The sequence below is a fragment of the Leucopleurus acutus genome (genome assembly GCF_964270905.1).
Source record: "Leucopleurus acutus genome assembly, chromosome: 6".
Taxonomy (NCBI): domain Eukaryota; kingdom Metazoa; phylum Chordata; class Mammalia; order Artiodactyla; family Delphinidae; genus Leucopleurus; species Leucopleurus acutus.
The window spans coordinates 66617567-66761745 of NC_139149.1; the positions used below are offsets into that span (position 1 = coordinate 66617567).

Below are 144179 nucleotides of genomic sequence, written 5' to 3' on the forward strand. Positions count from 1 at the left end.
TAATATCCCCATTTTAAAATATATTGTTTTACTTCTTTGATATAAAGACATTTAAGTAAAATGGAAACTTGTTTATCATTGCAAATTAAACTACTTTCTTTGCAGCCCCAAATTAAAACATATTGTTTCTTATTGAATCTCTTCCAATTAGATAACCACTTGTGCAATATGGAAAAGATGGCCAGAATCACAAATAAACTGGCCCTTAACCCAAAATGATTGTTTGCATATTTCTTCAAAATCTCTTGTATACATTTTCCAGGCAATCATATTGTGCATACAAGTTTGTTTTCTGAAGCAGAAAGTATACACTTAACCTGATTTTACACATGACATACTGTAAAGCATCTTGGAAAACTTTAAGTGACATAACGTTAAGTAAAAACAACAGTTAAAAAGATGATGCATGACATCTTTGTTAGTTTTATTAAGTAAGTAGGACATGAGCTCATCTCACAGAAAAGGATTTACCATGAGAAGTACAAATGATAGTTATAATACTCACTATTTTTTATTCACGTACAGTCCATTGAGTGAATGGACCATAATTTACTAAAGCATAGCCTTTATGTGGGACAGTTTGAGTGGTTTCCATTTTTATATAGTATAAATTACACTGGGGTAAACATTGTCAAGCATATGACATTTTTTAATATTTTGGATTATTTCCTTAGGATAGATTCCCAGAAGTAGAATTACTAGGTTAAAGGGTATGAACATTTTTATGACTCCCGAAACACATTGCCAAATTGCTTTCCAAAAAAAGGTTATATCAATTTACAATGCCACCAGCAATACAGGAAAGTGCCCTTCTCATAATATTCTCACAAGTATTTGGCATCATACAGCTTTTAGATTTGTAAATTTTGTGGAATATATATATATATATATATCTCTCTTAGATTTTTAAGACAACATGTAGTTCAATAACCTCCAATTTCTAATCTGTCCTTTAACTGTCTATGATGATTTGATATTTTTATAAGTCTATTTAGAATTATATGTGATGTATATTAATCTTTTTTCATAGTACAAACTGCTCTATTTTGATGTTTCAGCTTGGTGACTGCATGTATATGTGCGTCAGGAAGCATACTGAGGGTTCAATTTTTGTACCTGGTCAAATACATATTTTCTTCTGTGATTTTTCTTTTTCTGTTGGTTTTTAGCATAGCTTATCATAACTCATCTCTATCTATAATAAGTAATCAAATTATTCTAACTTTCCCAAGGAGCGATTTTTAAAAAACTTAACTCTTGAATTCATCTGTAATTTATGTTGATGTATAAGGTATGGTTCTAAGTTATGTTTTCCATATTGGGAACTAGTTACCTCAATATCATTAATTGAATAATCCTTCATTTTTCTATGTTTTAGATGAAGTCTCATTTGTTATATATTAAATCACCTAATTCTTATTTACTTCTTCTGTTTCAGTGATCTATCTGTCCTTGAGCCAGAGCTTACTGTTTTATTTAATGAAGAGCCCCTTCACACAGCTTTTTATGGATTTTAAAAATGTTCTTTATTTTTTCTTATATCAACCTTAAAACTTTGACAAATTCTGAAAGTCTACTTGTATTTACATTTCTTTTAATTTATAAAAATAATAATTTAAAAAAGTTAAAACAGTATTTATTTTCACCAAATGTACACCTCTGTATTTATTCACACCATTTTTTCCTCATTATAATAGTAGTAGCCAGCTCATTAAAAAAAAAATTGCTGAATATAGAAAGAATTAAAAAGGTTATTCATAGTTGCTCTAAAGTATAGCATAGTTAACCTTTTATTTTATTTTATTATTTTTCTTTAAAGTTTTTTTTGATGTGGACCATTTTTACAGTCTTTATTGAATTTGTTACATAATTGCTTCTGTTTTACGTTTTTGGTTTCTTAGCCTCGAGGCATGTGGGATCCTAGCTCCCTGACCAGGGATCTAACCCGCAGCCCCTGCATTGGAAGGTGAAGTCCCAACCACTGGACCGCCAGGGAAGTCCCTAGTTAACCTTTTAGAGTATATTCCTTTCAGATATTTTTGTCTTGCTAGCTGTACAGATATAGTACATATTCATTTGACAGATATTTATTGAGCACTTACTTTGTGCCAGATACCTTCCTAGGCATTGAGTCAAGCTCTGGTTTCACAAAATGGACAAATCCTGCCCTCATTAACATTTTATCATAATCCAATTTTGTATTTTTGCATATTCCTCATATGTATTACTTTAATAACTGCAAATTTTATTGTGTGGGTGAATCAGTTTGTGTAATCATTTTCCTATAGTTGGACACTTCCAATTTTTCAATGCTATTTTTTCCACATTTAGAATACTTTCTTAAGATACATTTCTTGAAATGGAGAAATTTGGTTAAAGGCTATGAACACATTGAAGATTCCTGACACAGACTTACAAACTGCTTTTCAAACAGCTAGTACCAGCTTTCATTGCCACTGGAAATGGACAAAGGGAAATGTTTTTACTAATTTGTCAGCAATGATTATAATCACTAAAAATTGTTTTTGTTATTTTGATATGCATCTCATTTTAATTTTCCTTTTTTTGATACCTAGCAAAGTTGAGGGTTTTGTTTTGTTTTGTTAAAATAAGTTTAAATAAATGTATTTCTTTTAAAATGTATCTATTCAGGGAATTCCTTGGCAGTCCAGTGGTTAGGACTCTCCACTTACACTGCAGGGGGCCCAGGTTCCATCCCTGGTCAGGGAACTAGGATTCTGAAAGCTGCACGGTGTGGCCAAAAAAAAATGTATCTGTTCATGACTTTCGTCTTATTAAGGTGCTTATGTTTTCATTTCATGTGTACAAGCTCTTTATGGAATAAAGACACAAGCCCTTTTTGGTATATACTCTCCCTCAGAGTTATCTCAAAGGAGAAAAGCGGGAAATGATCACTGAGTTTTGTGCCTTCAAGTCCCTGAAGTCAAACAGAGGCTTAATGCACCTTTCCATTTCCACGCCCCAGCCCAGGGTCTGGCACACAGAAGGTTTTGTACACATGACACAATGGAGGAACACTAGATGTCAATCAGTACATTGGACTCTGGAGGTCCAGAGACACTGAGACTAACAATGGCAATCATGGCTTCTTAAACTAAGCCTGGGCCAGGAAATGACTTCCTAATAAACCAAACTCTTTTTTTTTTTTTTGAATGGATAGAAAGAGAGTTTTATAGCCAGATAACAAAAGGATACAAGTAACTGGATAGCATCTGAAACAGCCTGAAAAAAAGAAGGGTAAAAGGAAGGGATGTTGAGAAAGGTTATTGTGTGGAAGGAAACAAACAAAAGCACTCTGAAATCAACAAAACAAATTAATAAGTATTCTATATCCATTATGTGTAAGGTATGTTGTTGGCCATGGTGGGTGATTTTAAAAGATTTGTGGCCCTACTGTAGCTTATATAATCACTCAATTCAGAAACTTATTAAGCAAATCAGACGTATATTCCTGTAGAATTCTTGGTTACACACACACAAACTCATGTACCTATATAACATTGAGACCCATTGAAAGGCATGGGAGAAAGCAACTGCCAAACCAGGTAAGTCTAAAGGATTCTGGGTCCTGCCTTGTCTGCCCTTGTAATGACCAGTTCCTTTTGGTCACAGCATTTGTGGGGGGAAAGAGAGAAGAGGTCTTTGTGGCAATATCTGCTGCAATTGAATTTTTTATCTTTCCTCTTACTTCTGCCTTTTTCAGAGTTGTGAGTGAGAAGCTGGAAGGACCCCATACCAAGAAGAGAAAAAGAGGAAACCAAGAGGGAACAATCTTCTTGTGGTAGCTGATGTCTACTTTGTGGTACTATTTTGAGGGGTCATATGGGAAAAAATTTTTATTACATACTTTATAGAATAATTTGCACTAGATGAAATATGTATGTGCTCAGGAATGCCTATAAGACATGATCCCTGTTTCCAAGGGTAGACACGGCAAAAAAAAAAAAGAGAAAGATAAAACAATTACAAACAGGTGTCCTGTGAAGAAGAACTTCAAGTTAGATAACAATTCATAACTTACAAGTTGCTTCTGGTCAGGATAGTGATGTCAGATGACCTTGGAGGAGAGCTGTGAGCTGGAAAGAATTTCTTGAACAAACCCCTTTAGTCAAGTGAATAATGGTAGCTGGGTACCTAATACTGTGAGGGCAGGCCACTAATGTCCCTCACCTTATGGAGCCATTCATTTTTTTATGGTGACTTTAACTTTAACAATTTGGTAAGTACTATTTATTGAACACCTATTATATCCCAGGTACTTTGCCCAGAGCATTATCTATATTATCACTTATTGATCCCTCCAGGCCCAGTTCATTGCAACTTCTTTTGACCCACACCCCATGGTGCATAACTCCAAGCTGAATTAATAATTCCACTGCTAATTTTTAATTCATAATTAATAACACTCCACTCATTCTGTCCACTCCTTGAATGCAGCACTTCTCATCCTGCAGTCTACATGTCTGGTTGTTCCACTACCCACTGAGCTCAATAAGAGCAGCACCCATATTTCACTCCAATTTCTTAGCATTTGGTAGTTCCTAAGTAATCTGTTGCGTGAATATTGAGTGGAACTCCATGACTTCAAACTCATTGAAGAATCATGAAATTTTTGAGCAAGGATTTACACTTCTGCTACATACAAGAAAGATTTAACTGGAAAGAGTAACTTGCCTGGGCTTCCCTGATGGCGCAGTGGTTAAGAATCCGCCTGCCAATGCAGGAGACACGGGTTCGAGCCCTGGTCTGGGAAGATCCCACATGCCGCGGAGCAACGAAGCCCGTGTGCCACAACTACTGAGCCTGTGCTTTAGAGCCCATGAGCCACAACTACTGAGCCCACACGCCACAACTACTGAAGCCTGCGCACCTAGAGCGCGTGCTCCACAACAAAAGAAGCCACTGCAATGAGAAGCCTGCACACCACAATGAAGAGTAGCCCCAGTAGCCCCTGCTCGCTGCAACTAGAGAAAGCCAGCGCGCAGCAAGGAAGACCCGAAGCAGCCAATACATACATATGTACATAAATAAATACAATTTATTTTTATTTTTAATACAATTTATTTTTTTTAAAAAAAGTAACTTGCCTGAGGTCACATGAATTTGATAGAATAAGATTTGAATCCAGTTCCCTTGCTTTTCAGTCCACTGTTGTTTCTTTTTTCATGGAAAATGCTACCAAACACAACTAAATATCTTTATCTACCAATCTCCTAGCCCCACCCTAATCCTATCAGCAAATTGCCATTGGGCCTTCAGTCTACTTATGTAATATTAAATTTCCTAAAATATCCCACTTTTTTATATATAGCTTTCCTTTCACAACTTCCCATTCCAAATAGAGCAAAATCCAAACTCCAAATTGGTTGGCTTTTGCTGTAGCAGCACAGTGTAAAAGTTGGGGGAAACTTCTGCCTGTATTTTCACTAACAAGCTCTTTCCACAGGTACACTTCGATCCAGCCCAGTGAAACTTCTTGTCAACACACACACCATGCTCTGAGACTTCCTATTCCTTCTGACTAGAGTGTCCTTCCTCCTAATCGACCTGGTACACTTTAATGACCTGTTCCCCTTCTGGACTGGTTGCTTCTAGCACAGAGTAGAGACCTGGCTTGAGTCACACAGTAATTGAATGAGTGAATTTTGTGTGTCCAGCACCTAGGGCATAGCCCTCTGAAAGGTTCGCTGAATGACTGTTGTCTTTGGAAAATCACAGAAATGTAACTTACTCGTCAGAACTGTAAGCAACAATTTACCAAAACTTTTCTATTTGGAGGAAAAATAAGTAAATATATTGGCTCATTCAGCCTTTTTTTCTCCTTTTTTCTTTCATTCTAGTTCAGATGTTATGACTCTGCTATTGTCACTCCCTCTGTGAACTCCACATTCTCCCAGCACCCCTGCCCCTGACACTTGTGGGAGAGGAATCCCCAAATTCCTTAGGGGCTCCATCACTGGAGCAAGTTCTCAGTAGCAGAAGAAGGTCTGGGCTGCAAACAGGAAGTTTTTGTACTTCTGGCCACTTTGTGCCTGGGGCAAAAACTGCAGAGTCCACCTGGAGATTGCAAGAGAGAATGACAGAACAAAACTAACCTTCCCTTAACCCCATCTGAAGCTTTTCTGTGTAGACATTCTGACCCAGTATCACTTAGGGCTTCTCTTTCCAGAACTGGCGTCTAGCAGGCACATCAGAAGGGCATCCAGCAAAGCATCAGGTATGAACCCTCCTTACAAGGTCCCTCTTCACTTAAAAAAATCTTGAGTGGGACATCTCAATAATTGTTCTGAATTTTTAAGTTTTCAAAGCATCCGAAGGACCTTCCTCTTTGGAAGGCTGAGGGCCAAGGAGAAGCAGAGGCTAGTCACCTAGTCTCGAAATCCTTTTTTCCTCCTTCAATGCCCAAGACCCCATCTTGCCCCTTTAGCTCACACGGGGGGCAAGAGGCAGCTTTCCTCCGCCTGCGTGCCTGGCTTCGTCAACGACACCCATTAGTCTCCAGTCTTCCAGGGCAGCGGGGGACTCCCGTCCACGCGACCCGGGCCCTTGCCCAGGCGTGGGGGCCCCGTGGACCACGCTGGCCCGTGTGTAGGGAGAGGAGATGCGGCCAGCCCCGGGGATGACCCTGGCCCCAGCCTGCGGGGGCGGGTAGTCCAATGGGCAGCCTCGCTCCGGAGGCGGGCTCAGGCCGGAAGCCACCCCGCGGCACAGCGGCCCCGCGAGACGGCGCCCGCGCCCCTGCCTTCTCCGGTACCGGCTCCGCGGCCAAGGGCGTCAGGGGCCAGCCCGCCGGGTCCCCGCCGCGCTCTTTGTCCTGGCCGCGCGCGGGCGGACGCGTGCGCCCCCCGGGTGAAGGGAGGCGCGGAGAGAGCGCGCGGGAGCGCGCGGGAACAGCTCGCGCCCGCCGGGCGCCGGCGGCGCGCGCCCCTCCGCCAGGCAAGCAGCGAGCGAGCACGCGCGCCGCCGCCGCGCCCTCCCCTCCCCCCGCGCTCGCCTCGGAACTTGCTGACTGCGCGGCCGGGAGGAGCCGAGCCGGGCGGCGGCAGCGGGAGGCCACAGTGCGCGGGGGTCTCCCGCGTCCCCTACGCCTCGCCGGGAGCTCGCGCCCTCGCCCAGCCGAGCTCCCACCCCCCCCCCCTTTTTTCCGAAGGCGCTGGGCGGCGCCACCCTCCGGCCGGAGCCCGGCACTGCACAACCCCCTCCGACTTTCAATGTTCCACACTCCCCGGCCAGAGCCTCCTCGGCTTCTTTTTTTCCCTCCCCCCCCTTTCCCCCCCCCAGCTGCCTCCATTTCCTTAAGGAAGGGTTTTTTTCTCTCTCCCTCCCCCACATCGTAGCGGCGCGCGAGCGGGCCGGGCGGGCGGCCGAGGTAAGGCGGCGGGGCCGGGGGGCCGCGTGGGGGGCGGCCGGGGCGGCGGCGGCGGTGGGGGAGGGGGCGGGGGCGGGCAGCTTTGTTCGCGCCGGGAGCCCGCGCCGCCGGTGTCCGCGAGCCGCGGCGGGGCCGGCCGGGCTGCTCGCATCACTTGGCGCCCGGCGCGGTGAGCGCTGCCCGCGGCCCCCGCGCGGCCCTCCCCACAAAGGGCCGCGGAGCTGCGTGGCCGCCGTCGCCGGCCGCGGCTCGCCTCGGCGGGCGCGGAAATTTGTTGCACTTCTTGGGGCTTTGTTTGTTTGTTTGTTTTCCCTCTGAAATTTTTTTTTTCGTTATTTTGGACAAAATGTCGGTCCGTGATGTAAAAATTGAGCGAGGAACCTTGATGGCACGGGGAGCTTTGCAGAAGGTGCAGTTTGAATTCTGCTTTTCCCAGGGTGGCAGCTCGGTCTTGGCCGGATGAATCTTCTCTGCTGGCCGTGAAAACGGCCAGAGCAGCTTGTTAGTTGATTTTTTAAAATTCGTTAAGTGTTGTATTTAAAGGCTTACGGGCTCAGAGGAGGAATCGCCACCTTAAATAAGCATATGGGCTATTAATAGGGTATGTTTTCCTCTCGGAAAGGGAATTTGGTAGCTTTGACCAATGTCAGTGTGTAAATATTTAGACGTTATTAGTGACTTTTAAACATTTTTCAGCGAGATCTGTTATTTACAGTGTGTCATATGTTATTAATGCTCGTTGCCTAAGTTCCCTGGCAAATCTGTTTCTTGCCTTCTGAGAAAGTAGACAATTGATAGATTGTCCAAGGGATGGAAAAAAATGTGAGTGGGTTTTCTAACTTGAGTTCGGTAAAGCCCTGAACGCTGCCGTTGTGAGACACATCACCTCCCCTGTAACCTTCCTGTACGATGAGATGTGTGAACACTTTTGAAGCGTTTTCATTAAAAAATGATTTTAGGTGAAGATTAAGAGAAGAAAATGCTGTTGGCTTATTTCTTAGACTTACATTTCCTTTCTTTCCCCCTTTTCTCTTTAAAAGTTTTCCAAGAAATAACTTCACCAAGATGTCCAGTGATCGGCAAAGGTCCGATGATGAGAGCCCCAGCACCAGCAGTGGTAGTTCAGATGCGGACCAGCGAGACCCAGCCGCTCCAGAGCCTGAAGAACAAGAAGAAAGAAAACCTTCTGCCACCCAGCAGAAGAAAAACACCAAACTCTCTAGCAAAACCACTGCTAAGTTATCCACTAGTGCTAAAAGGTAATGTGTAAAAAAAGGATTAAGCACGTTGTCAGGTTGTCTTCCAAATGGCCGGACGCTTTTGTTGGTTTTATATCAGCAATAGTTCGAAAACATTTCCTTTGCGCTCAGTTTTATTTGGACTTGAATGAGTTGTCATTCTTTAGGTGGCATATAATCCACCTCCCTAGAATTAGACTTTTAAGCAAACTCGTTCTGTACTTTGGTGACTTCAGTGAGAGTGTCCTTGAGCAGAGATTGGACTAACATCTGACAGATTGTTTAAGGAGTTGGCAAGGAAAATTTGGTGAACCCAAATTAGCTGGTACATTGAGGATGTTTCCTTTTTATGAGTCATATTCGGCTTCCTTGAAATTGACACTTAGATCAGCAGTGTCTCTTCATGAAGCTTAATGATCAGAAATGGTCATGTTTGCTAGAAAATTTGTAAATTCAAGGCCTTGGCTATATTTGAAAGCAGATTTTAAAATTGTGCTCCAAATCTCCTTTCAGTTTTACAAACATTACTTTAAGTCATGCATCCCAGGTATTACTTTTTGTAATTAAGCTATGGTTATATAGCTCTGTGTCCTTGTGAGGGCAAATAAAACTGAAAAGTAGCCATTTACGTTTTAGGTGGCACTTGGTGAGTGACAACTTTGTCATTTTTCCTCTTCACTCTAAAACTTGTGGATATGCTTGTCACGTTAATACTCAACAGCAGGAGAAACATATTTTGTTGGATATAAGTGAAAGATCATTTGTTTCTTGTTGATTTATGTTATCTGTAATGGTGAAAAAAAGACTGTCAATGGGACTCCATCAGTGGTAGTAGTAGTGGAATACCCATGATTTCTAGTAATTATACATCAAATGCTTCTATTGCATTAACCAATATCGACATTTTATTGATTTTTGTTGATCACAACCCAAAGAAAAATAATACAAAAGCTGATAAAATGTTGGCATTCTGTAGTGATATTCTGTGGATTTTCGCCTCTATTACATCAAAGTATTAATAGCGAGAATATTTATGAAATAACAGCAGTCTTTGAGATAATTTAAAATTCTCAATTTGTTGTAATCTTGTTGATGAACATATTAGACACATCTTAAGTTTTGAAAGCATTTTAAATTTGAATAAAATAAGGACTGCGTTTTTTCCTCTTACCTCAGGGATGTCATTATCTCTTCTCCCAAATTTATTTAATTTAAGTGCTGTACTTAAGGTCAAGGAAAACAGATTCAGTTAAATAAGATTGCCAGAATCCTTTGGAAGTTTTTCACTGGTAAAAATATTTGTAAATTTCAAAGATTTTTTTTTTTAACAGATAAAATATTGTCAAAATTATTAATGTGCACTTGCAGTAGCTTGTTAACTCTTACCTTGGTAAAAGTGACTTGAAGTCATTGTCAAATATTCTAGTGCTTTCCCTCCTCCCTTCTTGTCTCATTTGCATATAAGCTTGAAAAGAGAATTTCTTTGGTAAAAAGTGTTTTAAAATACATTTTATATCCTTTACTGAGTACTAGTGGAGGGCTAGTTCTCAAATCAGGTGTAAATGTCTTACTTATTTATAGTAGCAAGTGAGAAAAAAAGCTGCAAAGTTTCTGTTAAGGGATTTGGGTTATGCCTCTGAGAACAAAGAGGAAGCAGCCATGTTAGCATTACTGAAGGCGAAGCCAGCCTTGCATTTAACTGCATGGTGGTAGAGGGCAGTGTAATTCCCCGGTTATTCTGTAGACTCTCTCAAATCCTTTTTGTCTGTTCTCATTTCACTAACAGAATTCAGAAGGAGCTAGCTGAAATAACCCTTGATCCTCCTCCTAACTGCAGGTAAGAAACAAATTTTGTTTTAATTTCAAATTGTGGAAAAATATCAAGAGATTCATGTATTGTCCTTGAATATGTGTGCTGCAGAAGAGGCTACATTTGTTTCTTTTCAGCTTTGCAAGTGGATTAAACAAAAATTGTCTTGGGTGAATTAAATTTGGGTGGAAAAAAACCTTTTTAGCGTGTATCATACAATTTGGACTTAAGAATATGATTTTGTGCTTCTTGCTGGGATTAGTATGAGTAGTGCTGATTTTTGTTCTGCTGTAATAGTTCTATACTGTGTTTATTCAGAAGTATATTGCAGAAACTTCTAAAATTTTGCTAAGCTTTAAAGTTACTGCTTGTGTGCAATCTGAACTGACCTTCCAAATTTAGAAATTGCTGAATGTGGTGTTACAAAATGTAAATGCAGTAAACAGGAGTATAGTTGTTTCTGTTTGATTTATTCAGTAATTTGCCTTAAGGACAAATTTTTTACGTGCTAAGCTAATGGTTTTAGTTGCTGTTTTCTAGAGAATGCATTGCTGGAATTATTTACATTTTAATTAAATGGCCTAATTACTTGGGAAAATTCTTAGTAATTTTAGTACTTGAAATTCGTGTATAAAAAGCAGTGAATGAGTTGGAATTTGTGGGAAGAAGTCATTTCAGTGAAACTCATGTAGAATAATTTAAGATTGTTGGTTGGTATAGGTGTATTAATAGTAACTGGTTGGTAATTTTTTTCCTGAAAATTTTTTTAAAATTCCTCTTACTTAGTGCTCAGTTTTTCAACAGTGACTTTATGGCTTCCAAAATTCATCAAACTTAGAAAACCAGTCTTTAGATGATTTGCATGGAGATACCTACTCAAGAACAAGAGTGGCTGCTAGAAATAAGGAAGTGTTGTGGTTTGATATGAAAATGTTTTCTTGTTTTACCTACATTTTTGCTACAAGTTGTGTTCACTTGTGATGATCAGACCTATTTCTGAAGTCTACTTGAGATATAATAGGATATAATCCAACTGCTTCTTATCATGTGTGTTAAGTGGGTCCTCCAATAAGGTGATCTGATCTTTCTTTGCTCATACTTGTAATCAGACATTTCAGTTCAAAAAGGAAACATGAACGTAGACTAATTTTAAACATAGTGGTATGTCAGATCTCAAAGTAGCGCTTACGAGCTGCACTGTCCAGTAATGTAGCCACTAACCACTTGTGGTTATTGACCATTTCAGTTGTAGTCCAAAAATGAGATGTTCTGTAAGTGTAGAATACACATCAGATTTTGAAAACTTAGTATGAAGAAAAGAACTTTTGTAAAATATCTTACTGATTTTCTGAAAAATATTTATTGCGTGTTGAAATATTAATATTTTTGATATGTTGGGTTACATAAAATGTTTTAAAATTAATTTCTTTATTTGCCATTTTAATACAGTTAGACAATTACATTTTAATTACATTAAAATTACATTTGTGGCTCGCATTATATTTCTGTTGAACAGCACTGCTTTAGAGAAGAAATAAATCAAAGTATTTCCTTTCAGGCTTCTAAATGGTGTGTCAAATCTGTAGCCATTTAGGGAGGTCAAGTTAAATTTGCTCTCTGGAAGAATCACTTAACTTGGCAGAGTGTATTCTGGTATTTCTCATTGTAAAAGACGTAAAGATCTATCAGTTCAAAGGTCTTAAATGTTTTAAAATTGCATGTAAGGTCAAACATTTTTTAAAGGTTTTTGTTGATTTTCTGCAAATGGCACAAACTAGCGTTCTTGTGTAAATCTAGCGAACCCAGTAGAGATGTGTGAGATGCCCTCAGAGGAGTAGCTTAGTGTTGCAGTTGCTGAAGAAATGTGCTCTACATGTTTAGCCCAGGAACGTTTCCACAAGGTCACTGACGATTATTTTAGAGGAAGTAGAGTCTTTCTTGGAGATAGAAAGTTTACCTTGTTATTATTTTTCTCTTTATCTACCGGATTTCCTTTCAGTCCATGAAATAATGCTTTACATTTAGTGATTAGGCTAGTGAAATAGTGAACCTTTGGGCTTGCCCGTGTGCAGTAACTTGGAAACAGCATCTGTGCTTTCCCTTGTCACAACTTGTGATCACTGTCAACTATTGCAAATGACATCTTTCAGTTCTCTGCTTCTTGTTATGTATGAGTTTCTTTGAGACTGTGTGAGTGATTAAAGAAAAAAAACAGAAAATATGAGTCTTAGTAGGAGACTGGAAAAGTTTTTTTTATTAGTTTGGGGACAGCCTTCCTTCATATGCTGGACAAGTAAAATACCCACATAGTTTCGTGTGTTTTTCTATAAGTCGTCAGATTCTTTTGGGTGGAAGAACATCTAGTCCTTGTTCTTGAGCAGGAATTTGGAATAGTGAGTGTTTAGTGGAGGCATTTTAGGAATTTGACAGCTAATTTAAAATTTGTATTTTTACCTTGTGTCATACTTGTCGTGTTCTTGTAATTCACAGGTGCATTGGTGAGAATTTTAGCTTTATGATGATCGTACAGTTTAAATTTGTTAATTTTTGTCTTAATTAAAAATGGGACTCTATATTAATAAATTCTAGAGTATGTGAATTAATATTGCCTGAAATCTATGAAACCTAATTCTTTTGACTTTAATGTGTAGTTAATCAGAATTCCATTATGGTTTTGAATATGATTTTTATAAGCTTATCAAAGTACCTGACACATTTAATTCTTCCTCAGGGAAGAAATGTAAAGTATGTCTGTGTACATTCAGGAAAAAGTAGAATGGAATACAAGAAAACTCAACAAAAGCAAACTTACTCAGACTTGATTAAGATTTTTCTTAAATTCCTTCCTATGTTTAATTAATAAAATATTCTTTAGTTATTATATAGCTGTGTCAAATATGTATACACCCAGGGTGATCATAGGATAGACTTAATTACTGAATTAAGTGTGTGGCTTTAAACATGTTTGAATACATTTTGATAGTATTGATATTTCTTCTCCCAATAGTATAAACGTTTGATAAAATGTTATTTCCAATGATTTGGTGGCATTTCAATTTTTAGGTATTGGAGTGCTTTAGGCCAAAGCACTCTAAACATAGGGATATGACATTTAGTGCCTTCAATCCATACTCTTTACTGTATTCCAGATTAGAGTATATAAACAGCTGATAACACCAGTGAGAATGAAGGGAAATTGTATGTGCTATTAAGACATTTATGTTCCATCCAAAGAGTGTCCTTGTCCTCTCAGGACTTGACAGGTGGCGGAAGTTTAGAAAGGTGCTGGATTTTGAACTTAGCCTCTAATTCTTTCTGTATCTGAGAAAGTAGAAAAATACTCTCCAAAAATATTCTTTAATATGTTCAGATTGAATCTGTGTTAAAGTAGGTATTCAGGGACATTTGTAAATAGTTTTTGAATGTGGGAAAGACCTTATTGGGAGGGAGGTGTGACGGTATCAAGTTATAGTATTAATATGCGAAACCTGAAAGTAGGTACTAATGCTTGCAAGTTTTGCTCATTTCCTTCTTTCTAAAAAAAAAAAATTAAGAGAAGCAGTTAAGTTCTAAACCAGAAGTTGGCAAGCCCTGATGTATTTGTAAGCCTAATTGTCTAACTGGATGAGCTCCATCTCCCTTTGAGGATTACCACCACTTTGCACCATTTCTAGGGAAGATAGAACTTCACTGGACTGGACTGTCTGAGTTCAGATCCCTGCTCTGGCACTTAATAGCTATGTTAACTTAGACAAGGTATGGAATATTTCTGTCTTTCAGTCTCTTATCTGTATAATGAAGATTAAAATGATATCCCTCTTTATAAGTTTGTTGTGAGGATTAGATGAATTAATATGTTTAAAATTTTTTTAACAATGTAAACTTGGTCAATAAAACGGCCGTAGCATGGTTAAAGAGCTAGTTGATAGCAGTATGCCTTCACTCTTGCTGGCGTTTTCTCCAGTGCATCAGCATCCGACTGTAGGAATAATTTCATCTTAATCAGCTCCGCACCTATTTATTGAGACTATGTCAGGCAGCTGTTTTTTTGATGTTAGTAAAAGCAGTTCCTTGGAACTTGAGTAAAAAAGAAAATAAACCTAAGAACATTGGGTAAAGCTGAACAAATAGTATATCCTCTTTAAAGGAATATGCATAAGGTTAATGATACTTAATTCAGTAGAGAATGCTCTGACTGTCCAATAAATTATAATAAAAAATTTTTAAATAATGGTGATAGGTATGTTTTCCCTTTTAAATGTTCCATTGTAGGAATTTGTAGTTTTACTGTATTGAGAATGAGATTATATCAATGTTTTTGTAAAATTTAGATTCTGAATTGATACAGTTTACTCGTTACCTAAACATAGCATTCTTTCCTTCTCTCTCATCTAGGGAGAGATTTTGGAAGCTTTCTCTAATTGGTGTGTGAAGGCAGGTCATGATCAAAATAATGTGATATCTACATAGCTTTGTTGGTTGCTTATACAATACTTGGTTTTAAACCCTCCCACACATATGGATAGATTGCTTTTTCTTTTTTACTTATACATTTGATTGTTATTAGCCAACAATATTAGCCAGTTTATATTAGCCAGTGTGTGCTATGTGAAGGTACCCTATTTTATAAAACAAAATTGTGCCATTAATCATCTAGTCCTTTTGTTTTCAACTCTTGAAAAAAAATCCTGCAATTGCCTTTTTATAAAAATTAAATCTCAGTTGGACGCTCAATTTGTGAAACAGATAAGTATAGAACTACTCTGACTGAAGGTGTTTTCCATCTCACTCTACTGTGGTCATCTACCAAGGGTAGTTCTTATTTTATTATTAATTAATTACATTTTGGCATCAGCATAGACCTCAAAAATCATGAGGATTTTTCTTGGTACTTGGACATTCCTGATAATTTTAAATGTTTTATTTTTCAATAAGCTAATAGTTGGTTCAGCACAGCTGTAATATCGATACATGAATCCAGTATGTTAATACTATATACTATAATTATTTACTTGTTTGTCTACCTTCTGCAAGAGTTAGTGGTCCTTTGAAAGGAGGATTGTCTTGAACATTTTTCTGTCTTCACACAGTGCTTTTCATGTGAAGATTTATTAAGTTAATAAATAAGTTGAAGTCTGTCAGATTGACAGGAATAGAAATTCCAGGCAAAACAATGAGTTTGGATTGGAGAAAATCTATTATATATCCCATATATTCTTTACTTTTTCATAATTGTAATTTTTAATATGATTATTCAGAGGTATTTTGTTACCATTTTTATTATAAAAGGAAATTGATTCACAGTAAAGCTAATTATTTCCCTCATATATGCCAGTGTAGCAGAAGGACTCAGTTCTGTTGTGACTAAAAATTTTTTCCAAAAGAATGATGTGATTGAAAATAATATTCTTCCCCATCTAAAGGTCACATTTTTATTAGGGATCTGTTAATTTCAGTGCAGATAATGTAATTAGAAAGTGTGTGAAAACTGTGCATTTAAAAAGTTGCATGGTTACTTTGCTGCTGCATGCAAGACTCAAATTGTTTTGTTCCTTTCTATACATAACCAACTGGTACCTTATTCTTCTCTCCTTGAATAAGTTGCTGTAACAGCAGATGGATACGTTTAGTTATAAGAAAGTCAACAAGTCATTGTTCCTTAGAGTGCCGGGCGCTCCAATTGATAACAGAGAACTTGATCTGCCATTCTGGTCTTTCCTACAAAATTAAGATTAAAAACAGAATAAAACCACTGTAGATCTAGAGAAATAGAAAATGTTTTTTTCCCCTTCCCATACTGCTTTTAACAGGAAGTATATTTGGCATTTTAGAATCTAGAAGAATAAACATCTTTAAACTTTTAATATTTCTCTTGCCTCAGTTCTCAACTGGGGGCAGTTTTTGCCTTCTTATTCCCTCACCCCACCCTGGCCTAGGGGGCAATTGGCAATGCCTAGAGACTTTTCACAACTGGGGGAAGAGGGGCTGCTACTGATAATTTAGCGAGTAGAGGTTAGGGATGCTGCTAAATACCTTGTAATGCCTAGGTCAGCTCCCTCCAACAAAGATTTATCTGGGCTATAAAATGTCAGTAGTGCTGAGGTTGAGAAATCCTGCTGTAGATGTTTATTCCAGTGCCTTGCCTCTTTAATTTTTACATAGTTTTTTTTTTTTTTTTACTGTTTTCCTATCTTACTAGTGATGCCTACTGAATACATTCTCCTGTACCTTCCTCAGAGTTGGTGTCCCCATCTCCCACTACTCTTGTGCTGTAGTTTATCTTATGTTATCTGATACATGTCTGTTTTTTTTATGTGAACCTACAGGAATGGCTACCTTGAGTACCTGCTAAATTATGGTCTATTGAGGCCAGAAATGCTTACAGCAGTATTTTTAATTAACTAGTCTCCTTCTAGTTAATTACACCCTCTCATGATTTAGCTTTAGGCTGGTTGTATCTGTGTGCTACTGGGAATATTGAAGTATCGTCAAGTAGAAATACCATTGGAAAGTCATCAAAATTCAATTGGATTCAGTACGTTGATTGAACTACAAACAGGTTAGAAAGCCATGCTCTTCATTTGAATTCGATTTTTATCATTAAGACAATACAGAGATTATTTACTTCTATTATTGTTACAAGTCCACAGTCCTTTATTTCAAACTCTTGAGGCCAGTAATGTTTGAGAATTTGGAAATTTTAAGATTGTAGAAAGGGAATGTGATACGTTTGTTGTGTTTTATGTAACACCGCCAGTGGGATCTGGAGAAGCACTCCATAATCAAACACATTCATATTTCTACAGTCAAATTGTATGAATGTTCGTATTAAGGGGATAAATAGACACTACAGATAGTTTTTGGTTAGTTCATGTTTGGTGTTGCTGCCAAATTATTTTTCTCCAAACTTACTTTTTTTTAATCTTTGATTTTTAGAGCTTTTGGGATATTCCAGAATTGCGGGTAAGCAATTGTGGCTCTATAATACTTCTGTTACAATCACAAGTGACTTCAGCTATTTTACTCATGGTGAAAGGACGTTTAAAGTCTTGTTCAGCTTTTCTTTCTTTTACCTGTTTCCTGATAGCTGTTTTTAGTTTCTCAGTTGTTATTTTTGTACTGTTGCTTTTTTCTTTGTATAACTTGTGTGCTTAACTAGAAAAAAGTTTAGACTCTTGATTTTAGAATTTTTTCTCCTTAAGATGAAACTATAAGTACCAGTTTCTTTCTAAGTTATTCTGTGTACATTGGATTACTTTTCTACTTTGCTATCAGAATTCTCTTTTAACCATTCTGTTCATTCTGGATATACAAAATTACACAGAAAGGAAGATATCCTTTAATACCTAAGCTCAGGACTTGCCATTTTTATGTATGCATTTTGTCTAGCATTTGAGTGCAGTTAGGCTGTAAAAGGAGATGTTGAATTTTGCTAAGCTGTGTTGTGTTAACAAACAAACCTAGAAAGCTTATAACGTGAACATTTAAACGTTTGTCTCACTTATATGAAGTCCTCTTCGGGTCCAGGAACTCTCCTGGTTAGCTCTTCCACGTGTTGGCTCAGATCTGTGCAGCTTACATCTTGTAGCCCTGCCATTTGGAACATGTGTCCAGGCAAGATAGCTAGAGGGTCATGTGCTGGCTAACTGTTAAGTGCTTTGATCTGGAAGTAAGGCATGAATTAATCACATGGCCTCGACCAACTGCAAGGTGGCTGGAAAATGTCAGGGAGCATATGGATATTCAGTGAGAAATCGATTTCTCTCCCTATATACAAAGGATATATACTTCATGAATAAGTGAGCACCCAGCCTGACACTACTGAATTCCATAGTATAGTGCCTATTAATATGCTATTTTATTTAATTCCCAAAACAATCCTTTGAAGTATCATTCTTGTTAAGATTTCAAAAGCTAATCTGAGAGTTGTCACACATGTAGTGCATATACATAACAGCTCCAGGGCAAAAATTTAGGCTTACTTTTTTTTTTTTAAAATACATTTATTTATTTATTATTTTTGGCTGTGTTGGGTCTTCATTGCTACTCGCAGTTGAGGGGAGCAGGGGCTGCTCTTCGTTGCGGTGCGCGGGCTTCTCATTGCGGCGGCTTCTCTTGTTGCAGAACACGGGTGTGCAGGCTTCAGTAGATGCAGCACATGGGCTCAGTAGTTGTGGCTCATGGGCTCTAGAGCGCAGGCTCTATAGTTCTGGCGCACGGGTTTAGTTGCTCCGCAACAAGTGGGATGTGGGATCCACAGCATGTGGGATCTTCCCGGACCAGGGCTTGAACCCGTGTCCCCTGCATTGGCAGGCAGATTCTTAACCACTGCGCCACCAGGGAAGCCCTTTAGGCTTACTTTTTATGTGAAGGTAAACACTTTTGCTTTTGTACACTGCTGCTTGAGAAATTGGGTAAAAGCATTCAGAGTTGTTTAAGGGTTTGTAGGTGCATGTTTAGTATAAGTACATCCCATTTGTTTGCTTATAGTCTCTTGAAGGATCCAAAATACTGTATGGTTTTAGAACCTGGCAAGTGAGGTCCAGATGGTGAGTTGGAGAAAGAAGAGTTGCCTTCTTTGGCTTGAGGGTGCTAGGCTCACCTTGAGTTTTTTTTTTTCTTCTTCTTCTTTTTAAATCATTCAGAAGCATTTTCTTTTCAAGGAGCATTCCCCAAGTTGCCAGCTTTCTTGGTTATTCTCTTGCCTTGTAAGGAAGAAGGTCAGGGATTGAATACGATCGTAATGGAAAAGGCAAATCTTTGTTCTCTGGCTTGTAGTTCCTTGTGTAAGGCTTTTCTTTGGGCAAAGCAATGAGACTTTAAATCTGCCTCTACTTTTTTGTCTGGGGTATTGTGAAGCGGTCTATGTTTATGAATTGCTTTGAAGTTGGAAAAAATATCTATGGATAAGAATTTCTAGCTTTATGGAGAAAAGTCCTAATCACATAGCATTTTAGGAGTATTTTAATGATGATTTCTCAGCAACATGTGCACTTGTTATTTTTTAATACTGGTACTAGATCTGACTTTTTATAGAAATTTGGCTTTATATTAGATCCCTCTTAATTTTGTCTTGTTTTATATCGTTTCATAGTTTATTTAAACACTATTTTTCCTAAACTTGTGAATTTATACAAAAATATTTCCAGATAATAGTATGGAGATTTGCTTTTTTCCTAGGAGTCTCTCTGGAAGAGGAACTGTTCCACTTAGCAAAACAGACCTAATGTTTTCAGTGTGACCTTCTAGGTTGATATAGTTCATTTTAGATTGATAAAACTAAATGAATTTTATAAATCAAATCTGTGTCTTGCATCTTGTCTAAATGCTGTATTAAAATTAAAATTTAAAGCTTTCAGGTTTTTCTTTCTGTTGACATTTCATCAGTTTTATAAGGGTATAAAAGGAAATTGTGTAAGCTTGTTTTTAGCACCTGTTTTCGATGTGATGGTCAGTAAGATGTGATTAACCTTAAGTAATAGCAGGAGGGTCAAATTTCTAGAGTTATTAAATTTTTAAAATCCCAGCCTCCTGTTTGGTCCTTGTTGTAAATAATAATTGTTTTAATTTTATGGTTATTTGCAACAGATGAAACTTTGAAAGGAGTTGCAGTATTGCCTTGTTCATTCATTGTCCAAGATGTAGTCTGTCTGTTTTGGAGGGATTTGGACCAGTTTTGCCATTCTGAAGTTTCTTTGCCGCTTCACTGTCCCAGAGTAAATATACTTTGTCATTCTGTTTAACTTCTAGCTTGTCTGGGGAAAAATAAAGACATCTCTAGTCTGAAATTGCTTTTGGGAGTATAGCTCCACATGTTTTGGTCTGAGTGAAAGGCCTAGGGAAACATGAATTTTGTTACCTTTTTATTTTATTTTCCTTTACTTATAAATCATCATGATGATTCTCCCTTTATATCCATGGGACTCGCTTTTTATAAACACCATTCGTTCCCTTTCTGAGGGTGGTTATTTGTAGTTTGTTTTGCCATTTACCATCTTATAGGTCCTTTACAAATGGATCATTTTTTTACATTAAATTTTAGTAAGTCAAGAATCCATTTATTTAGGGTCCCCAAGAGAATCAATCTCAGAAGATTGTGGCTACACATTTTTTATGGCTTCCTATTGCTTTCTGTAGTCTTCTCAATTTAAACAGTAGCAACAACAAAATATAGAGGGCATCATAAAGCCTTGGCTTTATGGTTTTATTTTTGTTTCACACTTGTTTCTAAGGGTATTGGTAATATTTGTTGGATTTGTAAATACTTGTAGTAAATTTACCTGCTATCACAAAGAGGGGAAATCTGGCATTTGAAGGGTTTCAACACAAACTTAAATGCATGTGACCCGTGTGGAATTCAGTGATGGTTTTAACTAGTGCACCTTTAGATTTTCTTTATTTTATTTACATCTGTGTGTGTTTAAAATTTTTAAAGACATTTCTGTTACATCCTCCCAGATGCTTAATATCCCCATATCCATTAGAGGACTATGCCAAGTATTCATTTTGTTCTTTTATAAGCCCGAAAATAAACATGTTGCAAATGATCGCTTTTCCCTCCTGCTGAGGTTTCTTAATTTTTTAAAATTAACTTATTATGGAGAACTTGAAACATATACAGAAGTAAACAGACTAGTGTGATAAATACCCTTGTAGCCTTCACCCAGTTTCAATAGTTACCAACCTTTGACCAATTTTGTTTCATTTATAACACCAAACCATTTCACCCTCCCATATTACATTGAAGCAAATCTCAGACATCATTTCATCTGCATTTTTAAAGAACAGCTATTTCAGTGTGCATTTTCAAAAGGTAAGGACTTCTTTTAATTTAACCACAATGTCATTAACACATCTAAAAATATCAAAATTCTTGAATCAGTCATTGTTCAAATTTACAAATGTCTCAGGGATGTCTGCCTTCCTTCTTCGCAACTAATTTGAATCAGTATCCAAATAAAGTAGAGACACTGTGATTGGTCGATGTTTTTTATGTATCTTCCAATCTGTAAGTTCTCTCTTTTTTTGTTTTTGTCTTTCTCTTTTTCGTTTTTGCAATTTATTTAATGAAATAGGGCTGAGTTTCTAAGTCTGTATTTGCTTATTGCCTTCTTAGTCATAGTATAATATCTTTCTTTGTGTTCAGTGTTTCCTGTAAATTTGGGAGTTAGGTCAAGAGGCTTGTTCATATTCAGGATTGATAGCCCCCCTCCTTTTTTTCTTTTGACAAAACTGCTTTATAGGTTGTAGTGAGCTTTTCTATCAGGAAACACTTAAGATCTGATTGTCTTTTTGTGATGCTGGTAGCCATTGGAATACATCTCTTAAGAGAAATTTACCCACATCTTCCATTTGGTTACCAATCCGGTGAGTTACATTGTGAAGGCAGAATAAGTGGTTAATTCTTCCCCTTGTTTATCAGATTTATTTTTTTCTTCCTTTTCAGAATAATGAGTTGGTTTCCTATTATCCTTTTCAGACTCATTGTGAACTTGTATTTGTTGTGTTTCATTCCATTGCAGTACTTCAGTATATTGCTGCTGTAGTCCTTACAGACCTTCTTAATTTTAAATAAACTTCAACTTAAATTGCTTTGCCTTAGGAAACTTTGGATGTGTAAAAGTTGCATGGACATATTTGGTGGTAAAAAAAATGCAAATGCATGTTATTCAACTTAACCAATGCCCTGGGTGTTATTTTTAAAACTGAATACTTGCTGAAACTATTGCTTTAAACATAACATATTTTCCTGGCCACGTCTTCATTTGTCAAGGGATAATCAATGTCTTAGCATTAGAATAACCGAAATTCCTTTATTAGAACTCTATGTCTGTTCTTAAGTTCTGAATTAAAATTGATTAAGGTGGAATGCAAAGACCTTTATCAGAATCAAATTATCACAAGAATTAAAGTTAAAAATGAACTTTGTTGTTCATTTTTATCTAAATATACAAGAAGAATACACAAGAAAAGCAACCTTCTTTGTCTGTTTACAGTGTTTCTTATTGGTGTCCACTTTGGCATTTTGGACTGGGTTTTGCTTTGCCTTAGAAGTCACTGAGCATCCTTGGACTTCGCTGACATAGTGCTAGAATGGCCTCTCCCAGTATTGTGGCCACCAGAAACCAACTCCTCCTCCCATTTCCAAATGTCTAGGGGGGAAGAAGGGTTATCATTTCCAGTTGCAAATTACTGGTCTAGATTCCACATTATAATGATAGCAAATCATAATGCTGTAATAAAAATATTTTTGTATAGCATTGCTTTAAGTAATGTATAATTTGTAATAGACTTCTTATGTAAAATCTATCATGACCAAGTGTGTATGATTTTACTGCATATGAAATTGTCTTCTATGCAAAAAATATTTTCTTCCTCTAGCATTTTACTTTTTTTACACCTCCCCCAAACTCTGAAATCTTTCATTAAATTTAAGCTTTTTGTATGACCTTAACGTGTACATATACACACTCTCTGGCAAATATGTATCTTTGTATATTCCTTTGATCTTTTTATTGTGAGTGAATTTGATTTTATTTACAGGAAAATCTTTGCTCTTAACAGGATTTTTCTGCTAGCCCATTGCCTGAAACTGAACCTTTCCTTTTCATTTATCTCCAGTCTCTTTCCAATTATTAACCTTATCCTGTTTCTGAGAGTTTTTTTTTTAAGCCCATTTAATTGTCATCTTTTCTCTTCTTATCCACTATCTGGCTGCCCATTTATCTTTTAGTTTACTGAGCCATATATGTAGCCACATCTCCACTTTTCTGTCTTGTATTTCTTTCATCTTTTTGTAATCTGGCTTTTCCTCTTCTGTTTTATTTGAAAAAGCTATTTGGTAATCTAGCTGTCAGTGTTTTCTTCATATGACTTATTTTTAATTTCTTTTTTGTTTTAACTGCCTGCCTTCTTATATGTTTTTACTTTCAACTTCTTTTTGATGTCACTGAAATGTCTCTTCTTTCTCCTAATTACTCTTCTTTAAGTATTTAGTATTTCCTCTTATGTGGGGTATTATTCTTTTTTTTCACTCTTGTATCTTTTATCCCTTCTCATTTCCCCTGGGTACTCATGCCACATTGTGTCACAGCTGCTTTTTGATTATGGAATTCCCTCAGGAATTTTAGTGGGTGTCCGTCAAAATGTTCTGCATTTGGTTCTTAACTTATCTTTATTTTTAATTCCTGTTATGTATAAAAGGTATGCTGTGGCAAAAGTGGTCTGTTTCCCACCCCCTGGGCATAACATGGGTTTCTAGGTTCTGCATCTCTGTTTACCTTCTCTCACTGCATAGAATGGCTTTCATCCACCAAACAGTAGTGCTCCTTTAAGGCCCATTTCAAATCCTACATCTTGTGAAGCCTTTCCTGCATATCTCTCTTTTGAGAGACTTACATATTTATTCTCTGCTACTTATTGCCTCTTGTCACATGCCCTTTCTTTCTAACTGAACTGGGCACCAGAACTGGGTGTGGATCTTATGTTTCTTTATATTTTCACCTCTTAGTATAATACTCTTGCACTACATTTTAGGATAATGTTAATGAACTCCTAAGTTGAAAGTAGTTCTGAAACTAGCCAAATTCTCAAAGGTGCGGCATACCACAGGAACCCTACTTTGACCATACATCCTGGTTTATATCTTTTGTCTTGGTGTAATTGTTAATAGCATTTCCTTTCACTTTCAGAAATATCCCAGTTAGTATGATAAGTTGTAGGGTTACCTTACCCTAATGCTATATGTGGGCAGTGTTCTGGTTAGGCTTGGTGAAGCAAAACATTCTTGTAATCAAGCATTGTCCAAAGCAGAGATTCTAATTTCATAGTCCAAGGGTGGCCTGAGAATGTGCATTTTGAGAAGCATGTCCTAGGATTCACGTACTAGCTACACTGTAATCAGTTTTTTGAGAAATAGTGCTCTGAGGTTTAGGGTCATTGTTGGGATGAGGAGAGTTGGGAAGGGACAGGGGAGATAATGAAAGACCATTTATTCTCTATGAAGCTAGAGAACAGTTAAGGTTGTGTTTCTTACTTGGTTTTTAATGGCTAGCTGTTTCTTAACGTAAGCACTCTCTATACTTTGATTGCCTGTGTCATAATGCAAAAGATTGGTAAAAGTGGGAGGAGTGTGAGAAACATTAGCGCCATGTGTATATGTATATGTATATGTATGTGTGTGTAGCTAATGACTTAATGAGGGCATGAAATTTTAGTGCGAACAGCTGAAAAAAGTAAATCAGAACTTAATAAGGTGCAACTTTGGAGGAAGATGGCATTAGCTAAAAGCACCAGAGACATCCCTAAATCTTACTAGATGTTTTTATTTAAAAAAAAAAGAAAATTTAAAACAAACAAACTTCAACAGCAGTCTCTTAATGATAATCGACAGAGGATGATTCATTTGAAAACATGGATTAGATCATTTGTAAAATAACTTTTAAAAATTTATGCTTAATACTTTTATTAAATACTTTTCTTTATAGATTTACAATTAAGATGTTTTAAACTTCCAAGCGGTAGCTCTTTCCCATGTTATCTTTTATTCTAGACCATAGGAAAAGATAACAAACTACCTTAAACATGTTTTGAGGCAAATATGACCTAAGTCCCCAAGCATGATACTAGTACTGCCAAAATGACAATGGTCTAATTTCATTGATGAACAAAGAGCATTAAAATTGTAAAAACAGGGGCTTCCCTGCATTAAAATTGTAAAAACAGGGGCTTTCCTGGTGGCGCAGTGGTTGAGAATCTGCCTGCCAATGCAGGGGACACGGGTTCGAGCCCTGGTCTGGGAGGATCCCACATGCCGCGGAGCAACTGGGCCCGTGAGCCACAACTACTGAGCCTGCGCGTCTGGAGCCTGTGCTCCACAACAAGAGAGGCCGCGACAGTGAGAGGCCCATGCATCGCGATGAAGAGTGGCCCCCGCTTGCCAAAACTAGAGAAAGCCCTCGCACAGAAACGAAGACCCAACACAGCAAAAATAAATTAATTAATAAACTCCTACCCCCAACATCTTCTTTAAAAAAAAAAATTGTAAAAATAGAATACTCTTCAAACAAAGGGAGTTTGTTGCAAGACTGAAGAATGGCAGTTCCCAGTCCTCTGATATATCACAACAGTAGGCTAAAGAAGAAAAGTTATTGAGCGTTTCAAGAAATACATAATATGATATAACTAAAAAAAAGAAAAGAAACAGACTTACAGATACAGAGAACAAATTAATGGTTATTGGGGGGAGGGGCAGCATAGGGGTAAGGGATTAAGAGGTACAAACTATTATGTATAAAATAAGCTACAAGGATATATTGTGCAACACAGGGAATATAGCCAATATTTTATAATAACTATATATGGAGTATAACCTTTAAAAATTACCAGTCACTATATTGTACACCTGTAATTTATATAATATTGTATATCAACTGTACTTCAATTTTTTTTTTTAAAAAAGAAACACAATATGAAATAAAAGCATTTGGTACATTTTATCCACTCATAAGTTATGGACATTTTGATTGTTTCCACCTTTGGGCTGTTGTGAATAGTGCTGCTGTGAACTTGTGTGTACAGGCATTTGTTTTGAGTTCTTTAGGGTACATTCCTAGGAGTGGAATTGTGGTCATATACTTGCCAAACTGTTTTTCACAAAGTCTGTGCTACTTTACTGTCTCACCAATAATGTATGAGGGTTTGAATTTCTCCACGTGCTTGCCATACTTATTTTCTGTTGTTTATTTGTTTGTTTGTTCATTATAGCCATTCTGGTGGGTGTGAAGTGGCATCTCATTGTGGTTTGGATTTGCATTTTCCTAAACGCTCCTGATGTTGAGCACCATTTGGTATATTTTAACTGACTCTCAAATCTTAAACAGTGAAGTAGAAGAGAATTTTTCCTTAAAATAATAAAATATGCTTCTCTTTAACAAAAAGCCAATATTCTATTTGTTGAAAATACTTGCGAACAGTTCTTTTAAATTTAGGGGTGGGGGGAAACCAAAGGTGCCACCATTATAGTTAGGTAATAACTGTGACTATAAAATTCCCAACTATTGGGAAAGCAGAGACAAGATTTCCACCACCCCCCCACCGCCCCGCCCCACCTGCAAAACAAACAGACGAGCAAAAACTGTCCTTTTGTACATCCAGGAAGTCCAGCTGACCCAGATAAAGGGCTCTGGAGTTAGACAAATACAAGTTCAAGTCCCAGCTCCAACAAATTAACTGTGAGCTTTTGAGCAAGTTATTTAACTCTTCTCTCAGAAATGCAGATAATAATCCTGTTTCATCTGTTTTTTTTAGTGAGTTAGATATTACATACCTTGTATATGTTACATGTAATGATAAATAGCAGTTATATGGAAAAATAAACAGGCATGTTTATGGAAGAACATTTTGAAAAAATGAGGTATTAGAACCAATAATTGTACAAGAAAATAATTCTAGTCCACAAATAGCAGTGATGAGTGGGACAGAATAAGAAAATATTATACAGCATGGTAATTGATTTATTTCTCTGGTAAGAGTTAAATTTTTGTGTTCAGCAGCCATCTTTTGCATTTTTCATTATCAGCATTTAGCCCAGTTTCTAGCACGTGGAAGATACATATGTATTTTTTTAAGTTTTGTTGAATACAGGTTCAGATTGACAGAGAGTATATTAAACAAACACCTTAAAAAAATCTGTTAAAGTAACTTTCCAAAACATGGAATTAAGAGTACTTATTAAATCAAGTTGAGGTAAATGAATAGTGATTTTAAAAATTGTTAATCGGCCTTCCCTGGTCGTGCAGAGGTTAAGAATCCACCTGCCAGTGCAGGGGACATGGGTTCGAGCCCTGGTCTGGGAAGATCCCACATGCCACAGGGCAACTAAGCCCGTGCACCACAACTACTGAGCCTGTGCTCTAGAGCCCACGTGCCACAACTGCTGAGCCTGCATGCTGCAACTGCTGAAGCCTGCGCGCCTAGAGCCCGTGCTCCGCAACAAGAGAAGCCATCACAATGAGAAGCCCGTGCACTACAACAAAGAGTAGCTCCCGCTCACCGCAACTAGAGAAAGCCCGTGCGTAGCAACAAAGACCCAATACAGCCAAAAATAAATAAATAAATAAATTAAAAATAAATAAATAAAAATGGTTAATCACAACTTTTACAATATAATCTCCATATGGATGAAAATCTTAAATATACTGTAAAAAGTCAGATACTTATGTGTAACATTTCAGGAGGTTTGGGGACCACAAATTTTCTTCCAAGCTCTAGTTTTATAAATGGATTATTACATTTACTGTAAATTAGTATGAAGAAACAAATTAAAATTTGTCACTTATTCAGGAAAGATACTTGGGAGAGAAATAACTTTATACCCTTTAGAAAGTTGAGAGCTTGCATGTTGAAAGTAGAATTAAAAGAGCTTCTTAAATAGCTGGTGAAAAGAAAAATAAAATTATGTTTTGCCTTGACTTTCCCCCTTACGAATGTGTGGGGGAACAAGAAGTGGAAATATAACAAAAGAGAAGATTTGGAGAAGGGGTGGGTTAATGGAGCACCAGATCAGTAGGTTTGTTCAAGCACAATGGAAAGAATAGGCGGAAAAGTAGAGAAAAAATAGAGATTAGCCTAATGAAACTCAAAATTGAAGATAAGGATCCTGACATGGAAGGGCAATAGGAAATCTCTGCAGAGTATTGAAAAGAGGAGTTGGGATTTAGAGGTGTAACAGATGAGCCTGTAAAGTGAGTTGTAGTGGTTAGAGACTTAGGTAACTAATTGACACATGGATGCTCCTAGGGGGAAATGGATCTGGATGCAGTTCATTGTTCAAATCAATTAATATATTATTTTCAAATAAGAATGAGGAAATTTTATAATTTTACCTTTTTAAACCTCTTATAAGACAGTGCTATTCTCACTTTTAAATACTCGGTGACTAAAAAAAGTGACGTTTATATATGTCTTTGTGTTTTAATAATGGAAGTTTACAAGGAAGTTGTACTTTTCTAGCTGTTACACATTGGGGATTCAAGGACTTGAGTATCACAAGCAACAGGCATTAATTACATTATCACAGAAGCCCAGTTGTCATTAGTAGGAACTACATGTGGCCTTCCATGCCTAGCTGGCAAATAAAATTCTGGGAATTAGGTTGACTTTATGATTGGCCTACTAACCACCTCTTGAAATGGATTTGTTTTAATGGATTTCTGTTTTGATGAAAATGTGTATCAGTTGTTGGCTGCATGACAAAAGCACTAGTACATTAGTAACAGCATAATGTTCAAGTATATAATCTATATTATATATTACATTTATTCTGTATTTGTAGTGTTCACTGGTGTTAACAAGTCCTAAGAGGTTGTATGAAAAGTGCGGAGGTGGGACAGGAAATGTAGATTGTGTAAATTGACAGATGCTTATCTCTTTTTTGTTGTTAAAGACAAACTTAGGAATGATTACAAATGAAGAAAGTCCTCTAAACTAATAGATTTAGACGCTATGACTTAGAACAGTGCTGTCCAATAAAAATATAATGCAAGTCACATACGTAATTTTCAGTTTTCTAGTAACATTAAAAATATTAAAAAATGTGAAATTAATTTTAAAGTTTTTATTAATGCAGATATCCAAAATTATTATTTCGACATGTAAACAATATATACAGAATCTTTGAAATTTGGTCTGTATTTTACGCTTACAACATATTTCATTTCAGACTAGTCACTTTGTAAGTGCTTAATAGCCATAGGTAGCTAGTGGCTACTGTATTGGACAGCATGGATTTGGAATGTTTGCCGTGTCTTTCTATCGGTCATGGGTTAACTTGTCTTTTACTCTCTCTTACCACTTTTTATTGTGCATAGATTTTAAGAACTGGGGCACACCCCAGTTTGTAAAAGTAAGATTAATAACCCTTCATGGCTGGAGGTAATTAGATGTGAAAGGTCTAAAAGAAAGCTCAGCACCCAGTGTAGAAATGCAAGCTGTTTTCCAAGGGATTCTGTTTTGAAATATATTTCTCTGCCCATGATTCTTCATTATTGCTGTCTTAGGGTAGTATGTGCATCCTTTTTACTTGAGAAAGAATCTTTCCTTTTTGTGAATGGAGAGTATGTCTTGAACATCACTTTTGTGACAGGAAGTATATTTGGCTTAATTAGGATTCCTAGATGGAGGAGTTTATTTAGTAAGGAGGTTACATTGGACTTAAATGTATTATTATTGGTTTTCTAAGCTGAAATGTCATTTGTTGTGAGTTTAATTTTTTATATTAACACCTTTTAAGCAAATGTAAGCTTATGTATTTGTAACTCTTTTACCTTGTTACGGATAATCTTGCCATTAGCACTCATGTTTTAGACAGTCTCTAATGAGCAAATATGGTGTTCTCACTTTGGGCATTTTTAGAAGTACTACCTTAATTCAAATTATTTGTGTCTTATTTTCTAAGAACTTAATTCCTGGAGGGATAATATTATCTCAAGATGTAAAGTTGACTTAATCTAATTACAGTTGGACCTTATTTGATGTAAACTTTAAATAAGATAGTTAGTTCTCTGTTTTTCTGGATTGTGATTTTTATTTACTACCCTAATGCCATAGTCATTTTGCTGTTTTTGAACAGTTAATTTGAATATTAAAAACTTCATGAAACAAAATTTGCTTATAGTACACGGTAGAACCAGACTATGTTTTCCAAGGCTTCTAATCTTTTATATTTTTATACCATTTTTTCTTATGTGTTGAATTATGACAAGTGTCACTTAATTGCAGGTATGCATGCCCATTTGATGCAATAGCTATTACTTATTGACTGTGCTAGGTACTTTGCTAGGTAATGTACATGTATTTATCTTTTTTCTCAGTTCTCTCAGGGAGATATTATAATCATCTTTTTAAAAGTGAGAAGAGTAAATAAATCTTTGAGAGATTATGTAACTAGCCTGAAAACATGCTAATTAATTGTGGAAGCAAGCTTCAAGCTCAAGTCTGTCTGATCCCAAAAGCCATGCTGTTCATCACAATGCCTTAGATATTCTGACGGCATCAGGTGTGAGTGTGTGTGTGTGTGTGGGCACGTGCCTTAGTGCACGGCTGTGTGTATTTGTGTGTGTGAGAATGTGTATGTGGAGTGGCCGTGAAGAGATGATCATAATCATTTTAGCACAGTACTCCGTGAATACTTGTCAGTTTATGCTTGTGTTGTGTGCACATGCTTAGGGCTTGTTTCTTTTTAAAGAGACCTAGGCATTATAGTCTACTATACTTGTAAGAAAGTAATATATATTATGTAGTGACGATCAAGGCTGCTGTTGCTTCTTGGCCTTTTGCCAGATGTAGTTTTGAAGGCTAGTACTGGTATATTAAATCTTAAGGTATACTATATCTTACAAAGAAAATATTTTGAAAAAAATTTAAATAAAACCCAAGAGTTTATATTTGCATATACTTGCGTACCAGCAGCCTGTAAGCGAAACGTAGCATTGTGTGTTTGTGTGAACTGTTTTAAAAAACTGATTTTGAATGCCTGTATCGAGAGTCACTTGGTTGCAGTAGTAGAAAATTCAAACCAAACTGGTTTGAGAAAAGCATTAATTTGTTGGCATTAACTGAATAATGGCACAACTGAATAAGTTGTCTCACGTAACTGGAAAGTTCAGGGTAGAGTTGGCCTTAGGCATGTCCTCAATGTCTTGACTTACCTCTCCATTTGCCAGGTCTGTTTCCTTTTAGTTGACTCCAATATTGTACAGGCTTTGTCGTTGTGGTTATAGAATAACTGCTAGTACCTCCCAGTTACATCCTTTAGGTTCAGTTGCAGTATGAAATAGTGTGAGATTACTTGCCCCAGTATTTCTGTCAGAAGTCCAGTTGCATCTCCATAACTCTAATTGGGTTCATCATTGAATCAATCACAATGGGATGAGTGGAGTAAGGGTGAAATGTTATGCACTTATGGTTCATGCCTATCCCTGATATTGGGGTAGGCGTATAGGTTATGAGAAGGGCTGCAACTGTGAAGTGGCAAGTCAGGTGAGTGGGGCAGAGTAGCAAATCCAATGTGCATTTCTTTTGGGGTGGCAGGTATTCTTTATTTCACCATAGTCCTCACTCTTTCAAGCGTGCTGGCTTATTTAAGTAATTTACATTACCAGCTTGGTACTTTAGAGTACTTGTTTTCTTCGGTACACGGGCCTCTCACTGTTGTGGCCTCTCCCGTTGCGGAGCACAGGCTCCGGACGCGCAGGCTCAGCGGCCATGGCTCACGGGCCCAGCCGCTCCGCGGCATGTGGGATCTTCCCAGACCAGGGCACGAACCTGTGTCCCCTGCATCGGCAGGCGGACTCTCAACCACTGCACCACCAGGGAAGCCTGGGTTGGGTTATTTTTTAAATGACTTTACCAAAACAAGTTTATTTCTTGGTTAAACCTCAGCCAGATGTCTTGAACTGCATCTGGCAGTTTTTTAGAAGACCCTGTAGCCAAGGTTTCGGCATGTATGTATAGTTACAACTAGACCAGGAGCTACTCATCTAAACACCAGTGGATGGGCTGCTGTAGTTGGAAGGAAGAGGTTCCAAGCCTAGCCCTTCTGTAGGAACAGAATCAGAGGCATTTCTAGAGTCCCTGACTCAGAGCAAGCCAGAACTGGATGGGGTAGAGAGGCACAAGTCTGTGGCACTATTTGGGATTTGTGTCAACAGGTTAAAATTGAGTGGGATCTAGAATTGAGAACAACTAATGTAGAAAAAAACCTCTTCCGACAGGATTCTCTTGCACTGGCATTAGATTCAGAGCCTTAGGGTTTGCTCTCAGGCATGTCTTTGCATGTTTTAAAGACACACCTCTCCACCCATTGTCTATATTTACTCTCTATATTGATGGTGATTTCCGATTTTGTCGACTTCCACTCTTTGCCTTTAATCCTTTTGAGTCTAGGGTGGCGGGATAAAATACAGAACACCTAATTAAATCTGAATTTCAGTTACACAACAAATAACTTGTTAGTATAAGTATGTCCCAAATACACATGGGATATGCTTATACAATATTTCTTGTTCATATGAAATTCAGTTTTAACTGGGTGTCCTGGGTTTTCTTCAAATAAACTTATTTTGAGATAATTGTAGATTCATACACAGTTGTGAAAAATGATTCTGAGAGACCACCCTGTATTTTTATTTGCTAAATTTGGCAACGCTCTCTGGGTCTTTTCATCATAAGGCAACCCAACCTCAAAGCAGTTGTGTTTTGCCAATAATAAATATTAGTTGGAAACCTTTTGGAGACCCTCTAATACTTCAGAGAAGACTGATTTTTGAAAGAGTAATATTTGAGGTAAGATACTACTAAAAGTACTTCAACATTTTCAAAATTGCAGAATAAAATTACTTGAAAAGCTGTGCAGGATACTGTGCAGGATACTGCATTGGAAATGTTAGGAAACAATGAACTAATTTAGCTTGAGACATCTCTGAACAGGTAATATTTTGAGGCAGGTAGTCTCAGGTCTCTTTCATCGCCCAGTCCTTTAAAGTTGTTACAACTCCTTTGACCCAGATTTGGCAAGAGGGTTTATAGTTCTGTCTTTTCTAGCAGTTTGTGGTGATTTCAGAACTGTGGAATTATAATTTGCCTACCACACCTTTGAATAAGATGGGAAACAGAAAAGACCGGATGCTTCCAGTTTTCAGAGTTCTTGCGTCAAATTGAATCAGCTAGCTTGTTTCAATTTGTCTTTTTTCCTCATCTTGACAGGATAGCATGGGGAGAAACATGACCAGCTTGTTTCCCACACAGCTACTTAGTCAATCCCAGCTGTTACTCTTCATTGGTAAACAAACCTCATTAGTACTTTTATTTTAGAATAGACTGAACTGGGGGAAAGGAGAGGAAGTAGAACTGTGAAGTAAAACTGTGTACTAAGTAAAACAGTAAAAATTGATCATCTCTCTTTTTCCTTTATGCTTGGAAATAGTTGGGTAAATAGCTCTAGAACATTGTTCTCTAATGAGGAGATGAAAATTGGAGCTGGAATTAGTTAGTCCACTGGACCTTCCCTTGGGTCAGCTCTGGTCTCCAGCTTTACCTCCTCTGGAGGGGCAGTGCCTCGATATGCTCTTCGTGTCACCACTCCCTGGGAGGGAAGACAGTGCATGGAGGCCTTTTCAGCAGTGGTGCTGCTGCAGGGCTCCGATTATAACAGCCTTGTCCAAAGAACTTTCTGCAGCGGTTATAATGTTTGATCTGCCACATGTGGGAACTGAGCACTTAAAAGGTGCAAATGAGGAACTGAATTTGTAATTTAATCTTATTTTATTTTTTATTGAAGTATAGTTGATTTACAGTGTTTCAGGTGTACAGCAAAGTGATTCAGTTATTATACCCATTTTTTTTCAGATTCTTTTCCATTATAGGTTATTACAAGATATTGAATATAGTTCCCTGTGCTATACAGTAGGGCCTTGTTTATCTTTTTTTTATATAAGGTAGTGTGTATCTGTTAAACCCAGATTCCCAATTTGTCCCTCCCTAATTTTACTTATTTTAAATTTTAATAACCATATGTGGCTAGTGGCTACCATAGTGAATGGAGTCTTAAATCTTTATCCAAGCTTCTTCAGGAATAGACAGGTCAATTTGTGTTTGTTCCCCAAGCATACACTGAAAATAAAACCAAACAAATATAGTATTTTGAATAGTCTATAGCCTGGCTTTTTAAAGTAGGGCTTGACAGGTGTCAAGATCTAATCATTTAAGCTTTGGCCTTAATGATAAAATCACCAGTTGTGACACCATGAGTCTCTACAGTATAGACAAATAAGATTGCTGTACCAGTCAGGCAGTTATTTTGTATGAGGGTTTTGTTTTTCTACATGAGGCTTGGCTGAATGCTTTGCAAGTAAATAATTCTGATATTTCTTGAACAATCACTATTGCCGGGCATTATTCCAAGTCTCACAGCAGCTTTATGGATGTTATTCTCACTTAAGAAGAGAAAACTGAGGCACAGAGACAGAAAATAATTGCCTAGGATCACACAGTTCGTAAAAGGTGGAACCAAGATTTGAACTCAGGCATACTGGCTCCAGAGTTCATGCTCTTAACTTCTGTACTGCACTGATCTTGTTAAGTTGTTGTTAAAGTGGCCATAGACATTTTGTTTGTATGCCTACAAGCTGAGTACTGGTGGAAAATGTGTTCTTAGTTCCAGTTGAGGTCCAGGGATGTATACTGCAGCCCTGATTGTATAAGGAAAAGTATCCCAGTTCTAAGCCATTAAGGGGAGTGGTGGGGTCAGCTCTGGGTTCTAGCTGAGCGATAGCTTGGGCCTGGCTCATGTGCTGAGGCTAGTGGAGTGGGAAGGGAAATCCTCAGTGGCTTTGGGTTGGGAAAAGGGCATACTTAAAGCAGATCAAGAGCACTGGGCATGGCTAAGGCAGGTCAGCTTCTTACAAGCAAACATTAAACAGTTACTGAGAGGTGATAGATTAATCTCTTGAAAGCTAAATTCGAAATAATAATTTGATACATTATGACCATATACTTTGACAGAGTCATTCAGCCTAACAATACTTGTTCCTCATCAGACCAGGCTATAATTTGTTTCATTTTCCAATGGAAATATAAAATTAGTTGAATAGAATAACACTGGGTCTTGATGCATTAAATACTATGGCAATGCTAAAAATACTATGGCAGTGCTAAAGACAGTTGTTCTAGAACAGCGTATTTTATACTGTTTGTATAAGGTGAAGGAAGTAGTTACTTCTTTTAGCCAACTCTTTTTTTTTTTTTTTTTGCCGCACCACGTGGCTTCCAAGTGCCTTGTGGGATCTTAGTTCCCCGACCAGGGATTGAACCCGCACCATCAACAATGAAAGCGCAGAGTCCTAAGCACTGGACCACCAGGGAATTCCCTTTTAGCCAACTCTTGACATTTTGTCACCTGCCTGCTCCTTTTGAAAGAATGTCCTATCTAATCCTGATTTTCCTCAGTAATTAATGCTAATGTGTTATTTTTCCTAAGCATGTACTATTTTTAATGTTGACAGATTGGGCACATTACAAAATAAGTGACTAAAAAATAAATTATCAGGCTTCCCTGGTGGCGCAGTGGTTGAGAGTCCACCTGCTCATGCAGGGCACATGGGTTCGTGCCCCGATCCGGGAGGATCCCGCATGCCACGGAGCGGCTGGGCCCGTGAGCCATGGCCACTGAGCCTGTGCGTCTGGAGCCTATGCTCCGCAGCGGGAGAGGCCACAACACTGAGAGGACCGCGTACCGCAAAAAAAAAAGAAATAATAAAAATAAATTATCTTTTCTACCATTTATCTTCAGAGATACTATGAGTTATTAAGTTATCATATGGCTTTAGTCTGTTGTAGTATATACACCTGCCTGAAGTCATGAACAAATATAAATTTCTTCCTTTCAGTATTTCTGTTCTACTGAAGTGTTGATTGTGAACATGTCTTTGGATTCCTGTACTCTAAAGTATGTGCTAGCCCTCATTTATTTCGGAAATGTAAGAAACACTGTTTTAAGGATATGTTGATATCTAGATTTGCAGGGTGGTATTAATAAGGACATTGGCACTTAGCTACTTTATAAATGCTTTTTTATCATAAAATTACAATTTATGATTTTTTAATAAACTAACTTTTCCAGTTTCTTTAATACATTTTTTATTCTTCATCAGTTGTCCTCTTAATGTATTTGTATTTTGATATCGTAAATACTATTTCTCTTCTGTCCTAATCTAGCCAGATATGTGGTGGTAATGGGATTCTAGTTACATCCATTTTTTTACCCTTTCTGGATCATGGTAATGTTTTACCAACTAGAAACAGAGTAAGATGAAAGTCTACTGAAGTATTACTTCTGGTATGGTACTGGTACAACAATTAGAGGATATGTATTTGTGGTAGACTGTATTCTTTTGTATTATTGTGTTTCTCTATGTAGTTCTTCTTTCCTTTTTTTAAATAAATTTATTTGTTTATTTAGTTTTGGCTGCATTGGGTCTTTGTTGCTGCATGTGGGCTTTCTCTAGTTGTGGTGAGCAGGGGGCTACTCTTCATTGTGGTGTGCAGGCTTCTCATTGCGGTGGCTTCTCTTGTTGCAGAGCTCGGGCTCTAGGTGCGCAGGCTTCAGTAGTTGTGGCATGTGGGCTCAGTAGTTGTGGCTTGCGGGCTCTAGAGCACAGGCTCAGTAGTTGTGGTGCATGGGCTTAGTTGCTCCACGGCATGTGGGATCTTCCCGGACCAGGGATCGAACCCGTGTCCCCTGCATTGGCAGGCAGATTCTTAACCAATGCGCCACCAGGGAAGTCCTATGTAGTTCTTATTTTCAAAGAAATCAGTAGTAGGGTCAATTTCCGGTGTCTTAGAGCTGATTACTAACGTGTTATTGTACTGTTTCTTGTTTGTCCTATCCTTTATAACATTGAAGGGTTAGTTTTTGAGGTGGTTGCTTTTAGCTGATTTCTTTTTAAAATAAGAGTAGTGGTTGATATTATTGGTTGTAGAAGAAGTCAAAGGGATGTTCATGTATTTCCAGGTGTGCCTGCCTGCCCTAAATCTTTTTGTGTGCTCCTCAGTTATAGTTGGTTCCTGCTATTACTACTAAAAGGGAGATCATGTGCAGGAACTATGCAGGTTTTTACTATTCCTGTCAGATTGAAAATTTTCCTCACTATGGTGTAAAAATTCTGTTAGGATTGGTGTTTAGTTAGATTTTGATAATTGTTTCCTGGTTCCCAAGAATGGATTCAGAAGTTACATGTGAACTTGATTTTCACAGTTAGATATAAAAGGAAAACAGTAGCTAGTAGAATTTTTCTCAATATCATGTTATACTTTTCCTTTTTCTCCGTTTGGATAAATAGTGTTTTCTAGTGGGAGTTAAGAATAGCTGAAACAGCCTGTGACTCTTAAAACCTGTTTAGGGGAAAAGAAACTCTTTCTGATAAAAAGAAGTACGATGTTAGAGAGTATTGAATATATGTACCTCCTGCTTGTAGTTTTTGTTATATTCTCTTATTTTTGCATTTTACTCTTACATGGATGTGCTTATTGGCAATATTCAAATCTGTCTCAGACTTTTATGCGTGCCTTGGGTGCCTCTGCAAAAATGAACCTGCTGATTTCTTTGTTAGTGAGTGCCCTGTGTTAAAACTTACTACTGAAGACTTATTGCTTCAACTGCACATCATAAAACACAGGGCCTTTGTGGACTTATTTACTGTTAGGCCCTAATGTTGTTAGTAAAATCAAAGAGTGATTTGGTGACTTGGCCATGAGGTATTGACTCATTTTTGATCAGAGCCAGAACAGAAGTCCAGATTGCCAGGCTCCAGTCCATTGTTCTTTCTAGTGCTCCTCAAGCAAAATTTTCTTTTAGAAAGATAACCCAGTAGCTGCAAAGGAACCATGATATAGAATCATCATTTCTAATTATATTAGTTGCCAGGTAATGTTCTTCCATTCTTCAGCTTTCATCTTAATGCCAGCTTTGTGTGATCTGTAACAGTTTAATCACTGAGATCCTCTGGCAAGTAGTGTTATAAAAATTGGATCATAACATTATTTATTGTTTTATTTTAGCTTTTGAAGCGATTGAGCCATGTATCTTCCTTTTAGCTGCTTTTAGGAAGAACAAATGGTAAAGATTGACTGTAACATTTTTTCCAATTATTTAATTGCACATTATGAACAATGGTTTGTATTTATTTGTTCTTAAATTCCCTGAGTGAGGCTTATTAGGCAAAGTGGACTCCATAGAATACATCATGTTTTCCTGTCACTTTAGTGTTTTCAGAATTAAACTTTCATTTTATGTGTAAGGGCAGATCTGTTTTGTTCCACTGTGAGGTAGCGGACTCAGTTATTAGGTGGGAGGGGGAAAATTAATTATTGTCTTCTTTTGAGAGAAAGCAGTGTGATTGGTCACTAGCTACAGATTTGTTTTGTCCCTTGCCAAGAATGATAATTTTTAATAGTATGTGTATTCCTTTGTTGTGTGGCAATCCTGATTAGATTAACAACACCAATTAGATTGGTTTTTAACAAATCTATTACATATATAGGGTATGCTAGGAATTTTCAAACATGCCAGGCAAATATTTTATTTTGTCTTATTGAGTTGATAGAGAGCCAAGATGTTTGTCAGTTATAGTTATCATTTGAATCAGTGTTCTCTGATGATTAACATTATTTCCTAGGTAGTTTGCTGTATAATTAGGTACTTTACTAGCTTTTTAAAAACAAACAAACATGGTTGGGGTGGAGGGAGGTGTGTGTGTCTGTATACATACACACGCACAAGTGCGTGCACTCTGATGGATTCATGTTTATGTGTGTGTAACTGATTTTAAGTCGTTTATCTACACAACTGCACATCGTCAGGTAAGCGCACAGAGGTTTAACATTTAACAACGAAGTACTCTCTTTGTTATGCCTGAAGCCAGTTTGGAAGATCTGATTAGTAAAAAAATGCAGTATATTCCATGAACACTAACAATTTGTTGAACCTATATCTGTCTATATCTGTTATTTTATATACATATATATGTAATTAACATCTATGTTTTGAATTAAGGTGTTAAGCCATTTGATGATGTCATACTTTAGACTAAAGTTTTATTATTATCTAATAACACATTTGTAGTCATGAATTTAGAGATATTGATAAACATTGACATTTCTCACATTGAATGTTTCTGGCGTCCCTACTATGTATCAGACATTACTTGGTGTTGAGAATATAATAGTGAACAAGTCAGCCTTTGTCCATATGCTTCTTCCTTTTTTAGTCAGGAAGACATATATATTAATTTTTTTAATTGCAAATATATTAAGTGCAACAAAGGAAAAATACTAACTGTTATGATAGATGCCATAGGGGTTTTGTTAGCTATCTATTGTTGCTTAATAAATTACCCCACAACTCAGTGGTTAAAATAGCAAACATTATTATACTTTCTGTGAGTCAGGAATTTGGAGAGGATTAGCTGAGTGATTCTGGTTAAAGATCTTCCATGAAGTTGCAGTCAGGGTATCAGCAGGCTGAAGTTATCTGCAGGCTTGATTAGATTGGAGGATCCATTTTCAAGATGGCTCACTCATATAGCTGTTGGCAGGAGGCCTTAGTTCTTCACCACATAGGCCTCTCCATAGGCTGCTTAAATTTCCGTATAACGTAGCAGCTAACTGCCTGCAGAGTAAGCGATGGGCAGAGGGTGTTGGAGTGTGGCTTCTCCATGTGGCCTGGGTTTCCTTAAAACATAATGGCTGAGTTTCAAGGGCAAGCATTCTCAGAGAGAGAAAGACAGAGAGAGAACTAGATGGAAGCTACATTGCCTTTTCTGACCTAGTCTTGGAAGTCATACAGCATTACTTCTGCTGCATTCTGCTCATCAAGGTGGTCTCAAAATCCCACCCAAATTCAAGAAAAGAGGAAGAAACCATACCTCTTAATGGGGAATGGCAAGGTTCTGGAAAAAGCATTTGGACCACAGAATTGATGTGGTCATTTTTGGAAAATACAGTCTGTTGCAGAAGGGAGAGGAAGAGAGGACGCTGAGAGATCAGTTAACTTCCCGTAGTCCAGGAGGGAGATGATGGTGGTGGTAGTGGGAGTGGAAAGAAGAGGATACATGTAAGAGATAGGCCAGAAGGATGGACAGAATCTAGTGATTGAAAAGATGTGGATGGTAAAGAAGATGGGATGTTAGAGAAGACTCCCATCTTCCAGACATAAGCAGTCAAGTGGATGTGGTGTCATATCCTGGGATGGGAAATTTTGTATAAAGACCAAAGTGGGGAAGGAGATTTTGTTTTTGTTTTCAATGGTTTTTGTTTTCAGTGGCTATGGTGGGCTGAGTTGGGAATATTCTAAGTTTATTTCTGAACATACTGAGTTTGAGTTATATGAGGGACATTCAACGGGAATGGAATGCTGCTAGTCTAGTTCAGAGAAGCAGTCTGGGCTGGAAATAATTATTTGAGAATTTTAGGTATATAGATTGCAATTGGTATGGGTAGGTTCACTTAGGTGAATGTAAACTGAGAAGATTAAAAAGGGGGGAAAGGTTCTGAGGAATGTCATCTTTAAATGATTGATTAGAGGAGACTACATTAGCACATAAGACTGAAAAGGACTGGCCTGAGAGGTAGGAAGAAAACAAGAAGAATATAAGTATGTCAGGGGAACCTAAGGAAGATAGTATTTCAAGAGTGCATAAAAGTCAAGAAAGTTGAAGGTTTAATAATATTTTGTGGATTTGGCCTCTTGGAGGTGACGTTAACAACCTCCAAGATTAGATTAGTGGAAGTGAAGACAAATTGGAGTGGTGTGAAAAGTGACTGGGAAGGGAGGAATGGCGATGCCTGATGAGTCAACTCTTTTAAGAAGTGTGGTTAAGGAGGAGAGGAGGGGGACTGAGGCCAGTAGCTGCAGAGGAAAATGAAGTAAAGAGATTTTTTAAAAATTGTTTTCTTTTTTAAATGGAAAGGGCTTGACACTTGAAATGTTTATTTAATAATTTAGAGAGATTTATAAAAGGTTGGAAGAATCAGGGACCCAGAGAGAAAGAATTTTCTTTGTGTTAGAGGCCTGGAAATGCCAGAACAGTTGAGAGAATAGGTGTGTTTGGGACTAGCAGTTTGGATCCCATCTGAGGACTGTATCACCCTAGTTAACAAGAAGATGAGGGGAGAGGGTAAGCAGCACCTGGGTCTGATTTAAAAGAGAGCTCAAGGTTAGAGGACAGAATTGGACCAGAGATGGAACCTGGATTATAGGAAAGCCTGGAGCTGAGGATGGGACAGGGAAAAAGAGTGTAAAGCCTGAAGGAGGGCCAAAGGGTTTGGGAAATCTGGACGAAGCATAGGACTGGGAGCCCAGATTAAAGCAGGACAGTGGCCAGGACTCTCCAGAGATTACAAAAGTGTGCAGGTAAAGTCTGAGGCCTAAGAGGGGCCACTAGGACAAGGGCAGGGCCAGTGAGGCGAGCTCAGAAATGAAAGTTTAGATTTGGGTACATCTGAGGTTGGGACCCTGGAGGATGAGTTGGGGGCATAGGGTTGGGGACCAAGTATGAGTCTCTCTTGTACTAAGACAACAGTTTTTCTTCTAAGACGAGACCATAAATTCTGCAGCTTGGGCAGTTTTCTCCAAGGGGAGATAGTTTGTATGTATACTACCATTTTGGTAAATGTGACTGATTCTAAATTTGATTAATCTGTCATAGTTCTGGGTTCTTCCTTGATCTAATTTGTGTAGAAGTACTCCTTTCATATGTTGCTTATTTGAAAAGTGGTAAATAAAAGGTTTTAAAAAAATCTCTTGTTTAAATAATACTTAGATCCAGAATGCTCCTCCAGCCTGCCTTATCTTTCAACTCCCAACTAAAAAGAGGGCTTTGATAGCCAGAGAATAGGGGATTTAGGCTGCCTTTCTAAAGAGAGCTATTGACCTGAGGGACTGAGTCCTACTGACGGCAGATTTTCTTGGTTACAGAAATCCCATCCCTCGTGTTGTCAGTCATCATCTTCCAGCTTGCGAGCTTGGTTTACTTTTTTTCTCCATTTCCTTTCAACAGTATCTTTACTTTCTGTTTTCTCTTTCTACCTCAAAGATCACCCTAGTTAATTTTGTTTATAATGAGACTGCCAAAGTGGCTTTGCTTTGGTTTCATTCATGCCTGTTGGATTTTCATTTGCTTTGCTTTTGGTACTTGGTTGGCTATCTCTTCTAAAATGAATATTCTTAAATAACTAATAAAAAAGGTTATATTACAGTAGTACTTTATGCCAGTAAAACCTAAAGAACAGTGTTTATATTTAAAGATTCTGTCCCTCCTGGAGGACTATATACTGGTAATGTACATGCATACATAAACACACAAGCACCCATGTTTACACATGTGGTTAATATTTTTACGTATACATATATATGTTTGACCTATAGGAAGACACAGTTTTTGTACTATATATCTATTGGGGTGGTGTGTGTGTGTATGCATGTGTGTATACCTATATACACATATACATATTTCAGTGTAGATGATCTATTCATTATTAGCTTTTGTGCTGGAGGACCCAGGGGAGTGTAGGTAGTTAAAAACTGTGTGCCCTTCTTACTTGCTGACAGCTTTGTATTTTGTTTCAATTTCTTATGTTTGTTCTTTTATTAGACCTTTTAATAAGCAGGTTCTGAAGAGCTTGAAGAAGGAAATGATTTTAATTGCAGGAGTTAGGGCTTTTTCATTCTGGTTTTCCCTTCTGCTAGGATTCTTCATCTTTGATTTGATACAATAGTAATATCAATAAATGGACGTAGGGTAGTAGTATAACATATATAATTTTTTTTCCCCCAGTATCTGGAGGATCTAGAAAAGCTGATGCTTTTTGTGTAGGGGAGAATCATTTTCCTGATAAATGATTATCTGGGCTAAGAGCAGGAGAGATCTACGTTCTCAGGACTCAGATTTTTCATTGTAAAATGAGGAAGTTGAAAATACTAAACCTCTGAAGTTTCTTTCCAGCTCTAAAATTTATGAGAATGTAGGTTCGTGAAATTCTTAGTTGACAGACATTAAATCATTGGAGCATGTTCAGATAGTGCTCAAAATTTGCTGCCCATAAATGTCACTCAGAAACATATTAACTTTGCATTAATCTCTTTTTCCTCCCTACAGTATATACTTTCAAACTTCACGGTGCAGTGGCCTTTTTATTTTGTTTTTTATTTTTTTAAAGGTTTAATTTTATTTAATTTTGGCTGTGTTGGGTCTTCGTTGCTGCATGCAGGCTTTCTCTAGTTGTGGCGAGCGGGGGCTACTTTTCGTTGAGGTGTGTGGGCTTCTCATTTTGGTGGCCTCTCTTGTTGCAGAGCACGAGCTCTAGGCACTCGGGCTTCAGTAGTTGTGGCACATGGGCTTAGTTGCTCCGCAGCATGTGGGATCTTTCCAGACCAGGGATTGAACCCGTGTCCCCTGCATTGGCAGGCAGATTCTTATCTACTGTGCCACCAGGGAAGTCCCACAGTGGCCTTTTTAGCTTCTTGTTTCAGTTTGTTACTTTGGAAAGCACAACATGGATTTTATTTTCATTTCACATTTTGAAGGAATAATAGTAACTACAGAACTTTCAGGAGTGGGGGGCTTCATTTGTAATTATATCAAAATTTATTTTCATTGGAGGGCACAATGTACAGTGACTTTTTTTTTAAGTCTATTTACTGTTAGTTTTTTTCAAAAGGTTGATATATTGGTTTCTTTGGGCTGCTGTAACAAAGTACCACAAACTGTGGGTGGCTTTAAACACAAATTTATTATCTAACTGTTGTGGAGACTAGAAATTCTTGAAACAAGATGTAGGCAGGACCATGGTCCCCTCTGAAACCTGTAGGAGAGACTCTTTCCTTGTTTCATCTAGTCTCTCGTGTTTTCAGGCAGTCCTTGGCATTCCTTGGCTTTGTAGATGCATCATTCCAGTTTCTGCTTCCACTATCACATGGCCAGCTTCTCCTTGAGTGTCTCTGTATCTCTTTTCTTAAAATGATAGAAGCCATTTGGATTAAGGGTCCACCTTTCTCCAGTATGACTTCATCTTAACTAATTACTTCTGCAATGACTCTGTTTCTAAATATGGTCACATTTTGAAGTACTGTAGGTTAGGACTTCAACATATCTTTTGCCAGGGGTTGGGGGGAAGCACAGTTCAACCCTTAATTGTTGATAAGATTATGATCGTAAGTCCTCATGTACTAAAACCAGATTATTGTCCTCTTACTCCTTATTTCATAAATCTTTCAACACTGCCACTACCACCTTTCCATCTGCTGAGCAAACGTTACTGAATTCTGTTTGTTTCTGTTATCTAAGATCAAATAAAAGCCTTACAGTAGATTCAGAGAAATGTTGAAACCGGTTTTCATATAAAGCTAAGAGAAAGAAGGTGAACAGTTAGAAGTAGGTTACATATGTAATGCACAAGAAAAAAATATTAGGTAGTCATAGGAAGTAGAAAACTTTAAATTCACCTTAACTTATCCAGGAACTCCTTGATGTGAGTATAAAATCCAATGATGTGGTTGTAGCTGACTGGGTAGATTACAATTCTAATTAAATTTTTAGATTCAGAGATTGATAAAAGATGGAAAAGAAAGGGGGAATTTTATCCTTCCTGTTTCATAATGTTTTATTTGGAAATGTCTCAGTATTTTAATGTATAAGCATATACATTGAAACTAATAAAAGGGTTATTGTATACTTTGTCAATAATTTTATAGACTACTGTGCATAAAAAGCAGTAATTATTTCAGGAAAGATGGTTTAACAGGTACAAAAATAATGGAGTAGATCATTGCTACAGCAATATAACACTGTGGACTTGCATATATAATAATATAGTTGGAATTAAAAAACATGAGATTAGTTGAGATTGTGGTATTTACTGGCAAACAAAATATTAATCCCAGTGGAGTATTGTTCTCCCTCTTGAAATTATGTATTCATTTAAATTATATTTTTCTGTCCTTATTCAGGTTTTAAAAATTAATTATTCACATAATTGCAAACCCCTACCACCCCCTAGTTAACAGTTTTTCTTTTTAGATGTGCTATATCCATTAACAGCTGTGGTCATGGAACCAAGTAAAGTAATTTAGTAGTGGTTTTTTGTTTGTTTTGTTTTAAATTTAGGAGTGTTTTGAAGCGATGGGTTTCTTAATATTCTTGTAGACTCTCTGTTTCTGTTAGTTTGTACTTCATCTTTTTCAAGGATCATATGTAGGTTGGAAAATGTTTTTGGATTTTATTTTTTTAACTTAAATGATTTCTAAGTATACCTGCAGGTTCAGAGTAACGGTCCTGAGAATCCATGACCTAGGTCTTCCTTGTAAATGAAACCACTAGTTTTTCTCTTTTGATCAGTTGTTTTGTTAAGGGAAAAAGCTGCCCTGTCTCACTCACAACTTCTGTAAAAATAAAATAATGTGTGTATCATTTTGGAAATTGTACAACATGTACAGTTGTAAAACACAGTAAGATGTCATTAATAATATTAGAACTTAAGTGGGAATGTGTGATATCCTCTGATTAATGTTTGTTATGGTAAATATACTATAAATCTAGGAATTATGGAGTACTTTTTAAATGAATATTTAATAGTTATCTGATGGTTATGAAATTTAACCTTTTCATTAAGATTGTCTTGAAAATAAGATTAATTTTGCTAGCTCGATCCATTTCAAGAAGACTTATCAGGTGGTAGGAAAAAAATTCAGTCAGTTCTCATTATTTGCAGTGGTTATGTTCTTTAGTGTTACCACAAAGACTGAATTAGTGAATATTGGACCATTGTCTCTAAAGGAAATACAGGATTAGTTGCCTGCGAGCCTCTGGTTACCTTTTCGTCAACAGATGAAGGCATAACTTTATGTTTTTGTTTAAAGATACCTTATCTAATATATACTGTTAATTTATTAACATTGAACCGGTGGCCAACAGCACTATAACTCAGGCCTGGAGAGAGCTTATGTAACACATATGTTTTCTTAGGGCATATCAGAGCCTTCTTGCATTTTGGGACAGACACTAGACAGCACTTCAGCACTATGCTTCGGGGGCCATTCCAAACAGCAAGTCACCCACAAAAAGCACAAAAAATGGGAAAAACGTGGTACTAAATAGACCACGAAAAGAGGACTTGTTTATAGTATGAGAGCTGAAACAAGAAGGCAGAGTTTTTATTATTTATTTATTTACGGCTTGTGTTGGGTCTTCGTTGCTGCGCACGGGGTTTCTCTAGTTGAGGCGAGCGGGGGCTACTGTTTGTCACGATGCGCATGTTTCTCTTTGTGGTGGCTTCTCTTGTTGCAGAGCACGGGCTCTAGGCCTGCGGGCTTCAGTAGTTGTGGCGCACAAGCTTACTTGCTCCACAGCGCGTCGGATCTTCCCGGACTAGGGTTTGCATTGGCATGGCGGATTCTTAACCACTGCGCCACCAGGGAAGTCCTGAAGCAAGTTTTGTCTTGTTCTACCTTAGCTGAAACTAAAATTTTTTGCCACTGTACACATGCCTCGTATGACTGCAGAAGCACTGCTAGTATTGATTTGGGGTTTATAAATGTATTTTGAGGAGTAGGTGAATTCAAATATAAAATCCATGAATAAATGAGGATCAACTGCCTACTGAACAGTGAAAGAATGAGTTGGGTTGTTATTAAATTGCTAAAGTTGGATTCAGAGACTTTTCATCTTAATTTCTTAAATTTATGTTTACAGTAAATAAACTCTATCTTTATCTTTTGATTTATCAAACAATATAACCACAAAAATCTCCATTATCCATGATATTTGTAACAAATAAGTAAATATAATGTAATGCCTTGCCCTTTCATTTGATGGTAAGAAATCTGCTATTCAAGGAATCACGAAATGCTGTGTGGCATCAGAAAGATGACAGAGGACTTTGGCCAGTGTGGCCAATGTGTGGCATCCCTTATACTACCTGACTCAGCAGTAGCTAAGCAACTGCACTCTGACAACCTCTGGGTAATTCTGGGTGTAAATCAGGGGCATCCAGTATAGCAAAGGGGTTAAGAGTATGGACTCTTGTCTGTCTTGGTAAGATCAGTTACTAGATGTGTGACTTTAGTTCTGTTAAGTTTTTTGTGCCTCAGTTTCTTTTTTACAATGAGGAAAATAATAATACAATCATGATTTTGGTGAGAGAATTAAATTAACTAATACATATAACATACATAAAATAGTGCCCACCACTTAACTTACTGCTCAGAAAATGTTAGCTGTCATCATTATTACTATTGTTACCATCCTTAGTTTAAGCAGACCCATTTTATTCCTCCCTGCCCCTTACTGTCATGAGTGATAGAGCAATTGAAAACCCCGTGCTTTATAGTTTTCATGTTTGTAACGTCTCCCAGCATTCCTGTTTATCATCGATGTAATTAGTCACTCCCCACCCTTTTACTATCGTTGTAAGAAGTCAGGAAGGGGAAGAGAGAAACATGTACGTTCATTCCTCCATTATGAGCCAAAAGTTGATATGGGGACTTGAGCAGTGAGTCACCAAAGGATTATTTTTTTTTAATATTTATTAATATCTTCATCTTTCTTCCCCCAAGAATAGTCTTTTGACTGACTTTTTCTTAGAAAATGGTTGACAGTGTATATAAGATTGGCTCTTAAAAGTGCATTATGGATTATGTTAAGACTTGATCAGGGAAAAGTGAGACTCCATCCTACTATCCTACCATCTTGCAGTCATTGAGCACGAATGACTGCATGAAAAATAATCCAGAAAAGTTTTCAAAAAGGAGGGAACATTTAATGAAGTATTTGGGGAACTGAGTTTCAGTCATCATGAAATGAACAAGCAATAACAAGATTAGGTAAAGCTCCAATAAAATAGAATTGTGGAACTATAAATTATACTTTAATACTTTTCCTCAATTTATTTTCAAACTTCACATTATACCTATATATATGCACACACATGTACGCACACAATATCCTTGTATATAAAATATAGTAAAGATGTAATTGTGATGTGCTGCTGTGTAGATATGAGTCAGTGTTTTTTCCAATTTTTTTCTCAACATTTTGTTAATGAAAATGTTTAAACATGCAGCAAAGCTAAAAAGAATTTTTTAAAACATCTTTATTGGAGTATAATTGCTTTACAATGGTGTGTTAGTTTCTGCTTTAAAACAAAGTGAATCAGCTATATGTATACATATATCCCCATATCCCCTTCTTCTTGGGTCTCCCTCCCACCCGCCCTATCCCACCCCTCTAGGTGGTCACAAAGCATCAAGCTGATCTCCCTGTGCTATGTGGCTGCTTCCTACTGGCTATCCATTTTACATTTGGTAGTGTATATATGTCCATGCCACTCTCTCACTTCCTCCCAGTTTACCCTTCCCCCGCCCCGTGTCCTCAAGTCCATTCTCTACATCTGCATCTTTATTCCTGTCCTGCCCCTAGGTTTTTCAGAACCTTTTTGTGTGTGTTTTTAGATTCCATATATATATATGTTAGCATACAGTATTTGTTTTTCTCTTTCTGACTAACTTCATTCTCTATGACAGACTCTAGGTCCATCCACCTCACTACAAATAACTCAATTTCATTTCTTTTTATGGCTAATATTCCATTGTATATATGTACCACATCTTTATCCATTCACCTGTCGATGGACACTTAGGTTACTTCCATGTTCTAGCTATTTTAAATAGAGCTGCAGTGAACATTGTGGTCGATGACTCTTTCTGAATTATGGTTTTCTCAGGGTACATACCCAGTGGTGGGATTGCTGGGTCATATGGTAGTTCTATTTTTAGTTTTTTAAGGAACCTCCATACTGTTCTCCATAGTGGCTGTATCAATCGACATTCCCACCAACAGTGCAACAGGGTTCCTTTTTCACCACAGCTTCTCCAGCATTTATTGTTTGTAGATTTTTTGATGATGGCCATTCTGACAGGTGTGAGGTGATACCTCATTGTAGTTTTGATTTGCATTTCTCTAATGATTAGTGATGTTGAGCATCCTTTCATGTGTTTGTTGGCCATCTGTATATCTTCTTTGGAGAAATGTCTGTTTAGGTCTTCTGCCCATTTTTGGATTGGGTTGTTTGTTTTTTTGATACTGAGCTGCATGAGCTGCTTGTATATTTTGGAGATTAATCCCTTGTCCATTGCTTCGTTTGCAAATATTTTCTTCCATTCTGAGGGTTGTCTTTTCATCTTGTTTATAGTTTCCTTTGCTGTGCAAAAGCTTTTAAGTTTCATTAGGTCCCATTTGTTTATTTTTGTTTTGATTTCCATTTCTCTAGGAGGTGTGTCAGAAAGAATCTTGCTGTGATTTATGTCATGGAGTGTTCTGCCTGTGTTTTTCTCTAAGAGTTTTATAGTGTCTGCCTTACATTTAGATCTTTAGTCCATTTTGAGTTAGTTTTTGTGTGTGGTGTTAGGAAGTGTTCTAATTTCATTCTTTTACATGTAGCTGTCCAGTTTTCCCAGCACCCCTTATTGAAGAGGCTGTCTTTTCTCCATTGTATATTCTTGCCTCCTGTATCAAAAATAAGGTGACCATATGTGAGTGGGTTTTCTCTGGGCTTTCTACCGTGTTCCATTGATCTATATTTCTGTTTTTGTGCCAGTACCATACTGTCTTGATTACTGTAGCTCTGTAGTATAGTCTGAAGTCAGGGAGTCTGATTCCTCCAGCCCCATTTTTTTCCCTCAAGACTGCTTTGGCTATTCTGGGTCTGTTGTGTCTCTATACTAATTGTGAAATTTTTTGTTCTAGTTCTGTGAAAAATGCCGTTGATAGTTTGATAAGGATTGCATTGAATCTGTAGATTGCTTTGGGTAGTAGAGTCATTTTCACAATGTTGATTTGTCCTATCCAAGAACATGGTATATCTCTCCATCTGTTTGTGTCATCTTTAATTTCTTTCACCAGCGTCTTATAGTTTTCTGCATACAGGTCTTTTGTCTCCTTAGTTAGGTTTATTCCTAGGTATTTTATTCTTTTTGTTGCAGTGGTAAATGGGAGTGTTTTCTTAATTTCACTTTCAGATTATTCATTATTAATGTATAGGAATGCAAGAGATTTCTGTGCATTAATTTTGTATCCTGCTACTTTACCAAATTCATTGATTAGCTCTAGTAGTTTTCTGGTAGCGTCTTTAGGATTCTCTATGTATAGTATCATGTCATCTGCAAACAGTGACAGCTTTACTTCTTTTCCAGTTTGGATTCCTTTTATTTCTTTTTCTTCTCTGATTGCTGTGGCTAAAACTTCCAAAACTATGTTGAATAATAGTGGTGACAGTGGGCAACCTTGTCTTGTTCCTGATCTTAGTGGAAATAAATGGTTTCAGTTTTTCCCCATTGAGAATGATGTTGGCTGTGGGTTTGTCATATATGGCCTTTATTATGTTCAGGTAAGTTCCTTCTATGCCTACTTTCTGGAGGGTTTTTATCATAAATGGGTGCTGAATTTTGTCAAAAGCTTTTTCTGCATCTATTGGAATCATATGGTTTTTCTCCTTCAATTTGCTAATATGGTGTATCACATTGATTGATTTGCGTATATTGAAGAATCCTTGCATTCCTTGGATGAACCCCACTTGATCATGGTGTATGATCCTTTTAATGTGCTGTTAGATTCTGTTTGCTAGTACTTTGTTGAGGATGTTTACATCTATGTTCATCAGCGATATTGGCCTGTAGTTTTCTTTCTTTGTGACATTGTTGTCTGGTTTTGGTATCAGGGTGATGGTGGCCTCCAGCATGAGTTTGGGAGTGTTCCTCCCTCTGCTTTAATTTGGAAGAGTTTGAGAAGGATAGGTGTTACCCCTTCTCTAAATGTTCGATAGAATTCACCTGTGAAGCCATCTGGTCCTGGGCTTTTGTTTGTTGGAAGATTTTTAATCACAGTCTCAATTTCAGTGCTTGTGATTGGCTGTTTATATTTTCTGTTTCTTCCTGGTTCAGTCTCAGAAGGTTGTGCTTTTCTAAGAATTTGTCCATGTCTTCCAGGTTGTCCATTTTAAGGCATATAGTTGCTTGTAGTAGTCTCTTAAGATGCTTTGTATGTTTGCAGTGTCAGTTGTTACTTCTTTTTTATTTCTAATTCTATTGATTTGAGTCTTCTCCCCTTTTTTCTTGATGAGTCTGGCTAATGGTTTATCAATTTTGTTTATCTTCTCAAAGAACCAGCTTTTAGTTTTATTGATGTTTGCTATTGTTTTCTTTGTTTCTATTTCATTTATTTCTGCTCTGATCTTTATGATTTCTTGCCTTCTGCTAACTTAGGGGGTTTTTTGTTCTACTTTCTCTAATTGCTTTAAGTATAAGGTTAGGTTGTTTGTTTGAGATGTTTCTTGTTTCTTGAGGTAGGATTGTATGACTATAAAGTTCCCTCTTAGAACTGCTGCTTTTGCTGCGTCCCATAGGTTTTGGGTCATCGTCTTTTCATTGTCATTTGTTTCTAGGTATTTTCTGATTTCCTGTTTGATTTCTTTAGTGATCTCTTGGTTATTAAGTAGTGTATTGTTTAGCCTCTATGTGTTTGTATTATTTACACATCCTTTCCTGTCATTTGTATCTAGTCTCATAGCGTTGTGGTCGGAAAAGATACTTGATAACGATTTCAATTTTCTTAAATTTACCAAGGCTTGATTTGTGACCCGAGATATGATCTATCCTGGAGAATGTTCCATGAGCGCTTGAGAAGAAAGTGTATTCTGTTGTTTGTGGATGGAATGTCCTATAAATATCAATCAAGTACCTCTTGTTTAATGTATCATTTAAAGCTTGTGTTTCCTTATGTATTTCCTTTTGGATGATCTGTCCATTGGTGAAAGTGGGGTGTTAAAGTCCCCTACTATGAATGTGTTACTGTTGATTTCCCCTTTTATGGCTGTTAGCATTTGCCTCATGTATTGAGATGCTCCTATGTTGGGTGCATAAATATTTACAGTTGTTATATCTTCTTCTTGGATTGATCCCTTGATCATTATGTAGTGTCCTTCTTTGTCTCTTGTAATAGTCTTTATTTTAAAGTCTGTTTGTTCTGATATGAGAATTGCTACTCCAGCTTTCTCTTGATTTCCATTTACATGGAATATCTTTTTCCATCCCCTCACTTTCAGTCTGTTTGTGTCCCTAGGTCTGAAGTGGGTCTCTAGTAGACAGCATATATATGGGTTTTGTTTTTAATATCTATTTAGCCAGTCTCTGTCTTTTGGTGGCAGCATTTATCCACTTACTATTAAGGTAATTATCGATATGTATGTTCCTATTACCATTTTCTTAATTGTTTTGGGTTTGTTATTATAGGTCTTTCCCTTCTGTTGTGTTTCCTGCCTAGAGAAGTTCCTTTAGCATTTGTTGTAAAGCTGGTTTGGTGGTGCTGAATTCTCTTAGCTTTTGCTTGTTTGTAAAGGTTTTGATTTCTCCATCAAATCTGAATGAGATCCTTGCTGGGTGGAGTAATCTTGGTTGCAGGTTTTTCCCTTTCATCACTTTAAATATGTCCTGCCACTCCTTTCTGGCTTGCAGAGTTTCTGCTGAAAGATCAGCTTTTAACCTTATGGGGATTTCCTTGTATGTTATTTATTGCTCTTCCCTTGCTGCTTTTAATATTTTTTCTTTGTACTTAATTTTTGATAGTTTGATTAATATGTGTCTTGGTGTGTTTCTCCTTGGATTTTTCCTGTATGGGACTCTGTACTTCCTGGACTTTATTAACTATTTCCTTTTCCATATTAGGGATGTTTTCAACTATAATTTTCTCAGTCCCTTTCTTTTTCTCTTCTTGTTCTGCGACCCCTTTATTTCGAATGTTGGTGCGTTTACTGTTGTCCCAGAGGTCTCTAAGACTCTCCTCAATTCTTTTCATTCTTTTTTCTTTATTCTGCTCTGTGGTAGTTATTTCCACTATTTTATCTTCCAGGTCACTTACCCTTTCTTTTGCCTCAGTTAATCTGCTATTGATTCCTTCTAGAGAATTTTTAATTTCATTTACTGTGTTGTTCATCATTGTTTGTTTGCTCTTTAGTTCTTCTAGGTCCTTGTGAAACAATTCTTATATTTTCTCCATTCTCTTTCCAAGAGTTTGGATCATATTTACTGTCATTACTCTGAATTCTTTTTCAGGTAGACTGCCTATTTCCTCATTTGTTTGGTCTGGTGGGTTTTTACCTTGCTCCTTCATGTGCAGTGTGTTTGTCTGCCTTCTCATTTTTCTTAACTTACTGTGTTTGGGGTCTCCTTTTTGCAGGCTGCAGGTTCGTAGTTCCTGTTGTTTTTGGTGTCTGCCCCCAGTGAGTAAAGTTGGTTCAGTGGATTGTGTAGGCTTCCTGGTGGAGGAGTCTAGTGCCTGTGTTCTGGTGGATGAGGCTGGATCTTGTCTGTCTGGTTGGGTTTGGGGTGTCTGTGACCTTATTATGATTTTAGGCAGCCTGTCTGCTAATGGGTTGGGTTATGTTCCTGTCTTGCTAGTTGTTTGGCATAGAGTGTCCAGCACTGTGGCTTGCTGGTCATTGAGTGGAGCTGGGTCTTAGTGTTGAGATGGAGATCTTTGGGAGAGCTTTTGCCGTTTGATATTTCATGGAGCCGGGAGGTCTCTGGTGGACCAGTGTCCTAAACTTGGGTCTCCCACCTCAGAGGCACAGGCTTGACACCCAGCCGGAGCACCAAGAGCCTTTCAGCCACACAGCTCAGGGGAAAAGCTAGAAAAAAGGGAGGGAGGGGTAAAATAAAATAAAATAAAGTTATTAAAATAAAAAATAATTATTAAGAGGTAAAAAATTAGAAAGAAGAAAGAACAGAGCAACCAAACCAAAAAACAAATCCACCAATGATAACAAGTGCTAAAGACTATACTAAAAAAAAAGAAAAAACAATAAAACAGACAGACAGAACCCTAAGATAAATAGTAAAAGCAAAGCTATACAGACAATATCACACAAAGAAGCATACACATACACACTCACAGAAAGAGAAAAAGGAAAAAATATGTATCTATATATTAAAAAAAAGGAAGAGAGCAACCAAATCAGTAAACACATCTACCATTGATAATAAACTCTAAATACTAAACTAAGATAAACATAAAACCAGAAACAAATTAGATGCAGAAAGCAAACCCCAAGTCTACAGTTGCTCCCGAAGTCCACCGCCTCAATTTTGGGATGATTCTTTGTCTATTCAGGTATTCCACAGATGCAGGATACGTGAAGTTGATTGTGGAGATTTAATCTGCTGCTCCTGAGGCTGCTGGGAGAAATTTCCCTTTCTCTTCTTTGTGTGCACAGCTCCTGGGGTTCAGCTTTGGATTTGGCCCCACATCTGCATGTAGGTTGCCTGAGGGCTTCTGTTCTTTGCCCAGACAGGACAGGGTTAAAGCAGCAGCTCATTAGGGGGCTCTGGCTCACTTGGGCAGGGTATGGAATGCGGGGCGAGCCTGCAGAGGCAGAGGCCAGAGTGAAGTTGCAACAGCCTGAGGCACACTGTGTGTTCTCCCAGCGAAGTTGTCCCTGGGTCACGGGATGCTGGCAGTGGCTGGCTGCACAGGCTTCCGGGAGGGGAGGTGTGGATAGTGACCTGTGCTTGTACACAGGCTTTTTGGTGGCTGCAGCAGCAGCCTTAGCATTTCATGCCCATCTCTGGTGTCCTAGCTTATAGCCGCGGCTCATGCCCTTGTCTGGAGCTCATTTAGGCGGTGCTCTGAATCCCCTCTCCTTGCGTACCCCAAACGATGGTCTCTTGCCTCTTAGGCAGTTTTAGAGTTTTTCCCAGACTCCTTCCCGACTAGCTGTGGCACACTAGCCCCCTTCAGGCTGTGTTCCTGCAGCCAACCCTGGTCCTCTCCCTGGGATCTGACCTCTGAAGCCCGAGCCTCAGCTCTCAGCCCCCGCCTGCCCTGGCGGGTGAGCAGACAAGCCCCTCAGGCTGCTGAGTGCTGGTCAGCACCGATCCTCTGTGCGGGAATCTCTCTGCTTTGCCCTCCGCACCACTGTTGCTGCGCTCTCCTCGGTGGCTCTGAAGCTTCCCCCCTCCGCCACCCACAGTCTCCGCCCCGCAAAGGGGCTTCTAGTGTGTGGAAACCTTTCCTCCTACACAGCTCCCTCCCACTGGTGCAGGTCCCGTCCCTATTCTTTTGTCTCTGTTTTTTCTTTTTTTCTTTTGGCCTACCCAGGTACATGGGGAGTTTCTTGCCTTTTGGGAGGTTGGAGGTCTTCTACCAGCCTTCAGTAGGTGTTCTATAGGAGCTGTTCTACATGTAGATATATTTCTGATGTATTTTGGGGGAGGAAGGGTCTCCCCTATTACTCAAAGCTAAAAATTTTAGTGACTACTTGTGTGCCCACCACCTGGCATCTGTCACTGAGCAATTTATTTCTATAAAGGTAATTTTATGTCACAGTTTCATAAACAAAGCTGTACACTTTAAGAAACAAATATGTCTTTCCCCCGAAGTCTTTAATAGAAATTAAATAAAGGTGTTTTTTGTTTTTTACTTGGAGTAATTTGCTTAAATTGTAGTAATTCAGATGGAGTAACTTCTAAAGTAGGTCTTTCTGATGTGTGTTATTATACTGTTTCATATCAGCTCCACTAATAAAAGTAGAAAAATAGCAAAATAATTCTCATGATTCCATTGACAGTACAGCCAATTGTAAAACACTGTTAATAATATCAAGTAATTTTTAGGGTCAGCAGTGTTTTGAGGTACAGTTTCGGATTTAGCATGGGTCTACGCATTTGTCCAGAGATCAGACCGCTTTGCTCAATATGCTTGAATTACTAAATGTATTCACTAGCCTAAACACTCTCCTACATAAATCAGAAACCCTGCTCTTAATAGCATATAAGATAGTGCAGTAAGTTTACTTTTTGAAAATGTTTTCATTTTTATTAGCAGTATTTTATTTACAAATAAATATAATTTGCACAGGGTCAATTGTGTTGATTTTTGTCACTGAGGATGTTACCTATTTTTTCCTGGTAGTTAATGTTAAAATGTGAATAGCATTGTTGGCCAAGATAACTTCAGTAGTTTCCTTCAGTATTTATTGTGAAAACAGGTATAATTGCCTATAATATATGCATTTAAAGATATTCTTTTAGAACAGTTATCTAAGAGGTACCTTTAATCATAGTTGTTAAATACCACTTGTCACTTTTTTTTGGGTTTTAAGTGGCTGTGTTATTGAACTTGTCTCAGAAATGATAGAAATACTGGGTCATTAAATTAATTCTGGATTTGGATCATATTATTGGCTATTAATGATCTTCCAGAGTCACATCTACATCTACATATGTTAGCGGTAAAGACTTATTAAAGAGAAAAAAAAAGAAAAAGTGTTAAGTTCACATTTTGTCTTCTATAAGAATAATTCTAACGTAAGTGTACAGTCCTTTTTTATTTTTAAAACTCTCTAAGATAATTAAACTTTATATGAAAACAGTTTTCAAGAGAGCAGGAAATGGACTTAAGGAAAGTTGTGCAGTAAACTTGTAGTCACATTTTATCTAAAATGTATAAAAATTATTTTTAATGTTCAATAATGTTAACATTTGAATAATACCAGGAAGCAATTTTACTTCATTTAGAGGGTCAACAGAGTAGTTAATAAAGTGATGATAGAACTGAAGAGACTTTTGCTCTAGGATCAAATGTGTTGGGATAATGAATAAATAGTTTGAATTAAAACAGCAGAAAAAACTGAAACACCAAACTCAAATCCTTTGGGAGATTTAGTCATAAATTTTGAAAGTAATGATTTGAGCCTAATACTTTAGACGTTTTCATAGAAACAGAAAAACAGGTAAATGTATCAGTAGCTTACATATTCTATAGATTGTTTTGGCATTTTCTTGTAATCTGATTTTTTTAATTTAAGAAGACATTGAATAAACCTAGGTAACTCCCTCAGTTAAATTCCCTGAAAAGACACCTGTGGGCTCATAGAGAATTTTTATTTCTCGTGCCTTCTATGTCTTGTTTGTCTGCAGGTAAGAAAGAGGCCTCTCTTTGTGGGTATATTTTCTGTCAGGGAGTTATTAGATCTTTAAACCATTTTTTGATAATCCTGGAAAAATGCCCTCCAGAGGCTGAGAAAAAGAGAAAGAGATGGGGGGAAAGCTGCGTTTCAAAGGAATTAAGCAGGATAAATTAGTGTTCTTCAAGTTGCAGCAATGCCATTAATTTTAATTTGGGGTATGAGATTTGTTCGACCATCACTTCAAGTAGATTACATTTCCTTGACTGGGCTGCCTATACTTCTGTTGTGTCAGTCAATATGGTTATGTTTAATTAAATCTGTGGCAGTGCCAGTATTGGATCCGTTATACATAAATTGTCAGTAATCTTGTATTTATTTGATATTGATTGAAATTCATGTCCAGTTTGAGTCTGTTGACCATGTGACATTTTGTATAATTTCTGTGGTTATTGGAAACATAAAACTGATAACCAGTTACCTAGGGAATTGTATTTTAGATGTTTTGATTTGGATTTATCTAATCAGTCAGAAATATCTCTCTATGAAGCTAATTATTTGTTAGTAAAAAGATTTGTGAACCAGCATTGTGCAGCATATCCAAACTTAATTTTATCTATTCTTTCCTAATTTAAACTACATTTATGAATGTTATCAGCATGTTTAGTGAAACTTTATTCAAAATTTATTAGGTAATCTGTACTCCTTTAAAATGTTACCTGCAACTTTTAAAATTAAAGGTCATATATTTTATAACTCATGTTAATTTCAAATTTATAACAAATATACGTGTATGTATATGTATGTGCATGCGTGTACAAATTAAATCTTAGAATATAAGATGGACTGTAACAAAAAGTGTAGGCAAGTTTTATAGTAACAGTATCCTGCTTTTTGCTTTTCTGGCTAAGAAGTTAGTAACTGCATCATGGCCAGCCAAACCTCTTGTTTGAAATGATAGGCGTGGTTAACCATGATTTAAAATACCCAATAAATTTGAAAGTAGAACTATTTGACCCATTAAATGAAAAAATCTTAGCAGGAATTCCTAGGTGTAAAGCCATTTAATTCTGAGATTTAACTTAAACAATTCATTTATGGGTAGACTTCTTAAAAGTTTTGTCATTGGAGCATTATGGAGGCTAGACATTTCGGGTTTTTTAAAAATTATTTGAAGGTCTGGGGGGAAAGTGTTATATAATTATGAGATGCAAGAGAATTGTAGCATATTGTGTCTTTTAAAGGCTTTTAGAGTGATAGAAAAGCCCAAATTCTCTCCTAGTATCACTTTTTAAATAAAGTATTGAAGCTGAATGTAGTTCAGCTAGGTTTTGTTTGCTATCTCGCACTCTTAACATTGCTGTAACTACTTTCCTAGTCATTTGATTCTGCAGAAAAGTTATACTCTATTATTTTGTTTGTAAGTATACTATTATTATCTGTGCACTACATAATGCATAGAAAAAAATAGATGTAACATGCTATAAAGCATAGTAATAAACACTGATGACCTCTCACCTACCTAAGGGACTAGAATACATCATTGAACCTATATTGTCCATCCATATCCACTCCTCTGTTTCCCCTCACCCAGATGAGATTTTAAAAATTATTCCCTTACTACTTTAAAAATATAGGTTCTCTGTATATTCCTAAACTGTGTATCTTTTGCTTATTTTTGAGCACTATATACTTGGTATCATAATGTAATTAGACTCCTACAATCTTCTTTTTCTCTTTTGTTAAAACTGAAAAAAAATTTTAATGAGATATAATTGAGGTTTAACATTATATTAGTTTTAGGTGTATAACAGTGATTCGATTTATGTATTTATTGGGAAATGATCACTACAGTAAGTCTAGTTAACATCTGTAACCACACATACTTAAAATGTTTTTTCTTCTGATGAGAACTTTTAAGATTTACTGTCTCAGCAACTTTGAAATAGAAAACACAGTATTATTCTCTATAGTCAACAGGCTGTACATTACATCCCCAGGACTTGCTTATTTTATAACTGAACGTTTGAGCCTGTTAACCACCTTCACCCATTTAGCCTGCTCTCCATCCCTCTGCCTCCAGCAACAGCCATCTGGTCTCCGTATCATTTTTTTAAAAATTCCACCGGTAAGTGAGATCATATGGTATGTGTCTTTCTGTCTCACTGATTTCACTTAGCTTAATACTTTCAAGTTCCCTCCATGTAGTCACAGATGACAAGATTTCATTCTTTTTTGTGGCTGAGTAATATTCCATTATATATACGCCATGTTTTTTTTAATGCATTTATCCATCAGTGGACATTTAGGCTGCTTGCATATCTTGGCTCTTGTAAACAATGCTGCAGTGAACGTGTGGGTGCATATATCTTTTTGAGTTGGTGTTTTCACTTCCTTCAGATACGTACCCAAAAGTAGAAATGCTGGATCATATGGTAGTTCTATTTTTAAATTTTTGAGGAACTTCCATACTGTTTTCCATAGTGGCTGCACCAATTTACTTTGCCATCAGTGGTGTCAGGTCTTCCCTTTTCTTCACATCCGTGCCAACAATTGTTATCTCTTGTCTTTTTGACAGTAGCCATTCTAACAGGTAAGAGGTAATAGCTCATTGTGGTTTTGAATTCCATTTCTCTGATGATTAGTGATGTGGAGCACCTTTTTGTGTACCCTATTGGCCATGTATGTCTTCTCTGGAAAGATGTTTATTTAGATCTTCTGCCCATTTTAAAGTCAGATTCTGGTATTTTTTTTTGTTTTGTTACGTTTTTGTTTTGTTTTGTTTGCTTTCGTTTTTGTTTTGTTTTGTTGCTATTGAGTCGTATTTGTTTTAAAATATATTTTGGATATTAACCTCTTGTCAGATATATGATATGCAAATATTTTCTCCCATTCTGTAGGTTGCCTTTTTTTAAAAAATTAATTTATTTATTTTTGGCTATGTTGGGTTTTTTTGTTGCCTCCCGCGGGCTTTCTCTAGCTCATTGTGCTGGCTTGTCTTTGTTGTGGAGTACAGGCTCCAGGCGCGTGGGTCTCAGCAGTAGTTACAGCCCTCAGGCTCCAGAACGCAGACCCAGCAGTTGTGGTGCACGGGCCTAGCTGCTCCGCGGCATGTGGGATCTTCCCAGACCAGGGCTTGACCGTGTCCCCTGCATTGGCAGGCGGACTCCCAACCACTGCCGCCACCAGGGAAGTCCCTGCCTTTTCATTTTGTTGATGGTTTCTTTTGCTGTGCAGACCTGCTTTTCAATTTGATGTCGTCCCACTTGTTTACTTTTACTTTTGATGTAGATCCACATGTTTATTTTTGCTTTTGGTGATCCGTGTCAGGCCGCTTACTGCCTGTGTTTTCTTCTAGGCTTTTTATGGTTTGAGGTCTTATGTTTAAGTCTTTAATCCATTTTGAGTTGAGTTTTGTGTTTGGTGTAAGATAGTGGTCCAATTTGATTCTTTTGCATGTGACTGCCAGTTTTCCCATCACCATTTTGTAGAGACTGTCCTTTCCCCATGGCTCCCGTGTTGCATATTAATTGACCGTATATGTATAGGTTTATTTCTGGCTCCCTATTCTGTTCCGTTTATTTTGTGTGTCTGTTTTTATGCCAGTACTATACTGGTTTGATGACTATAGTTTAGTAATAAAGTTTGAAATCAGGAAGTGTCATGTCTCCAGCTTTCTTCTTCTTTCTCAAGAGTGTTTTGGCTATTCGGGGTCTTTTTTGGTTACATACAAATTTTAGGCTTGTTCTATTTCTGTGAAAAAATGTCATTGGCATTTTGAAAGGGATTTCGTGGAATCTTTAGATTGCTTTTTACAATATGGACTTTTAAATAATATTAATTTTTCCAATCCATGAGCACAGAATACGTTTCTATTTATTTGTTTCTTCAGTTGGTTTCATCAGTGTCATTGTACAGGGCTTTCACCTCCTTAGTTAAATTTATTCCTAGGCATTTTATTCTTTTTTTTAATAAATTATTTTTATTTTTTTAACACCTTTATTGGAATATAATGCTTTACAATGGTATGTTAGTTGCAGCTGTATAACAGAGTGAATCAGCTATATGTATACATATATCGCCATATTCCCTCCCTCTTGCGTCTCCCTCCCACCCTCCCTATCCCACCCCTCTAGGTGGTCACAAAGCACCGAGCTGATCTCCCTGTGCTGTGCAGCTGCTTCCCACTAGCTATCTATTTTACATTTGGTAGTGTATATATGTCCATGCCACTCTCACTTTGTCCCAGCTTAACCTTCCCCCTTCCCATGTCCTCAAGTCCATTCTCTACATCTGTGTCTTCATTCCTGTCCTGCCCCCTAGGTTCTTCAGAACCTCTTTGTTTTTTGTTTTTTTTTAGATTCCATATATATGTGTTAGCATATGGTATTTGTTTTTCTCTTTCTGACTTACTTCACTCTGTATGACAGACTCTAGGTCCATCCGCCTCACTACAAATAACTCAATTTCGTTTCTTTTTATGGCTGAGTAATATTCCATGTATATATGTGTCACATCTTTTTTATCCATTCATCTGTCGATGGACACTTAGGTTGCTTCCATGTCCTGGTTGTTGTAAGTAGTGCTGCAATAAACATTGCGGTAACGTGACTCTTTTTGAATTATGGTTTTCTCAAGTTACACGCCCAGTAGTGGTATTGCTGGGTCATATAGTGGTTCTATTTTTAGATTTTTAAGGAACCTCCATACTGTTCTCTCACCAACAGTGCAAGAGGGTTCTCTTTTCTCCACACCCTCTCTAGCATTTATTGTTTGTAGATTTTTTGATAATGGCCATTCTGACTTGTGTGGTGTGATATCTCATTGTGGTTTTGATTTGTATTTCTCTAATGATTAGTGATGTTGAGCATCTTTTCATGTGTTTGTTGACAATCTGTATATCTTCTTTGGAGAAATGTCTATTTAGGTCTTCTGCCCATTTTTGGATTGGGTTGTTTGTTTTTCTGGTGTTGAGCTGCATGAGTTGCTTGTATGTTTGCAGATTAATCCTTTGTCAGTTGCTTCGTTTGCAAATCTTTTCTCCTATTCTGAGGGTTGTCTTTTCGTCTTGTTTATGGTTTTCTTTGCTGTGCAAAAGCTTTAAAGTTTCATTAGGTCCCGTTTGTTTATTTTTGTTTTTACTTCCATTTCTCTAGGAGGCGGGTCAAAAAGGATCTTGCTGTGATTTATATCATAGAGTGTTCTGCCTATGTTTTTCTCTAAGAGTTTTATAGTGTCTGGCCTTACATTTAGGTCGTTAGTCCATTTTGAGTTTATTTTTGTGTTCTAATTTCATTCTTTTACATGTAGCTGTCCAGTTTTCCCAGCACCACTTATTGAAGAGGCTGTCTTTTCTCCATTGTATATTCTTGCCTCCTTTATCAAAGATAAGGTGACCATATGTGCGTGGCTTTATATATGGGTTTTCTATCTTGTTTCTAGGTATTTTATTCTTTTTGATGCAATTTTAAATTGAATTTTTAAAAATTTTCTCCTGCTGATAGTTCCTTATTAGTGTATAGAAATGAAACAGATTTCTGTATATTTTTAAATTTTTGTCCAGTTGATTCTCGCTTTTCCTTCTAGGAGCCCTGTGATGCTAATATTGGTCCTCTTGACCATCTTCCATAAGTCCCTTATGCTGTCCTCACTCTTTTACATTCTTTTTGCTGCTCTGATTGGGTGAGTTTTGCTGCCTTTTTTTTTTTTTTTTTTTTTTGTGGCCATGCTGTGCAGCATTCAGGATCTTAGTTCCCTGACCAGGGATCAAACCTGCGCCCCCTGCATTGGGAATGCAGAGCCTTAACCACGGTACCGCCAGGGAAGTCCCAAGTTTCACTGCCTTCTGTTTGAGTTTACTCATCCTTTTTTCTTCCTTATTTAGTCTGTTGTTGAAACCCCTCTATTCTATTTTTCAGTTCAGTTGTTGTATTCTTCAGCTCTGTGATTTCTGCATGGTATTTTCTAATATTTTCTATCTCACTTTATACATTGTTGAAATTCTCACTTTATACATTGTTCTGACCTCAGTGAGAATCTTTTTTTTTTTTTTTTTTTAGTGAGAATCTTTATGCCAGCTATTTTGAACTCTTTATCAGGTAAATGACTTATCTCTGTTTCATTAAGGTCTTTTTCTGACATTTTATCTTATTCTTTTGTTTGGAATATATTCCTCTGATTCTTCATTTTCCTTGACTCTGTGTTGGTTTCTATGCATTAGATAATTCAGCCATCTCTTAAAGGAGTAGTGCCCTAGTGTAGTAGATGAACTTTATTGTTTAACTTTGCCCTAGCTCTTAGTTGTCTTTGAAACCTTGAAATAGTACAAGCCAGCCTACTTTGTTCTTAGTTGCTCCCAGTAATTCAGGGTGTGTCAGTGTCCCAAAGGGAAGGCTCTTAATCAGCACCTAGATTCAGGCAAATTGGAAGCTAAATTCTCAGGTAGTATCTTTTAAAGTATTCAGATATACCTCTTTCTGGGGAGGACTGAGAAATGAGTGTTTCTGTGTGCTTTCTCTGCCCTGAGCCCTGGGGTGATAGCCAATTAAGAATTGTTTGTTTGCTACCATCTGTTGATCACAAGCCCTGCTGGCCATCAGATCCAGGGTATGAGGGCGGCGCCAGACTTCTGCACAAGTTCCTTGGAGATTGGAGATACCAACAACCTGGAGTAAAGTAGAAGGAGAGAGTGAAGATGATACCCGTTGGCTTCCTGTTCTTTGGGGAGAATTTCTGTAGGCCCCTAGATGTGTATTAAATTAGAGGCCTGCCCTCAGGTAGAAGCTTTCAAGATAAGCAGGTGACCTCTTTTATGCAAAGATAGGGTATTTCAGTCAGCTGCTCTGTGCTGGGCTCTGTGGGATAGCCTTGGTGAGTCTCTTTGTGCCCTTTAAGACCTGTTTTTCATTTCATTATAGCCTTGTGGGTCTCATGGACATATGTCCCATTGCCTTTCAGAGCTGATATTTTGGGGGCCTTTCTCTTAGGTACAGGCCTTAAATGTTGCCATCTTTGGGAAGTGAAACTCCTTTTTCTCTTAAATTGTGTTTCAAGATTTATTTGAGCCATGGCATGTAGCTGTAGTTCATTAAATTTCACTGTTGCATACTAAATATTTCATTATGTGAAAATACCTTGATATATTCTATAGTAGGGAATATCAAGTGTTCAATGTTTATTTTGTCATGAACACTTTTAATGTGATGATTATTTAACATGTGTTCTGGTATATGTGAGTAAATTCTTTACGTGTATATCTAGGAGTGGAATTAGGGTCACAGGGTATGTGCGTGTTCATCTGTGCAAGATAACACTAAATTGGTCATGCACCATTATATAGTCTCATCAGCAGAGTGCAGTAATTCTCTTTGCTATATATGCTTAGCAATACTGACACTCTGCAGACTTCTTGATTTTTTTTCTCTAGTCCATGTGTATCATTCTCTTACATGGTTAGAACTTTTTTAGGTCATGGTTAAGAACTCTTCACCTGCTCTAAGGTCTTGAAGATACTATCAATATTTTATTTTTAAAGTCTTGTCCTTCATATTTATTTTAAATCTATTTGGAATTGGTTCTTTGGATAGTGTAAGTTCATGGTCCAGTTGCATTTTTCCCCATATGGATAACTGTTCTAGTATGATTTATTAAATAGTCTCTCTGTTGACTAGAGTACCATTTCTGTCATTTCATGATTCTGTGCATGGTTCCATGCTGGGCTCTTCTGTTTTAATGATCAGCTTTTCTATCTCTGCACAGATACTACATGGTACTGTTTTAATTACTAAAATTCTATTGGGTCTTGACATCTGTTAGGGCAAGAATCCATGCCTCCTTCATCAGGAGCTGCTTGACTGATCCATATAATTTGAGAATCAGCTTATCAAATTCTTGAAAAATTCTTTTTGTGGTCTTGATTGGAATTTTATTGAACTTGTTTATCAAATTAGAGAAGTGAAATTCTTAAAAATGTTGAATCTCTTTGTCCATGAATATATACATTACCGCATTAATTTAGGACTTCTTTGATTACAGTTGTTTTATAACTTGTTCTATGTAAGTATTGTACATCTTTTACTAGATTTTTTCCTAAGTATTCAGAATTTTTGATGGTATGTATTGTAAATTACATCATCTAAAAATTTCAGTTTGTTCCTGTTCTTTTATTTAGAAATTAGGTTGACTTTTTTTTCTGTCCTTGTATTTAGCAACCTTGCCTCAACACTTTTATCAAATCTAATAATTTACTTAAACATTTTTTGTGCTTTCTATGTAGACAATTTTATTATCTCCAAATGACAGTTTTCTTTCTTCTTTTTTAATCCCTTTTCCATTTAGTTCTTTATCTTACTGTAATATCCACTAGGTCATAAGTGGGTTTCCTGTCTTGTTTGAGATTTTAAACAGAGTGGTACAAATTTTTGTCTTTAAAAATGATGTTTGATGTGTATGTTTGAAAGATTACTATTTATCAGTTAATGAAGTCCTTTTTTCTATTTTTCTAAGACGGTATTTTTGTTGTTTGTGTTGTTCTTATGGAAACTCTTCATTGGGTATTAAAATTTTCGTCAAATGCTTATCTGCTATTGAAAGAAATAGTGTTTTTTTCTCTAGTCTATTAATATGAGAAATTGCATTTGTATAATTTTTCTAATGTCAAACTAACTTTGCATTCCCAATTTGGTCATGATGTATCATCCTTTTTAATATAAACACTTTTGGATGTGGTTTATTATTAAGAGTTTTTCGTCTATGTTCGTTAGTGTGATTAGCTTTTAACTCTTTTTTAAAAATTCTGCTTTATTAGCCTGTTTTTAATATCAAGGTTATATTGGTCTCAGAGAAGACATTTTTTGGTTCTTCAAAGAGTTTTAAGATTGGAATGATCTTCTACTTAAAATCTACTTAAAATTTAATAGAACTCTTCTGTAAAACAATATTTGGACCTGGTAATTTTATATTTGGAGTGGCTTGGCATAAAGAAAAGGTAGAGATTATCTACTAGTCCACTTCTTAATTGATTATAGCAGTATTCTCATAGTCTGTTTCTCTTGGTAAGTTATATTAATATTTTTCTAGGAGTAGGACCATTTGTCTAAGATTTTTTTCTTGTCTGTTGTTTGTGCCTTTTTTGTCAGTCTTGTCACAGGTTGGTATATTTCATTAGTCTTGGCCAAAATAAATAAAAAACTTTTAATCTTTGTTGATTCTCTATTTTGTGTTTGTATTCTATTTCACTAATTTATACTTTTACCTTTGTAATCCTTTCTTATTTATTGTAGCTTATTCTGTTGTTCTCTTTGTAGTTTTTTTTAGTTTGAGTATTTAGCTCACTAATCATCAACTTTTCTTCTGTAATGTAAGCCTGTGAACTGTAAATTTACCTCTAAGTACTGTTTTTGTGGTTCCTCTGATACTGTGGTTCTAAAAATTTGTTGAGATATGCTTTTGGGCCTAATACATTGTTAGGTTTTGTAAGTATTTTCAGTATGTTTCAAAAAATGTGTCTTCTCTGATTGTTAGGTTTAGGGTTCTGTTTGTCTCCATTATATAAAGCTCAGTAATTGTGTGTTCAGATATTTTATATCTTCTTTTTTTTTCCCTACTTATCAAAAACAAGCATGAAAATGTGTGCATTTGTTTAATCTCTCCCATAGCAGTGTATCTTGAGGCTATTTTACTAACTAAAGCAAGTTTGAAATCATATGCCTCAGTAAATTGAAATGTTTATCTTTTTTTTTTTTGGCTTTCCCACATGGCTTGCGGATCTTAGTTCCCCAACCAGGGATTGAACCCGGGCCATGGCAGTGAAAGCACTGAGTACCAACCTCTGGACAGCCAGGGAATTCCCTGAAACATTTATCTTTATAGCTTTTGGGTTTTGTCTTTTAAAAATACCTTATTACTCTTTGTGTGTATGTGTGTGTGGGACAGAGAGAATTCACTTTGACAACCTTTGAAAAGTGATCCATTTATATTTATTGGACTGGGGCTTGTTTCTGCTATCTACTTAGTACTTCCTATTTTTCTGTCTTTTCCTGTCCCTGTCTCACTATTACCTTCTTGCACTTCTTCTTTCTCCCTTTTAAAATTTATTGTAGGTTTTTTACATGTTTATTAGTTTCTTTTTATTTTTTCATTTTTTTTATCTTTATTTTTAGAAGATACACACTTTTTGTTTTCTTACGGTTCCCTTGAAATTTTACTATGCCTACTTAAAGAAGTTCTAAGTACTTAAAGAAGTTCTAAGTTAATATCTTAACAGCCTCTCATGTAACACAAAGACTTTGGAACATTTTAACTCCAATTAGCTCCTTTCCTGATTTGAAATGGTTCCAGACTAACAATTTTTTAAATGCCATTGTTTCTGTCTAACTCAGAGTTTGCCAGGCTCACAAATGCCACTTTGGAAATTCCATATAACCTGTGTTTATCATCCAAGAGTTATTTTCTGCAATGGGAAACCTACATCAGGGAAGGACTCCAATAGCAAAACCTGGAAACCAAAACCTACTGATAAATCACTCTTCTGAGGTTTTTCTTCTCTGAAGAAGCAGAATCTTCTAGTGCTACTTTAAGCAGATTCTGTGTTCAGTTTTCCTTGGGAGACATCTCTGAACTTTCATATTGAAGTAATATCTTATGAAAGCTAAAGTGAACCTCATTATTTCAAAGGGAAAGAAAAATAGAACACAGCCGTACTTATTCATCTGGTAGTAATTGTATGAAATAACATATTCAACATTAATTTTTAATTGGTGACATTTATTTCTCTGTAGAGTCAGCTTCTACTGATAAAAATGTATATTATTCTTTCATATATGTAGACTACAGAAAAATCATTTAACTAACTTATTCAAATAACCCCTATCAAAGGGAACCTCTGTAACATAGATAGTATGGATAGGATAATGAAGTTTCAAAAAATATTACAGTGACTCATTCACTTTTTACATATGTTCTTTGCATCTTAGAACTTTCTCATTTGTGTGCATTTCTTTATAGTTAACTCTCTCAATCTTTTTACCAGGTATTTCTTTTTTTTTCTGAATAAGAAAAATTGACAGTCTCTGAATGTAAAAGAGAAAATTTTAAGTGTATCACCATAATTTGGACATGCAAAGGAAATGAGATTGAAAAAATATAATTTTCAAGTGTGCTTCCTTATTCCCAACTATGATTCAGAATCACTGAAATTTATGGGCAAATGTTTCTTGTAATTTTAGGATTATCTAACACTATCTGAAATTTCTTGGAGCTAGCATGATGTAATATTATTTTATGCCCTACTCAAATTTTAGTATGTTTTTGAATTGTATTTCATTTCTATTTATATTGAAGTTTCAAAGCAGGTACTGAGGAGGACAAAATATGAAGGACAGGTGAAATGGTTTTAGTAATAGAAAACACAACTTTATCATTGTCATGGAAATTTTTCTAAAGTTAAAGGATATATAATAATATCTTCAGGGAGGAATTGGTTTGAGACTTGTAATTTATGAAAGGTAGAGAAAGGGGTAAGGTAAGATACTAGTATTTTATATAATTCCAGGTAAATAAATTCTGTGTAGGTAAATGACAAAATTCTGGCTTAGTATTCATAACCTTTAATTTTTGTGTATATATAGCAAAAGAACTATTTTGTTGCAGTATTTGTGTGCATCCTCTTTAAGGGACAAAACCATTTTCAGCAATGAAAATTTAATACTCCAAGTGAAAAATTTCTAAGGTGCCTGCTGTTCGATGATTTGTATGATGCAAGGATATATATGAAAGTATATATATGGAGGTAGACAGACATAGATATATAAGGTATATAAGGATGGATATATAATGATATATATAAAATATCCTTATAAGAATATTTGTATGTATTTGTTAGACACACACATAAAATATTCCTTTTCCTGGGGTATTCTTTTTGCTGCCACAATTACTAGTTGTAAGAACAACTAGTCCTTACAACTAGTAATTTTTCTTTTTTTTATGTGCAAGAATTTTCATCATTCTATTGATTTTTAAATATGTTCCTAAAGAGTATGAGTTCACTTTAAAATAATTATTATTGTTAATACAAGTTTTACTTTATATGTTCCCAGGGTTCTTGGCAATGGCAGTATGGGGACAAGAGGAGGGTCACATAATGGGCAATATATGCTTATAACGAATTTTTTTAATCCTTCAGTAGTCAGCTATCTTTGGATTCAAGATTTATTTTATGTGATATTGAACTCTAGAGGTATATATTAAAGTAAGTATATACACACACAAGTAAGTGTGTATATATATCCACATACATACACTCGAAGTATGTATTTATACTTATCTATATATGTAAGTCTCCAGTGTGGTAGGTAATATCAATACAGTACATTTTTTAAACAGCAGAGACATAATCCTCATTTTCTTGAGTAGTATCATTGAAATACCAAATTTTTAATTGAAATGAACAGGATGGAAGTACTGGCTGGATACAACTGGTACCACCTTGGACATTATAACTTTTGGAAATGAAGAACAAAGTTGGAGAACTTGGACTACTTGATTCCAAGACATACTGTATAAAGCTATAGTAATCAAGATAGTATGGTATTGGCATAAGGATAGACATATAGGTCAGTGGAACAGACTTGAGAGCCCCAAAATAGATCAACACAAAAATGGTCAGTTGATTTTTGACAAATGTGCCAAGGCAATTCAGTAGGGAAAGGATTTCAACAGATGGTGCTAGAATAACTGCATATCCACGTGCAAAACAGTGAGCCTTGACCTTTGCCTTGCATCATGTATAAAAATTAACTCAAAATGGGTCATGTCTTAATGTAATAAAACGTCAAGAACATAACATATGAGACAGTTTTTATGACCTTGGATTAAGCAAAGTTTTCTTAGGCCTCAAACAACATGAAATAAAAGAACAAAAACGGGTAAATTGGACTTCATCAAAATAGAAAACTATTGAGAAAATGAAAAGTCAAGCCACAAACAGGGAGAAAGTATTTGCAAAACCTGTGTCTGATAAAAGACTTGTATCCAGAACCTATAAAGAACTCTTATATCTTAAGTATAAGAAAACAAACCAGTTCAGAATGGGCAAAAGATTGAATGTACATGCCACCTACAAAACTGTATAAATTCCAGTGATGCGTAACATTATTAGTCATGAAGGAAATGTATTTAAAATCACAGTGAGGTACAACTACACACAGACTAGAATGGTTAAAATTAAAAAAAAAAATCATACTAAGTGTTGGGGAGGATGTGGAGTGGTTGGAGCTGTCATACGTTTGCGGTTGAAAAGGCAAAATGGTGTATACACTTTGACTAATAGTTTGGCAGTTTGTTGTTATAAACGTACACTTACCGTATGACTCATTGTTCAGTTTGAATTGTGCCCGCGCCCCCCACCCCCCGCCAAAGGTATGTTTAAGTCCTAACCCTCAGTACCTCAGAATGTGACCTCATTTAGAAATAGGGTCATTGTAGCTTAATATAAGGTCTTACTTGAGTAGGGATTTCTTAATCCAGTATGACCTGTGTTCTCCCAAGAAGAGGAGAGAGACAAGGAGGATACAGAGGGGAGAGATGGACTGCTGAGGATTACAGGCACTAACATCAACTAAGAAAAAGACATGGAGCAGGTTCTTTCCTAGAAGCTTCAAGAGAGCATGGCCCTACCAATACCTTGATTTCATACTTCTAGCCTCCAGAACTGGAAGAGAATAAATTTCTGTTGTTTAAGCCACTCAGTTTGTGATTCTTTGTTATGGCAGCTCTAGGAAACGAATACACCCACCAATACCACTTACAGGCATTTACTTAAGGGAAATGAAAACATGTTTTTACAGAGGTGTACTTTGAATATTTACAGCAGTTGTAGTCCTAATAGCCAAAAGCTGAAAATAATCCAGTGTCTACAGACTGGATGAGTGAATAAAAATTGTGATATATCTGTGTAGTAGAATGAACTACTGATACATGCCACCACATGAATGAGTCTAAAGGGATTAGGCTAAATGAATGAACCCAGTCTCAAAGTTCTGCTTACTCTATACTTCTACTGATATGACATTCTAGGAGAGGAAAAACTGTGATGGCAGAAAGCAGATCAGTAGTTCTTAGGGGATAGGGGTGGGGAGAGGAGATGAACTGCAAGGGACATGAGGAAACTCTTGGGGTAGTGGAAATGTTCTGTATGATGATTGTGGTGATGTTACAGAACTATATATACTTGTTGCAACTTAACCAGTTGTCCGCTTCAAAATGGTGAATTTTATTATAAATTATAACTCAACAAAGCTGATTAAAACATGTAAAAAGGAATATAATAAGTTGTCCCATTGAGTTTATAATGAATATGCTTTTAGGTTGAACGAAAAAACATTTAAAGATTGTACAAGTCATACTTTTGGCCACCATAAAATTTGTGATAATGGTGTCAATTGTAGAATCAAAAAATGGTGTATCTCGATAACTTAGGAGTGAAGAATCGTGTACTCTAGAAAAGGATTCTGGTGATGGTGAGGACACTGATGTCAAGGAGCTGAATAAAATTTTAATGAAACATGAGTAGAGAAAAGCATTATTTGCAAGTTAATTTCTTATTTTATTGGGTGATTTTAAATATCTCAAAACTAGTGAATATTTTATATGGCTGACTGTTTGCTTGACATTCCTAAAAATTGATGTAATTAGATTGGAGGGAAAAAACTTTTTTTTCTCTTTGTACTGGTAAAATGGTGGATTGCCTTATATTCAGGCATGCATAGAGCCTTCTGTTCTACACAGTTAAGCAGAGTTCATACATCCTCCTTCATCCTTCCATGGGACGTTGAACTGTCTATAGTTCTGCACATGTTACACTGTGTTGCAACCATTCTGTAAATTTAGTTATGTGGCTTTTTATTTATCTTTTTTATCCATACCACGGTCTGCAGTGCCTGATTTCTGATGTACATAAAATAAAAAATTGGTGGATAGGACAAAAAATATTTTTATAAAGAATCAATCTTGTGCCATGATGCCTTTTATCATGCTTGACATTTACTCAACAAGCATTTTATTAAATGTTATGTGGAAAGCATTATACTAGCTGCTTTGGGACGTATAAAAATGCTATAACATCTAAACTTCTAAGGTTAGAAGAAATTGTAATCTCTATTTAGTGTAAAGTATAATATAAAGGATGAGGGTGAGTAATCACTAGAGCTTTCAGGTGTATCATAAGTTAAAATACTGGAAAAACTGTTTAGCCTGATGACAAAGGAAATCACTTTTCAGCAACTATAATATTCAAAGTAATCATAGTTTAAATGTCATTTAACAAAACAGTTTCTGGGATTTTTATAAAAGTATTCTCCTTACTATCGTATTGTTAGGTTGATCAAAAGAGTTGGACTGTGCAGTAAATGAAATAGTCTTTACCTTGGAAGAACGGGAGACTTGAATTTTCATGAGTAGGCTCTTAGTGTTTCCTCTGATGCTTCAGCACATTTCCTTTTCTCTAAAGAAGTACAGTGAAGAGTAGTGCTTCAAAGATTCACTGACATTTTTTTTTTCCTTTTTAAAGTAGATTTTAGAGTGTTTAATAGCACTTGAGACAAAGCCCTTTACCTCTCCTCATAGGGGCACTGAACAGTAATGCAAGCTTAGTATGAAATATATTTTATGTACTAATGGCTAAAATGGATGTCAGGGTTTTCTGTGAGTGCCGTGAAACAAAAGGATTCTTAATACTGCAAATTGTGATAAGGTTTTGTCAAATAGAACTATATTCATTCCATGGCTGGTGCTTTCACTCGGTGGATTGAATGACAACCAAGACTTGGACACGAGGCAACATAGTCTAGAAGAGCATTGGAATGTGAAGCAGAAGACTTCCTCTCTCATCTGGGCAGACCTTAGCACTATTGACTTAGTACTGTAATGGTGCCTATGCCTTAGGCAATAGAAAGCAATTGGAAATGAGAAAATATTTGTGAAACCTTCTGTTAATATCTGTCAAAACTAAGAAATTAATACTGGTAAATTACTACTAACTGAACTGCAGGCTTTATTCACATTTTATGGTTTTTTTCACTAATATTCTCTTTTTGGTTCCAGGATCCATTCCAGGCTACCACATTGCATTTAGTTGTCATGTCTCTTTGGTCTAACACATCAGTTTTCAAGAACATTTTAAGTTTTCCAGATGTTTGAAAATTAATGTTTGACTTGTCTTGGGAAACAGAATATGTACTGAGCATCACTCAGTCTTGTCCTGTTAACTCAAGGCTGTTATTATGTAACATGTTACTATTCGGTGCCTTCAGGGGTTGTTTACATGTTTCATGTTTTCTGCCTTGACCTCAAGCTGCTGTGCTCTTCTTCTTCAGAAGAAGACTATTTTAGCCATTAGTACATAAAATATATTTCATACTAAGCTTGCATTACTGTTCAGTGCCCCTATGAGGAGAGGTAAAGGGCTTTGTCTCAAGTGCTGTAACCTAACTAAAAAACCAAACAGCAGTGTGTATTAAATTAGTTCAGAAGGAGGGAGAAGTCACTTTAGTATTAGGGAGGGCTTTCTATTTATTAATTAATTCCAATAAAGTATATTGAAAGAGACAGGGATGATCATGGAGGTGGGAGAAATGGCATGATCAAAAACATGAGGAATTTTTCCAAGGATTCCAGAGGATTTCTAAGCCTTCCCAATACAGTTAGTTTGCTAATTCCATTCTTGTGTCATAAGAACGATTGCTTAAAAGGGCTTGTTGAATGATTGGATATGGGGCCTGGAGAAGAAGGAAGCTTAAAACTCAAGTCTGTATAACTTGAACAATAAGTGAAAGTGCTATTTTTTTAATAACATTTATTTTCTGATTATAAAAGTATAATTATTATAGAATATTTGATAAGAATCAAAAGCAAAAAATATACATAATAAAAATCAACTATGATTTCAGTATAGACATAACCACTGTTAATGTTTCCATCTATCCTCTTTAAAGTATGATATATATACCTATTTTTTACACTTTGATTACTACTAATACAGTGTTGTGACCTTTTTGCACATTAATCTGGTATCAGCATTTTCCAGTGTCAGTAAATCTTCAGAATCTTGATTTTTAGTGACTGCATTCTAGTTCATTGAAAACCACGTCATTTAACTATTACCATTTTGTTGGACATTTGAGTCTCATTGTTAATTTACTTTGAGCCTCCTTGTACAAAAATCTTTATCCACATCTCTGTTTATTCTCTTAGGACAGCTTCTTGGAAGTGGGATTACTTGATCAAATGGCTCTTGAGACATGTAGCTAACCTTTAAAAAGTTATACTCCTCTCTCCTCCCATCAGTAATGTGTGAGCATGACTGTTCCTCCCACACTTTTGCTATCAAGTACTATAATTTTGGTCTTTAGAAGGGCCAGGTTTTATTTTGAAGATTATTTTGACCTTGTTGAGTTTGAGGTGACAGTTGGACAGATAAGTATAACATTCAGTAAGTAGTGCTTGAAGAAGCAGAGTGATAAATGCAAAATATGCATACTACAATTAAAGATTTAGAAACCATCTATATGTAGTTCATGTGAAATAAGTTATCTCTAAGCAATAAATATATATAGTGTGTGTAATGATATCTGTGGTATATATAACAAAAAGTAGGGTAGTTAAAGACTGATGAACTTTAGGGCAAACCCAGATAGTAAGAGATGGAAGTGGGGAAAAAAAGGATCTTTCAAGGTGATAGAGAATGCAGGGTTAACATCAGTAGGAGGTTGTGTTTTCTGTAAGGTCTTACCCTAAGGAGTATTTTAGCTTACAGTGCAGCAACTGCTTTTGTAATTTCACATTTCTAACCTGGTTTCAATATTCCAGTGTTATGCCAATAGAACTGTTTTATGTCACATAGATTAATATATTTTTGATCTTCTTAGTGAACCTTATTTCTGTTTTATATTCTTTTAGATGGTATTACTAAAGACCCCAAATGGTAGTTGCAGGTCTGAAACTGTTCAGGTCTGTTTTAAAAGTATTTTATAGCACGGTGGTCATAATAATATCTAGTGATGTTACTGATTAATGTTCTAGACTTAATGATGCATGTTAAATGCAAAATATACTATTTTAAATACTATTTTAAATAGTATTTTGCCCATCTCTAATTGCTCTACTCGGTATTTATGATTTTAAGTCTGCTTCTGTTTATAATCAGAGAGGGAGGGAAAAGGCAAGAAAGCAGAGAACAGCAAGAGCAAGGATCTTAAACTATCATAAAACATTTTACTTTTTAGAGACAAATGTATAGGCAAAATTATTTGTGCCTTATATGAGTAAGAATATTTTTGAGACATTTTCTCATTTGACCAATTTTTTTTTTCAAGTTGTTGTATTCTGCTGCTTATCATTGTAGCTTTTTGAGGTGGTGATAGGGAAGTTGTCCAGGGAGGCTGGCATGCCCCTGGCTGAGCCCAGCCAGAGTAGCATTACCTTCATAAATTCACTATAATCCAAAGATGATAATGAATTTTGGCAAGAAGTTATCGTAGCCTGTTAACGTCTGTCTGTACAATAAGAGTAACAGTTACACAGCCTAGGTAATTATGTCATATCTGAGAATTAGAATATTTTCTTGTGTTTCTATTCTGTCATTTCCCATTCTTCTGCATGTCAGATCTCCTGCTCCCCCAAGTTGTTTTGAATCTTGGCTGCACTTTATATCACCTGATGAGTCTTTAAATCTCTCTAAGCTCAGATCACACAGCACACTCCCATACTGATTAAATCAGAATCTCTCAGGGCTACAGCCTAGGAATCAGTAATTTTTAGAGCTCCATGGGTGATTCCACTTGGAAGCCAAAGTTGCAACCCATGGTTTCAGCTGTAGTAATACCATCAGTGAACTTAGTAGTTATCTTTTTTTTTTTTAAATATTTATTTATTTGACTGTGCCGGGTCTTTAGTTGCGGCATACGGGATCTTTAGTTGCGGCAACTTAGTAGTTCTTAAGAGGGTTGCTTATTAAAATCACCTGGGAGTTTTTCTCCACACTGTTCCTTCCCTCCCTCTCCCCCTATTACTGGAGTGAACCAGTGTCAACTGACAGGAGTATAACCCACTCCTTAGATGTGTTAGGACAAAAAAAACAAAGGATCAGTTTGTTAAGTACCCTTTTTGGGAGATATTCCGCTTATGTAAGTAACTTTGCATTTATCCAGTATTATTTCATGTTAATAATTTTGTGGTGTTTGTTTAGTATTTGTATAATCTCTGTGAGGGCAGAGGTCATGTCTATTCTGTTCATCACTATTTTCAGTACCTAACAGTGCCCAGCATATAGTGGTTACTCAGTAAATGTTACAAAAATGAATCATTAGCCCTGAGTTTTGGGAGTATGTCACTTACAGTTTTATATCTATATGTACTATCTATATTATAAAGCTTTATAATTACATTATCTGCTAAGGAAAAAGATCTTCCATAAAACAGAACATAAACAGGAAATAGATTTATTTAATTTTGAAAGGTTTTTGCGGGTCAGGGATTCAGTGTGGATTATTAAGTTTTGAACAAAGATGCGGCACGCAACACAATTCATACTTGGCTCTCAAATCAAACTTCAAAACAAAACATAAAGAAAAACTAAAAAAAACAACAGGTGCTTTTAGAGTTTGTGCTTAGTTTAAGCTTCATGATAAACTAGACTAGAGCTTGGTACATTTATCAGCTTGTTAGTTGTATTTTACCCAGTCATACTCTGTCTTAAAGTAGAAGGTGGTAAATTAAAATGACATGATCCCAATATGGTTGACTTGTGATACAGATTTACAATGCATTGGCAAAATGGCTTAAATTTTGGATGAGCTCTAGACTTTATAATGTGCAAAGAATGGGGGAAAGGGTGCTACCTAAGATATCTAAAAGCTGTTATTAAATCTTTGTTATTCCAGAATTAGGAAATCTCTAGTGCCAGAGTGCTAGCATTGAGGATAACAGCATATCATACAAATTCACTCTGCCTATTTAAAAACCTTTATGGTTTAGATTTTCTCCTGTGGCCTTACTGCTTTACTGGGTTTTCTGTTGTTTTTTTTCCACACACCCCCCCCTTACTTTTTAAATTAAGAAACAAGTAAAAAAAAAATACTTTTTTTTATACATAGTGAACAATTCAGAATAGAATAGAAGAGAGTATACAGTGAAAAGTAGGTTTTCTTTCTACTGTAGAGAACTATTCTTAGAGGAAACCACTATTACCATTTTCTTGTGTATCTTTCCAGGAAGAGTCTGTTTATATTGCCAGCATACACATGCAGGTAGCTTTTCATATCCACTGTTCTGTACCTTCCTTTTTCTTTCTGTTTCTTCTTTTTTGTTCCCCCACCAACCCCATTTAACATATGTCTTAGAGATCTTTCCAAATTACTTTTTCATTTTCCTGGTATGATCCCCATGTCCTTACCAGATGAAGTCTTCCTTAGTCTATAACATCCTTTTCAAACCCAGCTTTCCCCCATATCTCTTCATGTAATTAATCTCTCCTCTGCTTTGCTTCCATTTATTTTTTTTGTCCCTCTATTACACACCTGTCACAGGTCTGCCATATATTATCATGACTTATGTGTGGTTCTCTCATCCCAGGTGTCATCTCCTCATCTCACTCTGTATTCTTTCCACAGTCTGGCTCATCCCATCTGCAGGACTTTAGTTACCACCTGTGTACCAGGGTCTCCCAAATGTATATTTACAGCCCACTTCCCCCCACCACACACACACGTCATTGACATATTTATTTCTTGTGTATCTCAAAGGCAGCTTAATCCTAGTGTGTCCAAAACCAGCTCCTTTTTCATTGTCTGTATCTTAGTAAAAGGTATCTGTATCCATCTCAGTTGTACAGTCTGGAAAACTATGAACTATTCTTGATATTTCCTTCTCCCTCACCTCCCATATTCCAAAAACATAAGTTTGGTTGATTTTTTACTTCCTAAATCCCTCTCAAATCCATCCTCTTCCCTTTATCTCTGATATTACCTTAGTCCAGTCTGCCATAATCTTTACCTGAATTATCACAGTAGTCCACTGACATAGCCTCTCTGGTCCTCTTCCAGACCATTTTCCACACAGCAATATAAGGAATGTTTTCAAAATGTAAATATTAGTGTGACCCCCCCTTCCCTGCTTAAGATATTTTGATGTCTCCCTGTTGCTTTTAGGATAAAGACAAGATGTTTATTTAATATAGCCTAACAGGATCCTGCACGGATATTTGTTACTAATTCCCTCTTCAGTTCATCTCTTACCGCACCCCACCCCCCAGTTCTCTTTGAGTCTCTACCACACTAGACTTCGCTTCCAGGCGCTGCCATTCACCTTGCTCCTTACTGCCTCAGGGCATTTACATATGCTGTTCAGTCTTTCCCCGCTCTTCCCTTTTACCTTCTCCTAGTTAACTCCCACTTAGAGTTTCAAATATCATCTCAAACATTGGTGAACTCTGTGAATCCTCCCTGAACTTCCTGACTAGGTCACATCTTCCTGTCACTCAGCAAAGTACGTATACCTCTCCTCTGTAGCACATTTTCTGCTGCATTTGTGTGTGTGCTAGCATTTGACTAATCACTGTCTACCCAGGTAGGCAGTAAGCTCCCTGAAGGCAGTGGCCTTTATATCTTTAGTTTCCTGCACAGGTGCTCAGCACAAAATAGTAGACACTTGTATCTTTAATGAATAAATGAATGAATTTGTTTCTGTTTTCTCCATTGACTCGTCTTGTGGAAAGTATGCAAAATTTTGCAAAGGCTCAAATACATATTTCAGGTTCAAAGTGAATCCATATGCTCAACAAGGCACAGTATGGCTTAATAAGCAATATGTACCACAGACTTCCTAAGGCCTTAAGTGTACCAGAAAGAGGTCACTCTGAGGGCGGGGAATGGGAAGATAATTGTGACCTGCTAGCAGATTTCTAGGTCTATTTTGTAGTTAGTGGAATTATTTGCCTGTATTGTTTCCTAAGCCATTTCCCCTCTCCCATTGTCTTATATTTCCCTAATAAATGGTGATCTCCTAATTACTTTCAACCTAGAGAAATAAAACTTTTCCCAAAGCAGTCAGGAATAGACCTGTTCACTTATAAAACAATTGAAGTTTGGAAAGAAAGAATAAAGATACGGTTAAGATTGTATTCTCTCTAGATAGGCTGACTGTGTCTGCCTACCTATTAGCCATGAGAATTTAGGGGAAGCTATTTAACTGCTGTGAGCCTTGGTTTTCTCATCTGGGAAGCTGGGATAGTTACAGTATCTATCTCATAGTATTACTGTGAGGATTAAATGAGATATACAGCATTTAATGTAGTGACTCCTGGCAACATACAAATGCTCAGTCAGTGCACATGGTTGCTGCTGTTGCTGCAGCTGCTGTTCTTGTTGGGACACATTTTCCCAGTACAAAGGTGGTTTAGTCTAGTTCACACATACCTTCTCCCCCCACTCCACCTTCCTGTGTCACAGGGAAGGTAGAACTCTATAGGCTTCAGCCAAGAGACAGTAGAAGGCACTAGGAGGAGAAAGGGAGGTGGGTGTTTGCATTAGCGATTTGGAGGGGAGGATAGGTACTCTTGATGTCTCCATTAGTAAAAGAAAAGTCTGGATCTTCACATACATGGTACCTCACTTAAAGTTATGGGGGAAATGGTTTAAATTGACTTGTGAGCCAGCATTGAAACCACCATTTATATTACTGTGGTTAAAATGTGATCCAGAGTTCCAAATTACCTGATTTTAAAACACATTATTGTGTTTCAAACTCTTTCTATAAACCAGCACTTAAAGAAACAGTACTTTTTGCTTTAATATGGAAACATTTACTTGTTCTAAACTTCATTTGTATTTTTTAAATTAATAAACGTTATTTTTAGAGCAGTTTTAGCTTCACAGCAAAATTGAGCAGAAAGTACAGAGTACCCATGTACCTGCTGTCCCACATGCACAGCCTCCTCTCTACCAACATCTCACGCCACACCAGTACATCTGCTACCATTGATGAACCTGCATTTGACACGCTGTTATCACTCAGTGTCTTTAGTTTACATTAGGGTTCACTCTTGCTATTCTACGTCCTGTGGGTTTGGATGAATGTATAATGACATGTATCCACCATGGTAGTATCATACAGAATAGTTACACTGTCCTAGAGATCCTGTATGTTCTGCCTGTTCATCCCATCCTCCCCATTAAACCCTAGCCACCATTCATCTTTCTACAATCTCTGTAGTTTTGAATTCCAAGAATGTCATATAGTTGGAATCATACAGTATGTATGATTCAGATTGGCTTCTAGTAATATGCATTTACGTTTCCTCCATGTCTTTTAATGTCTTGGTAGCTTATTTATTTGGAGGGCTGAATAATGTTCCACCGTCTGAATGTACCACTTTATCCATTCGCTTACTGAAGGAGATCTTGTTTGCTTCAAAGTTTGGACCATTATGGATAAAGCTACTATAAGCATTCGTGTGTAGGTTTTTGTATAGACATAAGTTTTCAATTCATTAAGTACCTAGGTGCACAGTTGCTGGATTGTATGGTAGGAGTATGTTTAGTTTTGTAAGAAGCCGTCAAACTATCTTCCAGAGCAGCTCTGCCATTTTGCATTCCCACCAACAGTGAATGAGAGTTTTGTTGCTCCACATTCTCACCAGTATTTGGTGTTGTCAGTGTTTTGGATTTTGGCCATTCATATAGGTGTGTAGTGACATCTTGCTGTTTTAATTTGGAGTTCCCTAATGATGTTTTAGTCCATTTGGACTGCTCTCACAAGAATACTATGGACTGAGTGACTGGTAAACAACAGAAATGTATTTCTCGCAGTTCTGGAAGCTGGGAAGTTCCAGATTTGATGCCTGATGAGGATCTGCTTCATGGCTCGTGGATGGCTGTCTTCTCACTGTGTCCTTCCATAGCAGGAGGAGCAAGGCAACTCTGGGGGTCTCTTTTATAAGGGCACTCACTAATGCTGTTCCTGGGGGCTGCATTCTCAGGACCTAATTCCCTCGCATAGCCACCGCCCACACACACACACATACCACCACGTCGGCCATTGGAATTTCAACATGAACTTTGGGGGTGGATGGGAGACAACTCACAAACACTCAGTCCACACCAAAATGTGCTGTTGGACAGCTTTTAATATGTTCTTTTGCCATCTGTGTATCTTCTTTGGTGCAGTATCTTTGTTCATGTCTTTTGTCCATTTTTTAATTAGGTCATTCATTTTTTCTTTGCGTTCTAAGGGTTCTTTGTGTATCTTGGATAACAGTCCTAATCAGATGTGTTGTTTGCAGATATTTTCTCCTAGTCTGTGACTTGTCTTCTCATTCTGTTGGCGTTGTCTTTTGCAGAGCAGAATATTTTAATTTTAGTGAAGTCCAGCTTATCGATTATTTCTTTCCTGTATTGTGTCTTTGGTACTGTATCTGAAAGGCGTCACCATACCCAAGGACAACTAAGTTTTCTCCTATATTATCTTCTAGGAGTTTTGTAGTTTTACATTTTATATTAGGCCTGTGATCCATCTTCAGTTTATGTTCGTGAAGGGTGTAAAGTCTGTGTCTAAATTTCATTTTTTTAACATATGGGTGTCCAGTTGTTGTAGCACCATTTTTTGAAAAGACTGTCTTTGCTCCATTGTATTGCCTTTGCTCCTTTGTCAAAGATCACTTGACTTTATTTATGTGGGTCTATTTCTGGCCTCTCTGTTTGTCCCATTGATCTATTCGTCTATTCTTTTGCCAGTACCACACTGTCTTGATTACTGTTGCTGTATAGTAAGTCTTGAAGTTGGATACTGGCAGTCCTCTGACTGTGTTCTCCTTCAATATTGAGTTGGCTAGTCTGGATCTTTTTCTCTCCATATAAACTTTCTAATCAGTTTGTTGATATTCACAAAATAATTGGCTGGGATTTTGATGCGTTTGCATTGAATCTATAGATGGGAAGAACTGACATCTTGACAGTATTGAGTTTTCTTACCCATGAACATATAGTATTCTTTGATTTTATTTGTATTTTAACAGATTCTATATTAATATATAGTATTTTAAAATTTAGTCATGGTGGATAAGGTCTGTTGAAGTTATACCAATATGGCATCTTAGTTCAAGCTCTTTCATTTCTGTAGCCGTAAAATTAAACCCACGCTTAAATAAGAACTTTGTATTAGTACTTTTTTTTAAATGTACACTACACACACGGGTATATTTATTTTAACAATTTAATGGTTTAGGACGGAACACTCACCAGTACACTTTTCATAGTTATGTCCGTCTTAAGTCAGACATATGTTATATTCTTTTCTCCTTGAATTTAATTCAGCTCTTCTTAAGATTGCCATAGGGATAAAAACCATACAGATTTTAGTGTAAATCTTTGCATTTGGCTTAGTATGAGATTTAAAAATTATATAAAAAAGCATTGTGTTAAGAGAAGGATAATTGTAAAAGGGAATCTGTTATTAAATTAAATAAGCATTTGAGAGTTCTTGTGGGGAATCACTCCAGTGCTGTAAAAGGCTAGTGTTTATGACCCTTGCAGTAACAGTAATTGCTGAACGAATATTCAAGTGATGAGAAAATAGATTTTGCTAAGATCAGTCCTCTTGCTGCTAATGTTTAAAATATTGTTACTCATTAACAATAAGAGCAGCTAGTAACAGAAAATTCCCAGGTGCAAGTTTGTCACTCTATCTAAACTTTCTGCCTGCCTTTTACTTTTGTTTGTTTTGTGCAGAAGATATAATAGCTTATGGGAAACATGGTATTTAAAGGGAGGAAAGTAATGTTTGCAGGGGAAAAACAGTAAAATAAAATACTACTCTTTTTCTTAGTGGTATTTAAACAAAAATTTACGTCCTCAATTCTGAAATTTAACAATTGATCTTTCTATTTGGCATTAGCAAAATATTGAGGTTGCAGTAAACAAAAGTCCCTGTTAACTTTGCTTTTTTCTAATTTGACTCAGAACTGGAATGAATGTTACTTCTGCTGTATCAGTGAAGTAAATTACTAAGTAAATGAACCCTTTCTTATGAAATTAGTACATGTTTACCCCACTATCTGAAAGTAGAGTGTCCCTATAAAACCTTTTGTAAGCCTAAATGATGTAAAGGAAGAAGCAGTTACCTTAGGACACATCTTGCTAATGGCTGCACAAAATAAATCGAGATAAAGCACAGATGCTTACAGACACAGTTCAAAGCTATGGAGGCTTGATGCTGAGATGCTGAGTGTAGTTCCAGGGGAAGGAGCTTGGTGGTGCCGCTCTCCCTGTCTCTAAAATGTTCACTGCAGAACAGACTGAACGCTGTTTTTGCTTTTCACCTGTTTTTGTAAAAGCGAAAATCTTCTTTGGATCTCTTTTGGTTGGTGAAAACAGGTACTAATGTAAGTCTTTCGTAAGAGCAAAGAGCATAAAGGGAATTTTTTAAAAGCAGGGGATACCCATTTAAGGAAAAGTTCCCTTTCTGCTTCCCCCTTTCCTCTGCCATTAAACATGCTCTATGACAGGGGTCCCCAACCCCCGGGATCTAATGCCTGATGAACTGAGGTGGAACTAATGTAATAATAATAGACGTAAAGTGCACAATAAATGTAATGTGCTTGAATCATCCTGAAACCATCCCCCCTACCCCCGGTCCTTGGAAAAATCGTCTTCCACGCAAACGGTCCCTGGTGCCAAAAAGGTTGGGGCCCACTGCTCCATGAGATCTCTCTTTCCTCTCCCCTTGGGCAGATCCCACAACTCTTTAGTCACTTTGACTTATTAAAATACATCTGATTTTCAGAGCATAAAAAGCCCATTTCACCGTAAGTTGAAGAGCCTGGTCCACATCTTGCAGCCTCATGGAGCTTCCATTTCTAGTGGGAGACGGACAATAATAAGTAAGATAAATAGATAAAATATATGTTAGAGAGTGATAGATGCTATGGAGAAAAAATAGAAAGGCGGGTGAAATGTGTGGAGACTGTGACATTTTAGATAGAGTGGCCAAGAAAGGCCTCACTGAGAAGGTGGCTTTTGAGCCAAGAAAGACCTGTAGAAGGTGGTGGCGCAAACCATGTGGGTACCTTGAGGAAGAGCATTCCAGGCAGAGACACTGGTGCGGAGACCCTGAGGTGGAAATGTACATTTTAGTTGGAGGAACAGGTTGCTGTAGCCAGTTGAGCGAGGAAAGGAGGAGCAGATAAGAAGGATGGTGGTGGTGATGGGCCTTATAGGTCAGAAGACTTTGACTTTAACACAGAATAAGGAGGTAAGCCGTTGGAGGGTTTTGACCAGAGTCCCGTGATCTGATTTACTCATCGCTCTGCCTGGTTGTCATTGAGAATAGAATACTGTGGTGGGGCTTAGGGTCTCAAGTGGAAGCAAGGAGGCTACTGTAATTAACCAGATAGAGAATGCTGGTGTTTTCAATTATGGTTGAGGTGGTAGGAGTAGGGAGAAGTAGTAGAATTTGAGGTATGTTTTGAAGATAAAACCAGTGGAATTTACAGGAGGTGGGATAGAAAGAGTGTTGTCAAGGGTGAGGTCTAGGTGTTTGCCCTGAGGAACTAAAATAATAAAGAGTTGCCATTAGCTGAATTAGGGAAGCTTGTAAGAGGAATTGTAATATCTGGGATTCAGTTTGGGGCATGTTAAACTTTTCAAAATTACTGGATACAAAATATTAGATTTCAAACTAAAGAGTGTTTAGTAGGCATTTAGATGTATAGCTCTGGAATTTAGTATAGAAATGGAGGCTAGAGATACAGGTTTGTAGGTTCAGAGCTTACTGATGCTATTGGAAGCCGTAAAACTGCAGGCGATCAACAAAAGAGTAGATGTAGTTAGAAAGGAGAAGAGGTTTAAGGACTGAGCTCTGGAGGATTGGCAATATTTAGAGGTTAGGGAGATAAGGAACAGCAATAGTGATTGAGAAGGAGAAGCCAAGAAAGTTAGGAGGAAAACCAGTAAGTATGTTATTCTAGCAACAAAGCAGAGAAAGTATATCAAGGAGGAAGAAGTGACCAACTGTGTCAAATGTTGCTGGGCCAGTCAAATAAGATGAAGATTGAGAAATGAGCGTCGAGTCTAGTGATGAGGTCACTGGTGACCTTGGATGAGAGCTGTTTCAGTGGAGTGGCGGCGGGAGTTAAGAGCCTGTTGGAGGTAATTGAAATGAGAGCTGGAAGGGGTAAAGGAATCGTGGTTAGTTTTTAAATAAAGATTGGGGAAGTGGCGCTTGTAGCATTCTTGTGGGCATGATTCACCAGAGAGGGAAAAATAGATGATCCAGGATGGAGTGTAGAATTGCTGGAGTGTTGTCCTTTTGGAAAAGAAAAAGAGAGAAGATTGAGAACTAGTGAAAAGGTGTGGCTAGCTGAGCTTGTCAGCATTTAGCACCCACTTTCTACTCAGCTGTGAAGCCTCAGTGGCAGGTCAATTACTAGCCTATAAAATGTTACGTTTGAATTAGGGTGGAGTCAGTCGTGCCTCCAGCACACCCACACACCCCCTCCTTACTGCCCCCAGCCCCCCATCTTGATTTGTGAGAAGGAAAATGGGGGCTCTTATTCCAGACGAGGCAGCCAGCAAGAGCTGGATTTTTAGCCCTAAGTCACCTTAGGCTAGGTTCCTCAGAACACAGCCATAAGCTGCAACCCTACTAGGTCTACTCCAAAACAGTAGGGAAGGTCACATTTCGTATCCTGCTGCAATAACCATATCCTTAGTGTCTTGTAGCAGAATAGCATAACTGAGAAGACAGCAAATTTAAGAACCAAGAACTTGGTGTGGGAATTCCAGCTCTTCTACCAACTGGCAGAGCAGAGTTAAAATGGATCGCTTACTTTCTGTGAATTGGTTTCTTCAAGTGTAAAAGGAGGGGTTTGGCTTCAACCAGATCCTTTTCATGCTGAAATTCCGTGATTCATTAAAATATAGTAATCCCCAGCCATCTGAAGCATAACATAGTTCTTCTGCCAAGAACCAAAGAATATCACCGAGGAAATTTGGTTTCTTTGGAGAATTGCTCTCCTTGGGTTCCTATCCAAGTAAGTGTTTGCAAAACTTGACTGGAGATTAAATTACACATAGTAGCACTGAAATTATAAGAGGAAATACAAATATAGCAAGACTATTGAAGTCAATAGAGATTTATTCAGACTTTGTCCAAATTCTCTGAGTATTTTGTAGCTGTGGGACATACAGAAAGTTATTTAACTCTCAACTTTAGTTTCCTCATCTAAAAATAGGAATGTAATAATAGTACCTACTTCATAGATTTGTAAGGAGAATTAAATGAGATATACACTGCGGTGCTTTGACAAATGCTTGGCTTATTATGGAGTAAACCTTAGCTGCTGCTGTTATCATCGTCGTCATCTTTATTATCATCAGTGTGTGACATGTGTAGTTTAAAACATTTTAGTATAGCAGCTGTACTATAAAAGTCTCATACTATAATTTAGTTTTATAACGATTACTTTGAGTCATCAAGGGAAAAATTAACTTAGAAAAGGAAATGCCATTGAATCAGTTTAAACTTCTTTTTTTAAACAAAATTCATACTTCATTTTGTATGCTTTTAGTTACAGTGAAAATTCCCTTGAGGAATATACCTGATTCTCAGATGATGACAGAACAATGAGCCATTACTGTAATTAGTTCCAGTTGCTGTGTATACTTAAAACTTAGAAAATAGTATTTTTCAAAAGTGTATTTTCCCTAAATAGGCCATAAAAGTAAGATTTTATAGTTCATATATATCTGCCTTAAAAATAGGTTTTTGAAACATCCTGTAAACATTTTGATTATACCGTCAAGTTTTCTCCACCCTTTCTGTATGAACTGTTGTCAGAGTGATTATTGATAGCATCGCCTACTTGATGTTTACAGTCTGCAGTGTATGTTTTACAGAATTAATAAGCTATAGTTAAATCATTTAATGTATACCTGAATGTCCTATTGTCGTTAGTGTGGTTGCTTTATCAATGCTGGTTTGCACTTATTTTAAATCAAACATGCAGATCATTTATAAACTGATGGTCATTTTAAAAGAAGAAAAGCTTTATACATAACTTAGTGCAGAAAGTCAAGTTAGTCTATAGTGTAAAGGTTAGAGAAAAATGGAAGTCTGTAAGGTAAATTTGAAAAGGGTTTAAGGGGTATTGGATGTGTCTTCCTAACAAATAACTGTGAGTTTAGACTTTATTTGAATTATCTCTCATTGTAGTTTATAAATGAAATGATGGTGTTGAACACAATGTAATGTACTTGGGGTTTAGTAGCACCTAGCACTCAGACAGACCTTGAACAACATTCCCACTAAAAGGAACCAGGACTCCTTGAAGAAATGGCAGATTCCAAGGATGGGAGCCTGGAACATATCGTTAGGCCAGAAAGTAAGGAAGTGTTCAGAAAAATGATGGTGGCCTATCACAAGGATACAGGGTCATTTTGAAGGTGTTCCCAGTGGCCAAATCTGGGGTGATTTGAGTGTCAAAATAATTAAATTCAGTAAGAATTCTAAATCATTAGGAAAAAAGATAGGAATCCATGAGACCTCACCAATAATACACATACATATTCATAGAATCAGGAGAAGAGAGGGCTCAGGGGCCAGCTGGTAAATGTGGAGGAAATGCTGACGTTGGAAAATTATGATTTTATCACTATCATAGTAAGGTTTAGTTTAGCCAAGAATCACAAGTCGATGTTAAATCTAGGGGAGAAATTCTGATGAAGAGTGTGGGTATTTGCAAAGGTTGCTTATTGGTTGCAGTAGGAAAATTGGACAGCACTTGATCTGGATAGTGAAAATTAACATCACCAGTGTGCCTCTGGATGTGACACCCTGAGGAGAACACGGCATCACTTACATTCTCTTCTAGCCAGGACTGAACTACCTGCATCTAATCATAAGGAAACATCAGACGAGTTCCAAATGATGAGCATTCTATTAAAAGAAAAACTGTATTCTTCAAAAATATTAATATTATAGAAGGCAAAGGAAGGCTAAAAGGCTCTATATTAAAGGAGACTAAAGGCACAGGATATATAGATGGTTGATCCCAAGACTGGGATCTTGTATCTGGAGGAAAATTAAGATTCTTTTCTAAGGCGTAATTGGTTCAGTTGACAACATTATTTTGCAGATTGTAGGTATTGTATAGATTTTACTTTTACTGAAATTGTAGCTATATTGCAGTTATATTAGAAAATGCACACTGAAATATTTATGGGGAAAGGGCCATGATATATTCAACTTACTCTCAAATGGTTCAGAAAAAAAGTACTTTGTGTGTGTGTGTTGTGTATGTGTGTGTGGTTTTTTTTTTAGGAGGAGGAGATGGAGAGAGAGAGAGAGGGAGTTGATAAAGCAAATGAGCAAAATGGGATTCTGGATAAAGTTATACAGGTGTTCTTTGTTCTTGTGATTTTTCTGTAAGTTAGAAATATTTCCAAATATGTTTATACACACATGCATGCACAAGTTGGTTGAGACTTATTTCTTTTATACTTACCTCTTATTGTTCTAGGTTGCTAATTTACCTTTGATACTTAATTGGTTTAAGATGTTAAGTTCATTGATCACAGATATACACATTGATTTTTAATTTCTTTTAAATAGTGCTGGGCCTAAAGGAGATAACATTTATGAATGGAGATCGACTATACTTGGTCCACCAGGTTCTGTATATGAAGGTGGTGTGTTTTTTCTGGATATCACATTTTCATCTGATTATCCATTTAAGCCACCAAAGGTAAGAACCTAGAATTGCATTCTTTAATACTTATCCTTTTCCACAGTCAGTTTATTCTAGGGAATGGATGCAGTTATTTTTATTTAATTGTTTTTCATGGATTATACAGAAACTCTCATGTAACCAAGGATTTTAAAACTAGAAGTAATTGATTTGTGTCTTTTACAAATAACTTTGTAATCAGCAGAGAGTTTGTTAATTGTAAATAAAAGTATGCTACTTTGCCCATCAGTAAGCACATAAATTTTAGATTTATGATATGAGAAAAAGTATCTTATGAACCTTGCTTAAGAAACCTGTTGGGATAAAAAGTAAATTTGTCTGACAGCTTCCGGAAAGAAGAGTTAAGTAACTTGAATCTTGTGTTAAATACCCTATCTTTATAGATGAGCAAAGACTAGAAACCTATAGCAAAGAAGAGAGAACTAGTACTATTTAATAGACTTATTTTGTGCCCTCTGTAAGTCTGATGCATTAATGGGAGTGAGGGCGGCTGGGTGACGTAGGCCTCCTGTTGTCTCTGAATGTGAATTAGGTGGATAACAGCGAGAAGGGTTGAGTTGTGTCTTGTGATCACTGGCAATTATTTTTCAAGTCTTAAACATAACAGTTACTTGAATAGCTTCCTCCTCTGACTTCTCCCAATAAAATAGTCAAGCCAGCAGTTTTTACCATCAGTATTAAGCCTGAGCATAATTATGCTGTAGTTAGAAAGACTTCTGACATGTCAGGGAGAAGTGTTATCAAGCCCTTAACTGTCAACCTAGTTCCTTATGTTCCCTTCACTATTTAAAATATATGTAGTGATTTAATGCCTGCCTCATGTGCACGTGTGTTGTTATGTGTGTGTGTGTAAAAATAAAGGATTTTTTTTTTTAAAGAAGGCGGATCGGTTCTCCCTTATCTAACAAGGTAACAACAGTTCCACCTAGTGGTATTTACCTCAAATTGCAGATACCAAGTTTCCCTATCACCTAGAGGTATTGGCTCTCAACTACAGCTGTCAGTTTTTGAGTGCTTTACTTTGTGGTCCCATCAGAACCTAAGATCTTTAAATGATTGTCTTATTTAATGTTCTCGGGTATGTCGAGTATCTCTTGCTAGATCAATCAAAGAAAGGGACAAAACCCTCATGTTAACAATACTGCAGATTGTATTCACATTCAAAATGACATATGTTAAAAGCCAATATATCATTAACTATTCAGTTTGCCTTCAGTGCTTAAGTTTTCTGTATTACAGCAAACAAAACCGTAGCAAAATAGCACATGACTGTATTTATAGTGAGGCTTATTTCTACTTCCATCATTTTTCATATTGGAAATTGGTTTTAACGTGGTAGCAAAATTAGAAAAAAGTTTGCAAGATTTAGTTTTTATGAAATTTTTATACATGAGGGAAACTTTGTTAAAGGAAGAGACATTTTTCTTAGAATCTTTTAATGGAAAATAGAGATTGACTAGCATACTTATGTATATGATTTGTCATAATTATTTTGGTTAATATGGCTATTAATTTAGCATGTTAATTTTTTTGTTAAAGTCTCAATATTTTTATTTTCTAACACTTCAATGTTGATTCCTTCCTCTTCCCTAAGATATCTTATGCAGTATTATGAAGCATTCTTCAGATCTATAGTTGGACAAGTGAAAAAGAAATAAGACTTCTGCTGTTATCTTGGTTTAGGTATAATTATTTCTCTACAGTTCTGCTTATTTTTGAAGTTCAGATAAGGTGTTGAACTTCTTGAAGAATAATAGAAATTTAATTCTCTTCTGTTCATTGATTGTTAGAAGCTGAAAGGAATCAGAGTATTAATTGTGTTTGTAAGCCATGCGTATCTATTGAGTAGTCAGCTGTCAATGATATGAACATACATTATTCCCATATTCTGGAGCAGGGCTGCCTAATAGAAATATAATGCAAGCTACATGTGTAATTTTTTATAGAAACAGTGAAATTAATTTTAATAATATTTTACTTAATCCAGTGTATCCAAAAATATCGTCGTTTCAACATGTAATCAATAGAAGCATCATTAACGCCATATTTTACATTCTGTTTGATATTGTCTTTGAAATCTGATATGTATTTTACACTTTTAGCCCATCTTAATTCTTATAACCACACTTTAAGAGCTCTGTGTAACTAGTATGTACTGTGTTAGAACAGTTCTAGAGTTATATACAGTAGTCCCTCCTTATCCTCAGGAGGTATGTTCCAGGACCCTCAGTGGATTCTTGAAACCACAGATAGTACTGAACCCTATATGATGCTATTTTTCCGATGCATAAATGCCTATGATAAAGTTTAATTTATAAATTAGGCACAGTAAGAAATTAACAATAACTAATAATAAAGTTAGAGCGGTTATAACAATATACTGTAATAAAAGTTATGTGATTGTGGTCTCTCTCTGTCTCAAAATATCTTGTACAAACTTAATGCCTCTTCCATCGTAACTAAGCACTTATGCCTGTAGCGTTTTCAGCTTGAGGTATAACAGCAAAACTAGCACAAGTGTTTTTATCCTTTTACAATTTCATGGATAGAAGACTCATTCTTACCATAGATCTTAGCAACCTTAGTGTAGAATTTTTTTTCCTTCCTTTATTAAGGCAAAAACTTTCACCTTTTCACTTAAAGCAAGAATTTTAGAGCTTCTCTTTGGCAGATCTCAGTTGCCAGCATCACTACTCTTGAGCTTTGGGGCCATTATCAAATAAAGTAGGGTGACTTGAACACAAGCCCTGCGATACTGCAGCAGTTGAACTGATAGCCAAGATGCTACTTAGTAGACTGACTGGGCAGGATTATGCTGGACACCCAGGCAGGGTAGATCAGGACAGTGCAAGATTTCATCATGCTACTCAAAATAGCACAAAATTTAAAACTTATGAATTGTTTATTTCTGGAATTTTCCATTTAATATTTTTGGACCCCAGTTGACCTCAGGGGTCCAAAACTGAAACCATGGAAAGCAAAAATGTGGATAAAATGAGTACTACTGTGGTCTCTTTCTCCTCCTTCCCCACTACACCAGTGGTTTCTTTCTTGTTTTTAATTATGCGTCCTTATCAGAAATACACTTTTGAGTGCTTTAAACATTTTCTTTCCAGACTCCACTTGGGAGATCACAGTACATTGCTAGTTCCAAGGGATCAGGAACTGTCTTTTTTCTTTGCAAATCCAAATTAAGAATTAACCACCCAATTTGTGTTTGTGTTTATTTGAAACTGGTGTTTGTTTCTATGGTTTATTCTCTTTTATCACATATCTCAAGGATATAATAGTTTCCTTTATTCAGTAGCTTAAGACCTTACTTGTTTCATTTTACTGTCTCAGTCTAACAAGACAGTGAGCCATTTGTGGAAATGAAAGTCTGAGAAATAGAAAGGCTGGTGATTTCACCAACCTTCTCCAGTATTTTCTGACACATGGCAAGAGATTAGCTAAGTTGGTGACCTTTTTCTACTAAGAACCTAACGTAACTTTAGTTTTATGTTTAAAAAAATTCTTCACTAGTTTCTCTTACCTTTGGCACCAAAACGTTTCTGTTCTCCCTCACCTCCTGTCTTTAAATAGTGGTGTATGAGTGCATGCCCACACATACATTCATAGAATTACCGTATCATTTGTTTAAACAGTTCAGCGACTCATTTGGTTTAAAAGCAATATCGTTCCAGCAATACTGGGTAAAAACAATTTCTTTGAACTGAATTAAATAAAACCATTTAATTTTGCTATTACTTAAACCTAGTGTTTGTTAGCTCTTCGATGAAATTATATGCTGTTTGCTATGATCTGTGATATGTTCCACTTCATTTTTGCTAGTGAGAGTTTTAGTTGGTAATAAAGCTTTTTATTTTCTTTCTGTCTTTAATGTCACTGCCCTTAGGTTACTTTCCGCACCAGAATCTATCACTGCAACATCAATAGTCAGGGAGTCATCTGCCTGGACATCCTTAAAGACAACTGGAGTCCTGCTTTGACTATTTCAAAGGTTTTGCTGTCAATTTGTTCTCTTTTGACAGACTGCAACCCTGGTAAGCAGATTTTTATTAACACATACAGTGAGGCTACAAAAACTGCATTTTTTTCAGTTTAAGGTGAATTTGAGAAGTAAATGCTGTTGGTAGAAAGATCAGCATAAAACACTTTTTGAGGAAATTATCAATGCCATTTCAATTAGAATAGACCAGAAGTTTCACAATAACTTCCTTTAATTTGTTAATGGCATACTACCCTATAATTATTTTCTGCCTGTCATTGGTGACTCTCTGTTTTCTAAATTAATGGAGTTGTACAAACCACTTTTGACACGAGTAAAGTAATGTTTCTTACACCACTGCCACCTTCTCTTGCTCCTCCGTGCTGCCATGTGCTTTAACGCAGCCTCTCAGTAATGAAGGGCTTCTTGTTCTCCCTTCCTTTTCGGATTATGGTTGGTTGTATTAGATGTGGTAATCGTCGATATTAAAATGACAGCCGATGAGAGAGTTAGACTAGATTATGATTATAAGAACTCAGAGGTAAAGTCATTAGTGCATAATCTGTAAGAAATGCCTAACAGCCACACATGATCTTTAATGTGGGTAGCTGACTTGAAAAAATAATGTTTAGACCTGGGACTTCGCATATGCTCTCTTACTAAGTGGTCATTTTTTTAAAGAAGTTGGCTTATTTTTCCTAAATATTTAATCGATCACCAAAGGTTATTACTGTTATATTAGGCCTAGCAGTTATACATATACCCAAAATACAGATTGATAGATAGATAGGTAGGTAAATAGGTAGATAGATAGAATGATATATAGAAGGATATTCATTGTGGCATCTTTTATTAAAGCAAAAGATTGTAAATAACCTACATATCCATTAATAGAGGATGTAGCTTAATGAGGTAGCTCTATGTGAATGGATAGAGAAAACTCTCTAAGATATATTAAGTAAAAAAGCAAGGCACTGAAAAAAAAACACACGTGCGTAACAATATTCTAAATGCTTATAAATGTGTATAATGTCTCTGGGTAGAAATGCTGTGAGCAGGTATAAATTATTTTCCAGGAAGAGAAACTTCTGAGTAGTTGGAGTCAGGAGGGAAGAGAGCTTTACGTTTTACTGGCTGTTGTTTGGTGTACTTCAAATGTTGTACATAGTACATAGTACACCTTTTTTGAAAAATAAATTCAAAATAAAATTTACATCTCAGATTCAATTTCTCACTCAGTACTATTTAAAGCAAAATGGCAAGTAAGCTTTCAAATGGAGGTAAGGGTAATGATTTAAGTCGTGTTATTGTACAGAATGAAGGAAATATTTCATTCTGAATCTGAGTTTGGAAAAATTAATTTTTAAATATCCGTAGAAAAACAAATACAATCATCTAGCACACTTTTATTGTTCAATAAAATGCTGAGTGAAAAATAGTTTTTGTATATTAAAGGCATACACATTTTTAAAAATCAGATTTATTAACTCAACATTTATTTTTTAAAGAGGCTTTTCTAATTTGAATATTAAAATATAAAGATGATTATGTTACTTTAAACATTTTTCTTCTGAGTAATTAGCCATTATATATCAAGTTGCTGCTGAAAAGTCAGCATTTCAGTTCAGTAGACTATTAGAACTGAACCTTTAAGACACCATATAATATCTTTTAATGTTCTTTCCACTTTTCCAGCGGATCCTCTGGTTGGAAGCATAGCCACTCAGTATTTGACCAACAGAGCAGAACATGACAGGATAGCCAGACAGTGGACCAAGCGATATGCAACATAATTCACATAATTTGTATGCAGTGTGAAGGAGCAGAAGGCATCTTCTCACTGTGCTGCAAATCTTTATAGCCTTTACAATACGGACTTCTGTGTATATGTTATACTGATTCTACTCTCTGCTTTTATCCTTTGGAGACTGGGAGACTCCCCAAAAAGGTAAATGCTATCAAGAGTAGAACTTTGTAGCTGTAGATTAGTTACGTTTAAAACGCCTACTTGCAAGTCTTGCTTCTTTGGGATATCAAAGTGTATTTTGTGATGTACTAAGGATACTGGTCCTGAAGTCTACCAAATATTATAGTGCATTTTAGCCTAATTCATTATCTGTATGAAGTTATAATAGTAGCCGTAGATGACTAGGAATTACGTCATTTGTATTAAACCCAGATCTATCTCTGAGTATGTGGTTCATGCTGTTGTGAAAAATGTTTTACCTTTTACCTTTGTCAGTTTGTATCGAGAGGATTTCCTTTTACCCTTTGTAGCTCAGAGAGCACCTGATGTATCATCTCAAACACAATAAACATGCTCCTGAAGGCATAGTTTCCTGTCGTAATATTTTAAGTCAGTCTTGTTAGAAGGTGTGTCTGAGATGATTGTTGATGAGATAAAAATGTGAATATGAAGATTAACTACAGAGGACTAGTATAAATAAATCATTTATTAAATTGAAAACATTTGAAATCGTATAAATGTGTAGAGTTTTTTTCCTTTAAGTCCTAATGAGAGAATACATGAGTTTAAATATACAAAATTGCGTTTTTTAACCATTGGTCTCAGAAAAACATAAAGCTCTACTTTGATAATACGATATTTGAGCCAAAAATAACATGAAATCCTGGCTTACAAGATTTTGTTTCCAGAATGATGACTTCTGTCCACCATTGGGCAGCATTGTCAAATAACTTTAATCTGGTAGCCCTTCTGTGTCTTTCATGCATTTTTGACTTCTAATCCTGTTCTTGAATTTTCATGGTGTTTTTGGTGTGCATTACCGTTCTTATTATGCACTTGTCCAACAGATATAGGCAGAGACAGAGATGAACATAGAAACCCTTGTCTGCCCTGAAGGTAGACGAGAACTCTGGATTACTGTGCAGTTGTGGCATTATTTCTCAGTTGAAAGAATAGGGAATTTTAAGGGTTTAATAGGTTATATGAATTCCTTCTTTCTAGTTATAATTATTAAATATTAGATTTCTTATAGGGGTTAGTTTATGTTTCAATATTCAGATTGGTCAACAGAGTATAAATGGTTTTTTCTATGACTGGGATAGTTATTGAGGTAATTCTCTGGTCATGTAACCAAGGTTGTGGAATATGGGCAAATGTCTTCTCCAGTCCTAAATATGGAAATAAAATACCACCCTAAAATTTATAGGCTGGAATTATTAGCATAAAAATACATTGCTCCAGGATAATAAAGTAAAACATTTCTAGTTGTATATACCCTCACAAAGAATAATGGATTCCTACTTGAGTATTTGTCAGTAGAAGTCTTAAATCAGGGTAAAAATAAACACTTCTATATCTGTCTTTCACTTAACGCACACCCGCCTCTCCGCCCCCCCGCCAAAAAAAACCCAAAAAGAATCTCTCCACGTTACAAAGGTACACCAAACAGGCTTAGGCTTATGAAAACCTCTGAGCCTTTACTATTTTGAGTTCAAGTTAATGTGATGAGAATGGGCATCTTTTATGTAAGCTATAAGGATTTCTATGTAGATGAGCTGTAGAAAGTAGTTTTTACCCACTTCCAATATTGTACATTCTGCATCCTAGGTTAATAAACTTCTCTCTTAGTCCTAGAAAAGCATTCATCATACTGAATATCAGGATATTTGGAGATGCTATCCTTTGACTTCCTTCACTTGCTATCAGCCTAATTACTACCACCAAACTGTTTACTTGTAGGCTGTGTCCCATACTCACCTGGGACAGAGTGGAGAGAACTGGTGACATAAAAATATTTGTGGCTCTTCCACAAACTACCTTTGTGGCCTTAAATAAGATACTTTCATCTCTTATGTAAAACTCAAAGAAGTTAATTTCATTATTTCCCTGTTCTCTACTAGTCCTTAGTCCTCAAACTCAGTCATTCTAAATCTTACAAAATTTGTTATGCTTGTTCCACTTTCTCTTGCCGGGATCAGGCCACAGTTTCAAATGGACTGAGTAATAAGTCATCATTTCGGTTCCTACTATTAGGTTCTGTTAAAATTCTGAATTTTTAAAAATCTTTTCTCTTTTTGATCCACTTCCCAGACGTAGATGTCCATCCATGTGTACTACAAATAGGTTTTTTTTTCCCCATGGAACTTTGTTCTAGATGTAAATTGTGATATTTTAAAACCTAGACTTTTTCTTATTCATTAAGAGCAAATTTTACAAGTCCAAATGTAATGTTGTAAGTACTCAAGAATGGCCATAGCACCATGTACCCTGTTGAGCCTGGAGTGTTCTAATTATGATCGTGTGCCCTCAGAGGGGCCATGCAGTGCACAAATCACTACATGCCAGGCCCCACTTAGTTACTGAGGTGCCTCATCTTGTTTAATATCCCTCAGAAAGCTTCAGGAGAGAGACACTCTATGATCCTCAGTTGACAGAATAGAACTGATTCACGGACAGGTTAAATAGCTGGATGCAGATTACACAACCAGTGTGATGCGGAAGTACAGCCCCCATTCTTTACCACTAGGCTAAGAGTTTTTGTTTATAGCATTACAGTTAGTATTTAATATATATGTGTTTATATGTAAAAGCGGGTATACATAAATTAGAAACCTTCTGAAAGGTAATCTATAAGGTAAAGTACAATTTTGCATTTTAGTCAATCCTTACTTTAATCTTCTATTTTAGTCTCAAATGGAACCTTACAAAATAAGCCTTTACTAATTGATTCCAATGAATACGAGGTATGTTTATTTATCTTCTGTCTCAGACATTGGTCATAATACTTTTAATATCACTGGCTTCCCTTTTTTAATTTGGAAAATGAGATAAACGATGTTATTTTAAATTTATTTAACCGTGCATCACATGACCATATCAGAAGATATATATTGATAAATTTATCAATCATTTAATGATGACCTTTTTCAAAATAAGATACATTAGTTATCTAGACATTGCCTTTTTTTTTTTTTTCCTAAACTAGAATATCCTAACGTGTCACAGGGATAAAATTCGTAGGTTTGATTTGGCCCGTGTGTATGTTAAGTCTTTCTAATAAGGACGTGGAGGTGCTGTGTACTTGGAGTCAGTCCTCTACTTGCCCATGTGTGTTCTTACGGCAATACAAGAATGACTGCATTGTAAAACTCAAGTCAGTTTCAGTCCTGTGGCATCACATAGTAACCTGTGTCCTAGTCATGTTAATGCAGTACGTTTGCACGTCTTCAGCTGACATACTGTGGTCTTTGGACAGAATCATGGCATGGTTTGAAGCATTAATTTCATAAAACCATTGCAAATGATTTGAAGGGGTTGAGCTAATGATTCTACAATAATTATCCACTTATATTTCAGTTAGTGTTTCTTACATTAGATGAATAGAATATGTAAATAAATCCCTTGTTTCATGTTTCAAGTAATAAGTTTTTTCAAGTAATACCAAAATAATAAAAAATAATTCATAATTACATTTTAGTAGATAGGCATTATTTGAAATAACAATTATTTGTAACTAGTTTGTTAACCTTTTTTTTGGTAAAGTTCTTCAGTGATTTAAGTGAACCGCTCCAGTGCGTAATGGGATGTTTCTACACAGTGGAATCATAGTCCTTTCAAAGTGGTTATGAATTGAATTTCTAGGACTGGTGTGGATAAGTGGTGTTAAAACCTTGTCAGACAGAATCAGCCTAGATATTACCAATGAGTGCATTTAGAGAACTATAAATTGACTTTAAATCTTTTGTATCTGTAGGTTACCTTGCTGAAATCCAGTGAGGCTAAAGCCAATTATGCAGGTCTTTTTAACATGGAACATTAAAAGCAGTTTTTCCCCCAAATCTTCCAATTCCTAAAGTTTATCTCAAGTCCAGCTCTTTTAATGAAACCTTTCCATTTTACTATCATGTACCTTCAGTCTGTCAGTCTCTCTGTTTCTCTTGAGACACCATCTGTACAAACATTGGAAATAATAGAAGCAATTCAAGCATGTACATATTTCCAAGTGTGATCAAACAAGCCAGGTGCCCTGCTGGGCAAGAATTCTTTTTTCTTTCCTTTTTTCTTTTGGATGGAAGGGGTGGAGGGGGGAGGGTGGTTATACTATATACCACCTTAACTGACCTCCATGGTGAGTTTATTCTACAAATTTTAAGAGTTTGCTAATTGAAGGTCATTTCAGGCACTGTGATGCATGCAGAGATGAATACATTCTTAAATAGTTTTTTTCCTGTCCAAATAGATTTTTCCCTCTTGTTAGCAGAGGAGAGCACATCTTTGCTAATGTGTATCCATTTTCTACTGAATGAGAAATCAAACAGATGTCCCTGCTGATTTAGCTATGAAAATATTAGTATAATAATTAGGTAAGTTTTATCTAATCTATATGATGTTAAACATTCTTAATACTGTTTGATGCTTTGAAAATAATTACTGTCTTTCAAACTACTCTGAATATCCAATATCTCTAGCGTGCATTTTGATACTTTATTATATTCAGTTTAACACTTTATGCATACTTCTGGATAGTGAGCTTTTGGAGGATAATATCTATAGTCCTTGTCTCTGTATCTTAGCCCAGTATATAACATGATATACGTTTGCTGAAAGAACGAATATTATATCATGGGTGTAATCTTCTCCATAAGGTTATCCAGGGACCATGTAAAGCATATAAGTCATGTCTTCTTTAATCCCCCATCATACTGATTCAGTGCTTTATACTTGGTAGGTGATATTCCTGTAAACTTGAAATGTGAGAAGTAGCAATGGGTTATTTTCATAACCTACTTAATGCCTACTTGTTTTAAATGGAGAATGAATTAATCTTGTAATTTTAAAAGTCCTTAAATATACCAAAATGCTTTCTGTCCTACAGAATGTACATCATTTCCCATTATCATTACTGTCTTAATTGATATATTTCTCCTATTCCTTTTTACTGGTAAAAAGGAAGAAGACAATGGAATATATGTGTCTGCTTACAGTATTCTTTTAGGGGTATCTAATAGGAAAAATGAAAAGTGGTAGCTTTTGAAAAAATTTCTTTTAAGAGAAATATTTTAGGGAAGAGGAACAAGTATACTGTACTGTATAGTAGTACAAAGTGGGGGGCAGTCCTGGAGTGTTGAAAGTTAGTCATTGAAATATTATCCAAATCTCTTCATTTGGTTTTTCTTTCCCACTTCTATCTGCTGTGAGAAAGGGAGATAGAATAGGACAAAGAACCAAACAGGTCACTTTTTTTCTTTATTGCCCCATGTTATTCCTGAGCCAATAGGTGTAATTGAAAGGTGACAGGGTAGAAGCTCCCTAATTCCAGAAGTGTAATGCCGCCTTCTCTTTGTAACGTGAGTACTTCATAAGTTGGCTAAGCAAATTCAGGTATGTTGGCTGCTTACTGCTCCAGGCCCATCTCACGCTGAGAGGGGGGAGAGATAAACCCATGGAGAACAGGTTACTGAGCGTTGTTGGTCACCAAGAGAGGTCCTGATACTCCGGGGCAAGTGTGTAAGGAACGTTAAAGATTCTCTAGGACTGAGACCGAGTGCTTTATGACAAGTCTTTATATGAGCGTGTCATTCCTTCATCTCCCGAGTGATGAAGAAGAGTAATTACAAGAAACACAAGGTGAGGGAGTAAAGCTGTATTGCAGGGATATTGCTGGCACCCCTTGCCTGATTCCTTTATCGTTTTTTAGGAGCACATTAGCCCTCTGCTGAACTCTTTCCCTGGCCACACAATTCCCAAATAGTAAAGGTCATTTTAAGTATTCATGTGGGACAGTTTTTTCTTCTGTAATTTTTTTTAACATCTTTATTGGGGTATAATTGCTTTACAATGGTGTGTTAGTTTCTGCTTTATAACAAAGTGAATCAGTTATACATATACATATGTCCCCATATCTCTTCCCTCTTGCGTCTCCCTCCCTCCCACCCTCCCTATCCCACCCCTCCAGGCGGTCACAGAGCACCCAGCTGATATCCCTGTGCCATGCGGCTGCTTCCCACTAGCTATCTACCTTACGTTTGTTAGTGTGTATATGTCCATGACTGTCTCTCACCCTGTCACAGCTCACCCTTCCCCCTCCCCATATCCTCAAGTCCGTTCTCCAGTAGGTCAGTGTCTTTATTCCTGTCTTACCCCTTGTAATTTTTTTAATGACACATTTTATTTGTATTGTCACCTCCCTTGATCACGAGCCCCTAGAAATCAGGGATCCAATTCATTTCACTAACATTGGTTTAGATACTTAGGATTAGCAGTGAACAAACCACACAAAAATCCCTATCCTTAGGGCGTTTACTTTCCAGTTCAAGGCGACAGACAAAGTTTAAAAAGGGGGGAAAAGTGTATAGGTATGACGGTAAGTGCTACGTCAAAAACAAAACGGGGAAGAGAAATAGGGAGTGTGCTGAGAGGGAGAAAGGGGAGGTTGCAGTGCAGTTGTGAAAGGGTAATCAGAGAAGACCTCACCAAAAAGATGAGTCAAGAGCTGAAGATGGTGAGGGATAAGAGAATTGCAGGCAAAGGAAATAGCAAATGAAAAGACCTGGGGGCAGGGGCATGCTCAGTGTTTGCCAAAACCAGCAAGGGCCTGGAGAAGGTGGGGCAGAGAAAGCAGCAGCTAGAACAGCAAGAGGCAAAGTCAAGAAGATGACAGCTGAACAGGTCACGTGGGGCCGCGTAGTGTGTGGAGTGCCTTGTGAGGAGTTTGGGTAGTACTCTAAGTAAGATGGAAGCCACCGGAGGGTTTTTTAGCCAAAGAATGATAGGTTTATGACCTGTTTGAGAATTTCTGATTACCATTAGGAAAAAGACTTGGGGGGGAGGGGAGAGGGAGCCAGGCTAGAGATGCTGATGACTCCAACCTGGATGGCATTAGTGTAGATGGTAAGAAACGATCAGATTCTGGTTCAAGGTAGCCAATAAGATTTGCTCATAGATCTAACTATGTGGTGTAAAAAAGAGTCAAAGTTTGGCACCTGAGCAAACTAGAAGCCTGGAGTTGTAGAATTAAGGTGAGGAACCTGGGGGTGGCGGGTGGGGGGTGGTGGCGTTCAGCAGGACTGGAGACAGATGAAGAGCCTCGCTTTTGACAGGTTAAGTTGGAAGTGCCTGTTAAGCATCCAGATGGAGGCGTCAGAGCAGTGGACATCCGGACCTGGAATTCAGGAGTGAGTTCTGGGCCAGGCACAACATTTGGGATTCATGAGTGGATAGGTGATATTTACAGCTGTGGGACTGGATGAGATCATCAAGGAAATGAGTGTTGCTAGAGAAGAAAGAAGTCTGGGCACTCCAACATTAAGAAGCTGAGGACAGACACGAGGAATCAGCAAAGGAACCCAGGAAGGAGCAATCAGGAAGTAAAAAGGAGAAGCCTTGGAGAGCGTGGGGACCTGAAAAGGAGGTGAAAAGTTTCACGGAGGTGGGAATGATCTACAGCTTCAGATGCGACTGATGAGCCACCTAAGGTGCAGATGTGGACCGGAATGGCCATTTTATTTAGCAACTGACTGATGGCAAGCATCGTTTTGTTGGAGTGGCGAGATCAAAAGCTCTGTTGGAGTAGGTGCCAAAGGTAATAGAAACTGTAGACTTCTGACAGTTTTGCAATAGAGAAATAGAGAGTAGTTTTCTTTTTTTAAGATGGGGGAGAATTATACCGTATGTTGATGGGAAAGATAAACAGAGAGGGAGAAACGGTTGAGTAGGGCAGAGAAGCAATGTCCTCGAGAAAATCATTTGTGCTTTACTGGGGGTGTTTCCAAAACTCCCTGCACTTCCCTTGGACATTTCTTTCTCTTCCTGAATAGACTAGGAGCTCTTGGGAAGCACAGTATCCCCACTTAAAGCAGTACTGACCTTCACGAAACTTGAGCTTTACTAGTTAGGCAGGAGAAGATGGGATGTAGCACACAAGTGAAGTGATTGTCCTTTTCTGGGAATGCAACATCTCATCCCATCCATAGTTAACAGAACAAGCAGAGGGCAAGGGGCTAGGTCCAGGCTGGAGGGTAGATGTGGTGGTGGGAAGCTTTCTTGTGGCTTCTACTCCTCCACGAAGTAGGAAGTGGTTATTGGCCGAAAGGGAGGATGAGGGGACCAGACCTCATGTGTCTGTGTGACTCCTCTGTGCCCAGGAGAGTGGTCATTTATTGTCGAGAGAATAAATGAATGGTTAAGTGAATTGTTTAGCTAGATGGGCCTTTGATTTTATAGTTACATGTTAATCATGAACAAGTAATTAAAATCCCCCTAGTGTCTGGAATGGCTGTTCTTCAGCAAGTATGGTTAGCAAATATTAGCTGACTTGAATCTTGAGCACCTTAATATATTCTTTCCTTGAAGTGATTTTCCTTGTCATTGAGGAATCTACCTTGACACCAAACTTAACTAGATTTAAATTTTTAAATCAACAGATTTAAGTATTTATAACTAACGCTGCTTTACATGCTGGAAGCGGGAGAAACTTATATTTCCCAAAGAGCTCATCAAAGTCTAGTCAGGAAAAGAGATGGCCTAGGTAAGCACAGAGAGCTCTCAGGAAAATGGCTTATCAAAAATCCTTTCTTGCCCATTCAGATGATTCTAGAAAATAGAGCAGTGTTTACCCCAGGTCTACTTTGTAACGTAGTAGTGAGAGAAGGATGCAGAGATGCCAACTCCTATTACCCTGACTTCTACCCCTGGTTCCATGGGAAGACACTTCCAGATCCAGGCCTTCTGTCCCTTGTCCTTACTCAGGAAGTAGGGAATTTGAAGGGCAAGTTTCATTTCCAGAGAACGCATGGGGCAGTGAGCTAAGGACCAGGACTCATACCTTCTATTGTGTTTCTCTTTCCCTGCTCCTGTCCTGACTTCCTGCTTCCAAGGTTCATACGTAAGAAATGGGGCACTTCTTAGCTTATTTTCTGTGAAAACCTGGTCAGTGACAGACCCGAAACATCACAGTTGGCTCAACCACTTAATTTTGCCTAGAGAGCCAGGAATTAAGAAATACTTAGTCAGCTTTTTTCCTGATTGAGTCTTGCTGAACAGTACTTTTGCTGTGTGATTATTGCATTTATACCCAACTAATTATCTGAACTTAAATAGGGTATGACTCTTCTTTCTTAACCTAAATTAATCATAATAATATTCTTTAGACTATCTCTCACACTTATACAGGCTAATAGTTGCTGGCTTTCCACCTTATTTCTGAAGGATAGCATGTTTGGATTCTGTTCTCAGATTTTTCAGTCCTAGGTCTAATTCAGGCCCTTATCTGCAGGAGTCTTTTAAGTCACCCTCTTGTCTATACAAAGGACTCCAATCTTTTCTTCATGCTGAGGTCACATTAATCTTCCCAGAGTAAGCACACTCCTTGCTCACAGACTTCAGTGGCTGCCCACTGTTTCCAGAGTCAAGTCCAAACTCCTTAGAAGCCCAGCTTTCTGTCATGACATCAGTACGCCCCCATATGATGAAGCAGCATCTATTTCAGTAGTAGGTTCAGATGCACTGGTTTTTAGTAAAATACCAGAGTCATTCTGGCCAATGGCAGCCGTTCTATCTATCACTTAAAAATATTTTCTCAGAGAAATAGCAATAGTGACTCATTGAGAAAACTTCCTTAATCTTCTGACTCTTCTTCAAGGCCTTCCTGCTCATAGGACTGACTACAACTCTTTGATGTTCTGACACTTTTATAATTTCTTTTACTACTAGCGGTTCAAAGTATTGATGCATATAACCTTGTTGCTGGCTGTGTTAAGTTTCAAGCATCAGAAAATAGATTGCTTAAGATACTTTGCTTGGCACACCAGTATTTTATATCTGAATTGATATACTTGTTACTTCAAGACAGATGGTGCATTGCTTCTGTGCCTAATAGCATTTGGCAGTGCTGAAATTTAGCCTTCTGTTCAATCCAGAATAATTCAGTGATGAGTGGGCAACTTTGTGCTTTTTTTTTTTTTTTTTTTTTGCTGGATTTGAATATTTGGAAGTGTTTTAGCTTACTTACTAACTATACGTAAGCGCCTTCATAAAATGACATTCCAAGTGTAGGCAAGTACATAATCAGTGGATGAGCACTGTGTATCAGTTTGGCGTATGGTACCACTTGTTTTTATTTTCATGATAGTGATATGTTTCTAGAAAGATTAACGAGTATTCGGCCACATTTAAACATGGGCACAAAACTTTCCAGGTTTAAAGTTAACCGTTAGGCTAACGAGAGTTGACATCAAAGGAGAGGGTTTGCAAATGTTGTTGAAGTGAGTCTAAAGGAGCAGAGGTTTTTAGGTCTCACGTTGATTGTCTCTCCTCAGTTTCATTTGATTCCCCTGGTTAATACCTCTCCTCAGGCACCTTGCTAAGACAGCTGTTTCGTTATTTAAGGCCTGGCTGGAAGATTGCAATAAATAGCATCTCTAAAGCCCTGTATTTTGTTACTTAAATTAGAAATCGTTTTGTATTCTTTCGTATTTGCAGCTTGTTAGAGCTTTCCTAGTGATTTGCTGGAAATGTATTTTCTCTCCGTGTATTTTCAAAGTAGGATTTATGTAATTCTGTGGTTATCATTAGGGGAAGACTGGGTGTTAGGATGCCAAAAGCCCACAACATGAGAACACTCCAGTGGGGACATCTGAAGAGACACAGCGAAAGCACCGTCCTTCTGCACTTGGTTGTGGGTTCTGTTTGTTGACGGAGGATGTTGATGGTTGATTTAGGACAGGGCACTGTGATGTGGAGAAAACGTCCATCCCATTTAAGCTTTGGGAAAAGGTTTACTCCTTTGAGCTGGGGTTAAAGATACTGTATTGCCTGCTCTCCTAATTCTGGAAGGATAAAGAGATCAATAAAAAGTTTCCTCGGATTCTGTAAGTCAGACCTGTTTCTATTTTTTCTACATTTCCAGAGAAGCCAAGATCACAAAGGCTGGGGCATTCTGTATTACTATTGATTCTATAATGTTACTGTAAATTCTTTTTCTGACAGTGATATATTGTGCACAGGTACTCTGACCACTTCTCTAGATTCATTTCATATAACACACCCATGGACTGAACTTCAGAGTCACCGCTTCTTTAGCATCTACAACTTGTCTGGAAGTTGTCTGGAACATGTCTGGAAGACTCAGTTCCTGTCTACTGTGTAGTGGCATACCTGGGACAACGGAACTAGAAGAGTGACTTAGGAGGACACATTTACACCCAAAGGACTCACGGCTTCTCTGAAAATCACTGCAATCTGCTTATTTAACACAGTAGGGATAGTAACCTTAGCTCTTAAGTCCGGGTCCCGCCCAGGAATCTTTAAAATCATCATTTCCAAAACAAAACGTTACCTTCAAATAAAGTATTTATTACACATATATGAAAACTAATTACCAAGAGTTGCCACCTGACATATTTTGACACTTTGTTTTGAAAGAAATGAATAGAGAGATCACAACTTTTAAATTTTAGTTGTATTAGCGCTTAGAGTAATTAAAGGTCATTGATGTATCCACAATAGTTACTTCATGACTAAAACACTGCAATAGTAGTTATTTCAGTTCTAACTCCTGGGTCTTCAGATTCTGAACTCTAGGGTCAAAATAGTTTTAAATTAAACACCAGCCTATGGTAGAGTAACTAAGCTTTCAAATTTCTTATGTACTGTCTTATTCTGTCAGTGGATTTTTTTTTTTTAACTTCTCTGGGCCTGACTTTCCTCAACTATATAACTGAACAAAAAACAATGAACAACACTGCAGAAATGTTGGGAAAATGATGGGAGAATTTTGTTTAGTAGTAAAACACTGAGCAGTGCAAAGTGTCTGCAGAGACTTTTTTTAAGCAGTAAAACAATACAATTGCAAATTGTATGGATAATTATATTTTTGAGTACAGCATGAAGCTTCACTGTTAGAACATTGTTTTTGCTTGTGCTAATAGGTTGTGTCGCATCTTTTTTTGTTGTTTTTTGTTTGTTTGTTTTTGTCTCTGGGCTCTGAAGATTGGAGTTTACTCTTAATTGCCAAGAAGGACATAAGTGAGTATATTTCTTTTTTTTAAATTTAACAGACCAATAATGGATACATATCTATTTCAGAGTGTTTGATTATAATTAAGCAATGTAGATGCTGTAAGATTCTTCTAGATTTTACACTTGAGAGCTGGTCTGGTCTAATCATTTCTAGATGATTCTTCTGATTCCCAGACAAAAATGAAAGACTGAAGGAATTAAAGAATTTAGGCTCATTCTGGGTGTGGTGGGAACAAACTCATGCACGTTCTTCTCTAGAGAAAAATCACACTTTCCTAATCCTTGAGGTTTCTTTTAATCCCATGTTTCTTCCAGACCAACAGTAAGATGTTTTCACTTTCTTTCTTTTTTTTCTTCTTTCTTTTTCTTTTTTTTTTTTTTTTCCTCCAGAAGAGGTGTGGTGGAAGGGTCTGCCAGAACCAGAGGCTAAGCACACAGCAGTATAAAACAAATTCTTTATTCCAGCTTCCAGAATTCATCCTCTTCAAACTTTCCTGTTCACTGGAATAACGAAGCCATTAAACAGTGGTGTCAAGAAGCCTCATCCAGTGGTTGAAGCTCGGTAGAAAACAAGGAAGCAGGCAGGTGTGGATCCAGTAGACCAGCTGCACTCAGACCTTCCCACTTTCACTAAAGGGGGTGGGGAAGTGGGGAGGCAAAATTTAAATTAAATCGGTACTGAAGCAGATCTGATGTGACTGTGACAATCTTCCAGTGAATATTTGTTTATCTTAATTTAAATAGTCACGTGTTAAAAATGTGAGTGTCAGATTTACTTCCTCCCAAGGCCACTCAGCTATGCTTCTTGTAGTCTTTGGAAGGGATGAAGAGGAAACACAGAGCCACACTTTAATGATGGTGCTAGACGTTTGTGAAAGCTAAGTGTAATCGTAGAAACATTTTATTTTATATTTTTATTCCAGAGTAAATGCAGTGTACTACGTGAGCAGGTTTAGATAAATGTTTCGTGATATGCCAGAAAGGTTACACATACATTTGCTTAAAGAAACTCTCCCTCTGGATTTAATAAAATTCTAGCCACAAAGAGGTACAAAATTTAACTCACGGGATGTAATGAAAAACCTAGAAAAGTTACTTCCCGCACATTTTCCTTCCCTTCCCTCCCTTCCCCTGCCTTGTCTTCTCCCCCATCGCCGCCCCCCCCCCCCCAGCTTTGCTCGCCATGGTTGTAGGAAAAGAAGAGCAGCTGAGCACATAGTTACGTTGTTCCTTTAAACTCTGAATCAGAGGGAGGTTTTCTGGCATCTCCCAAAGCTACAGTGCTGAGGAGCTTGTTGCTGCCCACCGTACATCATCCCACAACTTCTGATTAAATGTCTTGAGAATTGGCCGGTATTTTTAGTTGAACAAGGGAAGACTTAAATATACAGGAAGTGTACCTTTGTTTTTTAATTCATTTGTATATTTTCTTGATGCTTCGCATAAAGACCAAAAGGTGCTTTTGCTTCTCTTTGCCCCCACCAGAACTGTGGAGTTATTGTGGGGTGTATGGTATTCCATAGCACACCATAGATCTCCACTAGATGTCAGTGTGTCACCAAATGAAACCAGTTCAGCGCGCTCTCCAGACCTGTTCTTGAAACATTGAAAATGGGAACTCATCTGTTAACTTTTTAACCAGAATGATACAGAGAACTTTTAGTATACAGGTTAATAATAAGTTATATTTGTCAATCAATCCTAATAAAAATGAAATCTTTAAAAAATGTTGTACCTTTCATCTGAGGATTTTAGAATGCTTTGCTTATATTCTAGTTTTTGCAATGATATCCCCAAAGAGATAGAATGCAAGTATTCATTTTACATTTTACAGTAAAGTACCTCAAGTGCAAGGGGACAAAATGATTGGCTCAAGATCACACGGACGACATCTGCTAAACCCAGGCTGGTATTTCTGCCATCACAGAACCTCCTCTACCTAAATAGTGCTGCTTGCTCCTTTGGCACGGAAAGTGTACTTGGGTGCGGATGCCCTTTATTTCTCATGTGTATTAACCACTTTGCCTAAAAAACAAGCTCAAGAAAAGTGGAATGATAATTAAGAATGATTGAAGATTATTGATTCAATTAGTATGGAGATAATTAAGATGCAATTTTAAGGTTTTATAAAGATTGCACAAAGAAAATGTGCTAAACGATGTAGATAACTTTAAAAATTTATAGCAGTGTTTTACCTATGCTGTTTTACAGATGGTGAACTCAGACCAATGTTAGCCTTGTCATAGTTCATATGCTCCAGTGCAGAAGGAAAGAAACGCAGTTGTAGTTTGGTCTGGAAGGGTGAAGCTCTTGGGTATTTTGGGATTGATGGACATATTGCATTTTGTAGGTTTTACACTGTATAATTTTCTTAAAGAGGAGTATACATACAGTTCTGTATATGAGGATTTAAATAGTGATTTTATCAAAATTGTGTAAATACACAAGTTACAACTATGTAGAAATCATGTTTGTGGATAGAGATTAAAAGATAACACATTAGGGTGGTGAGATTATGGGTGAATTTAATCTTCCCCTCTCTATGTGGTAACATTGTTTTTATAATATAAAGGGGAAAATGGTTTTTATTGTCCTGTAAAAATTTGCCACAGTTTCCACTTTAGAAAGGCTTGTTTCCTGTCAGTGAGGTACCTTGTAAACAACTGAAATTCAAAAGATTTGGTTTGGTTTATTTACTTCAGTTGTTCTAGTTTAATCACAGAAACCAAGGTTAAACTGGCAGAAGCACATATTTTCAAACCTTACTGGGAATTTTGAGCGAAAATAAATGATTGCCCCAATCCCAGCAGGCTGTTTGCTGGCAATGTTCAGTGCATTGTCGATGTTCATACTGATGAAGAAATGTTTAATAAATGTAGCTGTCTTCAATTTGTGTTTTCCTTTGAAACGGTGCAGGGTTAAAAGAGTCGCCAGTAAAGTTCAAGAGATTTTCAAAATTAAAAATTAGAATAGCTGTTGACTTTGCATGCTTGGACCTATGTTTTGGTTGAGAACTTGTATTTCTCAAATCATGCATGGATCAAATTGAGGTATAAAATAACATTTCACATATGTGAAAGAAAACTTGTACTTTTATGATATGTCTCATTTCAGTAATAACAGTGTAGCCACCCTTGAATTGTGTATAAAAGCTTCATGGGCAATAATAAAACTTATACAACTGATCAGTGATTATCCGTTGGAGAAGTCAGGCATGTGTATTGGAATTGCCTAGAAAACCTTTTTAAACCCATGTTTCCCTGCCACCATCCCCCATCCTGTGATCACAGATTTCCAGATTTGGCGCTGGGTTGGGTGGGTGGAGAACGCAAGAGTGTGCGGTTCCAGGACTTTACAAGGTACTGCAAAGTACTGGTGCCGATGGGGCCTTCAAAGTCACTCCCACCCCAGGCGTGCCCTCAGTTTGAGTTAATTCCTGGGCTCCTGGAGCCGCTAAAACGCCTTGAATACTGGACTCACAGTTGGCTAGAGTGATTCAGTAGTTGTAACAAACCTAGGGGATAGCTGAATGGAGTTGATAGGCTCCCATTTGGAGGTGAATTCTTTGTTCAATCAGTTCTTGTTAAATTGGAAGGTAAGGAGTCTAGGGGGAAGACCAGAGCCAGCTCAGCTTCCCTCATGCCTGATTTGTAGCATATCAAATACTCCAGCTCCCACAGAACCTTTATTTTCTCTACCAGCTTCTCACTGTGCTTAGCATCCCACCATTAGATTCATTCTTGGGCTTAAAATATAGGCATCTCCAGCAATCTTAACTTTTTAATGCTGACATTACAGGAATCAGTAACACATTGAGTTTTATTAGGTTTATCAGGAACTCTACACTAAAGCTCATTAGCTCAGAAAAATCACTTCTCACCCCTGACACCTGGCTGAAGCAAATTGTTGGGTAAATGGGGATTTTGATAAGGGAAAGAGGGAAAAGAAGCCTAGAGAATTCTAGCTACTAGAGAAGACAGGCAGAAGGGGGCAGGGGCTGATTGCCCAAGGGAGTACCCTCCGGGCGCACAGAGGAAATCAATTAACTAAAATGCAGGCTCTGATTGGAGTTGTGGGCAGGAGAGTCTGCATTGCAAGCTCCTAAGTGAGGCCCCTGCTGCTCGTGTGGAGGAGCTTCATCTCCTTCACCTATTGTCTCTAGCAAGTCCTACACCCAGCACGCAGGGGCCCAGAAGTTCTTGTTATTGCACTTCAGTGAGACTGAGAATCACCTGGAGAGCTTGTTAAAGCAAAGTCCTGGGCCCTTCGTCAGAGATTCTGATTCAGTTGCTGAGGGCCGCGAGTTTGCCTTTCCAGTTGCTGATGCCTGGGACTGAGTAGCAATGCTTTAGACAGCACATCTCCGAGCCGCGTCTGCAACCCTGGCAGAGCACCCGATACCCCAACATATGCCGAAGTTCTAAGTCGTGGGCGCTTCCTGACGTGCTGCAAAGGTGAGCCCAGCATCCTCATATTTGCCAAAACGTATCATCTAGGAGATCTCCCATTCAGGCTCTCGTGATGTTGTGTTTCTTGTCTTTGCAAACTTAGTCACACGCAGGTGGATCAAGATTTTGTATTATGTCTTGCATACTAATGTATCTGGAGGATAAAGAATAAAATTCAGTAGGCATGGGACTTCAAAATCATTTTGATCAGTTTCCTGGCCTTGGTGGGTTGAATTGGTTGAAATCCACAACCTGCTTATGGATGCACAGCAGGAGTTAGGAATGATACTGGTTTTTTTGTTTGTTTGTTTTGCGGTACGCGGGCCTCTCACCGTTGTGGCCTCTCCCGTTGCGGAGCACAGGCTCCGGACGCGCAGGCTCAGCGGCCATGGCTCACGGGCCCAGCCGCTCCGCGGCATGTGGGATCTTCTCAGACCGGCGCACGAACCCACGTCCCCTGCATCGTCAGGCGGACTCTTAACCACTGCGTCACCAGGGAAGCCCTGATACTGTTTTAAATATGGCAGACATTTCCTGGCAAAATCTCTTAAAAACTGATAGAAATATTTTAAGAACTTGGAAATTCTTAGGGGTTTTTCTTGGTTTGTTTTTTGTTTTCGGAATTTAAGAATTCAACACATTGAAAATGAAAAAAACATCCGCAGAGTACTGGAAAAAATTTCTTCACGTTCTTGTCTCCTTAGAATGATGCTTATTATATTCTGGTTAAGCTGAAGGATAAAGATGGGGCTAAGTATAAAAGTATTTTAAGTTAACTTGAAAGAAATTTCAGTCTTAACTATTACTGAAACAGCTTAAAATACAGAACATTATTGTTTGCAACTAGCAGTTCCCTTTCCATTTTAATCAGTTCCTTTCTTCGGTATCTTTGAGTGTTATCTTTATTATGAGAAAATATGGTTACAGTTCCTCGACCTTCATATAGCAGTATTTAATAATTAAGCGTTATCAAAATTTGTCTCAAAGATTATGCTAAATATTATTTTAAAATACATTTTTAAAATACATTAAATATAGAGTTTTCTTTCATTTTTAAATCAGTTCTACTTTTATTAATATGTAGCTCTCCTCTGTGAGCTATAGAGTGTTGTGATTTGTAAAATTTCTCTCAGCGGGCATGCATTTAAGAACATTAGCTTACCTCGTTGGAGATTTGTGAGAACTGATAAATAATAAAGTACCCCATGCCACAGCTGGGTATTACAATTGGAAACAGCTAAGAAACCTTGGTTTCATAACAACATAAGAACATGGACTCAATGAAACGACAAGAATAAGATTTGTCAAATGTTGCTTGTTAGAGTCTGGTCTACTTAGCAGTGCTAATCTCAATAAATCTATCAAGAGCTCATTTCTTTTCCTTCCATATTTACAGAAATCTCTATGTCATCTACTATAATGGATGGATTTCTTAGGTAGCTTTCAGTGTTAGTAGTTCAGTTACATTACCAACTGTTCTATCACTATAAAAGATTTTCAAATGGGAAAACTTCAGTATCCCACCAACACAGGCCACTTTCCTTTGTTATATGCTCTCCATAAGCAGGCTTTTTTCTTAGCAGAAATCGCTTTAGTCTGTAACTAAGGTATTTTCTTATTTGTGTGTCTATTTGACTATACATCGTCCTCACCTGGGCTTCTGAGCGCATGTGCATGAGGACCTTGCCTTACGCTTCATTGCAAGCCCCGGGCCCAGCATAGTGGTAGCAGCTCAAACTACTTTTGATTAGCAGTTATCTGCTACGAAAGATTTTTCATAGTTGGGAGGTTAGTTTTCTACTACTGTGTTAGGGACTTGAAGCTTCCATTGTGTTCCTTCTCCTGGTAAAGGTGAACCACCATCCCACCCCCTGCCCACAACCCCTCCACTGGAGCCCATCATCAAAGGAGTTAGCTAGCCAGGCACACTCTTTCTAATGCTTCTGAAATTGTTTTGAGTTGTCTCTTATCATTCTCAACCCAACCCAGCCTGAGCATTCTCTCCTGGCTCTGGCAGGGAGACGTGTGCTCATCAACCAGGCTGGGTCCTACCTACCTATGTTCCAGATCCTCTTTGCCCCGCCAAGCGCTTCTCCCACTCCCTGGCACAATTTCCTGTGAGAGAGGGCAAGGGGGATTTTGACTAGGAAAATGTACATTCCTATCTTAAAATGTGACATGAAGGAAATACACAGAAACAAATGTTTTGCATCAAGTTTATTTCTACGTTTAGCATTATTGCTACTTGGGGGAGGGGGTTGTAGATATAAAACGTTTTACAAGTTTTATGAGTTTAAAATAAAAAAACCTTGGGCCATCTGTACCGTTTCAATTTCTGTTTTTAATAGGAAAATTTTGGCTTTTCCCCACCCTGGTTTTCATCAAGATAGTCCCTCCCTTTCCTCTATTCTTATGGTGTATGTTTTTACAGTATAATCTTGTTATCTGGATTAATTAAATCTTTAGTTTTGTTACGGAACCAAACTTTGGTCCACTCGCCTGCGTGCAGTAAAACCAATATACTGAAACCGGGTTGTGGTGAAGCAAAGTGTAGCATTTACTGCAGGGCGCCAGGCAAGGAGTCCAGGACAGCTAGTGCTCAAAAACCCCGAACTCCCTGAAGGGTTTCAGCAAAGCATTTTTAAAGACAGGGTGACAGAGGGACATCCCAGGGTATGTGATCAGCTTCTGGGCAATTCTCTGATCAGTTGATAGTGAGGTAACAGGGCCGTGTTAGAGGATTAACATTATGAATCCTTAGGCTCCAGTAGTGTGGAGGGCTACATGGTGTGGCTTTTAGCATCTGTAAAACAACTCAGGAAATGTGTATCAGATACTATTATCTAGGTACTTCAGAGAGAAGCTAAAGCAGAGGATATTGGGGAGAGGTCTGTCCCTGGAAGGCCACATAGTGTCCTACTCAGTTACAGTTTTATGCTCAGTAGAGAGGAAGTATGATTTGATCATTACCTTAAAGCTTTAAAGCTTTTAACAAGGGTTTGTTTTTCCAGTTTATGAGAAGCAGACAAAATTTGATTAGTTAAATTTGTCAGTATCACACAGTAAGATGGTGCATATAGTGTGGCAGTTAACCACATGGTCTCTTTACCCCATGTTAGCTGTTTAACCTTGGGTAAATTACTTAACCTCTCTGTGGTTTAAATTTTTCATCTGTAAGATGTACATCACAATAGTATGTATTTTTTAGGGTTGCTATAATGAGATACAGGTTGTCAGTGCTGCTGAAAACTCAGCCTCTGTGCACCAGTGCCGAATCGAATCTCAGAGACAGATTTTTTTGTGAAGTAGAAAAGAATCGCTTTATTGCTTTGCCAGGCAAAGGGGGACACAGCGAGCTCCTTCCCTTGAAAACTGTGTGTCCCAACCCAGGGGAATTTGGTAAGGAGTTTTATAGCAATGGTTCAATGGTGGGGTTGCTGATAGGATTAGGGTATGTGCAGGGCCTGCACTCCTTTCATCTGGTCTCAGGCAATCTTTCGATGAGCTTCTCTGGTTTCTTTAATCTGGCCTCAGGTGGTCTTCTCTGGAATGAAGAATGCTAACTCCATTTGTTGGGGGTTTCGGGATCGTAAAGAGCTCAAAGATACTGTTATGTGTCTCCCTTGAGGTGGAACCAAGACCCTGCCCCAAGACTGCACTATTGTTTCTTGACTGCCCCTCCCTTGTCTCTGCATCCCCTCCCTTCCCTGATCAGCAACTGTTTGAATCTGCCCTTTGGGACTCAGGGAAGGTCATGAAGGCTAGAGTCTGTTCCCTACAAACAAGGAACAGGGTACAAAAAGGCTTTCATGCCCAGGAATCCCACAGGGTCCTGCTTGGTTTCATCAGGAGTGTAGTGTAACTCTACACGAGCCTGGCACAGTTAGGTGCTCCATCAGTGTCAGTTACTGTGTTTCTCAAATGTACAATAGCAAACAGCTCCTCGTAACCTTTATTTTCAGAAAAGGAACCCTATTTCCTAGACAATCTGACTAGTTCTTTTTCTAGCTCTAATTGCATGATTAACTGCACCTACTCCAGCCTCTCATAGGGGGCTTATTTCTTTACTTAGCGTCAGCATTTCTGACCATAGATGAACTTAAGGAAGATGGAACGATAAATCCGTAGGCAACTTGTGTTGTGGAAGTCTTCCTTGTCATGATGTTGCAAAAGGATCCACGCCTCCACCCAAATCCCAGAACACTTTCTTGTAGTAACTTCATGAGGCTGTCTTGTATTTGGCAAATGTCTGAATAAATCTCTTAACCGTTGTCAGGTCCTAAATGTGTTTAACCCAGTTGAGGACAGATTTCCTGACTAGGTACAATGGACCAGTCCCGGGGTCCGTGCCTGCTGCTTTTCTTTTCCTGCCAGTTCTAAGTGTGCCACCACCAGGTATATAATTGTGCTCTAAATAATTGGCTTTCAGACCTTTAGAACTTGGCTCTAGGAATTGGCAGCAACAAGAATAAGGCAATGAAATTCTTTTTCCTTTCAGTCATCACTTTCTATTTTGTATAATTGTACTCTTTAATATCTAGGCCCATCATTTATCACAGATATATCGATTTCTGAGAATCACTTATTTTACAGTGCCCTCACTTTATCTGACCTAAGATACCTGTGAAATGGGTGATTCCCTTTCCCTTTCCTCAGGGGTAAGCCCCAGGGGGTAAGCTGGCAGTGGGCATTGTTTTGCACAGGCCTTAGGAGCCTGGAGAGAGGGCAGGGATAGGTATTGACTATATGCTTTAAGGATAGTGTCCATCTTCAGGACTCCACCTAGAGCTTGTGTCAGAAGGTCACTCTAACTCCTAGAGCCTGGATCCAGCTGAAGAAGGAGCTGAGCCGTAGGGCGCAATGCAGGTGTGCAGCGTTGTGGTTTTGACAGCACTGTGTGGCATCCAGCTGCCTTGTTACCCGCAGGAAGCCTGTGCAGCACTGAATGATCAAAGGCTTTGTGACATTCTAAAAGCAAGAGACATCACCCTCTCTCCTATAGAGAAATAGAAGGGGAAGAACAATCTAGATAAAGGAGGCGTCAAGTATAAAGGCCTGATGGAGCGGATGGTGTGGGTGAGGTTTCTAGGGGCAGAGTTGATCGACTTGCTGACTAATTGGATAAAAAAACTGGAAGAAGTGGGTGAATGTTTTAAAATGACCCTGAACCTTCTAGTTTGGATGACTTGCTACATAGTCATGCAGTCAGTCAAGAAAGGAAATGTATTACTAAAGAAGGGAGTAAGAGTAAGAGAGGGTGAGAACTCACTACAGCTTGCCTTGTCATCTCCATATGGGATTTCTTTGATTCCTTTTTAAAAAACCTCAATATAGGAGATTTTATTGAGACTAAGTACTTGCCCAAGGTTGCAAAGCTAAAGTGGCAGAACCAAGATTCAAACTCAGGACGCTGCAACTACAAAGCCAATGACCTTTCATTACACCAAAGAGAATAGACCATAAGGCACACTATCTTAGGATGCTTCTTATGCTGCTAGCACTGTGCCCCAATTCTAAAGATGATCCTATGTATTGAAATGCCCCCCAAATTAATCATTATTGTGAGGACTGAATGTCTGCAACGACCTGCCCAGTCAGACTTCCTCAATTTACATCAAATGCTATTTATTTAATTAAAGAGAAAGTTATCCACACAGTTGAACCACCAAAAATGCAGCACTGAAGTGTTTTGCTGTTTTGATAATTACAAGTTTGCACGGGAGCCTTGACACTGAGCATCAAACGTTCTGTACCAAATCGACTGCCAGTTCTATGACCTTGTTATAGCGAACCGCCCTTACTGGAAATCTTCATAATTAGAGCCCATCCTTCCCTAGCGCAGCATGCTGTTGCAGACGCGATTCACGACCTCGGAGCCCAGATTGGCTCAGGTCCTGAGCAATATTGGCAGGAGACCCATCAACATTATTTCCACTTCTCACTATTGAGAACATAGGCCCCATGTTGTCCAAGATCCAAAGCAGTGTTTCTTAAAGTGTGCTTCCACAGCTCCGCGTTTGGGCTGAAGCTAATATACAAGTGCTTGGGCCCCACTCCAGATGTATTCACAGAAATTATTGCAGAGTGATCCAAGAATCTGCATTTTAATAAACGTCCCATATGATTTTCACGTATGCTGTTTGAAACAGTTGGTCAAGATGTGTGTAGACAGACCACTGTTACAATTGTGTTGGTGACGGCAGAGGGATTCCTCCCAGGGGAACAGGCAAGAACAGAGTCCTTAGAAATGTTTTTTCTACAACCATCTATTGGTCCTTTGCCTTCTATAAGTGATGCTGAAAACTCAGCCTCTGTGTACCAGTGCTGAATCGAATATCAGACAGATTTGGGTTTTTTTTAATTTAATTATTTTATACAGCAGGTTCTTATTAGTTATCTATTTTATACATATTACATATTAGTGTATATATGTCAATCCCAATCTCCCAGTGCATCACACCACCACCACCACCCGCCACCGCTTTTCCCCCTTGGTGTCCATATGTTTGTTCTCTACATCTGTGAGAGACAGAGTTTTGGGTGAAGTAGAAAAGAATTGCTTTATTGGTTTGCCAGGCATAGGGGGACACAGCAGGCTTGTGCCCTGAAAAGCTGTGTGTCCCAACCCAGGAGGATTTGGTGAGGAGTTTTACAGCAATGGTTCAAGGGCGGGGTTGTCGATAAGGATCAAGGTGTGTGCAGAGCCTGCAGTCCTTTAATCTGACCTCAGGTGGTCTCCTGATGAGCTTCTGGATGCTATCAAACTGTGATCTTCTCTGGAATGAAGAATGCTAACATCTTCCATTTGTTGGGGGGTTTAGTTCTGTAGAAGATTGTTATGTGTATCCCTCGAGGCAGAACCAAGACCCTCCCCCAAGGCTGCACAATTGTTTCTTGACTCCTTCTCCCTTCCCTGATTACCAAATGTTTGAAAGGCTTCCATGCCTAGGAGCCCCACAGGGTCCTGCTCGGTTTCATAAGAGCACAAAGGAAGCCATTTTTACTTACCTGTGATATTGCTACAGTCGAGATACACAGATGATAGCAATAGCTTTCTAAAAAGTTGCCTCTCCTCTTGCTGGTTAAAAGTATATGTGCTTTGTTAAGAGAGGTATTTCACATGCTACAAAACACTAGTGTTTGATTTTCATGGCGTCCTTTTTGAATTTCTGTAGTTGTCTGCAATTTTTGTTGGAGTTGGCCAAGAATATTTTTCTCCCAAGTAACGCACTAGTAAACTGCTGTGCAGGGGTACCCCAAAACAATGCTCAGTGAAGCTGGAAGCAAAACTGTGTCCCATAGGGAGCACAGCATATCATCATCACTGATTTTTTTTAACAGTATCATATGAAACCAAAAGTGACCGAGAAAAAGCAGAGTGTTTCTGTGCACAGCTTTTTGGCTCCAAAATGCCATTATTTTTATATTGATAGAGCGATCGATCAAATAATTTGATGGATGCACGCGCCCGTGTTGTTAAGTGTGAGAGATATTGATTGAAGACCCAGAAAACTACACTTAGGACTAAAAGGGAGGTGCTTTTTGAGAGGTACCTCAACGAGCATTTGATAAATAAGCACACTAGATCCGTTCTGCTCACTGGTGGAGCCCGCGTCCTACCCTCCCCAAATGACATGTTTTGTAGCTTGTGATTATGATGAAGATTAATTTGGGAGTTTCAGCCAAAGCATTGTGACACAGAGTTAGTATAAAATCTCAAAGAAATGATAATTAACCAGATTTTGTTATCATGAATGATTCTGCTTAAAACGTATAGCTGAAAATTTGAGAGACTCAGACAACTTCCTTGTCATCTGTCTCTACAACATTAAACAGTGACACGCTCTGATGTTCCTGGTTACTTTTACTGAGTTTACTGGCCCCTTCCCTGAACTGGTCTAGACACTAAGGTATATAAATATGAAAAGATAGGGATTAATCATCAAATTAATGACACATACGTATATCCTAATGTTGAGGGCCATTAATGTTGGGGGCAGTGGTGGAGAGGAGACTGAATCTGGGATGGACTAATCAGGAAGACTTCCTGGAAGAAGGGCTATTGAGCTGACCTTTGATAGGAATTAAATGGGGAGCAGAAGGTGGCAGAAGAGTGTGGAAATACCTCTGATGATAATGAAAAAAGTACGTTTGGTAGATGGTTTGCTGAGAAATAGGTGTAGGAGAATACTTGCTTTGAAAAGGAGTGAAAAATAAGGTTGAAAAAGTGAATTCACTGAAAACAGTTTCCTTGAGGATGATGGGACACATGCAGAATCTCTGCCCTGGGGTCTTCAAAATATATGCTCCTGAGAGCAAAAGTGCCAACATACAGGTGAAAGCCCCTCTTAGCAATCACCTCACACAAAAGTCCAATGGGGAGACAATGGAGATACAGATTTGCATCACTGCAAAGCAAATACCTTAAAAAGCCCAGTCACATCAGATAGTCCTTCCTCGGCCCCTCTACCACCAAAGGTTTCATTGATTCCCTCACCTCTTCCCAGTTTCTTTCCATCTTGCTGGCTCTCCTCCCTTCTTCTCTCTGACCTTTACCCATCTTTGCTCCTTTTATTTACAGGGGAAAAGACAAATGAGAAATCCCTTTCTTCATCCCATGCTGAGTGGCTTCCCGGTCCTCTGACATCTTGCTTTCCACTATGCTCTGCACTAAGGGGGAAGGAAAGAGCACACAAACATGACATCTTCCTGAACAAAGGCAGTTCCTTCCCTAAGAGAAATTCTGGTGCCAGCTGTGAAAGTCCTGAGAAGAAATTAACTTCACTGAACGTACAATGACAAACAAGGACTAGAACAAAAAGGATTCTCTCCAGGTCCTCTTAGCTTGCCCCTGTAGCTCAAGCTCTCTCTCACTAACTTGGACACTCCACCTACATTCGCTCTGTAAATGGCAGCTGGTTTATTTCCTGGTGATCAGGATCCTCCCTCTCACCTCCCCTCTCCTCCCCTCCCTGCTTTTCTCCCCTCTCTCCCCTGTGGTGATGAGAGAGGAATAAAACTCCTCCTGCCAGGAAAAGTCACTTCAGACCTGGTGTGCTTTACAATGCTCCCTGGAAGCAGCTAATATTCATTACTCGTTCATGACGTCTTGCCCAACATAATGTGGGTTTTACATTCACATACCTTCTCCTATTTAATTATCTCCATAACTTTGTGAGAGAAGTATAATTATGCCCATTTTTATACGTGTGGGAGCACAATATTTGAGAAATGAAATAACCTGTCCAAGACAATATAGAAAATTCAAGACAGAATAGGATTTGAAACCAGCTCTGTCTTGGGATTTGAGAGTAAGTTAGTTTGACTCCTTACTACTTTCTGCTATTTCAGCTTCTCTTCCAAAGTTTTCTTCCGTTTTTGTCTTGACTGAAAGAAGAATTGCAGCTGTATTAATGTGAACATAACCACCAGCATGTCATCTGTTAAATCACTACTAAAATTTCAAATATGCTTCATATTAACGATCCTCTTTCTGCATTTCTCGGTACTGCAATCACACAAAACACCTAATCAGTTTATCTCTGCTTTTCTGTCTGAGGATTTCTTTAGCTCATATCCTGTATTACTTAGTTCAGACTCATTCCTCTCAGCTTTCAAGTCTATTCTCAGTATATCGTTAAAAACACTCCTATACTAGTCAGGTTCTCCAGAGAAACAGAACCAATAGGACGTGTGCATATACACACACAATTAGAAAGTTTGATCAAAAGAGAGACTTATTTTAAGGAACAGGTCCAAATGACTATGGAAGCAAAGGCAAAATTTGCAAAGTAGGCTGGCAGGCTGGAGACCCTGGAGAGAATTGCAATTTGTGTTCAAAGACGGGCTCAGAGGCAAAATTTCTTCTTCCCTTGGGGCTTTCAGTCTGTTTTCTCTTAATGTCTTCAACTGATTAGATGTGGCCCACCCACCTTATGGTGCATTATCTGCTTAACTCAAAGTCTAATGATTTAATATTAATCCCATCCAAAAAATTTCTCCACTGAAACATCTATAATACTGTTTAACCAAATATCTGGGTACCATGACCTAACCAAGTTGACACAAAATTAAGCATAAAAACTACTTACCCCCAAGCCATTTCTTTTACGTAGGTGCACATTTGCATGTGCAGAAAAAAATGCCCTGAAGTATACACACTTTACAACTAGAGAGGATACATCACCTTGGGCAGTGGGAAAGGGGGAGAAATTTACTTTTTTGGTCAGACCACTCTATATTGCTTAAATTTTTTTCAGAGTGCATTGTGATCACTGTTACTTATACAGTCGTCCCTTGGTATCCCTGAGGGATTGGTTCCAAGACTGTCATGGATACCAAAATCCACAGATGCTCAAGTTCAGTAGTTAGCCCTCCATATCCATGGTTCCGCATTCATGGATTCAACCAACAATGAATCATGAGGTATTGGAGCATTTTTTGAAAAAAATCGGCATATAAGTGGACCCGAGCAGTTCCAACCTGTGTTGTTCAAGGGTCAACTGTATTTTCAAATTAGTTTTTAATCAAAATAAAATATACCTATAGTTAAAGTAAAACAATAGTACAAAGTTTATGAGGAGATTCCCAGGCGTCTCTTCCAACCCTCCCCAGCTTCTGATTCCCATTTCCCACAGGCTTTCAATTTTAACTCTTGTAACTTTTTTTTTCTTCTGGTTTTAAGCTCTCTGTTTCCAAAAACAGAGAGTTTATACACATTTATACAGCTCTGTTTCCAAAAACACATTTATACAGTCTTGGCTTTCAAATTTGAGACATTATCTATTGATAACAACACTCTACCATGGAAGATGGAGTTTTACACTACCCCCTCCCATACTTTCTCCCAATTTCCCTCATTCCATTCCCCCCAAACCATATCACATTTGTGTTAAATATATGTTTAGTGTTGCATTATTATGATAGCATAAATATCTTCCACAGCAAAGCAATATATTATTTTATAATTAAATTTCCTTTCTTATACAAATTACTGTCCCCCTCATTGCCTAATTTTATTTTGTTTACTTAGTTTTCTATGTTCTTATGGTTAACTCATTTCCATACTACTACATCTCTAAAACTTGTCTTAATATAGTTTCACACATAGCTAACATATCAGTTTAAATGTTTTCCTCAAAGTCAGCACTTTGAAACTTCTGTCTTCTATTCCAGTCCTAATCACAGACTAGTTATTATTTAATAATATCTTCCCTGTTTATTTTCTCTGAAATAGTTTTCTGGAACTCTTATTAATGGATATTAGAATTCCTCATCTGATTCTATTATTTTCTTATTTTTCCTCTCCTGCTTTCATACTTTCTCTGATTTTGTTTTGTTTAATTTTCTAAGCTCTATCCTCAACATTACCTTCCAACCTGTTTTTGAATCTTTTATTCTATTATGTTTTTGGTTTTTAAGAGCTCGTTCTTGTTCTCTGAATATTCCTTTTTCTGGTCTCCTGCTCTCTTTCTTCATGAATGCAATATCTCCTGTCTCTCTCTTAACTTTTCTTCAGCTTACTGCATTGTTCTTGATTCTTCCAAATTTTTATTTTTCTGCTTATTTCATTTGGTTGCTCTCTTTCACATCAGCAGATTTCCTTAAATGACAGGTGATTCTTGATTGTTTATATTTAAGAGTCAGTCACTAAAAAGCTGATTGGAAGTTCTGTGTGCATGGCTGTGTTCGCTGAGTGTGTGGGTTTCACTATAGGATAAAAAGGATTTTCCATGGTAAAAACACATAAATGGTGGTTTAGGTAGGATTTTCCTCTTTGGTTTAGTTTAGTAATGAGAGGAATCTTCCAGCTTTCAGCCTGGGAGTATATCTTGTTTGCCTGCGTGTGGACTGGAATCTGCGTGTGGACTGGAGCATGGTCTGGTTTGGGAGGTGGGGAGACTGGAGTATTACTGTTGGCATTCAGGCTTTCTTTTAATACCCCCTTTTTCCATAGATGCCTCACCCTTTCTTTAGCTGTCTGTTGTCCTGGAAGTATCTATTACATGAGAGTGGTGGAAGGTCATACAGGGTGGGGGTGGGAGTTCAGGTGTCCAATTGACAATTAGATACACTTAATTTTCAATCAGTGCTCCATGAATTCATCAATATCTAAAAGGAATTCATCATTACCAAGTGGGTTTCATTCTAGGTATACAAGGCTGTTTCAACATCTAAAAATTAATCCATGTAGTCCACTATATTGATAGACGAAAGAAGAAAAAAGTCACATGATCATATCAATTGATACAGAAAAAACACTGTTCAAAATTTAGTAAACAGTCATGATAAAAACTCTCAGAAAAATAGAAATAGAGGGGGAACTTCCTTGGCTTGATAAGGATAATCTATAAAATGACTATACTTAATATTATACTTAATGGTGAAAGATTGAATGCTTTCCCTCTAAGACAGAAAAAAACAAGGATATTCACACCCACCTCCCTTATTCAACATAATGCTGGAAGTTCTAGCTCATGCATTTAGGCAAGAAAAGGAAATAAAAGTAATACAGATTAGAAAGGAAGTAATGAAACAGTACATATTTGCAGATAACATGGCTGTTTTTGTAGAATATCCCAAGGAATCTACAAAAAACCTCTAGAACTAATAAGTGAGTTCAGTAAGGTCAAAAGATATAAACATAAGGTCAAAAGATATAAGATAAACATATAAGGTAAACATAAGATAAAATTAATAGCATTTCTGTATACTAACAATGAGCACTGAAATTTAAAATAAAATACCATTTAAAATCATTCAAAAGAAGAGAGACACTTAGATGTAAATCTAACATATCATGTGCAGGACTTGTTGCTGAAAACTATACAACACTGATGAAAGAAATCAAACATCTATATAAATGTAGAGGCATACAATGTTAATGGATTGACAAATTCAACATAGTAGTAAAGGACCATTCTCTTCAAATTGTTATACATATTTTACTCAATTCCTGTCAAAATACCAGCAAGATTATTTGTAGATATAGAAAAAATTATTCTAAAACTTATATGGGAAGCAAAAGAACTAAAGTAGCTAAAACCATTTTGAAAAAAAAACTAGGTGGGAGGAATTTACCTAATTTCAAGACTTATTAAATAGCCACAGCAATCAAGACTGTGTGGTAGTGGCAGAGGGATAGAGAACCTAGAAATAGATTCACATAAATATGCCGACTAATTGTGGACAAAGGTGCAAGAGCGATTTGATGGAGGAAAGATAATGTTGTTAAAAAACATGGTGCTGGAGAATTGAACATCAATGGGGAAAAAAAGAAAAAAAAGAAAATGAACTTTGGATTAAGTTTTTATACAAAATACTTTATACACCTTATACAAAAATTACTTGAACACATGGACTTAAATGTAAACCATAAAGCACTAAAACTTTTCGGAAAAAAACATGAGAAAATCTTCAGGATCTAGGGCTAGGCCAAGTGTTCTTAAACTCAACAGCAAAATCACAATCCCTAAAGACAGTTTATCAAAATTCAAAAATAAAACTTTAGCTCTAGGAAAGACCCTGTTAAGAGAATAAAAAAAGCAACAGAGAAGAAAGCTGGGAGAAAGTTTTTGCAAACATATCTGACAAAGGACTGATACATAGAATATGTAAAAAACTTTGAAAACATTTTTAAAAATCCAATATATAAATAGACATAAGATGTGAAGAAGCATTTCACTGAAGAGGATATAGTGATGGCAAATAAGCACATGAAAAGATATTCAACAGTCTAGCTATTTGGGAAATGCAAATTAAGACCACAATGAAGATACCACTACACGCCTAATAGAATAGCTAAAATAAAATCAGTAATAATATCAAATGATGGCAAGGATTCAGAGAAACTGAATTATTCATACTTTGCTGGTGAGAATGTAAAATGGTACAACCACTCTGGGAAGCAGTTTGGTATTTAGTTTAAAAAAAAAAAAGAAAACTAAACATGCAACTTCTATATGACCCAGTAATTGAACTCCTAGACATTATCTCAGAGAAATAAAGAATTATAAAAACCTATACAAAGATAATCTTAGTACCTTTATTGGTAATAGCCCCAAATTAGAAGCAACCTAGATGTCCTGAAACAACTGAACACTTAAACAAGCTGTGATATATCCATGTGATGGAATATTACTTTGCAATAAGAAGGAATGATATAAATTTAATGCAGAAATAAATTTGTTATATTGTTTTCAAGGGTCAGTGCTTATGCTAGTGAGCACTGATCTAATTTTATACAAAAGCTCTGAGGTTGGACCAGCCTCGTCATGGGAGTATCTCTTTGCTGCTTTGCTTCTTGGACATATCTTCTTCCCCATACCTTTGCCCAAAGAGAACCTAGTCACTTCCGATTATTGAATATTCTAAAATATTAAACAATATATTTTAATATGTCTAATGTTAGGTTCACATAATATGTTAATTAAGGAATATTTTTACCCTCAACAGGATGTAGTAGTATTGATTTCACACCAAGTTCCCAGCAATGATCTATTCGTAGTTTAAAGACTAAGTATTTTACATGTTTACTTATTTAAGAACTTTTTACAGAACTTAGCACCTGTAAGTCAGGGTGCTAAGCACCTATTAGTCAGGGTTCTGATTGCTTAGAAAGAGAATTAATAGGGCATATGTGTGTATGTATGTATGTATATATGTTTGTAGGTAGGTATTTCTTTGTTATAAGGAATTAGCTCACGTGACTACAGAGACTGAGAAGCCCAGAGCCAGGTGAAATTCCAGTCTGATCTGAAGGTCTGAGAACCAGAAAAGCTGATGGTGTAACTTCTAGTCTGAGTTCGAGCCAGAAGGCAAGAGAAGACTGATATCCCAGCTGAAGACAGTCAGCGAGAGAGAATTCTTTCTTATTTAGCCTTTTATTCTATTAGACCTTTAAATGATTAGATAAGCATCACCCACATTGGGGAGGGCAATCTTCTACTCAATCTGATACTGACCAGGGTTCTTGGCCTTCCTTAATCAATAGAAATTGATGAGGCCAGACGGGGAATTCAGGCAAGGTTTTATTGGGGCCCCTGCTGCAGCAGGGGGGAGTGAAAACAAGTAACAGTTTCCCTTGCTGGCTCCCCAAGGGTGAGGGCAGGGGTGTGTCCAGGAGTTGGGCCGGAGGGGAGGCTTAGGTGTTTCTCCCACCCCTTTAGTGGTATTTTATGCGGGAGGCATGTGCAGTACCCTGCTTTTCTCCCAACACCTGCTTTTGCTCCCAGCTCTTCAGAAGTGGCAGTTGGGTTTTTTGGTCTTTTTGTACCTGTTGTCCAGAATTTTCCCCAACTGCACATGCCTACAGTTATTTTTAGTCCCTTATCGTTTCTTTGTATTTTGTTGCTGGAGGAGAGGTGTGTCCAGGTGCAGCACTGCAGCCCTGCAGCAAAGGGTCCCAGATCCCAGCCTGTCTCAAGTCTACAGATTCAAACGTTCTTTTCAGCCAGAAACACCCTCCCAGACACACCCGGAATAATGTTGAACGAAATATCTGGGCACCCCATGGCCTGGTCAAGTTGACACATGCAATTAACCATCTCAGTGGCATAGCTTATATTGACCTTTGAAATATAGTGAATAATATGAATATCAACAAAAAAGAAAAGAGGCGTATCAAGGGTAGAATGCTTTTATCAGGTCATGAAACAAAAGTCAAAGATTCCAATGCATTTCTTTTTTGTTAGGGTGGTTTTCTTAGGTAGAAGGTAGAAGCACTGCCTTGTCTGTGCCTCAGCCACGCCGGCCTTCTTCCTTTAGCGCTCTTATAGCCCTCTCCAGTCCCAGTTTCCCCAGGTCTCATGATCCAAAACCTGTTGAGTTTTCTTTTTCCTTTCTAAACCTATCTTCCAGCTTTCCTGAGGACTCAGGGTCTTCTCTAGGGTTTGTCAGATATTTTCATTTTGTGAGGCCCCTAGAATAATACTAAATGAAGCACTACTAAATCAGGATTACAGAAACAATGGCATATGTTAAATGTTTGTATTTAACAAATGAACATTTTAACACAAAAATTTGTAATAGACCTTGTTCTTCTGCCAGTTTTATCAACCTCTTTCTGTGCCTGTGGGTGTGGCCGCATTTGGAAGACAACGGCTAAGGTCTAAAAGCACAGTTCTTTGTCAAGGTTGATTTGAGTCCAAATGGTCCAGATCGCATTCCTTCTCTATTAAAGACTATATATACCTTCCCTACTTCTTTTTACTCCTAATAGTTCTTGACTTTTCTACTTTTAGATATCTGGTGAGCAACTGCTGCTGCTTCCAATGTCCTTTTCTCACTGTCCAAGCAGTTCAGCCCAGAGTAGAGGGCCCAAAACATCCTAACTCTTTGGAAAGAATATTCCCCAACCCAGGTCTCTAGAGAGTGTCAAACTGTGAGCATAAAATGGTTTTAGTATTTCATTACTTTAATTTTATACCTTTTACAAATAATTTCTCTCCTTTGGACCACTGTATTTCTTTTTATAGAGAAAAATGGAAACTTCAGTTTTGTCACAGTTACACTAAATTTAGATTAAATTTATATTCACATTCAATGTGACAAAGTTTTCTTCAAACAGAAAGTTTCAGAGGTGGTTTTATTGATTTTAAAAAAGCCACATTAATTCTTAGTTTCTTTTAATCATGTACTATTCCTTAGGTTTAAAATGTATTTGGTTTTAAATAGGCAATAACTACAAAACTACAGTGTCCATCCCACCATGGCTTCCAACTCACCCGGGCCCCTCTGTGAATGTAATTTTTCCAGCTTCTTGTCTATTCTTCCAGAGAGACTGTATACATATAAAAGAAAACATATTTTCGTACGAGTGGTAGTTTGTAAAACACATTGTTCTACATCTTGCTTTCCCCCAACTTAACCAAATATCTTAGAGATTGTTCCACAGCAACATAAAGCTCTATTTCATGCTTTACTTTATGGATGTGCCATAATTTACGTAAACTGATCAACAGTGAGGTTTACAAATACCTGTGTAATTTTGTGCTTATAGCACTTCAGAAACACAGGGGAATACATCCGTAGGCTCTGTAGTGTAGGATAAATCTCTAGAAATTCACCAATCATTTTTTTTTAAACAGGCTGTTGTCATCTCAACTACAGAATTCTCATGTACTTGATAAAATGCACAAAACAAAATGGTTTTAAATATTTTAATTTCAATTGATAGCGTTCTATAGCTTTTATGAGGAATTAGATCTTCAGACCTGGAAATGGTGTGTGTACTTGCTTTTGCTTGGTCTTACCCTCTTCTCCTCTTTCCTTTTTTCTTTTTATATTCTCTTTTCTGTTTTTCTTTTCCTCCTGTTTTCCTTCCTTTTTTCCTCCCTCCTCCTGTCTCCTTCCTTTCTTCTCCTCTCCATTTGTTAAGATCACAACAGCTTCTATTTGGTTTACATTAATGGGCAGATTGAGAGCTACGTAACCACTAGGTGGTGGTACAAGAACATAGGGAGAAGTATTTTCGTAAACAGACTAAGAATTAGTTTTGATTTCCTGCTGTTGTCTTTTTTGGTTTTTTTTTTTTTCTGCTCAGTTTTTAAATTGCTATCCACTTGGGCCCTTAAATGCCTCCTAAGGGATGTCGTTGTGATCGCTGTTTAGCAGTTGAGCCAACATAAAATTGATGTCGAGCTTTACAACAGCTGTTATAGACCACTTTATGTTGATGTTGAGACTTTTTAAAAATGCTCATGGCTTGAAAATTTTAGCTCTCCAGTAGGAATCTAAGCTTTCTGATTTGAAGTACTTGCATTTATTTCTGACTGATTTACAGATCTTACAATGTTACGGTGGAGACTAAGACTTTATAATCGTGCTTTATTTAGCGGACTGAATTTTCAGTTAAAAAAAAACACGACACTTCCCAGCTCCTTCCTATGGAAACGAAAAAAGGCATCTGCTTACTGTGGTTTTACCCTATTGACTGCAATTCGGTGTTTTATACAACCTTGCAACATTGATCTTCAGCTAAATGAGTAAAACAGGTGTTTTAAATGATTTTGGAATTTGATGTGAAAGTTTCTGTATGTGTTTGCTTAATTAATGTTTGGAAGTCTACCCTGTCCTTTTTAATATCCTGAATCCGTGCTTAAAATTTTGGGGATTGGTTGATCCTCCTTAAATCACACACACACACACACACACACACACACACACACACACACACACACACACACACACACACACACACACACACACACACACACACACACACACACACACACACACACACACACACACACACACACACACACACACACACGAATCCAGCATAAATACTGAAGGATAGCTGAAATTCTGTATAAAGTATTCGGTACGGGAGTGTGGTTATGGTTATCCTGTGAAACATTCTGCTGGAAGTCGCACACACAAGCTCTCATCCCCGTTGGATTTGCAGAAATGGATATACAATGACTCTCCTGTTTTGTCACAGCGTGTTCATGTCAAGTGGCAAATTCACCCCTTCCTGAGAAGTAACCTTACAACAGAGTACCTGCTGACTTGCTTTGATGGGTCAGTTATTTTTGGACAAGTGTTGAGGCATGTCACCTTATTTCCATAGCTATTGATAGTTCTACATACAATTTTTGCCAGTGCTCACTGGGTTAGAAAATGAAGAAACAAACATTTTTGCTAAAGTGTCTCACAGGTTTTGATGATAATGGTGCCTTCCTACCATTTAACATGTCTAGTCTTCCTAATGAAATTCTGTGGTCTGGTATAAAACAGGGGTCTGTTATAACATCACACCTGAAGCCTTCATTTAAGGCATTTTGTGTCTCACAAAAAGGAAAAATGGCTTCTCTGTACCTGGCCACACATTAGGGAAAAACAAAAATAATTGCAGGGTTCAATTCAGTGGTAGAGCATTAATTCAAAAGAAGCCTCGCTCAGATGATGAAACCATTACAACATTGTTCCAGGAAATAAAATCAACTGCAGCCGATTCCTTGGTTTTATTAGGAAAGATGGCCTATTTTGTGATCTGCTATGTTTAAATCAATTGAACAATAGTGAAATCACTCCCCTGAAATGGCTGTTACACAGCTTGCAACCTTTTGTTCAAGAGATTAAGTTTGCATCTCCTCGCATTATCTCCTTGTAATTGGAAAACCTTCATTTTGACAGAGAAAATGTGCCAGTATCCCTGTGAGCTTTGCCACAAGCCAGTGCAGAATGCCATCTGGTGGATGCATGCCCCAGTCGAGCAACAGCCTCCTGTCGGCTTGTATCTGGAACTTTGCAACAGAACAACTAATAGCATCTTAAGCTCCATTTGTCTAGCTCGCTAGTGCTCTTGGCAGAGGTCATAACCAGCAGTGGTTTTGTTGATTTGCTGCATCAAATATAATTAGGTTAAAGCACTCACTGACAGAGGCTCTGATAATGGCATAAAAGCCTCAGGCTTAAATTTACCCATTGTGTCAAATTTAAGTTTAGATCAACAAAGACATACTAATTTCATCACTAGAACAATAGAACTTAATAATTTTTAAACACGCTTATTCAGGATAACAGGATTTTCTTTTCTTTGGATCTCATAATTGTCTCATGTTTTTCCTTTTATTTTATTTTTCAGTCTTTGGTTTCCAGTGAAGTGGTTGGTATTTCTTGCTAGGAAAGATAGTGTCATAGTACATGGGCTATACATCCCTTCCGAACCTTACATCTGAGTGCCTTGTGGAAAATGATGAGATGTTTTTATCAGGTTACATCAAACAACTTTGAACATTAACAGTTTCATACTCGAAGCGTAGAGGTAACATTATTACTGACCCTTTAACCCTTGCTTACTGGAAAACTCCAGTAGTGTCAGAAGCCTCTTTATAAATGAGTAAGTTTCAGGCTCTGAGTAAGATGGAGAAACCATTACTTTGGGTTAAACTTAGGGCAAAGCTGGGCCCAGAGCACAAGATAGACTTCAGCTGCTATTAGAGTCAAAAGAAAAATACAAAAAAAGAATTTCTGCAGAGAAGGAAAAATTCAGCAGAGATAAGGTTTAACAGTTTCCTGCATAAATGTTGTAAAACAAGTCAGCAGGGGTCTGTGCAAGAGAGGGAGAGCTTGGACTTGGCCTCAGTGGGGTGGTAGTACTTCCCTGCAATGGCTGGGCTGATGACCCGGATGAGGCTTTTTAAAGAACTAGCAGAGGAGTGAAGTATGATGTCACATGCAAAATAATAATATGTTAAATGCATTTTTTTTTTAATGACTTCTACATTTCCTCTCACTTCCATGGATTCTCTAATATCCCTCCAATACTAGAGCTTGCAAAGAAACCGCTATGAAATTTCCAGGGGGTGGCAGTGATTTCTGTGGACTTGCGGAAGCTGTCTTAGTTTGAGTGTTCCAGGTATGCTGCTTTTGATAAAAGCAATAGCCGTATGTGAGAATGAGGTTAAGTAAGTGTTTATTTGAGGATTTAATATCACACACACTCTAGGAATAAGGCAATTATCGTGCTGTTAATTTCATATTCATGTATGACTTATTTGTTGTTTACCTCTCTGCATAATGAAAATGCCATGGAAATCTGCTTCTTCTGGTGCTCTAATTTTAAATGATGCTAAACGTTGTGTATAATTTTAAGTTACAGATTGCTATTTCCATTCTATTTTAAATCCTATATGAGAAGCCCCTATGTTTTTGCAGAATGCTTTTTAAGCAGAATCAAAGCATAATTGTCTAAGTAATTACAGAATAGGTAGTTAATAGATCAAAACATGAGTTCTAAGCATTATATTTTGAACCATATAGTAATCTGAGCCATATATATACATATTATTATACAAATACATATATTATACAAATATAATGAGAAGATAACAGCACATTGCTCCTACTGATCAATTACTTTTACCTGTTTATTTGTAATCTCATGGCATAGTCAGTGTGACTATGGTGAAGTGGTTCTGAAAGTTTCAGGGCACTGCAGTTTTCATCTATTTACATGACATATTTTTAAAGAACTAGTCACTGGCAGAATTCTGAGCTAGTTCATCTTCTGGGGATATAACTGAGAAAAAGAAAAAGAAATTCATATCCAATGTACGTGAAGTCTCTCTCCAGTCTGGGAATCAACTCAAGTTACATGCCTCAAATTCCACTTCCTGAACCTTTCTTATTCTTCTCTGCTTAATACCAGATCCATATCTGGAACCAGAATTGTGTGCTATCCAAGTTCGTCTAAATATTTTATTTATTCAACAAGTATTACTGTGTGCCCCCCATATGCACAGATAAGGTCCCTACTCCTGGGCGGCTACGTCCAGATTGAGAAGATAACACACAGACGGGAAATACTGAATAAATCATACTGCAGGTCAGTATACATTTAAATACTCCAAAGGCAGAAATTGTTGAGGAAATTCATTGCTGAACACCCTTAACACAGCCTGCAAAGCTTGGTATGTGCCAGTTGTTCAATCTCCATTGTTATTTACAAAAGTGAAGCTTTGAATTAAGAAAAAAAAAAAGAGCACCATCTGCCTACCCGAGTAATAATGCTTGGTTTTATTCCCAAGCATATCAACCACTGGCTTGGCATTTTAACTAACTGAAGCACTTTTCTCATTAGAGTGTGTCTGTGTCTACAAAGGACCTTTTTTGACTGGTTGCTCATTTTAACATTTCTGCCCCCTGACTCAGCCTTTTGATGAACATGAAGCTTTCCATTTATTAGTGTGGTCAGCTTGTCAAATGACCCTTGCATTCTAGGTAGCTCATGTGCAGATTGTTGGCCTTTGACAGTTACTTATTCAATCAATCCTTTTAGCAATTGACAGCTTAATCAATGTTTATATTGAGTATCTATTTTCTTTGGACCCAAAGGGCATATATAGCTCTTTAAAGGTGCAAAGGACTACAATATGATACCCGCACAAAACTAAATTTCAGTCAAAGAACACGTACGTAAAAAATACTCTATTTTAAGCAGAATTTCTAATCGCCAGACTGAATGTTACACTGAATGTATGTTACATTGAATGTATTCATTCAGTCAGTCATTTACTCAACGAATATTTATTGAATGTTGTGATGTGCCAAGTATTCTGTGATTCACTGGAGATATAAAGATGAATAAATCATGCATGGTGCCTGCCCTGCCCTATGTGAATTTAGAGGAAGTAGATACAGCTGTCAGCTAGAACCCTGTTACTTAAAGTGTACCTGAGGGCTGGCAGCAGCAGCATCACCTGGGAGCCTGTTAGAAATGCATAATCTCTCCATCCAGAACTATTGAGTCAGAATCTGCATTTTTAACAAGATGCCCAAGTGACTTGAAGTTTGAAAAGCCAGAAAGATTATGGAATGCTTTATAGAGAAGCTGAAATAAGTAGAAGTCACCAAGTTTTATTAAAAGAGGAAGGAAGACACATTTAGGCAGGTTATAGTGCTTTCTTGATCGGTTTGGGCTGCTGTAACAGAATAGCGTGGACTAGGTGGCTTACCAACAACAGAAATTTCTTTCACACAGTTCTGAAGGCTGAGAAGTCCCAGATCAAGGTGCCCGTCCGATTTGGTGTCTGTTGTGGGCCCGCTTCCTGGTTCATAGACTGTGCCTTCACATAGCAGAAGGGACAATGGGACTCTTTGGGGTCTTTTTGATAAGGGCACTAATCCCATACATGATTAGGTCTGCTCCTATGACCTAATCACCTCCCAAAGGCCCCACGTTCTAATATCATCACGTCGGTGATTAGGTTTCAGCATATGAAGTTTTGTGGGGGTAGGGTGGGGATCACATTCAGTCTACAGCAGAGAGAGGATTAGCTATAAATCTAAAACGTGACTCAAGATGTAAAGTTTTGGAAGCTATTTGGAAATAATACTTTAAGAAATGATGGGAAATGATCCAGTTATTGGTTAATGATTCACAGGGAGGAGTAGTGATTGATAAAGTATGATAATATGAGATTCAAGGCTCAGAGGAGGCAGAACGATTTAGATTCTAGACTCGAGAAGTAGGGAGACGTTGCCAATGGTAATGCAGTGCCTGGGGGTGGGGCTTCCTTATCCAGAGCATGTCGAGGCAACCATTAATGTTTTCAAAGGTGATTTTTTTTTTTTTTTTTTTTTTTTGCGGTACGCGGGCCTCTCACTGTCGTGGCCTCTCCCGTTGCGGAGCACAGGCTCCGGACGCGCAGGCTCAGCGGCCATGGCTCACGGGACCAGCCGCTCCGCGGCATGTGGGATCTTCCTGGACCAGGGCACGAACCCGTGTCCCCTGAATCGGCAGGCGGACTCTCAACCACTGTGCCACCAGGGAAGCCCTCAAAGGTGATTTTTAAATTAATTTTTAGGGCTGATATTTTTTGAATCCTAAAATTGTAGTGAAAGTCAATAATAGATATAAATCAAGCTATAGCATCTTATATACACCAATTTTTCTAAAACGCCTATAATCTATTAGACCTTAGATATGGGAATAAAGGAGTTATCTGGTAAACTGGATCGGTAATCTTGCTTCAGAATTAATGGAGAAAGTTATTTCGGAGAAAAAGCCTCTTTACATCTTTATCTACATAGAGTTGTGTCTTTATAATCAAGCGAGGTCCTACCAAGATTGTGAGAAAATGAATTTTATCTGTGGTGCCTTAATCATGCTTTCTGTTTCCCTCCGCTCAGCTGTTGCAGTCTCGAACACACAAAGAAAGAAAGATACCATTGTGGCAAAAGTCAATGAGGATATTATTGAGGGACTGGTGACCTTCTCAAGTGCATCTTTTTGAATCACACTCTGTCAAGTGGTTTCTGTCCTCTTGTGAGGTCCATCCTCGACGCAGGGATGCTTCCATTCTCAAGTTTGAAAGCATTTGGGGTGGGGGCAATTCTGTGTAACCCAATTAATCCTGTGACAATCGTAAAAAATTTACGTTGGCTTATTAGGCCCTTAAGACTGCTTCTGCAAATGACTTCATTTCTGAGAGGCTTTAAAAATGACATCCATCCAAAAGAAAGATTAAAAAATAACCAAAAAAACCCAACATCCATATCTCATGTTTTATGGGCATCTGTTAGTGTGGCATCCAGTGTGCTTTACACACATGACTTATCTGCACATAAACCTGAGCTGACAGGGAGAAGCCTGCAGCTTTCCAGTAACTGACAGACTTAATCAGTGAGACACAGAGCCCAGAGCAGTGTCCCGGACAAAGTTTACCTTACAAAGCTCAGAGAACACCATGTGAACGTTTTCAAGGCTGATGTTTCCAATGTATCAGCACAATTGTTAGAAGTTATTCTTTTCTCTGCAGAGAGTGTCTCAAGACAACTTGTTGGATAAGTCCAGGATTTTTTTTCTTTATCAGTAAGTATGGGAAGCTGGAGATGTGAGAGTGATGATGCAGGGGTATGGAAGAAGAGTTTTCTAGCTGGAGATGGGGTCCATTGGTGAAATTTTTGTTGCAGACTGAGATTAATTGATCTAATCATTTGAAATGATATTTTCAAAGTGATAATTTTTTTTTTAAGAATTTAGACAAACCTGTTTTGGGATGAACCTTTTCTACAGAGCCACAGAAATATCCCCTCATCAAATGAAATAGTAGGTGTACTGAGCATTTGTAAATGTACAGTGTTTCAAGGATAATACTTCTCATAACTTTCGTTTCATGGGTGAAGACGTTGCATTACAAAGATGAGTTATGTACACACAGATGAATATTTTGCTGGTGGCAAATCTTCAGCATTTAAGGGTAGATTTGATATTTTACTTATGAAAGTCGTCTGGAGCTATATGTTATAAATGAGTCAGGTGGTCAATTTCTAGTAAACTACCTTAGGTCAAAAGAAAGATGGAAGAATGGATGAAAGGAAGGAAAGAATAAAGGGAAAAAAGAAAGACCATGTAACTATGAAATAAGAACACTTTTACACATTTGTATTACATTCTCGCTTTAGTTCCACATGGCAGCAGTAAAGCTTTACAGTTCCTTTCAAAGAGACTGTGATGGAAGCAAACTTTTGAATATCTGTGTTTCAGTGTGTTTGTCCCAAATAGGTTTCACTGTTCTGCAGTCAGATTTAATGCTTATGAATTACTTGATTTTAGCAATCATTTTCAATATTTATTTCTGTAATGAGAGCCACATTATATATACAAGTGCACTATTTCCATCATTACTGAAAATAGAAATGCTCAGTTTGATTTTTTTTATGTATGAGAATTAGAATCTATAAAGTATCACATTATATCATTGGAAAGTACAGAGCGGGTGAGAATATTTTCTTCAGTTCCTCAAAGGATAGCCGCATTTTATGAGAAAATTCAGTAGGATCAGCAAATACCATTTCTGAAAATAGGAGGGTAGAGTCACAGATTATTTCCTAACAGACACAGTAAGGCCATATATTTTTCCCATCTGTATTGGGCATCATTTGGCCCAGTGGTAGTTTTCTATTTTGTCTCTCTTCACGCTAATATTTTATTTTATCTCAAATTTTTTCCCACTACGTCAGAGTCCCACCAGTGAGAATGACTCAAAATAACTTTCCCAGTTAAGAAAAATCAAAACAAAACAAAAAAGAAAACTGGGTGCTGACAGAATTGCTGCCTGGTGACCGGCTATTGGAGTTCAGCCCATGAAAGAGAAAAATGTGGTAGCGCAAGTGGTACCACATACATGATTATCAGTGGAAAAAATGTCACACATCCTGTGGCCTCTGTCTGTTAATTTAATGTGATGCACTTGAGTGTAAAAATAATGGGCTCTGTCAGCCTTATTAATTATCTATGCTTGTTCTAGAAGTCAGGATCATGAAATGCCTCGGAACCACCTAATGTAATGGGCCATTTTAGAGCTTTACATGCAAGTCTCTGAGCGAGCAATTGGCAGTCCCAACGGCTAGTTCATCTTGCAGTTAGAGATGTTGTACTGAGCTGGACTCGCATAATAGCCATATTGGCCACAAGATGATGGAATAATCGATCTTTCTATAGTGGATTTCTTTAGCCTGGTGGGACAAATTTCCTGGTTAATGAAAACATTTTGATGCCTGGGGCGCTTCTCTAGCTCATGCTGCCTCTGTTTGTCCATTATAGTTTAAATATACTGCATTTAGGTTAATGATGGAAGCAAATTAGTCTGTTATAATTGCTCACATGTGCTTCTTGGGTATATTCTTTCATATGGCCCTTTGAAAGCAAGAAGAAAAGCTAGCAGATAGCTAGCTTGGGAACTATTAATACCTTCATGCCTGAGAATGTACTAATGGGACATTTTATAGGAAAAAAAATATTTGTGAGTGAGTCACTGGCTGCTGAGGGCCATTGCTTCTTTCATTCTTCAAGCAAGTTGATCCATTTCAGTGTGTGTGTGTGTGTGTGTGTACATTTACACTGTGAGCTGCTGAATGGCAAAGACCATGTCTTTTTTTCTGCCTTGGATCTTGGCATTGTGTTAAGTACCCAATGATTTTGTAATGCATGTTTGTGAGGGGATAGGTATTCTAGTGCAAGTGCACAAAGCTTGGGTCGAGAAGCTTAGGTTTCAGTTCTTTTTGATACTTGCTGGCTATTTGACCTTGGGCAAGTCATTTATCCTCTCTGAATCTCACTTTATCACCTCTAGAAGAATTATAATAATATCCATTCAACTTATGACATTGTCTTTTGTTTGAGGGTCAAATTAGATTATGGAACTAATGATAAAATGCTTTATTGGTGTTTGATGGCATTATCCCTCTATTATTACTACTACTACTACTACTATTATTATTAAATAAGATTTAAGATCTGCTACTCATAGATTTTTAATATTGTGATGCTCTTTCTTACAAAGTTTGGGAAAGCGTTTTGTTGCTATTGTTTTCTATGCATCTGCCTATGTATCTAGTATCCAAGGAATACAGCCTCCTTAGATCATTCTGGAAAGAAAAATTGTTATGAAGGAATAAAAGTGAAAACTTGATATCAAATATTCAGGTCTGTGTACTGCATAACAGTTATAAAACAATCTAATTAGATGAAGATCATTATTTATATAGTTTCTTCCCATTGTAACTAGATTGATAACCAGATTTAGTGATGCCATTTAGATGTACGTCTCACCAACATAGAATAATTAGTAAATAAATAAATACCAACAGGGCTTTTCCCTTCACTCTTTAACAGTGAAAGCTAATTGTTCAGCTAAAGCTATAGGACATTGAGTAAGCCACTTAACCCACCTGAACTTTAGTTTTATCGTATAAAATGAGGGAATAATGTTGAATGATCTCTAAGGCCCTTTTTAGCTCCGCAAAGATTTGACTCTTTGATTTGTGTGTCTTTGAGTATGACATAAGTAAATGATATTATACTTTTCACACCAGGAAGAGAATTGTCTTCAGCTATTTGAAGTAGCTCTTCTCAGTTTTTCTTGATTATATTACCTGTTCATTTTCTTTGTAGCTCTTACCACAGTCTCTATTTATCTTGTTTATTTGTTTACTTTCTTGTTTAGGATTTGCCTCTCCATGAGGTTAGAGATTATCTTGATCACAGATAGATACCCAGTGCCTAGAAAAGTGAGTGCCTGGCAAAAATATTTGTTGAATAGATGAATAAATGAGTTCATGAATTCAGCCGTTTCCAGAGTGCAGCCTCCTTATTCTTTAAAATAATTTCACTCGGAGTTCAGTGGGATAAAGTTGTGGTTGAATCTGCTATTTATGTAAAGAATCACTAGAGGATATGGTTAAATGTTTTGCTTTCTATACATGAGAACCATCTGTATTTTATTTATTTATGGCCTTATTACTTTCGCTAATCAAGAGTGGGATTTTCATCAGTAAGCTGTTTATGTGCTTGGTTTTTTAAAACTAAATTTGATTAGCCACTTTGTTCCTAAAATTTATGATTAGTTGTCATACTTGAGTGTATAGTAACTCTAGGTACATTTTTGCAATTATTTTACTTTGCAAAATAAATTTGTCCATAAGGGGCATGCATTTCCATGTGAGAGAAGAATTTTTATCACCATTAAATGTGAATTGTAAATTTCAGAATTCACTGTGAAAAGTAATACATCTTGAAATTTCCTACCAAGTTATTAGAACATTACCAGTTCTTCCTCACTTATGTAGTTTCCCTTAACGTGAAAATGTTTGAAAATCTTGTCATTTATCCCTTATGAACTGGCTGAATTACTCTTTGCTTCAACATACGTTCAAGTTAAGGTCAATCGGGGAGCTATTTTCTCAGCTTTAAATTCATTGGAAAGGTAAACCTTTCTTTGTAAGATATTACACCTTGGACCTTGACTCCCCATGAAGTAAACCCTTTCAAATTAGAAAAAAAGAATTCAAGTTGATTTGTAACGCAGGATTGTGAATATCAGTGACGGTAGTGTCTGTTACTCCCTGTTATAGGACTCTGTAATGATTCTCTTTGAACAGTTAAAGGAGGCATTATCTTTCATTGTCCTTATTGTTTATAGACAATATGGAATAGTATTTTTTAACGATGTTACTTTTATCTATAAACTAACAATTTTTCTTCATTGAAAAGCTGTCACATTTTGGTAGAGTGTATTAATGACAGTTTGTTGGAGACAAACCTTCTATTATGATTCCCTTGCCCCTGCCCATGGATCTAGGAACTATTCCTGACAGTAAAATTAAGCTCATGTGTGTTTCATAAGAATACTTTAGATTACAAATTATCCAGGAGGTAAAAGTAAACCCAGTGACACGCTGAGGAACACAGGTTATGGTAACATGATAAGGAAAACAGGAAAGAAAATTATTCGCCTTTGCTTTCCTGCAAGACATTTGTTGTGCCTTGGCCCCAGTGGGCAAAACACTCTTCAGAATATCCTTGCTGTGTAGCAAGAGTTGAGCAAGAGGCTCTCATAATAAACTTCTTTCAGTATCACACATGCATGTGTATATATTCCCACGATACTTTTATTTTGACAATTCCTGAACTGCAACACATTGCATATTAACTGAGTACAACTGGTTTTGAATAGTCTTTAAGAAGGTGCAAATTATGGCTTCAAAGTGACCCGATAGAGGCGAAAATGAACGTTAAGCACAACATTTCTAAAATGGAATCATTTAAAATATATACTTAGAGATATGAATTCAGAGTCAGTCTACTTCACTTTTTAGTTAGGAGTTTACTGCCTTAAAATGGGAAATAAATGTGTGAATGCTCTCCAGGGTGTGAAATTCTCCATTTGTACAGACTGGAAACTTGGTAATAATTATGAATATAGAAATAGCAGAAGTTATACAGAAGTTTAGCAACATTTTAATTTTAGATGCAAGTATTTCAGAGGAAGAGTTTAAGATCTTCTTGGAGAGATTTTTATTGCAGTCTTTGATATTAAAAAGTTAGGGATTTCCATATAGCCTACAAACGCTACTTTTCTTGTAATTTTAAAACAGAAAATTACCTTGACTAATCTCTTTTTCTTTCTGAAGCTGCTTATTCTAAGTGTGCCTGAATCTGATAAACCCATGAGCCCCAACTTAACCCAACCTAAATGAAACTTAACCTTTTCTCTGTTCTCACATCAGTGGACAATGGGCCTCAGATGCAGGGAGCATTAGAGAAGCTTGCCCAATCTCTAGGCCAGCTGGAAGGCCAGGCTCCCCCGCTTTCAGCCAAACAGACACTGGCGCTGAGTCACCCTAGGGCAGAGGTTTAACATGGTTTGAATGAAGCTTGGATTTTGAAGTATCCGTCCCTTTAGGTTGATGTCACTGGGAGTCCAAGACTCCTCTTTCATTAACCAGCCTCACATCGATAGCAATGGTGACACAAAACAGCCAACCACTAAAACAGTTGGTTCTTTTTTATTATTTGTAATTTTGTCTATTTGCATGAGAGCCTGGCAGCATATGGCCTGATGAATTAAAAAAAAACACAAAACCCTGTAAACTCTCATCTACCGGCCACAGCCTCCAGCTCGTGGCATTAGCAGGGACTAGCATGACTCCACCTGCCACTTGTCTGGAGAGGGGGGCATAAACTGATGACCTACTAGGTTTCCACAGCCAAATAGTGCTCAGCTAAGGCCATGATTTAATTCCTAACAGTACTGTCAGAAATGGCTATAAGTGGCAACACCCACTGTTTCAATACTAAATCTGATTGGCGAGCTACCCGCTCTCTGCCCTAGTATCCTACGCTAATTATGCCATAGCCGGCCAACAGGAATAGAGGGGAGCAGAAATGCTTCAGATCCATGCAGGTCAGCTTTGGGTAGAAATACATAGGGATGTATACTCATATCGTTCCCCACTAAAAGGGATGAGCAGCAAATCAGGGAAAGAAACAAACCTCTTTGCAATGCATCTATTTACTTTCTTACACTCTTGGTCTTTCAAAGGCAAAGATTTATATGGTTCTTGGATTTTGGTTTTTCTGAATTAGCCATTTTCTTTAATCAGAAAGTTGGAGAAAAGAAATGTATTTTCCGATTTCTTTTGAGAATTGAATCATTCTTTGCCTGAAACAAATTACAATTTGGATTCATACTACATAGTTAAATGAAATCACAAACCTTTTTTCTCTCCTTAATTTTGTGTGCGTTTATGATTATACAATGTCAAACAAACTATACAAAACATAGAAACAACGTACCGACTTTCATTAATTTAATGAATTGGTATGAAAGTAAAAAATCAAGTCATTTTGTAATTCAAAATCAGTCTGCTAACTCATTTTGATGCAGTTTAGAAATCTTTCATTTTCCCTGCATTTTAAGATTGCTAAATACGTTTATACTAAAGACATGTCGTCAGAATTGCCAGCCATCAAAGAAAGGAGGAAATAATCTGGGGGTAAAATCTTCTATGATCTTCTGAAGCGAAGCGAGAGATTTTCTTGATAGGCAGACACATTCAGCCCTGTGAGATTGAACATAGAGAGGACAGTTTACAATATAGAACACACATTCCTGCTAAATGCTAGGCTAAATGCTATCTCCCTAAATCCTAAGAATAGCTGTGTGAGACGTTTTAAGTTTATTATTTTATGTTTAACAGACAGTAGAACAAGGGCACTGACCAATCAGAATGATAGCCCTGGGAGTAGAGTAGAATCCCAGAAGCCTCCCTGCCTGGCGAGGTATTGACCCTTTGGTTCCTAAATTTGGGGAGGTCCAGAGGATCCTGGAGTAGAGTGGGATGTGGGAATTGGTGTGATTGAGGCAGAGCTATTTATCAGTGTGGGGAGGTGCTTCAACTCTTTATTAACCAATGTGGCAGTACCTCTGTGAGCTGGCTGAACGTGGGTCCCTGATGTAAGCATTATTTTACAGATGAAGACATTGTGGCTTAGAGAGGTTAATTAACTTGCTTCAAATCACACAGCTACTAGGAGGCAGAGCCAGCGTTCAAATCCATAGCTGTCTCACTCCAAACACTGAGCTCTTTTTTTCTATGCCATGCCGCTACTATAATGCTTCTTAGAAATTTTGCACTAAAGAGTTGAGTCCAAGTTTTGCTAAGATTCCATCTGAGTAATGTGGATAAAGACATCAGAGATACCCTAGCAAGTGATGAAAGTTCACTGAGAGCAGGGAAGGTTTATTTCAAACTCAACTGATTGCCTTTAGAGTGGTACATGTTCCTACATATAACTGACGCATAGTAGTTTGTTGAATTAAAATAAAATGTTTATTTTTTGTACTTTTATATAGAGAGGTATGTAAGATATATACCAGCCTTTTTTTTTTCTTTTAGATAAGCTACAATTCTAGGTAAGAGCAAGATATTAAACTATTAAAAACGCTGTTATTTTTTTCTCAGTTGAAATCATTTAGTTTAAATAGAACTGAACTAAGTGAGAGAGTTTTGCTTGAATTCAGAATGAATATAAATAACTAAAGCTTAAATTATAGGGGGCACTTTAAGGTTTAAAATTTTCACGTATAGAAGTGAAGTTTGTCCTGAGCAGTAACATGGATTAAGTGCCATCTGGTTGTTGATTTCTTCCTAAGGAAATAAGCAGATTTTGCAAAGAAATGAAAATTGATTAGGTGCTCAGCTCTGTCCCTTCTTATGGGAACAGCCAAGGAAAGACTGTAGATACACTCTGATGTATACCATTTTCAATTTAGAAAATTGAATAAGTTCAAGACCCTGAGTGTGCTAGATAAAATGTAGCCGAAACAGTCCCTAATGTATGAACCAATTTTGTTCCAAGTGTTCGTCTGTAATTCAGTATTCTAGAACTTTATATGCAAATTTCTGTATATAAAACTGAAAAGTCGGTAGATATGTCCTCAGTCTGGCTTGTGAAATTTATTTTACCTATTTTGTATCTCAACCATAGAACTAATTGTGTTTTAGGCTCTACTTTTCATGTATTATATTGTTAATAAGGGAATAACATGCGGAGTTCCAAATTAATTTCTGGGAATAAATTTGCATTTGGACCTTCAGTCTTGACGTAAAGCAAGCAAACAAACCAAAAACCCATAGATGAGATCATATCCTCCCATATTTTCTCAGGAAGAAGGCAGAAGTTCGTCAAGGAAGGGACTGAAGGGTGAAGTTAATTGCTAGATTTGCAGTGTGATTTCAGGGAAACACGTTGAAGAACACTGTAAATCTGTGTTCCAAATTCCATCTGTCAGCATGGATTGTAGCACTTAGAATGTAAGACCTGGATAGAACTTTCTAGATCAGCAAGTTAGGCATATTCTTCTAATTTCAATAAACTGAATGACAAGTCTTTCTCCTCCTTCTTCATCTAATTCTTAAACACAAGTTAGGACCGAAGAATCTTCATGCCTTTGCCTGGCCCACTTTTCTTGTTGGTATATGGAAGTCACTATACAGCAAGATTTGCAGGGTATTCAAGGGCCTCATGCCAAGAAGTGTTTGTCTTCCATTACAACCTTCCTTTTATTAAAGCATCCAGGGTCTATTCATTGTGCAGATATTTCTTACATTTCCATCCTGTGCACAGCGCAATCCTAGCTGATGGGTAAATACAGAAACAAATGTGGTTT

The 144179-nt window shown here is 37.4% G+C and overlaps 1 protein-coding gene across 3 annotated transcripts; it reads left to right on the forward strand.

The window, feature by feature from the left end:
* The first annotated feature begins 6189 nt into the window (after positions 1-6189).
* Positions 6190-95956, forward strand: UBE2E3 (ubiquitin conjugating enzyme E2 E3). 3 transcript variants are annotated; one of them, XM_082841523.1, is made up of 6 exons: positions 6190-6238; positions 8431-8649; positions 10415-10465; positions 88661-88793; positions 92692-92839; positions 94480-95956. In XM_082841523.1, the coding sequence occupies exons 2-6, from the start codon at positions 8456-8458 to the stop codon at positions 94575-94577; spliced, it is 624 nt and encodes a 207-aa protein (XP_082697649.1). In that variant the 5' UTR covers positions 6190-6238; positions 8431-8455; the 3' UTR covers positions 94578-95956. The 3 variants fall into 3 exon arrangements, with proteins under 3 accessions (XP_082697649.1, XP_082697648.1, XP_082697647.1); XM_082841522.1 differs by lacking the exon at positions 6190-6238 and adding an exon at positions 7264-7390; XM_082841521.1 differs by lacking the exon at positions 6190-6238 and adding an exon at positions 7665-7799.
* The last annotated feature ends 48223 nt before the right edge of the window (positions 95957-144179 follow it).

Coding starts and splice junctions, on each gene's coding strand:
- UBE2E3 (XM_082841523.1), top strand. CDS start 8,456: ATGTCCAGTGATCGGCAAAGGTCCGATGATGAGAGCCCCAGCACCAGC. Junction 8,650..10,414: donor TTATCCACTAGTGCTAAAAG/GTAATGTGTAAA, acceptor TTTCACTAACAG/AATTCAGAAGGAGCTAGCTG. Junction 92,840..94,479: donor TTTGACAGACTGCAACCCTG/GTAAGCAGATTT, acceptor CCACTTTTCCAG/CGGATCCTCTGGTTGGAAGC.